This window comes from Crocuta crocuta, unplaced genomic scaffold (genome assembly GCF_008692635.1).
Source record: "Crocuta crocuta isolate KB4526 unplaced genomic scaffold, BGI_CrCroc_1.0 scaffold427, whole genome shotgun sequence".
Classification (NCBI taxonomy): Eukaryota; Metazoa; Chordata; class Mammalia; order Carnivora; family Hyaenidae; genus Crocuta; species Crocuta crocuta.
In genome coordinates this window covers 546786-690964 of record NW_027533273.1, presented here as the reverse complement: position 1 = coordinate 690964, position 144179 = coordinate 546786, and the positions used below count along the sequence as shown (strand labels likewise).

Here is a 144179-nt window from a genome sequence, read left to right as displayed (position 1 = left end):
CCCTCTCCCCCGCTATTTTCCCCCTTCTTCTCCCCCATGGTCCTCCATTAGCTTCCTCCTAATCCACCTATATGTGAAAACATGGTAGCTGTCCTTCTCTGCCTGACTTATTTCGCTCAGCTTAACACCCTCAAGCTCCATCCATGTTGCTACACATGGCCAGATTTCATTCTTTCTCATTGCCATGTAGTATTCCATTGTATAGATAAACCACATGTTCTTGATCCATTCGTCCGTTGATGGACACTTAGGCTCCTTCCATGATTGGCTATTGTTGAGAGTGCTGCTATGAACATTGGGGTCCATGTGCCCCTATGCATCAGCACTCCTGTATCCCTTGGGTAAATTCCTACCAGTGCTATTGCTGGGTCCATAGGGGAGTTCTATTGTTAATTTTTTGAGGAACCTCCACACTGTTTTCCAGAGGGGCTGCACCCGTTTACATTCCCACCAACAGTGTAGGAGGGTGTCCGTTTCTCCACATCCTCACCAGCAGCTAGAGTCTCCTGATTTGCTCATTTTTGCCACTCTGACTGGCATGAGGTGGTATCTCAGTGTGGTTTGGATTTGTATTTCCCTGATGATGAGGGACGCTGAGCATCATTTCATGTGTCTGTTGGCCATCTGGATGTCCTCTTTGGAGAGCCTTCAGATTATTTTAAAGCAAATACTAGACTTATGTGATTTCATCCTTAACTGCTTCAGTGTGCATTAAGAAATTAAAAAACAAAAACAAAAACAAAAACATAAGCACAATAGCCTTATAACTCCAAAAAATTTAACAGTGATTCTTTAGTATCATCTAATGTTCTATCTTTTTACTCAGTTAAGCTTTTGAGACAGTTTTGAGGTGGTGGGGCTGGTGAATGGGGCACACAGGTGGCTCAGCTCTGATTACCTGCCTATTTTCCTTAGCCCTCTGCCCACATTTGTGGGTGAGAGGACACCCACAGAGGCAGAAATACTCATATATTCTTTCAGTGACTGTCGATTGGGAACTTCCTTTACACGTACCCACTGTGTTAGGTGCTAGGGGACTCGGTCTGTCCTTGTTACGATTATCTTCTCTTTAGCACAGAACGTGGCACAAAGTAGGGACTCAAGATGTATTTAGTTTGGTTATGAAAGGGGGTGTTTTTATTACCAGTGCTGATATATTGGCTCTGGGTATGCAGTGCCCCATTATGATTGTACCTTTTTACTTGAGGATCTGAGAACATCTTTTGGAAATAATTTTCACTACAGCATCATGTGGGCTCCCCAAATGAGATGAAACAGCATAGCGAGTTAAATCTTAGCAGCGGAGAGCAAGGGCAGCCCCAATAGTTGAAATGCAAACACACCATGTAAGCCTCATTTCAGCTGGGACCTTTCAGCATTTTCTTGCTGTTGAATCCTTTCAAAGGAGTGCTAACATGCCGCAGAAATTGACTGGTTTGAAGCTGACCTTCTTTTATTTCCTTTGCTCAGCCTCTAAGTGAAACACTTAGAAACAGAACAATAAAATGTCCAGAACGCAACTAACATAACCAGGGAAGAAAGTGAGATCTCATTGACACATACATTTTTTAATGGAATATTTTTATAGTTTCACACTAGTACATTTGTTACAGAGAATTTGAAGAATATAGGATAAAAGTATGAAAAGTGAAAATCACCCATATCTTACCATCCAGAAATAACTACCATTATCTACTGCAGATAATTGACCATTTTGGTGTATTTCCTTCTAGTCTTGTTTTTTTTTTTTCTATGCCTATATTTTCTATAGACTGCATTTTCTGATTTAACTGAAGTTATTGTTAACTTATTTAAATGCATTTGGACTTGATGCCTTTAAAAGCAATTTTTAATTTGTTCTCTCCTTTGTTTCTCATTATAATTCTATAGAGGTTATAGGGAAGATATTATTTTCTTTACAAGTGAGAAATTAAGGTCCAGAAGGTTAAGTGATTTTTCTCAAGGTCACACAAATTGCCCAGGACTCTCATTTGTAATTCAGGGGTCTTTGTGGCTGATCCCAGTCCTCTCTGTGCATAGAGGCATGACCCATCAGTGGGCTAGCCCTAGGATTATTGATGGCCTTGGGACTGACTGCTTCTTCTTCCCCATCTCTGGAAGACGGAAGTCATAGGGTTAAGACCCACACACCTGGTACAGTCTAATTGTGCATGCAGGGCAGAGGTTATAGGGAATTAAGTGCTGTCACTTATGGGGCAATCCAACCGTACCATCTGGATAATGTACATTGTTGGAAACTTGTTGACTGTATCATATGTCATGGCCTTTGACTTCCAAATCCTTACTCCCTACCCCCCGCCCCCTATGTCGCCTTCTAAGGGAAGCTTCCTGGACATCACCTCTATTACCTTAACCACCAGGCTTAATGCCAGGCATGGCCTGTGCCCCAGCCCCATCGAATTGCTAGCTGGGGGGTGGGTCCTGACACAGGCATGGCCAGGATACAGTAGATTATGATTATGATCTGCTGTAAACAGACGAGTGAGAGCAATCAGTTGTTTGTTCTCAGGAATCTGAGCTATTAACTGTAAGGAAGATTGATGAGGCATGTACTGAGGCAGAGTCAGGACAGAGCCATGGTCAAAGCCATGTGTAAAATGAGATTGTGAGGAAGCAGATTATATGAATATGTTGGCAGAGAGAACGGTGTGGTTCACAGAGTGACTCATAAGTTCCAGAGAGGAGGGGGAGGAGAGAGAGAGAGAGAGAGAGAGAGAGAGAGATAAAGAGACCGGCCCCCAAGCTGCTTATGGTTGGGGTTTCCAGGTTCACATCAGCCTTGGTGTGTCTGACAATAACTTTCCTCACCCACCCCTTCCTGGAGGTAACTGGCTTGCGTCTCTTTGTCCCTGCAACCACATAAGGGCAGCCTGTCTTAATAGTCATGGATCCATAGCCTGATAGATTGGAAGAGACTTGCTGGGAAGCCTCACTTGCCCTCCCAGTTTTGCAGATGGGGCAGATGAAGCTGTAGAGGGAAAGGACTTGACGCTGGTTGGTCTGTCTCCTGACTCCAGTCCTAGTTTCCTGCTGTCTCCAGGCCACATGCTTTCCTGGTTTCTTGCACCTTAGCTGTGTTATTCTTGAGGGCTTGGCTTATGCTTTCTATATCCATTTCTTTCCCTTCCTTTTGCTTTGTGTATTGCTAAACACTGAGTAGGTCCTCAATAAAAACTTGTTAAATTGAATTGGAGGATACTTGAGGTTTGAGTCAGTGATGGAGATGGCCGTTGGTGGCCATTGAGTCAGTGATGGAGATGGCCATCCCTTGACTGATGGATAGGTGGGCATTTTGGAGAAGTTTGAGACAGGACCCTTTGGCTCCTATGGGGTCACTAGTCTTTCAGGTTGGAGGGGACTCTTCACACTGGATTTGCCACAGCAAAACTGAACAAAGAGGAAGGTTTCTTCCGAGTTTGATGGGTCAGAATCTGTTGCTAGTGGTTGTGTATCCAAGAGAATGCAGGTTCAGAGAATGGTGCCCATCTGATTGGATTAGATATCTGGTGGGCAAAAAAAATGGATGTGGTGCATTGCCTTGCTGGTGGTCTGGATTTGCTGAATCTTTTTTTCCAACAATATAAACAGGATTTGACTTGAGTGGAGTTGGAGGGGAGAGAAAGTAGCTCAACATAGTTTTTTAAAAAATATAATTTATTGTCAAATTGGCTAACAGTGTGTAAAGTGTGCTCTTGGTTTTTGGGGTGAATTCCCATGGTTCATCGCTTACATACAACACCCAGTGCTCATTCCAACAAGTACCCTCCTCAATGCCCAATCACCCATTTCCCCTCTCCCCCACCCCTCCCATCAACCCTCAGATTGTTCTGTGTATTTAAGAATCTCTTAGGGTTTGCCTACCTCTCTGTAACTACTTTTTCCCCTCACTTCCCCCATAGTCTCCTGTTAAGTTTTTCAAGATCCACATGTGAGTAAAAACCTATGATCTTGGTCTTTCTGTGACTGACTTATTTCACTCAGCATAATACCTTCCAGTTCCATCCACATTGATGCAAATGGCAGGATCTCATCCTTATTGCCAAGTAGTATTCCACTGTATATATAAACCACATCTTCTTTATGCATTCATCAGTTGATGGACGTTTAGGCTCTTTCCATAATTTGGCTATTTTAACAGGGTATTTTGACCTGAAGTCACATAAGTCGTCATTCTTCAGCAAATAGTTATTGAGTGCCAGTTCTGTACTGGGCATTATTTTAGATGCCGAGAACACAGCAGGGGTCCAGACCTACAAAAATCCCTGCTTTTCTGGAGTTCACGTTCTGTTGGAGATACAAAGCTGGATAAAAGGAAATGTGGCATATATTAGTTGGCCAGGGCTGCAAAAACAAAACACCCTTTGTTGGGTGGCTTACACGACCGAAATTTATTGTCTCACAGTCCTGGAGATTAGAAATCTGAGAGCAGGGTTAGTTTTTTCTGAGTGCTCTCTCCTGCCTTATAGATGGCCATGGTTTCCCCTGTGTCTTCACGTTGTCATTTCTCTGTGTCTGTGTTCAAGTTTCCTTTTCTTTAAAAATATTTTTGTTGTTTTATTGATTTATTAATTTTTTAAAATGTTTATTATCGAGAGACAGAGCATGAGCAGGGGAGGGGCAGAGAGAGAAGGAAACATAGAATCTGAAACAGGCTCCAGGCTCTGAGCTGTCAGCACAGAGCCCGACGCGGGGCTTGAACTCACAAACTGTGAGATCATGACCTGAGCCGAAGTTGGACGCTTAACCGATTGAACCACCCAGGCACCCCTGTTTCATTTATTTTTGAGAGAGAGAGAGAAAGAGGTCTTGAGCAGGGGAGGGACAGAGAGAGGAGGAGATACAGAATCTGAAGCAGGCTCCAGGCTTGCAGCAGAGAGCCTGATGTGGGGTTTGAACTCACAAATGGTGGGACCATGAGTTGAGCCAAAGTCGGCTGCTTAACCAGTTGAGCCACCCAAGTGCCCTGTCAAATTTCCTCATCTTAAAGGGACACCAGTCGTACTGGGGTAATGCCCACCTTGTTGACTACACTTTTAACTTAATTAGCTCTCTAAAGATGCTGTGTGCAAAGGAAGTGACATTCTGAGGTACTGGGGGTTAAATTTTAGGAGGGACACAATTCAGCCTATAACATGGCATAAATAAAAAAGGTCATGACAACTCATTGTATTTAAAGCATGAAGATTCAGTGTTGCTTTCCCAAACTGGGGAAGGGTTGCTTGTCCACCCGTGATGCCTATAGCCAGTGATGGCTTGTAGGGAAGACTGACTTCAGGCAGACCAGTGATCTGGGTTGTGCACTGAGTTTTCCTCAGTGAAACTACCCAGGCTACATGAGAGTTGAACCACTGACCTGGACTAAATTAATATGATACTCTAAACAATTGAGAAAGAAGCCCAGTCCTTTTGTATATGTGTATTTTTAGCGTAGCTTGCTGGAAATGAGTGAATTTATTTTCATAAACAATGACTCAGGAAAAGACTGCAATCATTCCACGCGAAAGCTTTAAAGCTGTTTGTTTTTGCCCCTTAATCACCTCCTATTTTCCTAATGGGATTGGAGAGTGCGTGGTTCCTGCTGTTTTATATACTTTGTTACCATGTGGCCTTTGGTTTCTCTTTTCATTTATGCTTTTGTGGTTTTACTGAATAAACGACCTTCTGTGTCATAATGAGTTCCTGGATCTCAACATGCTGAGCATAAATCTGCCAAATCTGGAACTGCTATGGAAGATTCAAAAGATGGCTTTTGAAATTAAAAAAAAAAAAAAAAAAGGTGCTGAAATAGTTGGTCAGGCACATGGGAGAAGGGCACGGTCTTCTGGGGGCTTTGATGCAACAGATGTCTAGCCCAGGCAGTGGCGTGCAGGCTTGGTCCGTCTGTCAAAATGGAGAAACCACCCATCTGCCAGTCTGACAACAAGGACTTCTCTCGTGGGCACTCGGGGACTAATTTGTTGGTAAAGAGCTTTGCAGGCCACTGAATCCCAGGGAGAGTTGGTGGAGAAATAAGAAGGGTGCAGAGTCTATGTCCGTTTTTGTTTTTTTTTTTTGCCAAAGCAGCCTGGTGAAAATTGAAGGATTCAGATAAATAGCACTTGGACTAATTAGAGGCAAGAGTAGGAAGAGAAGTGCTTTTTTTTTTTTTTTTTAATTAGGCTCCATGCCCAACCTGAGGCTTGAACTCATGACCCTGAGATTAAGTTTCATGCTCTACCGACTGAGCCAGCCAGGAGCACTGGAGGAGAGGTTGTTCTTTGTAATTCCTTTGTTCTTTTTTATTGCCTTAAAAAGAAGTTTGTAGGAATGTCTGTGTTTATTGATTGATTCCTTTGCTCTGTATTTATTAATTTACTGAACATTTGTTGTGTAACAGGGATTGGAGTAATATATGGTCCTTTCTTTCAAAAAGGCTGTGTTAGGGAGGTGATGTCATCAAGATGGTGGAGTAAGAGACCCCATCCTCCATCCCTCCACAAAGACTGACCGTGAGGCAGCTATCCATGAACAAAAACAGCCCTGGCAGAGCCCTGGAGAACACTTTAGAAACTAGCTTCGCAACACCTGAGAACAAAACACCTGAATAACCACACACAAAAAAAGGCAAGGAGGAACAGCTTCATTTTGTCTGCATCCTCTCAGGATGAATCTGTTCAGTGGCAAGACAGAATCCCCACCTAGAAAGAATTTCCCTCTGTGGAGAAGGGTGTGTGTGACCAGATTCCCCCGGCTTCTGGGGCACTGCACGCAGGATACACTTGGGTTTCACTCCACCCAGAAACTAGCAAAGCTGAGCTGTTACATCAGCCACACAGCAGGAGAGGCCACCGTTCCCAGTAACCTGTTCTGTAGAGGATCCCAACAGCCGAAGAAACTAACAACCCCCCTCCACATGTACTGGTTTTCGCCCAACAGGTATTTGTGTTTGTGCCTGAGTCCCTCCCTGCTCTCCACCTCTCACCCATGCCCCCACCCCCTGGAGACTGGGATCTGCACCAGTGGCCAGACCCAGCACCTGTGTTGCACAAGTGCAAGGTGACAGCCTAGACCCCCATGGCTGACCTCAGTGCTCTGTGTGTACTTGTTGGGCACCTGCATGTCACAGGCTGGACTCCTGTCAACTGCTTTCAGTGTTGTGTGTGAACGGATGATGAGGCCATGCAGCCGTGGAAGTGCATGCTGACAGCTGAGGCCCCTACGGCTTGCTGAGGGCCCAGCCCCAGCCCAGTATGCTGTCACTTGCCTGCATTATATGGCTCACCTGTAGCTAGCCCCTTCAACTGTGCACCTGCGTGGCTCCTGTCCAACTCCCGTTACTGGTCTCCACTGCTGTGTGTCTCCGGTGGGACCCGACAGCCACAGGAGTGCATGCCGACAGCCAGGGCCCCCACAGCTGCTTGTCAGCCTGAAACCGGCCCTGGCTCCTGTCACTGGCCTACACTACTGGGTTCACCTGCGGCTACGCTCCTTCAGCCGTGCACCTGTACTCTGTTGGACTGACTCTCATCACCAGCCTTGATTGCTGTGTGCATGCTCGTGGTGAGACCCTAATAGCCACAGGAGTACATGCTGACAGCTAGGGCCCCTGCAGCTGCTGGTGTACCCACAGTTGACCCCAGTTCTTGTGGCCAGACATGGCCCTTACCATTATGTGTGTCTCTGACCCCCACCATTGTGCAGGCACCTGCAGCTGGCTCCTGTAGCTGAGCATGTATACACCGCCACACACACACAGCCACTACAACTGCCAGCCCTGGTCCCTGGTCGCTGGACCTAGAGGCATTGATGAGGACCCCAGTAGTCTTTGTAGCCACTGTGGACCCCCACAGCATGTGCCAGACACCACACAGTTATTGTTGTGGACTCCAGTGGCCTGAACTGACAAAACCTCACACCCCTCTAGACCCAGAGATGCCACATGTCCCCTCCCATCAGTAGTTTTAGGATGTCAAACCAACATACAATCAGTATAGGATTTTAGGATATAAAATCAGTAGGATATAAAATCAATATATAAAAATCAGTAGCGTTTCTATACACTGACAATGAACTGTCTGTCAAAGAAAAAAATCCCAGTTACAATAGATCAAAAACAATACAATACGTAGGAATAAACTGACCAAAGAGTTGAAAGATCCCTGAGAACTATGACCTTGATGAAAGAAATTGAAGAAAAAAACAAAGGGAAAGTTATTCCCTGTTTGTCATTTGAAAGAGTTAATGTTCAAATGTCCATACTACCTGAAACCATCTATAGAGTCAGTGAAATCTGTATGAAATTTCCAGTGGCGTTTTCCAAAAAATAGAAAAACAGTCCTAAAATTTGTATGGAACCACCAAAGACTCCAAATAGCCAAAGCAATCTTGAGAAAGAACAAAGCAGGAGGTATCACACTTCATGATTTCAATCTATATTACAAAGCTGTAGGAATCAAAAAAGGAAGGCACTGACATAAAAAGACAATTCTTTTCTGAAGAAAAGAATCAAGAATCTAGAAANCACTTCATGATTTCAATCTATATTACAAAGCTGTAGGAATCAAAAAAGGAAGGCACTGACATAAAAAGACACAAAGTCTGAAGAAAAGAATCAAGAATCTAGAAGTTAACCCACACATATATGGTCATCTAACCTATGACAAGAAGGAGCCAAGAATACTCCGTGGAGAAATGGTAATCTTTTCAATGAATGATGTTGGTAAAACTGAATATTTATAGGCAAAAGGATGAAATTGGACCCCTATCTCATGTCACTCATAAAAATTAACTCCAAATGGATTAAGACTTAATTGTAAGATTTGAAACTGGAAGTGCTAGAAGAAAATATAGGGAAAAATCTCCTTAACATTGATCGTGACAATGATTGTGTGTGTGTGTGCGCGCTCACGTGCGCGCAGGACCCCAAAGCACAAATGACTAAAGCAAAAATCAGTGAAGAGACTATATCAAACTAAAAAGCTTTTACAGAGCATAAGAAACAGTCCACAAAATTAAAGAGGCCACCAATTTGTGGGAGAAGATATTTTCAAACCATGTACCTGATAAGGGGTTAATATTGTAAATATATAAAGGCCTCATGCAACTCAAAAGCAAAAAAACGAAAGATGATCAACATTGCTAATCATCAGGGAAATGGAAACCACAACCACAATGAGATACCACCTTATACCTGTTAGAATGGCTACTCTAACAGATAAATTCTGTTGAGAATGTTGACAAAAGGGAACCCTTGCACACTGTTGGTGGGAATGCAAAGCGGTGCAGCCACTATGGAAAACAGTATAGAGGTTCCTCAAAAAATTAAAAATAGAAATACCACCTGATTTGGTAATCCCAATTCTGGGTGTATATCCAAAGGACATGAAACCACCCTCTTGAAGAGAGATCTTCTTTCCCATGTTAATGTTCATTGCATCATTATTCACAATAGCCAAATGTGGGAACGACTTAATTGTCCATTGACAGGTGAATGGATAAAGAAAACACGATCTGTCTAACTACATATATATATCCACTGTGATACATACACATAGACACACAATGGAATATTATTGAGTCATAAAAGAGAAGGAAATGCCTATCATTTGTGATAACAATAATGGACCATGAGGATATTATGCAAAATAACATAAGTCAGACAGGAAAAAACAAATACTTTATTATTCCACATAGATGTGAAATCTAAAAATGTTGAACTCATAGAAGCGGAAAAGATTGATGATTATCAGGGACTAGAGGGTGGAGGTAACTGGGAGATGTTGGTCAAAAGGTGCAAACTAAGATGAATGCGTTTTAGGATCTAGTGGAGAGTAGGTGACTATAGTTAACACATACTGTATTGTGTGCCTGAAAGTTGCTATGAGAGTAAAACGTAGATTTTGTCAAAAATAGTAATTATGTGATGAGAAGGATGTATTGACTCACCTTACTGTGGTAAACATTCTTCAATATAGGATATCAATCATGCTGTACATCTTAAACAACACAATGTTACACATCAGTTATATCTCGATACAGCTAGAAAAAAAAATTTTAAATTATACAACAAAACCAAAAGCCTGTGTTAGTCTATGATAAAGAAATAGACCCCAAAGCAGGATTAGATTTGCAAGGATTTTATTAGAGGAAATACCTCACTTTCTAAGGAAACACTCTGAACCCTTTTTTTTTTTTTTACTTCTCTCTGTTTTTCATTAAAAAATCCCCCCCCCCATTAGTCATGAAGTCCTATCATTCTGTGTCTGCCCAATCTCTCATAGCCATTCCCTTGCATTCCCCAAGTTCAAGTCTCTTCTCTCTTGCCTGGTGGTTACTGTAGCTTCATCACTGGTTTCCCTACCTCTGATACCTTGCTTCTGTAGCTTGGCCTTCACAGCCAGGCTTATCCTCAGATACAGGTAGGATCATGCGTCTGCCCTCTTAGAATCTTGCCAGGGCCATTGCCTGTAGTTTGGATTCCTCTGCTTGTGGATTCCATCACTGCCCCAGCTGGCTCTGTCCCTTCTCCCATCATACCTGCCCAGGCTCTGTCTTGTCAGCTGGAGTGTGTGTCATATTCCCATCTCTTTCCTTCTCTCTTCCTTGGCCCATGTGGTTTCTCTCTTGTTTGTAAATTTCTCCCATGTGTTCTGTCATATATATATATATGTGTATACACACACATGTATATTTATACATATATATATGTATATACTTAAAATTTTTTTTCAAGTTTATTTTTAAGAAACAGAGAAAGACAGAGCATGAGTAGTGAGGGGTAGAGAGAGAGGGAGACAGAGAACTGGAAGGAGGCTCCAGGCTCTGAGCTGTCAGCACAGACCCTGATGTGGGACTCAAACTCACAAGCTGTGAGATCATGACCTGAGCCAAAGTTGGAGGCTTAATTGACTGAGTCACCCAGGTGCCCTGTGTATATTTATTCTTTAAGCCTCAGTTCAAGGCCCACCATCTTTGTGAAATCTTTGATAACTTAGTGAGAATTAATTCTTCTTTACTGTAACTCATAGCTCTTCTTTACATTCCTGTGCCGTTGGTGCTGACATTTTCCCTCTCTCTCTAGACTATAAGCTGCTGTGTCCAGCAGGTGCCATATCTTGTTTGTCTCTGTATGCAGACTGGTGACTAGTGGGTATTTGCATGTGATTCTGCTTAGGTGTTTTAGGTGTTCAATAAGGATTTACTGTGTGAACAAGTATCATCAGCCTATTGGATTTCTTCCCCAGGAGGTTCCACCATCAACTTTAAGCTGAACCTGTCTGAAAATGGAGATCATGGTTCTGCCCACCCCGAAGCTGGCTCTGCTCCCCAACTCCTAGTCCTATCAGTTGCTATGGAGTATCTGAGGCCCAAAGGCTTAGCCATTCTTGATTTGTTTCTCTTTTCTCCTATCATACCTGTTGGTCTCTAAGCCTTGCAGATTTTAGCCCAAATATGATAAATATCTGCCCTTTTATGTCTGATAATTTGGTTCCTTATCAGTTCCTGTTCAGTTTATCTTGGTAGAATTTTATCTAGTCTCTGGGGTTCTAGCTTCAGAGAAGTGGCTTAGAGTGGGGGTGTGCTGAGCCAGCCGTAGAACGGAGAGCATAGACACAGCCTGTGAAGGCCGTGAAACATGTCTACATTTCAGTGAGCATGGTTAGGCCTTCACTGTCAAAAAGTAGCTTTTGTTTATTTTTTTGTCTTTTCCCAAAGTAACACATGTTCAGTATAGAAAAAATTTTAAAATATCAGCAGGAGAAAAGGAAAAAAATAAAAATGATATGCAACCCCACCACTCATGCATTTTGATGTATCTCTCATATGTATGTTTTTTTTTTTTCAGTTTGCACATATGTGTTGTACGTGGGTGCCTCTTTGTGTCCAGGTTCTGAAGTTTAGGGTTGCATTTAGCTTTAAGTGACAGAAAACCCAACCACAATGTCTTAAATGAATGGATGCTTATTTGTCTCCCCTAGCATGAGATCTGCAGAGGGGGTAACTGGCAGGTTTGCTGGCTCATGATGTCAGTGCTGGAATCTCTACAGGTCCCTTCCCTTGGCCGCTTGCTTAAGACCTAATGGTGGTTAAACAGCTGCAGTTCTAAGCCACTTACCATGGGGAAAGGGTGGAAGGGGAAAGGTAGCACCTGTGGATATTTGGCTGAGTTTCAGTGGCCAGGACTGTGTCACAAGGCCACCCCTAGCTGCAAGAGAGACTGTGAAGATGAGCATTTGGTTTTCATGCCCTTACTGAACAGGAGGCAAATGTAAGAGGCCTGAGAGTGGTGTTGAGTGGATTGAACTTCAGTATCTATCGTAGAGATGATAATGCATTCGGTATAGTTGCCTATAGTGAGGATAGCTTTCTTAGGATAATCTCTATAGAACTTATGGCTCAAAAGCTGTACAATCTTAAAAAAAAGCTTTAAAGAATTACTTCTCAACTATGTTGATAGCAACAGTGATTCCTGGCTTTTATTATGTATCAACCATAATAAAATGACTGGGATATAATCAATTGTAGCTTCGTTTTGTCTCATGTTACCCCTTTAAATTTCGTTGGGTCCGGTTGGAGAAAGAACTTCCCTGCATATGATGAAAATTTGGGCAGGTCCATAGCTTTTCTGCTCTCTTGGGCGGCAGACAATCCAGTGGTTATATGTTAGTTGCAAACACATTTCAGAAGTTAGGATATCTAGACCCCCAAATTAATCAAGTCTCTGAACTTAATTATTATGAGATTGTGTGCTTCCTACAGCTGGACCCTCACTGCGGCTGACCTCTCGCCAGAGCAGAGGCATGGCTTTCATCTTTGTCTGCTCTTCTGTCTGTACCCTGTGACTGCTGTTACCTCTGGAGCTCTAGGACAGATGGGAGGCGGAGAAGGAGGGACAGGAGAGCTGTTCCTTGAACTGCCATGTGCTTCACTCCCAGGCCTGGCGGGTATTCTTAGCTGACTCCTTCTCATCGCTGCTCTGGTGGGCTCTTTGGCAATGCGTCTGTCTAGTAGCCCCCCCTGCAGCTCTTTGATACAGACTGTGTACACTTCCTGCCGTCCTATGCTGCTCCCATTCTGGTTCTCTGTTGTTTCTCTGCACAGTCTTGCCCTAGGGAGCCTCACACCCTCCCAGGCATCCTTTGGGGCGGGCTTTAAGATGGACCCAGGCTGGCTTTCCCGTGTGGTCCACATCCCATTGCTGTAAACCTTAGGGGTTCAGGCCAGTGCCAGCTATATGCTGTCTCCTGCCTCCCAGTGCTGCCGGTGTTGTCTGCAGTGCAATGTCCCCTCAGTGCTGGGATAGACTTCACAGTCCTTCAATGGCCCAGGGAAGGCCCCCTTCTCAGAATTGAGTTGACAGACAGCACATTCTGCCCCCTACACATGGCAGTGTAGATGGGACTCACAGTGTCTTCACCGTTCTGTTAAAAAAAACTTGCTTCACAAATTCCCCCTTCCTCTCCTCTCTCAATATTGTATATTCCCAAAGCATATAAAGGCTTCTGGGTGGGGAGCTCAAGAGTCATGAAACTGTTCCTAGCCACTTCCTATAAATTCTGCATTGGAGCCTTGTCTTGGTCTGTTCAGGCTGCTCTCACAGAATACCAAAGATTGGATGGTGTATGAACAACACAAATTTATATCTCACAGTTATAAAAGATGGGAAGTCCTATGATCGAGGAGCCAGCAGATTTAGTGTCTGGTGAGGGCCTGCTCTCTGATTTATCTTCTTCTGGCTGTCTTCTTTCTGTGTCCTCAGTGGTGGAAGGGACATGAGAGTTTTCTGGGGTCTCTCTTCCTAAAATGTTTTTTAAAATGTTTAGTTTTGAGAGAGAGGGGAAGAAGGGGAGGGGCAGAGAGAGAGGGAGGGAGGGATGGAGGGGCAGAGAGAGAAGGAGGCACAGAATCTGGAGCAGGCTCCAGGCTGAGCTGTCAGCACAGAGCCTGACACGGGGTTTGAACTTGTGAATCATGAGATCATGACCTGAGTCAAAATCAGACACTTAACGAGGTGAGCCACCCAGGTGCCCCTGCAGTGTCTCTTTTATAAGGGAACCAATCTCTTGTGTTGGGGCTCTGGTTTCATGACCTAATCATCTTCCAAAGTCTCCCTGCCCCTTCCAAACACCATAGCATTGTAGGATGTTTGCATTGTATTTCAGAAACATTCAGTCTATAGCAGGGCGCTTCTACACTCAGTTTGTTGTCTGAATACTTACTTTGTTATCTGATATCTGTGGTATCAGAATCTCAGAACAGACGGGAAGAATTCCAGGCAAACACCTTCTTTCAGATGAACTCAGGGCTGTACAGCGGGTGAAGCTCTCATCAAGGCTTCTCTAAAGTTGGGACAAAGAAGATTCTTGCTCTCTCTAGAATTGAAAAAATAAGAGCCAGCAGTTTTCTTGGTTGTAGTGAGTATGTATAATGATTTACATTATCCAAATGGCTGGGATAGTTGAAAACTGACTTGTATTGGAGGTTAGGCAAGTCCTTGCTAGGGAGTATAATGCTGTGACCTGTCACTGTCTGTTTAAACTTCGTAGGGAGTGCCTTATGAAAGAGGCAGCTGGAATTGTTATGTTCTTCCAGAGAACAGAGTGTGTAGCTTCTCATACTTAAGGCTGTCCACAATGTAAATGCAGTGGCTGCCTGTGGTGGCTGAGTGCTGAAGGGTATGCTGAAAGTCCAGTAGCAGGTCTGTGCATCATACAGAGTGATCTGGGGACACCTGGGTGGCTCAGTCCATTAAGTATTTGACTTTGGCTCAGGTCATGATCTCACAGTTCATGAGTTTGAGCCTGGAGTCAGGCTCAGGCTCTGTGCTGACAGCCTAGAGCCTGGAGCTTGCTTTGGATTCTGTATCTCCCCCTCTTCCCCTCCTCTGCTTGCACTCTGTCTCTCTCTCTCAAAAACAAATAAATGTTTAAAAAAAACTTTATTAAAAAAATAAAGATGTGATCTGGGTACAAGATCAGTGGCCACTGCTGAATTGAGGGATTTGCTTCATACCGGACAGAAATGCAGGACTCTGTGGCTGACTTTGACTGGAGACCTGGTGAAAAGGCTGGATGTTAGCTCATATCCCGCTCCCTTTCCAGAAATCTTGTCCTGTTCTCCCTCCATCCATGTACCCAAGCCATCTCCTGAGCCTTGGCTCAAATCCCCTTCTCCATCAAGCCCTCCTGATCACACACCTGAAAGCCATCTCTCCTTGAGGTCATGCGGCAGGTGCTGCTATGTCCTTCCTCACGTTGTTGCCATGGACCCTTTGTGAGGGGAACTTCTTTGGTTGTTACCTTATGTGTCTTTTGGGATTGAGAGCTGACAATGCCCGAATGAAAGATAGGAGCTGAGGGCGCTCTCATGAGATATAAATCCCAAGAAGCCACCATGGGGCCAGGACCCTCTGCTATGGAATTTATCTTTGTTGAATAATTGAGCGCTGTCCATTTCAGCTTGAAGGCTACTGATCTTTCATTTCTTTACCTTCAACAGATGTTAACTGAGCACCATCTATGTGCCAGTTAACACATATGTGGGGTCCATGGCTAGACCCCAGGACACTTTAGGAAGAGTCCAGTTTTGGGGGAAGCCAGGCATGCGTGAGGGAGGAAATTCCATTTACTCAGGGCTGGGGCGGGCATTCTGGCGAGATGGGCACTCAGAATGCTGCTCTTTCCCAGGGCATGGGTGTGGCAAGGAGGGTCTCTCTTGGAGCAGAGAAGGCAGACATCCCTGGGAATGGACAGACAGTGTATCAATCAGGGTGGGTGTGAGAGGAGAGATTTTTGGCACTGGGAAGCTTTGCGGAGAAAGGATGGGTATCTAAAGAGGATCTCTATGAGCCTTTTCTATGGATAGTGCAGTGTAATCCTGACCTCCCCCCAACAGTGTCCTTTAAGGAAAACGTGCGGATTTGGAGGATGGTAAGTACTTGGTGTGGTTCCGAGTCCTTCCCTGTGGCAGTGGGAGGTTGAGGATGAGCAGGCAACCTGGGTAGCTGGTGTTTGCTGGTACCCTTTGGTTAGAATGCCCTTTCAGCAAAATTTATGCATCCTAAGTAATTTTACTTCACTATTTAATCCTTTTAATGTGTTCCATTAGTTAATATTATTTACTTTTGCCTTTTTTATCTGTAGTTTTTATTGTATTACTCTTCCTTTACGATATCATCTTACTGTTTATCTTGGCTGTCTTTTATAGTTCTAACATTTTCAGTGCATACTGTTAAACTCATCAAATTTATTTTCAAGCATTTTTCAATTTTGCTGGTATTCACTTCAGCATGTTTTAAGCTAATGTTTACTTACGGCTTTTACTTTTTACTTTTTCAGAACTGTTTTTGTCCTTTTAGCTTTTCTCATCTCATTTCTGTCATGGAAAGCTGTGCTGATATCTGGCCACATGTCAGACCTGCCTTTTCATTTTCATTTTCCTACAGTCCCTGGCAGGGCTGTAGGCAGATTGGGTGGCCCTAAATCTTTACAGAGAGAGAGACTGAATGCATGATTCATTTATGTCCAGTCAATCACTGGGTCCTGGCCATCTTACCTCCTGAAGGTCTCAGTCCAGCCCTTCATCCTCTCTGCCACTGTGTCAGTACAGGCCACTACCATCTTTCACCTGGGTCCCCACGCCGCCTCCTAATGGCCTCCCGCCTCCTCTTTTCTTCTCTCTAATCTATTCGCCACCCTCCAGCACAGTGATATTTTTAAAATGTAGAAAAAATATTCACACTCCGATTTATTTTTGGCTAATGAGTGGGGATATAGAACATCTTTAAAAATCACAAGAATGTACATGCTTCTGGTTTTTAAAAAATTTGTGTTAGTTTAAAAATATTTCTACTCTAGAAGATTTCAAATCTAGATGAAATGAAAGAGAATAGTATACTGAACCCCCCTTTCCCCATCACCATTGATTCACCATTTCCCCATCAACCCCCCTTTCTGTTTTTGTTTTTATATTTTGCTTAAAGAGCAACATTCTTATATATATATTATTTAAAAAGTTTTAAAATTAATCTTTATTTGTTTTTTGTTTTATTTTTTTTAATTTATTCTAGGAGAGAGAGACAGCGTGAACAGGGGAGTGTCAGAGAGAGGGAGTCACAGACTCTGAAACAGGCTCCAGGCTCTGAGCCGGCAGTCAGCACAGAGCCCGACGCGGGGCTCGAACCCACGAACCGCGAGATCATGACCTAAGCGAAAGTCGGACGCTCAACCGACTAAGCCACCCAGGTGCCCCAATCTTTATTTGTTTTTGAGAGAGAAAGAGCGACAGAGCGTGAGCAGGGGAGGGGCAGAGAGAGAGGGAGACACAGAATCTGAAGCAGGCTCCAGGCTCTGAGCTGTCACCACAGAGCCTGACTCAGGGCTCAAACTCACAAATGGCGAGATCATGACCTGAGCCAGAGTAAGGCACTTAGCCGACTGAGTCACCCAGGTGCTCTTCTTAATTAATTAATTAATTAATTAATTTGCAGTGCCACTTGAAATCTGCAGGGTCAGGTACAAGCACTGCAGTCTGCACCCAGTATCAGTAGGCTTGTCTGTCTCTCCTCATCTCTTTATTGCTTCTATACCCTCCTGTGGAAGCCCTTGCTTTCTCAAACTAGCATCCTTTCTCTGTGCTGGTGGGCCTGGACCTCTTTGCCTGGGGTATCTAGTTTCTCGCACCCCACCCCATACCCTGGGTAGCTCTTATTTTCTTCTTGCATTGAAGACCCAGGCTTCAAGGTCCTGAGCTCAGGGAAGCCATCCTGACTCTCCTTCTCTCTTTTCCCTGCTGCCTTTTCCACCTGTAACACACTGTTCTCTCTTGCTGTAGAATTAACTACACTCTTTTATAATTGCCTGTTTACATATTTATTTCCCTCCTACTCTCTGAGCTTCTTGAGGGTAGGATGTTTGTCCCCACCCCCTCACTTTTATTATGAGAAATAATGAATGAAGAGGCATTTTATCTTGTCTTCGGGGATGTTCTGGCTGCCAGGGATTAGGACGCTCTTAGCACCTCTTTGTTGCCCATTCATTGCACATGGCACCATTTGTGGTCACTTACATGGCATTATGTATCGTGCTCAGCTCAACCCGGGACGCCTTTGGTGAATAGTGAGGCAGGCCAAAGCACCCGTGGACCCACCCTCTCTGGTTTCCTGCCAGACTGGGAACTTTTTAGGGCAGGCGAGTCTGTGCAGTGGCCAAAATGTGGGACTACTCTGTGCCAGTGCCTCATTCTTGCCCTAGGGCCCGGGGGCTGCGGGCACAGCTGGGTTTGCATGTGCTGGGGGTGATGGGCAGAGACATAGGATGGCTCTTCATATAAGTGTCCAAGGCTGCCTTCTGGAAGTCAGTCAGCAAGTCTGACAAACAGCTCACAGGTCTCCGTGGATTGCTTTTTGTTAGAGGCATAAATGTTGGACTGCTTGCCTCTTTGGCCTTTGTGTAAAAATGGAGCGTGTTTCTTCGGTAGGCTGTATCTCATCCATTCGCCTTGCACTCATTTATATCTGGATGGATTAGGTGAGCTCAGTGAATGGTCTCTCTGCTTCTCCAAGATAGGGCAGAGTTTTACACCCGCACGTAATCTCTTTCTGAGAATATTGTCCAGAAACTAGGTCATCTATTGTAAAGGAAATAAGGTAGTAATTAAATTTAACTGGAAGTTACAGTATTGGTGGTTTCATTTTAGAGAGAGTATGCCTCCCTAATTACTTTATTGCTGCAGTTACACTGGCTGTGGGTTTTTTTTGGGGGGGTAATGGGTGGAAGTAGAAAGGGTTGTATTTAATAAGTTAGATGATGATTTCTGGGCTTGAATATTTAACTGGCAGAACCTCACCTTCAAGGGCGAGTTCTGTTTCCTTGTGCCTTTTTCAGGTCTGCCTGATGGAAGCCAGTTCCCCTGTACCGTTGTTTGGCTCAGCTGCCTAGGGGTATCTTGGCACAAGAGCTGCATAGACAGACAAGGCCTCGCTAAGAAAAAAGCAGCAATTTGGGGTCGATGGGTCCTTTTCATGTATGCAGTCGACTGTCACAGCTGCATGGGATGTAAGTGATCCACTGTCTCCCCGACTTTTTATTTTCCAATTGGAAAGGGCGCAGAGAGGCAAGGCCTGCGGAAGGCCAGCCTGCTAATTCTGATAGTTGAATGGCGGAACTGAAAGTAGACCCCAGGTTTCACGACTTACGCTATGTGACCTGCCGCTTGTTGCCTTTCCACAAGAGAGTGGAGGGCAGGGCAGCTGGGGAGCCTTGGACCCCAGCTGGGTATGGGTGCTTAGGAAATGCTGTGTGAGTGTATGCTGAGTGACAGGACCACCTTGAAACAGTTTGGCTGCACCCACCAAATGTGGATAATATGGCCTTCTCACATTTCTTTTAGATTTGAGGTACATTTAGATCACTTATAGTGACCAACCACGATTTAGATCACCTGGGCAGCGGTCGTAAAGTGGATCACCACTTGCTTTCCACCTGCCCTTCACTCAGATGTCTTTGACTGGCACCCCCTCTCTCCCCCTTCCCCTCCTCCCTCACTTCTCCATCTCCCTCCTTTATTTGTCCCTCAACCTGCCCTCACCCCTCTCTCCCTCTTCCCTGTCTTAGCCCTCCCTCTTCCTCTCTTATCCTTCCTTCACCCCTCCCTTATCTTACCCCTTTCTCATCCCTCCCTCATCCCTTCCTCCCTCTACCTCTGCTTAACCATTCCAGACAAGTCAATCAAGTAAAGGCCATTAAACTTCTCAGAGATGCCCATTTTTCGTTTCCCGTGGCTTCACTCAGAGCTACTATCATCAGTGTTTGTGAGGAAAACCTATTAAACCCATAGCTTACTGTGCTTCTTAAAAAGTAAGTACACTAATTTGTTCTGAAGGCCCACAAATATGGTCCAATGACTTTTCCTTTTCTTAAAAAGTACTTATTTTAAGAGAGACACAGAGAGAGAGAGAGTGAGAGCGTGAGCACATACGTGAGCAGGGGAGGGGTAGAGAGAGAGAGGAAGAGAGAGAAAGAGAGAGAATCCCAAGCAGGCTCCACGCTGTCAGCACAGAGCTCTAACTCAGGAACTATGAGATCATGACCTGAGCAAAACCAAGAGTCAGACACTTAACCCACTGAGCCACCCAGGTGTTCTGACTCTTTCTTGATTAGTACTTTTCATACTGACTAAGTCTTCCTTGATGAGACGATACAGGGGGCTGGGAAGTCAGCCCAGTGAGGTTGTCGTTTGTCTTTGTGTGGAAGTCATCGGCTTCGGATGGGAACCTTGCCAAGGAGGACGACCCTGGGTTGTGCTTTTAAGCCCCAGCTTGGCTTGGTACATGTAAGGCTCTGGTAAAGCTGAACAATTTTTATGAGCAAGGAAAAAATCATAAACAGCAAAATAATAGCTCAGCTCTAGAGATTCCTTAAAGAGCAACGAAAGATCCCACAGAGCACATTTTAGCTGGTTAATAAGGAAGCCGAGTACAATGGGTCCGTATATAACCTGCTACCACATTCTATCAATATATAATTACCACATATTTTCCAATATGCCCCTGGGAGATGTGGCAGGTAAAATAGATTGAGAAGAAAATAATGGCGCTTGCCACACAATATATTAGATTGATACCTGTTAATACTTGAGCAGGCTCCTTGCAGGATGATTGGAAAGCCCTGCATGCTCTCAGTACAGATGAAGTGACTTTACGCTCTGTTCTTTTATATACCTCTGTGCACATGGGCCTATGTAGAATGCAGAACATGTATATTTATTAAGACTTCCTGTCTTAGGGGTTGGAGGTCTTACTAAACTCAACCAGGGGAAACCTGTGGATGTGTGGAAAAATGATTTGTGTCCACCTCCCTCCCCTACACCCCCCATCCCCTCATCTCCTCTGTTCTCCCCATCAGAGGCAACTGGTGTAGGCCTTTTTCTCCTCTGTTGGGGCCCTGGGGAGGGGCCGTGTGGTGCTGGAGTCGGGGTCCTGCATTTACTGCGAGACCAAAACAGACTCCAAGCTCTGGTTTTCTCTCTCTTCTTCTTTCTTATAGGGGAAAAAAAAGAATATTCAGAACATGGGAATACAAATACAGTCACCTAGAATCTCACTGTTTTTTCTTTTGCATATTGCCTTTTGGGTTTTGGTCTCATAAAAATAATAATAGACATACATGTTTTATAATTACTGTACACATATGTTTTAGAGTTTTGATCTTCCCCTCACACATATTATATCCCATTTCCTCCTTATTTTACCCAGATTTCACACCAGTTATCTTAAACTAAAGCTACCTAACATTTCATCATGAGGATAAGTCAGAATTTCGGTTAGCACAGATATGTCTTATGAAGTGCCCAGCACAATGACTCTCATTTATTTATTAATTCATTTGTTTGTTTATTCATTCATCAAACTAACACTTATCAGACATCTGTTCTGTGCCAGCCTTGAAGAGAATATGGCAAATAAGGCACAGTCCTTACCTTTAAGGAATTCCTAGGCTAGAGGCATGTAAACTGAGGATGATCATTAAAACAGTTTTGCTACTCACAACACTTCTGACACCAAATGTGTGGAAGGTTTTCCTATGCCAATCAGTTTTTAACTCTCTGTATACCAACTGGGTTTTCTACAAATTGGTTCTGACACTACCTGGAGTTAGCACGGAGGAGTTAGCACGGACCGTCGCAGGTGAAGGGCTCTGTTCCACAAGACGGCCCCCACTTCAGATGCCAATCACCAGAACAGGCGTCCTGCACTTCTGACCGCCAACTGTAAATTGGGGTTCCCCTCACCCCCCTTTTCAGATTTGAGAATTTACTATAATTGCTCACCAGAACTCAGGGAAAGACTTTTCTTACAGTTACCAGTTTATTATGAAGGATACAACTCAGAAATAGAATGAAGAGGTTCGTAGGGCAAGGTGTGTGGGAAGGAGCTTGGAGCTTCCAGGCCCTCTATGGGTGCGCCACCTTCGCCTTCCCAGCCAGGGAAGCTCTCTGAACTCCATGGTTTAGAGTTTTTATTGAGGTAGGCACAGTTGATTAAATCATCATCTATTGGCTTAATCTCTAGCTCTTCTCCCCTCCTCCTTCCCTTATAGGGGGCATGGGATGTGTGGGGTATGTGGGGTATGTGTGTGTATGTGGGGGCTGAAAGTCCCAACCCTCTGATCACCTGGTTGGTTGGGTCATCTGCCAAACAGCTCCCATCTGCTAAGAGTCACCTCATTAGCATAAACTCAGATGTGGATGAAAGGGGCTTATTATGAATAACAAAAGACACTCCTTTTACAGTTGTCACTCAGGAAACTTCAAAGGCCTAGAAGTCTGTGCCAGGAACCAGGGACAGAGACCAAATATACTATTTCTTATTATATCACAATAACAGCCATCCAGGTGGAGGTACTCTCTGTTGGCTTGGGTCTGTGGCTTAAAGGGCAGAGTCACCCAGAGTCATCAGGGAAGGTCTTGGGGGTGCTTGAGCTGGGCCTTGGCAGATAATTGGGGGTTCAGTGCATGCAGGTCCGGGCAGCATGTGAAGAGTGAGCATGGCTCACTTCATCTAGGATGACTGTGTAGTTTGTTGTCCAAACTGGGATACTCTTTTTTTGAGTGTTTATTTATTTTGGGGGGGAGAGGGGCAGAGAGAGAGAGAGGGAGACAGAGAATCTGAAGCAGGCTCCAGGCTCCGAGCTATCAGCGCAGAGCCTGACATGGTGCTTGAACTCAGGAACCATGAGATCGTGACCTGAGCTGAAGTCTGGCGCTCAACCGACGGAGCCACCCAGGTGCCTCCAAACTGGGACACTCTTGAGAGTGAAGGAGGGACACCGGGTGTAATCAGGCCTGTTCCTGGAGAATCATGTGCGTGGCCATCCTCGGTGGAGTCCTCATCAGAACCACGGCGTGCGAGAGCCGGAGGTAGGGTAGGGCGTCCTTGTTAGAGTGCAGCCTCAGGCCCCTGCCTCCTCCAGCAGGTCAGAGCAGCCTGGGAATCTGCATTTGAACAAGTACCAGGTGATTCCAAGGAAGTTCAGAGGTTACATCTTATACAAATTAGGAGTCTACTTAAATTTATTTTTTAAAACTTTTTTTTACTGTGGAAATCTTTGAAAGTATGACAAAAGAGAATAAATAACTCCATATGTGTTCATTCGACTCCACTAATTAGCAATACATTTTCCTAATGTTGTTTCATCTACTTATCCCTGTACGATGTTTTTCCCTGTATAATTTTTTTAAGTTAGAGTATTTTAAAGCAATTTTCAGACATTATTTCACTCATATCCAATATGGACTTTTTAATGCAACCACAATACCGTTATCATAGCTAACAAAATTAATGATAATCTTTAACATCCTCTAACACTCATTGTTGAAATCTCCCTAATTGTCTCAAGAATGTCTCTTTAGAGTTTATTAATATCCACGAAAGACCCATACACTCTTTTGGGTTGTTACATTTCTTAAGTCTGTGTTTTTCTTCTTCTTCATCTTCTTTTTACGAGTTTTATTTAAATTCCAGCTAGTTAACATAGAGTGCAGTTTTGTTCTGGGTGTAGAGTTTAGTGATTCATCACTTACATACAACACCCAGTGCTCAGAGACCTTTGTTTTTTTTTAAATCTGTGCTGCATACTTACTGAAGAAATGGGTCATGGGCCCTGTATGCTTTCACAGATCACATCTTGAGGAACACCACTCTAGACTTCCTTATTTAAATTATCAACTGTGTCTCTTTCTGGAGAATTCTCCCACGGACTTGGTTAGCCCTTGCACAGACTCACAGCCATCACACACATCAAGACTTCGCCATATGGTGAATAGCATTTCTAGGGAGGCTGTGTTTACTCACACTCATTCCATTGATTATGCCTTTTATTCACCAGATACTTTTCCTTTGTGGCATTCACTGTACAGAATCAGTGATGTACAAGAAATTCCCTGTCTTCAAGGAGTGTGCGAGTGAAATCTACCTCAGCAGTAAGGTCTTACTGCGTGCTGGCTCTTATCCACACAGGCGACAGTGAGAAGGTACGCAGAATTAGACCTCCTTTCCTAGTCTTTATATGTTTATTCCCTTTGGACTTTAACATGACGTTATAACCATGAAGATGTTTATGGTAAGTAAAATATTACAGAGTTGAGTCAATACAGAGTTGACAACTTTCCTCCTATCCCTTCATAGACTATTTTTTTAAAAATGTTTTTATTTATTTCTAGGAGAGAGAGAGAGAGAGAGAGAGACAGCGTGAGCAGGGGAGGGTCAGAGACAGAGGGAGTCACAGACTGAAACAGGCTCCAGGCTCTGAGCTGGCAGTCAGCACAGAGCCCGATGCGGGGCTCGAACCCACGAACCGCGAGATCATGACCTAAGCGAAAGTCGGACGCTTAACCGACTAAGCCACCCAGGCGCCCCTCCTCCTATCCCTTTAATCTCAACTTCAGAAGTCATCAGTGTCAACAGTTTGGTGTGTGTCCTTGGTCTGAACCTTATAAACTGAGAGAGCCTTTCTGGAGGTGGCCATGGGGCGTGAGTTCCTTTGGGAGAGGTCCTTGCTACAGAGAATTCCCTTGATCCTGGGGGCGGGATCAGCCCCTAAAGGACTCTGAGCTGGAGGGGGGCCTGCTCAGATGTGTGCTGGGACTTCTGTGGCCACAGCGTAGCCCAGGGGAGATAAGGAACACCTGAACTAGGCAACCAGCTGTGGGAATGGAGACAGATGTGACCAAGAGGATGAGGACTGTCCTTCCCTTACTGTGCAGTTTTATGCCGGCCATCTCCTGCATTTGAGACACTGTACTAACCAAGCGTGTCTACTTGGTTTGTGCCCACAGCCTGGGGACAGGTTGGCCATGACTGCTTGCAAGCACTGCCCTCAGCAGTGTTCTCAGTGGGGTGCAGGCCCAGCTGGACTCATGATTATTAATTAGTGATGAATGGACATGGAAAGCCAAGTGGCAGCTTTCTGTCACTTTTGACCCAGCTGCCAAGAAGGGTGGTGGCGGTGAGGGCTCAGGTAGCTTGTGATACAAAAGCTGAGGCAGCAGCGTCAGGGATAAAAACATAAGCTTTGGAATTGGGAGTATCTGGGTTCAGACCCTGACTTTACTGCCTGTGTGATCTTGGACCAGTGAAAAAACTCTTCTGACCTCCAGCTTCTGCATCTGTGAAGTGAGATGGATGATACTTGCCTCCTCTAACCCCTGGGATAGTGAAAGAAGAGAATATACACAGAGCACTTAGCACAGTGCCTGGCATGGAGCGAGGTGGTTCTTGTTGTATTATGACATTATCTCGAAGCACAGTGGTTTTGAGATCATCCCGTGGCCCTCAGGAGGAGCCTGCCAAGTTGTTGAAGGCCAGGCAGACAGTGGGTAGCTGGGAATGGTTCCCAGATAATACTAACTTCCTTCCTTCCTTTCTTCCTTTCTTACCCCCTAGGTTGGCTGTTGCTGCTTTTTACTTTTTGCTCTCCCACCATTTGATCTTTGATGTGCTTTTTAATGAGATTTCACTCAGGGTAGGGCCTGGCCCTGAGGCTTGCATTTCATATTTGTCTGCCTGTTAGTCCATCGGGCCCGACTGAGACGGGCACCCGCCATGTGTCCCATTTAGCCCTTGGCCTGTTATGATCTATGCCTTGGTGCCCAAAGAGACACTGTATTTATAGCATCCTGTCTGTTTTTCTCTTGACTTAACCTTGAGATGATGGCTTTCACTTATTTTGTTGACCCTGCCTGGGGAGCACTTTGATGATTTTTTACATCCCTTTGCACCCTGTTCCATTTCTCTACAAATGATACCTCTTTGTCTCCAGGGAAGAACTCTATCATCTCCATCCACTCACACCCTGATTGGAAACACTGCCTGTGGGAGTGGTAGGCTATCTGGGGTAGAATGTGCCAGCAGTTCCCGGTTTGTTTTTCCTCAAGCAATTATCTGTGCATGGAATTGGGGACAGGAGGAACCACTAACCTGCCATCTTTTTCCTTGGGAAGGAGGGGTGTTGGCTTGTTAATATTAAATCACTTGCTGTAGCTCCTTGCATGACTTTTTCTGGTGTTCAGCTCTTTCTGGTTCCTGAATTTTAGGCTATTAGATCAGGGCCCTTGTTAGACCTGCCCACTTGTGTGTTAGGATTTTCTGGGATGATGTTTGGTGGCCCAGATGTAGCAAACAGGGAGGTTGGAGGGAGTGGACAGCACCTTCTCTAGTAGCCTTTTTCTTATATATTTTTAAAGGTAATGTGTTGGCATGATGGTTAAAACGACTATGTCAAAAACATCTGTGGGAAGCTGTGTGAAATAAGCAATGGAAACATCAGTGGGCAGACGGTTGGATGAGGAAAAAGGGTAATCCAGGGGAGACACCATTTTTATGTGCTGGTTCACCCCACCAACCAAGGGTGCAGGTGTGTCCTGCTGCTGGCTCACACTCTCTGCCCACACCTTTGCACATGTCTGTGTTTTATGCTGGTCTTTTACTCATGTGTTCTTCTAAGCATTGAGACACAGTCCGCCATTTTCCCCCTTTCCTTTCACAGCAACTTGACTTGCACCTGATGGTTTCTGTAATCCCCATGTGTTGGAGAGTGTGTATCCGTAGACAAGGAGAGGAAAGGCCCGGGAGCTGGGAGAGGTGGGAGATCCACCTGTGAGTATTGACTGTGTGGCTTGGTGGTCTGTGTGCATGGGCCACTGAGTTTTGGAATAATTTGTTACGCAGAAGTGGATACTATTCCAATGCCTGTTGAGTGAAAAGAGGGTTTTTAGTCTCAGCCACACACTACACTTAGAAACAACACCCCATAACCCCCACCCAGGCCTAGGTCAGCAATCCAAATTCCCTCCTCCTTCAAGCTAGACTCTCTGTGGTAGTTGTGCCCGATGAGTTAGGATAGGGTATCAATATTTATTCGTGCTCATGCTGCATGCCCTTATAGGTCACAGCGGTGGCTCTGCTTTTATTCTAAGTACTCAGGGCCCCAAGCTGACCGATCAGCTGTTGTCTAGAAATTTTTTGGTCATTATGTCAGAGGGAAAGTGTTCTTGAGGCCCTTGTACTGGTAATTAAATAGTTCAGCTTAGAAGTGAAGGGGATCAGAATATCCTATTTGAAAATAAACTACTTTGGCATGAGGATTATTTTGAGCTCAAGGCACTTGAAAAACAGCAAACAGAGCTCTCTTCCTCTCTGCCTGAAAGCAGAGCATGTGGTTTTTGGGAAGGTATCTGCTCTCTTCTCTTCATCTCCTGAAGAGAATAACTTTTAATCACTGGAGATGACTCTTATCAACAGAGATGGTACTGCCCTGAGTCTGCATAACAGCCCCACTAAAAAGCCTTTGCCTTCCATTAGTTTCCTGTATATCTTTACCTTCTTGCAACTTACCTTCTCTAGAGCCCCAAACATCCTTTCCTTTGTCTTGTCACTTTTCCACAATCTGTCACCCTTTGTTAAAATGCTCTCAAGCCTAATTGCTTCTTGGGATTTTCACTTCTTTTTTTGTGTAGCTCTTATCTTTTGTCAGTTTAACTTGCAGCAGGCATCAGGTACTGAACATAAGAGGGTAGGGAAAAACAGTTTTCCTCCCCTGAAGAAGTGACACACATCATGTCACTGACTATAGCTAGTCATATGGCCACACCTTGGACCCAGAAGCTTTACTGTTTAGTATATGTCAAGCACTGTAACAACTGCTTGGTATAAATGGTCTTCTTTGCCTTCCCAACAATGTTCTGAAGTAGATATTATCATCTCTCCCATTTTACAAAGAGGGAAACTGAGGTACACATAGGTTAAGTAACTTGCCAAAGGTGAGACAGTAGCTGATAGAACCTAGACTCAAACCCCAGACTCCACATGGGGGCCCAAGCTTCTGCCACCACAGTCGTGAGAATCACCAAAGATGGTCTGAAAACATTGAACCTCAATAGAAATATGGGTCAACATCTTGGTATCTTTTCTCCAAGGAAACTCTGGTTTCTATGCAAATTTGCTGAATTTAGTCCAGAGGCCTTCCAGCTTCACATATAAAGTGGTAAAGGGAGAGTGGTAGGTGTGGCCATTATCAAATCCAATTATGTGGCTAAAATTGAAACAACAACAGCATATGACATTTATCAAGGATTTACAATGTGCCAGATTCAGTCTAAGTCCATTACATTTATTTAGTCCTCCTAACACTCCTATAAGGCATAGGGTGCTCTTATTATCCTTATTTTTCTGATGGGGAAATGGAGCTAGAGAGAAGATAGGAAAGTTGCTTTGGGTCACATGACTGGTACATGGAGGATGCAGCAAACCTTTTGGAAAGGTATGGAATTGCAAAGTATTCAGTGGATTAAATCCAATGGATGGATTTTATTTTCTTGCCTAACCTTGTAAGATGGTATCAGATGATTTTTAGGAAAGGGATCAGATGTGTTTAGATCTTTCATTAGATGTGTTTCCTAATTTAAATACAGAGCTTGAGGTAGTGGTAAAATGGACAAAGAGAAGTTTGGAGTTATGGAGGGAAAAACCCATTGAAGACTCAAAGGGGTTTTTAATAAAGGACAACTACTCTAGTGTTTAGAGATGGAAGGTTTTGCATATTCATTGTCAACAAATGTTTTTAAGAACTTGAAAACATTTGGTTCTCTTAAGTGCCTTGAGTAGCCCCCTTCCTGTCTTATTTGCTTTACTTTGCACTATTGATTAGGAAGGGGTGTACTGGGCACTGCTCCACCACAGCTTCCTCCCTGCCCAGTTATCCTAAATTCTGATTTGATAGCTCTGGAATTGGTGAGGTTGTTTGTTTACTGAAACATTTCAAAAGTAAAGAAAACTTGCAAGTACATTACAAAGAACCGTTCTTTTCCTGAACCATTGAGAGTAAGTCTCATTTCCCCTGATGAGTTTGTTTTTTTCCTAAAACGAGGATACTCTCTTACATCAGTGACTCTCGCAGTAGCATCACCATCTCCTAATAACTTTTAAGCCTCATCCCAGACCCCAGAATCAGAAACTCTGGACTGAAGTCCAGCTACCGGTGGACTAGATTCTGATCAACACTCAAGATTACACATCGTGTATTTTGTAGAGTCCCCTATATTACCTCATCACAACCATACAAGGGAGGGAATTAATATTGATACATGACTACGATCCACTCCTCCTAGTCCCTTTACATTCTGCCAGTATCCCCAGTTTTCATGTCTTTTAGAGCAAAGGGATGACACCCAGACTCTTTCATTGAGTTTCTTTGTCATGTTCATGTAAAATACCCATCAGATTGGAAAAATAGTTCCTTAATCTGTTTTAAGATTTTCATAACCTTGACACCTTTGAAGATGATGGGCCAGTTAATTTGTAGAGTGTTTCTCAAATTGCATTTGTCTGATGTTTCCTCATGATTAAACTCAGGTTATGGACTCTTGCCAGAAATATCACAGATGTGATGCTGCCTTTTTATCATTGCATCCCATTAGGTGGTACACAATTGCAATTTGTTCTGTATCTGATAATATTTACTTTAGTTACTTGATTAAAGTGGTGTCCATCAGACTTTTCTACTATAAAATTATTTTTTTCTCTCTGTAATTAATAGGTATTTTGTGGACAAAAAATTTCAGATTATGTAAATTCACTGTTCTTTATCAACTTGTCATTTATTTGTTTGTTTGCCTATCCATTCATTAATCCATTAATATAGGTATGTGACTCAGATTCCTATTTTATGAATGGATTATAATCTGTTACTGTTATTATTATGATGTTCAAATTGTCTTAGAGTGGGCCTGTGGGAGCCCTTTCAGGGTCGCTTCTTTGTCCCTTTTATTTGTTGAGGCCTTTCATGCTTTCCGGTATAAGATACTCTAGACTCATCTTATATTTTCTTTGTCCTGGCCCCTGAAATCAACCATTCCTCTAAGGAACCCTAGTTTCATTTTGTTTCTTTCTCCCTTCCTTCCATCCTTCCTTCCTTCCTTGTGGAAAACACTATTTAGAAATCAAGATCTGTTTTACTAGGTGTGCTCATTATTCCTGGTGTGTCACTACTTCCAGGCCTACTTACTAGACAGAACTAGGAATTGTGTGTGTATATTTATACCTATATTTGTTTGACTATCTAGCTATTCATACTTAAACCCATGAGTTCACATTGATATCTTCTATTCCAGTCCAACACCAGATTGTATTCTAGTTTTCTCCCTTTCTATATTTGTAGCTCCTCGTCTGAAGGTGAGAAATCTGGTTCCCACTATCTTTACTTTTTCCTGTATTTGATCAACTTTGCTGTCTATATAACCAATTTCTCCTCACCTCTGCTACCCTACTCCCTACATGGATACTCTCCCCATTCTTTTTGGGCTCTGACACCTGTGCCCATACCTGCTGCTGCTCTGGGCTGCACAGATGCCCCTTACCCAACTTGGGCGTGGATGCCCCATGTGGGCCACTTTCCTATCTAGATGACTTCCCTACCTTGCTCAGACTCTGATGCTTTGTGCTGGGCTGTCCCTCACATGCACCCATGGATGATCTCCCCACTCAGCTACAGCTCTGATACCCTGCTCTGCTGCCTTTCTTCCCCTACTCAGTCTCTGAAGTTGCATACTGCGATGGACCACCAACCTTTCTCCATCTCTTGTAAATGTCTTATTTGCTGCACCTGCCTTCAACAAACCATCTAGGACTATTTCCCTCTATCCTCTCCATCCCCTCTCCCCTCCCCTCTATATAAGAATGCTTTCCTTTCCCTGGTAAGGTTCCACCACCTCACTCTGGGCTATAGCAAATTCTTCCCTCACCCAGGACTTTTGGATTGAATTGTTTGGAAAGGAATGGGAAGGGGAAGAAGAGGAAGAGGAAAATACAGTCAGGTTTAAATGTACTTTTAAAATCAAATTATTTATCCATAATACCAGTAGATTTACTTTATCATTTGTTTATAGGGTACAGAAGCATTTCCATTTTATCATGAGGCTTATGAACCATGTACTTCCTTAAAATAATAAAGTCTTTATTATATACGTGTGTATATATATATATGCATATATATGTACATATACATATACATATATATACATATATATGCATATGTATATATACATATACATATACATATATGTATACATATATATATATATACACACACATACATAAATCAGGTTCTTAGAGACATTCCAGATGTTTTTCTTGCTCAGGGAAAATTTGGATAATATGGTAGAATAGAAGCATTGTTTGTTTTTGGTTCTCTGAGATTCCTTGATTTTAAAATCTGCACAGTGTTTTTACTCTTGTTATTTTTATTGTTCATGTTATAGTTGTATTATATCTGTGTGTTTCCTACATGTTTCTCACCTTCACTAGACTCACTAATGTCTCTCACTTGTGTCAGGAGGGCTTTTCCCTTCTCCAGTGCTCAGATCTGTGGGCTTGGGTCACCACTTCAGAGGCAGCAACTAAGAGCTCAAAATGCAAAGGAGGCTGCTTGTAAAAATGTCAGATGAAAGAGTTAGATGCAAGATTTGAAAGCAGGCTTGCTGGATGTCATTTTTTCTATTTTTATAGATTATGACTGAAATGGGAAAGAAGGATGAGGAATTTGAAGGACTGAGGGAAGAGGGAAGAGTGAGAGACCCTTTTTGGTCTGGTTTGGAGGCAGAGGGATGGCATGGCATGCTGTGGAGAGTGCCAGGCAATCCTGGGTTGGCAGACTCAGCTACCCTCTTGTTTTTGTCAACAGTCAGGGGCTGGCCTCTTGTGGCCATGAGTTTCTGCATCAAAGTGACACTTATGTGAGCCTTGGAGTTTCAGTTCAGTCTCTTTCCCTGTCCCAACTATAACTAGCTGCTGGTCATGGGCCATTGTGCCTTTGGTGATAGAGACTAGGGAAATTGCAATTCTTGTGAGGTAGAGATGGTGGTGTGAAGAGAAAGCCTTGATTTTTGACCAAGATGGGGGCTAAGTGACATGCGGTGCCTGGGTGGCTCAGTTGTCTGTGTGTGCAAATCTTGATTTTGGCTCAGGTCATGATCTCATGGTTTGTGGGATCAAGCCCTGTGTTGGGTTCTGTGTTGACAGTGTGGCGCCTTCTTGGGATTCTGCCTTTCCCTCTCTCTATGCCCATCCCCTGCACATGCTGTCTCTCAAGATAAATAAACATTAAAACAGAAAAGATGGTGGCTAAGTGCGGTTTGGACAGAACCAGTGAGAAATCTTCCCTTGGGCCAGGATGGGGGTGAACTCATACTCCCTGTTATATTATTGCTATTATAGTAGATGTGTATGGAAATTAAGATATTAGTACGGCATGGTAGAGCATAAATAATAAAATCCCCCCAACCCAATTCTGTTAATATTATGAAAGCATAATTCTAAATAATAGGTCTGTACAGATGGTCCCAAACTTATGTGGCTTGACTTAGATTCTTTTACTTTGTGATGGTATGAAAGTGATATGCATTCAGTAGAAACTCTACTTTGAATTTTTAATTTTTACCTTTTCCTGGGCTAGTGATAGATGCGGTAAGATACTCTCTCATGATGCTGGACAGCAGCAGTGAGCCAGTTTCCAGTCTGTCATGTCATCATGAGGGTAAACACTTGATAGATTTACAACCATTCTGTACCATAGAGCTATTTTGTTTTTTCCCTTTCAGTATAGTATTTAATAAAATATATTAGATATTCAATACTTTATTATAAAATAGGATTTGTGTTAGGTGATTTTGTCTGACTGTAGGCTAATGTAAGTATTCTAAGCAAATTTAAGGTGGGCTGAACTCTGATGTTTGGTAGGTTAGGTGTATTACCTAACCTGCGTTTTTGACTTCTGACATTTTCAATTTATGGTGGGTTTATTGGGATGTAACCCCATTGTAACTCAAGAGAGATCTGTACCTCAATTCATTGATTTATAGACTTTATATTATATTTATTGGCAGTTTAGTAAAAACAAATGAAGATGAAATTCACTTCTATTACCCTTTGATCTTTCTTCCTCCCAATTTTAAAAATTAATTTTCTAATTTCTAATCTGTATGAAAAATTTAGTGCCTCAGCACTTGCTATTGTATTTCCTTCACCTAGCTCCCAGCTGATCAACCATACTGATACATTTTTATTGATAAGATTTAGTGATTATATTGCATTAAAAAAATATAATTTATTGTCAGTTTGGTTTCCATATAACACCCAGTGCTCATCCCAGCAAGTTCCCTCCTCAATGCCCATTTTAATTAAATATCAAGATTCAATAGCATTTGTAATATTTTTTGTGGGACTACTTAATATTATTACACCTTTAGAAAAAGACATATAATGTATCACCGAACTTTGACCAAAGGAAGATACTCCAAGTTGCAGGGATTCTTTGAATGCCTTGATTTGCTTCACATTTGGAATACAACTTTCTAGGAACACATAATTGCTTCAGTTAAAATTTATAATTGCCTTCATTTTTTCCTTGTTGACTGGAGGAACATGTGCTTTTGCCACCATATATCTAATCTCATTCAGCTTTTTAAAGCAAACCACTTGTTGAATTTCTCTAATGTTTTTCTAGGCCTGCCTGATGCACACATGTCAGCCTGAGATTACTTTGCTTTGTATTTCAAGTTGATTGTACTGTTTTGTAGGATCCTATGTCTTACTTTTAATTTTTTTCCCATGCTTTGTCTTGGTGGAGTATACACTCAATAAATTTTTCAGAAAGTGTTTATGGAAGTTAAACTTTCTAAGTTAAAGCATGTCTGAAAAATGTCTTTGCCCTTGAACTTGATTGATGGTTTGGCTCAGTATAGAATGCTACATTCAAAATCATTTTTCCTTCTGAACTTTGAAAGCACTGTTTCATTGTTTTCTAGTTCCAAAATAGCTATAAGATATTTTAAATTAAAAAAAAAAAATCTGTCTAGGGCCACTTGGGTGGTTCAGTCAGTGAAGCATCCAACTTCCACTCAGGTCATGATCCCATGGTTTGTGAGTTTGAGCCCCACGTTGGGCTTACTGCTGTCAGTGCAGAGCCCACTTGGGTTTGGGAACTTCATCCTCCTCTCTCTCTGCCCTTTCCTTGCTCATGCATGCACACCACCCAATCTCTCCCTCTCTCTTGCTCTCAAAAAAAGTCTCTATTGCAGATAAACTGTTTTGCCTCATTCTAGATTTGCATTTAGATTTAATATTCTTAAATATGAGGAGGGTTCTGAGGGCTTAAGTATTTCATCAGTTTGGGGAAATTTTCCTTGATGATTTCTGTGATTCATTTATTCCTTGAATATTTTTGGTTTCTTTTCTGTAGCTTCTTTTGGATGTATGTGGCCCTCTTGACCAGTCCTTTCTTACCTTCTCTCTCCTTTTCCCCTCCAGCTTTATTGAGATAGAATTGGCAAATAAAAATTGTATACACTTAAGGTGAACAACAACCTTATAGTGTGATATATTATATACACTGTGAAATGGTAGCCACAGTCAAGCTAATTAACATGTATGTCACCTCCCATAGTTACCTTTTGTGTGTATGTGTGTGTGACTGTGTGTTGAGAATACTATTTTAGCAAATTTCAAGTGTACAATACAGTCACCATGTTGTACATTAAGTCTCTAGAACTTCATCTTTGCACCCTTTGATCCACCTTTCCCAAATCTTTCTCCCTCACCTTTCCACTTCTTAGCCCCTGGTAACTACAGTTCTGCTCTCTGGTTCTATGAGTTTGACTTTTTTAGATTCCATATATAAGTGGGATCATATAATATTCCTGTGTGTACGTGTTTCACATTTCTTTATCCACTCATCCATTGTCGATGGACACTTAGGCAGTTTCAAATCTGCCTGTTGTGAATAATGTGCTGCAGTGCACATAGGTATGCAGATACCTTTGGAAATACCGATTTCATTTCCTTTGGATATATACTCAGTAGTTGGATGGCAGATTATATGGTAGTTGTGTGTTTAATTTTTTGAGGAACTTCCATACTGTTTTCCATAATGGCTGTACCAATTTACATTTACACCAATAATGTAAAAGGATTCCCCTTTCTTCACACCCTTGCCAATACTTGCTGTGGTTTGAGCCACAGATTTCTGAGCATCTCTTGTCTTTATGATAATAGCCATTTTAATAAGTGTGAAGTGATTTCTCATTGTGGTTTTGATTTCTACCTCTCTGATGATTAGTCATCTTGAGAACCTTTTCATGTACCTCTTGGCCATATGTATTTCTTATTTGGAAAAATGTCTATTCAGGTCTTTGGCCCATTTTTAAAAACTGAGTTATTTGGTCTTTGTGTGAGTTTTTTTTTTTTTGGTAGTGAGTTGTGTAAGTTTTGAAATAGATTTTGGGTATTAAACTTTTATCAGTTATTTGGTTTGCAGATATTTTCTTCCATTTCTAAGTTGCATTTTTATTTTGCTGATTGTTTCCTTTGCTGTGTAGAAACTTTTAGTTTGCTGAGGTATCACTTTTGTTTTCTTTTGTTGCTTGTGCTTTTGGTGTCCTAGTAAAAAAAATCACCAATGTCAAGGAAATTTTCCCCTGTTTTCCTCTAGGAGTTTTATGGTTTCAGGCCTATATTTAAGTCTTTAATCCAATTCGAGTTGATTTTTGTATATGGTGTAATATAAGAGTCCAATTTAATTGTTTTGTGTTTGGATGTCTAGTTTTCCCAGCACCATATTGAATAGACTTTCCTTTCCCCATTGTGTATTCTTGGCATTTTTGTCATAGATTAAGTTTACCATGTATATGTAGCTTTATTTCTGGGTTCTCAGTTCTCTTCCATTGGTCCATGTGTTAGTTTTTATGCGTGTACCATACTGTTTTGAATAATGAAATCAGTAAATGCGATGCCTCCAGGTTTGTTCTATTTTCTCATGATTTGGCCATTCAGGGTCTTTTCTGGTTCCATACGAGTTTTATAGTTAAAAAAAAAAATTCTGTGGGGCGCCTGGGTGGCTCAGTCGTTTAAGCGTCCGGCTTTGGCTCAGGTCATGATCTCACGGTTGGTGGGTTTGCCCTGCGTCGGGCTCTGTGCTGACAGCTCAGAACCTGGAGCCTGCTTTGGATTCTGTGGCTCCTTCTCTCTCTGCCCCTCCTCCACTCATTCTCTTTCTTTCTCAAGAATATTAAAAATTAAAAAAAAAATTCTGTCATGGGGCACCTGGGTGGCTCTGTCAGTTAAGCATCCAACTTCGGCTTAGGTCATGATCTCATGTTGTGGGTTTGAGCCCGAGTTGGGCTCTGTGCTGACAGCTAGCTCAGATCCTGGAGCCTGCTTCAGATTCTGTATCTCCCTCTCTCTCTGACCTTTCCCTGCTCACACTGTCTCTCTCTCTCTCTCTCAAAAATAAAGAAAACATTAAAACGTTATTAAAAATTTTTTAAAAATAAAACAATTCTGTGAAAATGCCATTGGAATTTTGATAGAAATTGCATTGAATCTGTAGATTGCTTTGAGTAATATGGACATTTTTACTATATTAAGTCTTCCATTCTAAGAATATAGGATATCTTTTCAATTGTCTTTTCAATGTCTTCTTCAATTATTTTAATTAGTGTCTTATAGTTTTCTATATGCAGATCATTTACCTCTTGATTAAATTTATTCCTATGCATTGTATTCTTTTTGTTGCTATTGTAAATGAGATTGTTTTCTTTACTGTTAGTGTATGCAAATACAACTACTTTTTATGTGTTTATTTTGTATCCTGCAGCTTTACTAAATTCATTTATTCTGTTTGTTTGTGGAGTCTTTAGGGTTTCTTATCTATAAGAGCATGTCTTCTGCAAATAGAGACAATTTTGCTTCTTCCTTTTCTATTTATATGCCTTGTCTCGTTAGAGCTTTTGTTTCAATGTCTATTTTGTCCAATATAAATATTGTTACCCCACCTTTCTTTTACTTCCATTTGCATGATAAGTGTTTTTCCATCCTTTCACTTTCAATCTGTATGTGTCTTTAGGTCTGAAATGAGTCTCTTGGAGGTAGTATATAGATGGGTCTTGCTTTTTCTTATCCATTCCATCACTCTACATCTTTTGATTTGAGCATTTTGCTCAATTACATCCAAATTAATTATCGATAGGCATGTATTCATTGACATTTTGTTACTTGTTTTATGGTTGTTTTTATAATTATTCTGTGTTCCTTTCTTCTCTTGCTCTTTCCTTTGGTGGTTTGATGGCTTTCTTTAGTGATATGCTTGGATTACTTTCTCTTTATTTTTTGTATATCTATTACTGGTTTTTAATTACAGTTACCATTAGGTTTATATAAAACATCTTATGCATATAGCAGTCTGTATGAGGTTGATGGTCAGTTAAGTTTGGACTCATTCTAAAAGCACTAAATTTTGTTCCTCCCCCACGTTTTAGGTATATGGTGCCATACTTTTATTTTATGAATTCCTTGACTAATTTTTATAAAAAATATTGGATGTTACTGCTTTTATCCTTTAACCACATTTATCAGTGATTAATCTACTACTTTTGTTATGTTTATATGTATCTCTGAAACTTTTTCCTTTCTTACTTTTCTTACTCCTGCTTATGGTCTTTCCATGTAAAGAATCCCCTTTAACATTTCTTGTAAGGCTGGTTTAGTGGTTATAAATTCCTTTAACTTTTATTTGTCTGGGCAACTCTATTTCTCCTTCTATTCTGAATGATAACCTTGGTGGATAGAGTATTCTTGGTTGCAGTTTTTTTTTCCTTTCAGCATTTTGAGTATATCATGCCACTCTCTTGTAGCCTGAAAAATTTCTGCTGAAAAATCAGCTCATAGCCTTATGGCGTTTCTCTTGCATGTAACTGTTTTCATCTTATGCTTAAAAATTTTTCTCTTTACCACGACCTTTTGCCATTTTAGTTATTATGTGTCTTTGTGTGGACTTCCACACAAAGTTGGTTAGTTTTATTGGGAGATCTCTGTGCCTCATGAATCTGGATTTCCGTTTCCTTCACAGATTTGGGAAGTTTTCAGCTATTATTTCTCCAAATAAATTTTCTGCCTCCTTTTTCCTGTCTTCTCTTTCTGGGAACCCTATAATGAGAGTGTTATTATACTTGATGGTGTTACTGAGTTCTCTTAATCTGTTGTCATTTCTTATTATTCTTTTCTTTTCTTTTTTTTTTTTTTAATTTATTTCTAGGAGAGAGAGAGAGAGAGAGAGACAGCGTGAGCAGGGGAGGGTCAGAGAGAGAGGGAGTCACAGACTGAAACAGGCTCCAGGCTCTGAGCTGGCAGTCAGCACAGAGCCCGACGCGGGGCTCGAACCCACGAACCGTGAGATCATGACCTAAGCGAAAGTCGGACGCTTAACCGACTAAGCCACCCAGGCGCCCGTCTTTTCTTTTCCTTAGAGAGAGAATGAGAAAATGTGAACTGGGGAGAGGGGTTGATCCACAGGAGAGCACAGGAGTGCACTGTTAACAAGCTAGTTTCCTGCAGATGTCCATGTGTCTAGACTTTGTAATAGGGAGAGAAATGTTGCCCTTCAGCTGTTTTGTTCTTGGAGAAGTCTTCTAAAGATCCCTGTCCCTTCTATGCGTGTTCAGAGATTAGTAAATAAATCTGCTTTCTATATATCCCGGGTGTTTTTCAAATTGCTGCTTTATGCTCTATATCAGTGGGGTTGTTTGTTATGCTATCTCTTTAAGTGTTGAGACTCAGTTTCCTATTTCCCTGAGTCTCCCACAGCCAAACCTGCTGATTTTTTGAATGTTTTTATTTTATTTTTGAGAGAGAGAGAGGGGAAGGGGCAGAGAGAGAGGGAGACACATAATCCAAAGCAGGCTCCAGGCTCTGAGCTGTTGTCACAGAGCCTAATGAGGGGTTTGAACTCATGGACCACGAGATCATGACCTGAGCCAAAGTCAGATGCTTAACCAACGGAGCCACCCAATGGCCCCAAACCAGCTGATTTTTAAAGTTCCAAGTATCAAGTGCCACTGATTATAAAACATGAAGGTAAGCCCCTCTGATTTTCACAGCTAAGTATTATGTAGATTTGTCTTCCCAGTGCAGATCTTCTGTGCCTGGGGTGACTGGTATGGGGTCTGCTACTCTCTGTTCCCTGTGGTATTCCTCCCTTCCTCAGTCAGTTTTATTTTCACTGTTCCTAATATTTGTGATGTGGCCACTTCCTTATGATTAGTTGTGGAGAGTCTGTTCTGCGATTCTTCATAATACTTTCATTTGCTTTTGCTGTCTTCCTTTGTTATTTATTTTTTGTAATAATGTTCTTAAATTGCTGTCTCTTTGTATTTTTAAAAAATGTTAATTTATTTATTTTGAAAGAGAGAGAGAGAAAGAGAGTGCACCCTTGTGCAAGACAAAGGAAGGTCAGAGAGTGAGGGAGAGAGAGAATCACAAGCAGGCTCCCTGCTGTCAGTACAGAGCCCACTGAAGGGGTAAATCTCATGAACAGTGAGATGGTGACCTAAATCGAAATCAAGAGTTGGACGCTTAACTGACTGTGCCACCCAGGTGCCCGTCTCTATATATCTTATGAATAACTACTAGAAGCAGTTTTTTAAAAAAATTATTTCTGAGAGAGAGAGAGACAGCTTGAGCAGGGGAGCGTCATAGAGAGAGGGAGACACAGAATCTGAAGCAGGAAGCTTCTTTTTCTTTTTGATTAGCATGAGGCTTACATCAAATATCTTACAAAAAGAATAGCCTATTTTAAGCTGAAAACAACTTACCTTCAGTTATAAATGCTAGCCCTACTCTTTTGCTTCTCCTTTCCTATCTTTTATGCTATTGATGTCACATTTTATCTTTTTATACTGTATATTCATTAACGAATTATTGTAGCTATGGTTATTTTTAATACCATTGTTATTTTGACTTTTTTTACTAGAGATAAATGTGATTACATAATACTATTATAATATTAGAGTATTTTGAATTTGACTATACCTTTATCAGGGAGTTTCATACTTTTGTATGTTTTTATGTTGTGCTTAACATCCTTTAATTTCAACTCGAAAACTCCCTTTAGTGTTTCTTATAAGGCTTGTCTAGTGCTGACAAACTCCCCTAGCTTTTGTCTAAGAATGTCTTTACCTAGCCTTCATTTCTGAACGCCATTGTGCTGGGTATAGTATTCTTGAATGGCTGTTTTTATTTTTCTTTCAGTATTTTGAATGCATCATCCCACTCCCTCCTGGCCTGTAAGTTTTCTGTTGAGAAATCGACTGATAGCCCTTTAGGAATTCTGCTGTGAATGATGAATTATCTTTCTCTTGCTGATTTCCAAATCCTTCTTCATCTTGGATTTTAACATTTTGATTATAATGTGTCCTTGAGTAATCTTTTTTGGATTTATCTTGCTTGAAGTCCTTTAAACTTTTTGTACATGGATGTCGATATCTCTCTTCTCCCTAGATTTGGGAACTTTTCAGCTATTATTTATTTAAGTAAGTCTTCTTCCCCCTTTTCTCTCTTCTTCTGGGGCTCTCATGATTCAAATGTTAATTCTCCTGATGATGTCACATAATTTACATAGGCCTTCTTTCTTTTTTCATTCTTTTTCATTTCTCTAAATAGCTAATTTTAAATGACTTGTCTTTGATGTTCCTGATTGTTTCTTTATTTTATTTTATTTTATTTTTTTGTCTCATGTTTTATGTTTTTTTTATTTCATAGTTTATTGTCAAGTTAGGTTCCATAAAACACCCAGTGCTCATCCCAACAAGTGCCCTCCTCCATGCCCATCTCCCCCCTTCCCCCCACACCCATGAGTCCTCAGTTTGTTCTTAGCATTCAAGTGTCTCTCATGGTTTGCCTCTCTCCCTTTCCCCCACCATTTCCCCCCTTCTTTTCCCCCATGGTCCTCCAATAAGTTTCTCCTAATCCTCCTATAAGTGGAAGCATATGGTATCTGTCTTTCTCTGTTTGACTTATTTTGCTCAGCATAAGGCCCTCAAGTTCCATCCATGTTGCTGCACATGACCAGATTTCATTCTTTTTCATTTCCATGTAGTATTCCATTGTATAGATAAACCACATCTTCTTGATCCATTCATCAGTTGATGGACACTTAGGCTCTTTCCATGATTTGGCTATTGTTGAGAGTGCTGCTATGAACATTGGGGTCCATGTGCCCCTATGCATCAGCACTCCTGTATCCCTTGGGTAAATTCCTACCAGTCTATTGCTGGGTCATAGGGGAGTTCTATTGTTAATTTTTTGAGGAACTTCCACACTGTTTTCCAGAGGGGCTGCACTCGTTTACATTCCCACCAACAGTGTAGGAAGGAATACATTTCTCCATATCCTCGCCAGCATCTAGAGTCCTCTGATTTGCTCATTTTAGCCACTCTGACTGACGTGAGGTGGCATCTCCGTGTGGTTTTGATTTGTAGTTCCCTATGAGGAGGGATGCTGAGAATCGTTTCATGTGTCTGTTGGCCATCTGGATGTCCTCCTTGGAGAAGTGTCTGTTCATATCTTCTGCCCATTTCTTCACTGGGTTGTTTGTTTTTTGGGTGTGGAGTTTCATGAGTTCCCTATAGATTTTGGATATTAATGCTTTATCTGATATGTCTTTTGCAGCTATCTTTCCCTATTACGTTGGTTGCCTAATATTTTTATGGATTGTTTCCTTTGCCGTGCAGAAGCTTTTAATCTTGATGAGGTCCCAATAGTNTAACTATATTTATTCTTCCAATCCATGAGCATGGAATGTTTTTCCATTTCTTTGTGTCTTCTTCAGTTTCTTTCATAAGTTTTCAATAGTTTTCATAATACAGATCTCCTGTATCCTTGGTTAGGTTTATTCCTAGGTATTTTATGGTTTTTTGTGCAGTTGTGAATGGGATCAGTTTCTTGATTTCCCTTTCTGTTGCTTCATTATTGGTGTATAAAAATGCAACCGATTTCTGTACGTTGATTTTTACCCTGCATCTTTGGTGTATTCTTCGATAAGTTCTAGTAGGCTTCTGGTGGAGTCTGTCGGGTTTTCTATGTAGAGTATCATGTCGTCTGCAAAAAGTGAAAGTTTGACTTCTTCTTTGCCAATTCTGATGCCTTTGATTTCCTTTTGTTGTCTGATGGCTGATGTTAGGACTTCTAGCACTATGTTAAACAACGGTGCTGAGAGTGGACATCCCTGTCGTGTGCCAGATCTCAGGGGGAAAGCTCTCAGTTTTTCCCCAATGAGGATGATGTAAGCTGAGGGCTTCTCATAGATGGCTTTGATGATGTTTAAGTAAGTTCCTTCTATCCCGACTTTCTCGAGGGTCTTTATTAAGAAGGGATACTATATTTTGTCAAATGCTCTTTCTGCATCTATTGAAAGGATCATATGGCTTTTATCTTTTCTTTTGTTGATGTGATGTATCACACTGATTGATTTGCGAATACTGAACCAGCCCTGTAACCCAGGAATGAATCCCACTTGATCTTGGTGCATGATTCTTTTTATGCGCTGTTGGATTCGATTTGCAAGTATCTTGTTGAGGATTTTTGCATCTGTATTCATCAAGGATATTGGCCTGTAGTNCATTGTGATCTGACAGTGTGCATGGTATGATCTCTATTCTTTTATATTTATTGAGGGCTGCTTTATGTCCCAGTATGTGATCTATCTTGGAGAATGTGCCATGCACACTTGAGAAGAAAGTGAATTCCATGGCTTCAGGATGTAAAGTTCTAAATATATCTGTCAGACCCATCTGGTCCAATGTGTCATTCAAGTCCATTGTGTCTTTAATGATTTTCTGTCTCGTTGATCTATCCACTGCTGTTAAGCGGAATATTAAAGTCCCCTGCTATGAGCACATTCTTATCTATAAGCTTGTTTCTGTTTGTGATTAATTGTTTTAGATATTTAGGTGCTCCCATTTTGCTGCTTAGACATTTATGATTGTTAGTTCTTCCTGATGTATAGACCCTGTAATTATTATATAATGCCCTTCTTCATCTCTTGTTATTGTCTTTAATTTAAAGTCCAGTTTGTCTGATATAAGTATACCTACTCCAGCTTTTTTTTTGACTTCCCGTAGCATGATATATATTTCTCCATCCCCTTACTTTTAATCTGAAGTTATCTTCCAGTCTAAATGCATTTCTTATAGACAGCAAATAGATGGATCTTGTTTTTTTATCCGTTCTGCTACCCTATGTCTTTTGATTGAAGCATTCAGCCCATTTACATTCAGTGTTATTATTGAAATATGTGGGTTTAGAGTCATTGTGTCCTTTGTGGGATTCATGCTTGAGGTGGTGTCTCTGTTATCTTTATTCCTTGCAACACTTCCCTCAGAGCGTCCCACTGAGGATTTCTTGTAGGGCTGGGTTAGTGGTGACAAATTCTTTCAATTTTTGTTTATTTGGGAAGAATTTTATCTCTCTTTCTATTTGAATGACAGGCTTGCTGGATAGAGGATTCTTGGCTGCATATTTTTTCTGTTCATCACATTGAAGATCTCCTTGCCATTCTTTTCTGGCCTGCGATGCTTCAGTAGATAGGTCTTTCACCATTTTGCNATATGTGGGTTTAGAGTCATTGTGTCCTTTGTGGGATTCATGCTTGAGGTGGTGTCTCTGTTATCTTTATTCCTTGCAACACTTCCCTCAGAGCGTCCCACTGAGGATTTCTTGTAGGGCTGGGTTAGTGGTGACAAATTCTTTCAATTTTTGTTTATTTGGGAAGAATTTTATCTCTCTTTCTATTTGAATGACAGGCTTGCTGGATAGAGGATTCTTGGCTGCATATTTTTTCTGTTCATCACATTGAAGATCTCCTTGCCATTCTTTTCTGGCCTGCGATGCTTCAGTAGATAGGTCTTTCACCATTTTGCGTTTCCCTTTGTATGTTAGGGCCCTTTTCTCCCTTGCTGCTTTCAAAATTCTCTCTTTGTCCTTATATTTTTCCATTTTTACTATGATATGTTGTCTAGAAGATCGATTCAAATTACGTCTGAGGGGAGTTCTCTGTGCCTCTTGTATTTCAACGTTTACTTCCTTCCCCAGGTTGGGAATTTCTCTGCTATAATTTGTTCCAGGACTCCTTCAGCACCTTTCCCTCTCTCTTCCTCTTCTGGGATTCCTATCATACAGATATTGTTCCGTTTGACTGTGTCGCTGAGCTCTCGAACTCTTCTTTCATGTTCCTGGATCAGTTTGTCTCTTTTTTTTCTCTGTTTCTTCTTTTTCTATAATGGTGTCTTCTAAATCACTTATTCTCCTTTCTGCCTCTTCAATCCGGGCATCGGATGCCTCCAGTTTATTATCTATCTCATTTATCGCATTTTTAAATTCATCATGCCTATTTTTATGCTCCAAGTTGTTTGTAGCCATAGTTTCTTTGATGCCCTCAATGCTTTTTTCAAGCCCAGCAATTAATTTTATATTATTGTTCTAAAATCTGTTCACTTATGCTACTTATATCTGTTTTGAGCAGTTTTTTAGCTGTCAGTTCTTCTTGGAATTTTTTTGGAGGAGAACTCTTTCATTTTGTCATTTTGGTTAGCTTTCTATCTCTTGTTAGTTTAAAAAAAAACTCTTATGCTCTCTGCACCTGTGAGTGCTGCTGTACCCAAGAAGACTCTTTGACTGTCCAGAGCCTATCCTTTCAGAAAGTGTAGTTTGAATGGTATCTCTTGGTCTCTCTTCTTGAGACCTTGGTTATTTTATTTTCCTGCTCGTAGTGGTATTTGGGACTCTCCACCGTGTGTACTTTGGCTTGTTTCTTGAGATAGCCCTGGAGAAGAAAACAGACAGACAAACACACAGGGAACAGAGGCACACAAACACACAGACAAATCCAACAAACATGGAAACAGAGAGGGAAAATGAAAAAGTAAAGAGAAAAGAGGGAGGAGGGAAGGCGAATAATAGAAAATAAAAATACATTAAAAAGTCTAAAAGAAGAAAAGGAAAGGAAAAAGAAGAAAGCCAATAGACAAAGAACAGTTTAAAGCATATAACCAGATTTCCCAGCTTCAATTAAATAGCCGGGTGTATGCAGTGTTGTGTGAAGAGCCTAGAGAAAGAGAGAGATGATAGGGCGGGGATGAGGCAAAATTGGAAATGGAATGAACAGGCAGAAGGGATAAGAAGCTTTTTTCAAAGAGCAAAAGGGTGGAATATGGTTGAAGAAGTGAGAGTAAGACGCTGGTGTTATCCAGAGAAACTGTATAGTATAATTACTCCTGAGAGAAAGAGATGAAAAGGTAGGTAGGTGTAGAATTTACATCTACAGAATGGATTAAATGTGACTGTGTAAGCAAGCCAGTGACCAGAATTAATCAGGTCAGTGCTCCAATTAAAAAAAAGGGTGGGGGGAGGGCAGCTCTCTAGCAGTGATGGGCATGGTTTGATCCAATGCATTAGGAGGGAGTTCTGCCTTTGAGGTTGTGGGGAGGAGAGTGGTGGTGCTCCAGTTCCTTCTTGAACCAAGTGCTGTAACTCGCTTTTTTGGGTGTGTAAACTCCCTGTGCTGGGGACGCAGCCAAGGTGGGCCGCGCTCTATATCCCAGGTTAGGCCTCGTTTCCAAATCCCAGTTCAAGAGCCCCACTGAAATTGCCAAGACACAAACTTGCAGGCGATCCCCTCAGGGCAATTCCAAGCCTCTTTCCTGCCCCCTGAGGATTGAGCCAGAAGCCGCTGCTCCATCTCCTTCAGTCTCCTTATGGTTGGGTTGGCGAGCAAGGATGGGGGTCGCCTGGGACGGTGCTTCCTGCCTCGGGTCAGCTGGAGAGCCGGAAACCAGGTCCCTCTGTGTCTCCTCACCCGAAACATGAACTCACGGGCAAATCTTCCAGTTTTAAGCCCTTCTCCTCCCCTCTAGGGATCCAGCCGAGCCAGAAGCACAAAGGCGCTGTGGGCGCACGGCCCCTTCAGGTAGAGTTGGCTCGCACAGGGAGTTGGCATGCGAGAGTTGGCACGCAGGGAGATGTTTTCCCGGGGATTGTTTGGGACAAGTGCAACCCGCTTAGGGTCAGCTGGAGAGCTGGTGACCGAGTCCCTCTGTGTCCTGAGCGGAGGTTTTTCTGTTCCCCAGTGACAGTGACCGTGTCTTGAGCAGTTTTGGCCTCTCTCTTTCCCGTCTCACTCCCCGCAGAGGGGGATAGCCCCTGTCCCTCTGTGTCTCTGGTCCCAGCCCGATTTTATCTTCCCCAGTTTGCACTCACGTTAGAAGGTTTTCTCAGTGGACTCTGTCTCCTTTTCCTCACAAACTCCTGGATTCTCTAAGGGTTCCATGGCTTCAGGTCTTCTCTGTGCCAGATATGGGGGTGAGTGCAAGGTAGGGAGCTCCCAACTTCTCTGCCATCTTGCCCCTCCTCCCCTGGGGTGTTATAATTGACTGATTCTTCCTGATCCATGTAGCTTGCTTTGATGTCTACATTTGACCGAGGAAACACTTCTTCCAGTGTTTACCGACTGGTCTTCCCTTGTTTTGTAGTGATTTTTCATAAATCTTGTTCTCTACTTTTCTTTTTCCTCACCCTCAAACAAAGAGAAATCTAAATAAAGTCAGTATTTGTCTATAGAGAGGTTAGAACTTGGCCTCACATTCTGTCCATTTTGATTGTTTAATGGGTACAGAATTTTTGTCTGGGGTGATGAAGAAAATTCTGGAGATAGACGGTGGTGATGGTTTAACAACAGTGTCAGTGTTCTTAATGCCACTAAGCTATACATTTAAAAACGGTTAAAATTGGGGTGCCTGGGTGTCTCAGTCAGTTGCAAGTCTGACTTCGGCCCAGGTCAGGATCTCACAGTTCGTGAGTTCAAGCCCCACATTGGGCTCTGTGCTGACAGCTCAGAGCCTGTAGCCTGCTTCGGATTCTGTGTCTCCTCTTTCTCTGCCCCTCCCCTACTCACGTTGTGTCTCTCAAAAATGAATAAATGTTAAATAAAATAAATAAAAATGGTTAAAATTATAAATTTTGTATTTTGTATATTTTACCACAAATTTTAAAAAGGACCACTAATTTAGATAAGAAGGAAGTGGCATGGCTGCCTCAGAAGATGATACCCATGCTTCAAAGATCGGGTTGGCACAGAGCTTGTGTGGGAAACTAGGAGCAGTTAGGGTAGGAGGGGGGAAAATGATCTTCCAACTTTCTCAACTCCTCTATTTAGTAGCAGTGGGCCAATTTTTTAATACGGGCACCTCATTTTTGTTGTGATATCTTGACCTTTGGTTTTGGCTTTAATGTTGAGAACCTTTGTTTTTTTGGAGTGTCTTTGGAGTTATTTTCATGAAAATATGGGTAACGTCATTCTCACTAGAAGCTCCATTTTTTTTTTTTTTTGGTTATAATTTTGGTGATTTATGGTGGCCATACTATAATATTTGATGTTGGAGCAATTTCTGGAAAAATCTATGATACAGGATATGAACTATATTAGGGCTTTGTTTTGCCTAAGTAAAGCACTTATAAAGATGTATTGAGCTCTGCTTGCCAGGTATGTTGAGGAAACCCAACATAGGTATTATTTACTCAGACTATTGTTTTTGTGATGCATTGTAGAGAGATATAGGTGAAACAGAAGACATATCTCTTGCATTAGAGAACATTTTATGTCCTTCAGAAAACAGGATTACGTGTTTATTTACTTATTTATTATTTTTCTAAAATTTTATTTATTGAAAGAGAGAGAGAGAGACAGAGAAAGAGTGTTGGGGGTAGAAAGAGAATTCAAGGCCGGATTCACACTGTCAGCACAGAGCCTGATGTGGGGCTTGAACTCATGAACCATGAGATGATGACCTCAGCTGAAATCAAGAGTTGGATGCCTAACCAACTGAACCACCTTGGGGTATACATGGTTAGAAGAAATCAAAACTGTGGGACACTTGGCATATGCCTAACTTCTCCAAATCTGCATTCTTCATCTGTAAAATGTATAGAGTGTGGTGGGTATAGGAGCTGGGTGATGACAATACCTTCCTTGCAAAATTACTGTAAGTATTAATCAAATGTAATATAGGTAAAGGACCTATGTTTTTCACTTGGTAGTTGCTCAACTAGTGTTATTTTTCTTTCTCTTAAAAAGTGGGATTTCAAATTGAGAAACTGGAACTCCAATAAAGCAGTCATTTTCAGTGTGACTAGGGCATACTATCCTTTCTCCTAAAAGGCAAATGTTCTGAAATGAAGAAGGCATAGCTGAAATCATCTGGGAGTGGATTTTACTGTGGATTCTTGTTTGTGTGGGCAGATTGCTTATTATCTCTAAATCTGTGAGGAATCTAATATATTACACATGTGTGGGTTGTAATTCTCACTCAATTAATTCTTTGTCAACTTATGTTTTAAAAGTACAGTAAAGTACCTGTTCTCTAAAGGTGCATTTACCAAGTATGCCTGTGCATACACACACACACATACACACACACACACACACTCACACACACACACACACACAGTTTTATGCTTCGATGATTCAAAGCCTTCTGTAAATTTGTGCTATAATGTTTATTCTCCAGCCTTCCAGATATCATTTTTATGTTTTGACTATGCATAAACTACTGTGGCCTCTTTGGGTAAGAATTATAAACTACCCAGAAGCAAATTTGAATAATGCTTTTGATTCTTCCTGCTCCTGTTAAGACCCTTACCTGGGGCTTAACACCCTTCCACATGTTTCCATATCATTCTGTGTATACATCTAGTATTTCACCTCCAAATCATATTTAATTATTTATGTGTCTGTTTTTCCACATAAATTGTATACTCCTTGAGACCAGGGACTGTCTTATGCATTTCCATATTTCTACCAACGTGTATAAAACCTGATAAAGGCAGGCACTGTGAGTTAAATTGAGCCCTCATCATTACATTAAATTAGTCGTCTCAGCCTTCTCTCCTTTTGCCTGATGTTAAAGAGAATTATCACTACTCTGTACAAACAAAGCTAAAACCTTGAGTATGCATCAAGTGCCTCAAGCAATCTTGGGGATGTTGGAAATGCTATTTAGAATGTCTCCCAAATCATTCAAGTCAATAACATCATTTTTTTCCTCTCAGACTCTCCTGAAGAGCTACTGATTGTATGGATTCATCTTGTCTCCAGAAGATCACATTTCAGAGCTTTAGGATTGTGATGTTGGCATAGTCTGCATTATGACTTCTCAATAATGAAACCCCATAGGATAAAATGCAGGCCAGGACTACCTCATCCTCAGTTCTGCCCTCTTGTTACAAGTTTTGTGGTGAGATTCTTGAGTTTTGACACTTAGGAAGATTCACGATGGTTTGATTCTCTTTGTAGTAGAAAAGGGGATTTTGACAAGGATAAATATGAGTTCATGTTTGGAGACAGAATTTTGTAAGGAGTGATTTCTAAGTGATTGGATTGGGGTGGTCTGAGATTAGAATCTTATTTTTAGCAAAAGGGATAAGATTGTAAAAAGCCATCAGTGATAAGACACTTTTTCCATTGCTCTCTTTAAACATGAAACAAATGATACAACCTACAAGTTGAGCAAAAATAATCGGAAAAAAAAACCCAAAACAAAACAAAACTAGAAAACCTCCAGCCATCCATGTTTGGAATGCACAAAAGTAAGACATAATGGAGGTTAGTGCCAGCTAAGAAAGAACTTGTTTTATCAACATCTGAAGTAGAAGGGCCGGTAAAATGGAATTCAACTTTGCAGTGTCTAGTAAATGTGTTAGAGGAATTTACTACTGAATTGTAGGTAGGAACATCCATAAATCCCAGCCTTCCGCCCTTTTCAACCCCATATTGACTAAATAGACTCAACTCAGAAAAATGAGGCAGTTCCATCTGGGAATGCAATTTAGGGAGAGAGCCAGTACAATCTAGAGACAAGGATGATTTACTGCGTGCCATTGTACACACAATGAAATCACAATTGATCAAAGGGGAAAAATTCTTTTTTAAAAAAAGTTTATTTATTTAGAGAGAGAGAGAGAATGAGAGAACAAACATGAGTTGGGGAGGGGCAGAAGGAGAGGGAGAGAGAGAATCCCAAGCAGGCTCTGTATTGTTAGCACAGAACCCAATATGGGGCTCAATGTCATGACTGTGAGATCATGACCTAAGCCAAAGTCAAAAGTCAAAGCACTTACCCAACTAGGGGAGCCACCTAGGTACCCCCAAGGGTGGACAATTCTATCAACAACTTGAATTAAGATGCAAAAAAGGGTAAAGGTCAGGGAGCAAGAGGAAATAATCCTTTTTTGCTGGAGAACATTGGGATTTAATAAATGACAAAATGAACATTTCAGACCATTGTAGTGTGCATGGTGAAGAGTGAGGTATCCCCAGAGCCCTGTGATAAACTAGAAAAATCAGCCTACAATGGTGAGATCTGATATCTGCAAGGGCTTCTTTCAAAACAGACCCCCAACCAGAAAAACAAGGCATAGCCGTGGCTGCAGAGATGGATTGACATGGCCAAAGAAAGACTTCCCTTAAGAGAAGGGACTACTGGGGCGCCTGGGTGGCTCAGTCAGTGAAGCATCTGACTTCAGCTAAGGTCACCATCTTATGGTCCATAGGTTCAAGCCCCACATCAGACTCTGGGCTGACAGCTCAGAGCCTGGAACATGCTTCAGATTCTGTGTCTCCCTCTCTCTCTGCCCCTCCCTCTCACACTTCCTCTCTCAAAAATAAATAAACATTAAGAAAAATTAAAAAAAAAGAAGGGAGACTGTTGTCATGGGTTTAAAGGAAAGGGGACCCAAAGATTTAAAATTTGGTTGGTTTACCCATCCATGAGTGCAAGAAATTATGACAGAAGACCTGGGACCCTTTAGCTATTCAGCCTCCTTGGAAAGGTCTGCTCTGTCGATCATGGCAAAGTCTTTGTGGGGCCACACCATAGCCTGGTGAGTGTTTCAAGGAAATGGTTTGATCCTTTGGTGGCTGGCCACCTGCAATGTGCATGTCTGTGAGGCTTCATCTCACCCTGTCAGTCATCCATGCAGGATGTACAAAGCGTTTCTCATGCACCATTACCTAGGATTATAACATCCTTCCCTGCATCCTGACCGCTGTTCTGAGTAAGCTTTAAGACATTAGATACATTAAATTAAAAAAAAACTTTTTCTAGGTTTTTCTAAAAGCACTCTAAGAAGTTCCCTTTTGCCAAGAAAATAATTAAAAATGATTTGTTTGCTTACTATTTGATCAAACGTATATTGAGCTGCCGTTGTGTAGCCAGCGTGTGTTGGAGAGTAGGCATGCAGAAATAAAAGCCTGAGGAGGTCATGATCCAGTGAGGGAGAGAGACAGTTAGAGCTGAGGTTGATAAATACTCTGATGGAAGTGAGTAGATGATACAGAGAAGGCAGGAGTCCAGCTGAAATTGCTGGGAAGGGGGATCACTAGAAAGAAGTGATCCCAGAGCTGTTTTTGAGAGACAGGTAGGATTTAGGCAGAGAAGGGAAGGAAGGAGATGCAGAGGGAGCCACTCATATTAATTTAACCAGCAATCGTAGAGCGTCTGGTAGGGACCCACCACCATGCCAAGCGCTGGAGATACAGTACCTGCCTTCATGAAGTTTATGTTAAAGTTGAGGGGTAAGATCCAGGGAGGCAGCCAATAAGTATTTAAATTAATAACTGCTACAATTTTAGATAGAGGTGGTATGGGACAAATGAAATATGGCATGGGACAGAGAATGATGAGGTAGGGTGGCACTTTAGCCAGAAAGGATGGGAAAGTGTTTTTGAGATGACCTCAGAGGTTAAAAGGAGGCCTGTAGGAAGAGCAGTCTAGGCAGGTAAGCAGCGGTGGGGTGCTTGGAGGATGTGGGAGAAAGCCGGTTGGTAGGAATGCAGTGGACTACAGAGGCTGGTGGATACGAAAGAGGAAAGAAATGAGGTGAAAAACAGGGGTCTGCTTAGGATATGCTTTGTGGACCATGGTCACACTTAGGATTTTATTCCTTGGTCAGTAGATAGCTTTGGAAGGTTTAATCAGGAGTGATAAGATCTGAAATATTCTTTTTAAAAAATGTTTATTAATTTTGAGAGAGAGAGAGAAGGCATGAATAGGAAAAGGGAAAAGAGAGAGGGAGGGAGAAAAATCCCAGGGAGGCTTTGTACTATTAGTGCAGAGTCCAGAGCAGGACTCAATCTCATGACTGAGATCATGACCTGAGCTGAAATCCAAGAGTCGGATGCTTCAGTGACTGAGCTACCCAGGTGGCCCTGAAATATTCTCTCTGAAGATTACTCAGGCTGCCACATGTAGAAAGAGGGTGTCCGGGGCAAGAATGCAAGTAGAGAGATCAGCTGGAAGGCCACGCTGGGGCCCAGACCAGACATGATGGTGGCTTGGATCAGAATTTGAACAGTGGAGGAGGAGAGAATGGGTCAGGTTCAGGATGCATTTTGAAGGCAGTGCCAGCAAGACTTGATGACTTATTGAATGTGCAGTAAATAAAGGCAGGAATCAGAGATGACCCCTGGGTTTTTGGCAAAAAGTACAATGACAGGCATAAGCAGGGGTTATTAGGGACTGCTGAACAGTCAATTCAGGGTACTGAGTAAGATATTAACTTTGGAATCAGAAAGCCTATTTTAATTGTGACTCTTCCACTTCCTAGCCGTGTGACCTTGGACAAGGGACTCACCCTCTCTGGGTGCTGGTGTCCTCAGGGTGACAGTATGTATGTCCTCTCAGGATTGTTGTAGGAGTTCAATAAGCTAATAGATGTCAGTTTTAATGGTATCTGACATGTAGTAAGTACCTAATAAATGGTAGCTCTTATTATTATAGGTCTAAAGCTGCCCTCTGTTTTGTCCTCACAAAAGGCTTGTGCATTAAAGTACAAATATAAACATATATCCAGGGTTCTCAGAGTCTTTGCCTGTGTAAGTGCTTTGATTAGAGCTCAGTGAAGGAGAAATGAACTCTTTAGGGCTGCTGGTCATTTATCAACATTCTTTCTGTTTGTATAATTGAATATTCCCCCTTCATTCTTCCTTTCTCCTCTTGCCCACGTTCATTTCTTTGATTGGTAATGATTGAGCTTATCTGGAATGAAAATACTTGTGCATTGAACACTCATAGGGTGTGCTCCTTTTATCAGCCGGGGAAAGGAGACGAGCACTGTGCACAGCTCAGCACTCCTCCTGCTAAGTTTAATTCGCAAAGGAGAAATAGCCAGTTTTTCTTTTTTCAAATTCATGGTTAAGAAGCAGCTTAGAGGGGCAGGACAGTGAGGAGGGATGAGAGGATTAAGTGATTAAAGCGCACTGGGAGAGGTGCTATTGGGTGTTGGCAGGCTCTGAAAATATTGCTGGCCTGACAGTTGAACTCTGAATAGATTGAGGGCCCCGTGTGCACACACTGCGTGAAGGGGTGGGTGCATAGTTGAAAAGTCAGACTCTAGGCCTCCAAGGAGTCTGCCAGAGCAGGAATGGGGCTTTGGGTGGGGCAGAGACCGATATGTAACAGATGAAGTACAAGGGAAATGGACACGAGAATTCAGACAGTAGGGCAAGGAAAGCTGTGGAGATGCAGCCAAGGGGGCCGTTCATTCCAACCTGGTGCTCTTAGAAGTTTCTCAAAGAAGCGGCACTTTTAGCTGTGGGTTTAGACAGTTGTGAGAGGTTTCTGGTTCTTCTCCAGCTCTAAGTACAGTGTCTGACACACATTGGTCTTTCAAGAAACTCGTAACTTGGGGCGCCTGGGTGGCTCAGTCGGTTAAGTGTCCGACTTTGGCTCAGGTCGTGATCTCACAGTCTGTGGGTTCGAGCCCCGCGTTGGGCTCTGTGCTGACAGCTCAAAGCCTGGAGCCTGCTTCAGATTCTGTGTTTCCTTCTCTCTCTGCCCCTCCCTGCTCTCTCTCTGTCTCTCAAAAGGAAATAAATATGTTAAAAAAAGAAAGAAATAAACCTGTAACTTACTAAATTATGAAAGGTTTGGGGCGCCTGGGTGGCTCAGTAGGTTTAGTGTCTGACTCTTGATTTCGGCTCAGATCATGATCTCATGGTATGTGGAATCGAGCCTCATGTCAGGCTTTGAGCCGACAGTGTAGAGCCTGCTTGGGATTCTGTCTCTCCCTCTCTCTCTGCCCCTTCCCAACTTGTGCTCTTGTGCATGTGCACCTGCCATCTGTCTCTCAAAATAATAAATAAACATTAAAAATATTTTTAAAAATTTACAAAAGCCTTGTGTATGAGCCATATGTGCTATGCTGGGGAGGGAGATACTTTGCTGTTTATAACTTTGTATTTTGATTTTACTTTCTTTTTAAAAAACTGTGTTAAAAATATATAACATAAAATTTGTAGTTATAACCATTTTTAAATGTTAATTACAGTGCGTACAACCATCACCACTGTTCTCCAAACTCTTCATCATCCCAAATTGAAACCTCTAACCATTAAGCACTAACTTCCATTTTCCCTTGCCCTCTGCCCCTTGTAATCTTTAATCTTCTTTCTATCACTATAAATTCTCCAATTCTGGATATTTTATATGAATGGAATGATGCAGCATTCATCTTTTTATCTCCTCTTTTTTTCCTTCTTTTTAAAACATTTTTAAAAAATATTTTATTTATTTCTGAGAGAGAGAGAGAGAGAGAAAAGGGGAGGGTCAGAGAGAAAGGGAGACACAGAATCTGAAGCAGGCTCCAGGCTCTTAGCTGTCAGCACAGAGCCTGACGTGGGGCTCAAACCCACAAACCATGAGATCATGACCTGAGCCGAAGTCCGACGTTTAACCGACTGAGCCACCTAGGCACCCCTTTATCTCCTCTTTTATTTGGAAGCTGGAAATAAAGGAAGGTGCTCAGACATCCACATTAGCATAGCTTCAGGCTTTATCTAAGTCACACGGGGTTGTACTATTTGTTTACTGTTTGATTTAACAAAATAAAATTTCTTATGAAAAGTTCCGCCCCACTTCTAGTATAGTTATGGATGTGCACATCCTCTCTCTTGTAAAATATAAGCTCTGGGCAGTGGATGCTTCACTTTGTCCTTGTGTTTGGACAGCAAGTCCATGCACTCCGTTGTGTTTGCTGAATAGATACTAAGTCAACAGAGGAAACCAAAGTGGGAAATGTAGCTCTAGATGTTGCTGGAGGTTTAATGGTGGGGAACCAGAGGGACTGGTGCTCAGACTGAAAGTATTTAATAGTCTTGGGTGATAAAGAAACAAAAGCATGCGGGGAAATATGTAGGGCTCAGAACAACACTAAGCTCATTAAGTAATGGAACAAGAAGGTGATCAGAAAAGTCCTAGTGAGATCTTACAAGGCAGGATGTTCTTGACGAGGGGTCAGTGAGGACAGGTGTTAATGATGTGACTGATCATGAGGTCTGCTGTTGGCTGGAAACTTCCCCACAGTATCTCCTTTTGTTGCAGCAACTTTGTGATGTGAGTGCTATTTATCCACCTTTTAAGTGATCAAGTTGCATCATGGAATGAGTTTTCCACTGTGACTCATCAACCCAGTAAGTGGTGAGGCTGGGATTAGGATCCAAAGCTGTGGCTGGCTCCAAAGTCCATTTTTTTTTTGCCTCTATGGGAAAAGCTGTTTATCTCATCTGGAGTATGAAGTAGGGGCAGAAATAGATAAAATGACAGCCCAACAATGGCATTAATAAAGTAGCATAGGCACATTTCCTGAAAAAATTGGTCCAAGCTGCCTGAGAGGGGCCAAGGAAATGTTGCCTACGGTAGTGAAGGGCATTAGGAAAAATAAAGCAAAAAATAAAATATCATTCTGCCCATAGTGAAGCTTGAAGAAGAATGATTATAAGTGCAATGCTAGCATCAACACTCGAGGGGTAAGTACTTGTAATAGCACACACCCCTGCATGTTCCTTGTCATCTTTCAGTGCAGAGGCAAACGTATTATTAAAAATAGTTCTGAAGCCCCCGGTAGATCAGCCACTTCTTTTCCTTTTAGGTCACACAGTCTAACACAATAGCAAAAGAAAACTTGTCAGTTTTTTTTACAAAATGCACAGCAGGCATTTACCCTGGGATGCTTAAAAAAAAAAACAAAAAACAAAACAGCCCAGATATTTGTACTTAGAGGCTGTTAGTTGCTACAGAGTCATGTCTCCTGGAGCTGGTTTTTCCATCAGAGGAATCAAATTTCTTATTGTGCTATCAGCCTCTTGCCATATCATTTTTAAAGGCAAGCCATAAAATGTTTCTCTCTACTGTGGCAGCAAGGAGGAAAACTTTATTAGAGGAAAAGTAATGCAGTTTGAAAGAGTCCTGTAAACCAAAATCTGTTTAGGGCACTTAATTCTGGGCTTTACAAGGCAACCACATCTTTCTTTGCAAATAAACATGCAGCTTTACAATTCACATGTGGGGTGGTAAGAGCATTAATGTGGTGTTTAGGCTGTATTGGCTTCATGGCACAGTGGAAAACTTGGGGAGGGAAAGGCCCACCTCCCTCCTACTGTGGCCCATAGTGGTACAGAACTGAGGACTGGGAACATGAGTGGGATCAGTTTGATAGGGACATACACTTGCTGCTGTGCACGCACTGGAGTAGACGTGGAGGCTAAGATGTGGAAGCTTGAGTATGAATATGCCTTAATGTGTCTTTCTTGCTTATCCTCAATAATCGTTCCAAAGTATGAACAGTTAGCCTGGTGATTTACTACTGAGTAGTGATTTTGACTTGTTCTTTCCCTCACCACCAAAACAACCACCAAAGCATCCCCTATGTATTATAAAAATAATACACATTCATCATAGAAAACTTGGAAAATACAAAAAAGTTGAGGGAAGGAGAAAACAATTAGTCGTAGTCTTATCAGAAAAAGTAACAGTGTTGGTTTTCTTTCTCTATAACAATGTGTATATTAAAAAACATAATTATGACCATATTATGTATAAAAATTGTACTTATTTAAATATCTACTTTTGTGCATATGAAAGTGGTATGTATATAAGCTTTGCATAAAACCTGAAAAATATAAAAGTGTGAAGAAAAAATAATTACACAGAATTTTACCATCCGGAGATCAATGCTATTGCTCTATTTTATTGTATGCATTTAAAATTATATTTGTTTGAAAGCTTAAAATATAGTAAATTCAGGAACATTTGCAACTGCTAGGTGAAAAATGATAAAAAGAGGGATTGAAGAAGATAGTATCTACTATAGACTAGTTTTTTTTTTTTTTAATTTAGTTTTTAACAACAAAACAAACCTCTGAGACTTAGGTCATTCAATATGAGTTTTAAAGTTGCAGAAAATTATTTCTTGAGTTCTTTGGCCATGAAAATGGTTATTATGTTGCACTATGCAGCTATACTTTTATGGAAGAAGAAAAAACAGTTTAGGTTAGTGATTCTCTCAGCACAATATTCTAACCATGTAAATAGTTGATCTGTTATTGGGGCAAGTGCTGAAACAGAATATTATAGGTTATTTTAAGTGGTAATGAAACATGGAAAATGCTTTTATCCAAATTCTGGGCTAAAGAATAGGACTCAAGGAACATACTTTATGGTGCTAGTAAGATAGAGAAAGCAGCCAAGGGTGGCATTTCATGGCCAACATATGACTTGAGAGGTGAAATCCATCTGGAAACATAAAGCCCAAAAGACATTCTTATTTGAGGTCCAAAGTAAGTAAATTAATTTATATCACAGTGGATACATTTTTGATCTCTAAAATGTGACTCTTCTCTTGGTTCTTGGAACATATTGCTTAGTGACTCCTTTTTCCACAGTAGAATATGTGTTAGCATATTTTATCTTTATATTTGAGTGACAACTTAGCTGGGTATAAAATTCTTAGATGAAAATCTCCCTACTTAAAAAAGTAACTGTAAAATAGTTTAAAATTTAGAATTCTAATGTTAATATTCATAGTAATCCTACTGACTAAGTTTAGTATTTCATTGCTCTTCTTTACCTTTAGAATATATACCCTATAGAGGTACAGTCATAGTTTTGTGCTCAAAGACATTTTAGATACTGATTTTCTTTGTGTGGTTAACATTTTTATATGCAGGTGGATTTCTTAGTTTCTGATTGTGTATAAGACTTATTTTTGATTTAGTATAATTTTAAATATGTAGAATATTTACATACTTCAGAAGTAAAAATTATATACAAAAGTATATTTTGAAAAGTTCCTATGTTCTCTAACTTATTAACACCACCCTCTATAGACAACCGTTATCTAATTTTATGTAATTTGAAAGATAAATTATCTGTATATCTACTCATCCCTCTGTCTTTATTATATAAAAATATCAAACTATATATTTTTCACTTAGATTTTATAACTTACTAATATTTTCTAGAAGTCCCTCCATATTTAGTTCATGGAGATCTTAACTTTGTTCTGTGGCTGCATGATTCTCCGTTGTATGTTATGGGCTGTTGAGCCAGTTTCCTACTGGAAGACATTTGGGTTTCCAGTCTTTTGCTTTTGCAAATGCCACAGCCATAATAGCCTTGTGCACAGGTTGTTTCATATGTGGAGAGTTTTGTCTTCATGGTCTTTGTCATTCTATTTTCGTTCAGGTGGTCTCTGTCTTGGAGAGAAGTTCATGGTTAGGTTTCTTAGTTCAGCTTTACTTGCTTTACGGTGCATGTAAGTTCCTTTCAGATACTGATATTTGGTTGAAATCAGATAAGTCTTTGGTATTTTTGTCTCTCTTTTTGGTTATAAGTACAAGCAGTTCTATCCTTTTATGCATAATATATTCTTGAAAATTTGTACAAAACTTGAATGTGGGAAAGCCAGACAATAGACTTATTTTATATAAAGGAGTTAGGAGTTCCATTCCTAGAGAGCTAAAACAGGCATAAGATCCCTAATTATACCTCGGCCTTTTAAACACAGTCGTTTTGATTTATTGCCAATATTTGGTGTGTTCTTTAATTGTGTTCTTTTCCTTCACAATTAATTGAACACACAATTGACCTGCCTGCGTCCAATGAAAATCTGATTAAGGTGAAAGATTGTCTTTAGGCTGCTGAATCATTTTCATCTTTTTCTCAATTATATTGCATTTGCATGGCTTATACTTCTTATCCCTTGTATCAGTACTTTCACATTTCTGTTTTCTCTCATTTTATGAAATAACAGAACAATGTAAACATGTAGACAATTGCACAAACATTTCTGGGCTCAAACAGAATCATTCATTCTCAGTAACACTACTATGTGATAGCTTGAGCTGATTGGTCCACTGCTATTGAATGCAGTCAGAATTTGGCATACAAAAGGGGTTTAGAGTGATAATATACAGTGTGTGGAGGTATGAACTGTTTACAAGTCAAACATGAAAGTTGAGGCACTTATATATTTTGTGAGAAGCTGGGAGAGGATGCATGCGTAGCTGCTGGGTCAATGCCATGTAAAAATGAATGATAAAAATGCAGAGAAGAATGTCCAGGTCATCTTCAAAGTATGACTGAAGGTATACACTCATTGCATTTCAAAGTTGATTATTTGACATGAATTTCTAGTTTTCCTCCTCAACTCTCTTACCTCCTCCATCCTCCATCTCTACTTATCCCCAGGTTTTGCTTGAATACTGAGAGGGCTCTGCCATTGATGGCAGAAACAATCTAAAAAATGTGTGAATTAGAGGCACTCTGGTTCTTGGTACTACTTCTGTGCCTTATTCACAGAGTTCTTATAAGGCAAGGGATTTTACCTCTGCATCTTGGGTATTAATCACAGCCTGTGAATGGCACTGAAATACAGAATCAGCTCAGGATGGCACTTGAAAGAACAATTCTCCTGGCTTCAGAAAGCCTAGAAGGGATGGCAGGAAACACCTGCTGACTTTGCAGGGAAGTAATGTATGGTCTGGAGCCGGTAACCCATGATGAACAGGAGAGCTTTAGAGGGTGCACAAAATAAAAGTGCACTCCAGGGTCAGGATCAGGGGTCTGAGTTTGAAAAACATCCAATGAAACCAAAAGGAAGATTCTGGAACAGGCCAAAGACAAACCTTCGGGGTGGAAGTCGAATCAAAACTAGAGGCTGAGGAAGAGAGGAAGACACCAACTACAAGTTTAAAAAAAGGGACAGGAAAGACAGATGTATGTTTTTACTCATGTGTGGATCTTGAGAAACTTAACAGAATAGCATGGGAGAAGAGAAGGGGAAAAATAGTTACAGAGAGGGAGTGAGACAAACCATAAGAGACTCTTAAATACAGAGAACAAACTGAGGGTTGATGAGGTTGGGGGAGAGGGGAAATGGGTGATGTGCATTGAGGAGGGCACTTGTTGGGATGAGCACTGGGTGTTGTATGTAAGCGATGAACCATAGGAATCTACCCTAAAAACCAAGAGCACACTTTACACATTGTATGTTAGCCAATTTGACAATGAATTATATTTAAAAAACAAAACAAAACAATAAAACTAGGGATAGGAGAGTCAGAATGAACTGTTGTTAACGGGAGAATGCTCCAGAGGGTGTGGCTCAGAAACTGAGCCAGTTGCTCAACTCACGTGCCTGTTTTTGTCACCCTGTCCAACAAACACTCATCCAAGGAAAGGTTGATTAAGTAAAAAAACAAGGGGAGGAGAAGCAGACATATGGGATGGGATGCATCTCCAGGGAGTTGGAGCAGTGGGATACTGACTGGATGAACGTTTTCAAGAGTGCTTTTAAAATTCTGTTCCTCGGAGCTGCTTTGGTGCTTCCAGGCCAAGGAGAGTGTGCTTTCAGTGTCTCGGGGTCAGTGGGAGGGTAGCAGAGGAGAGATGACCTGTGATGGGAAGCCCCCGCCTCCCCCATTGACAGCAAACGTTCTCCTTGATCTGTTTGACACAGTGGGGGGCCATGTAAGGTTTCATTTGAAAGAATGTGCCTGCTGTATCAGTTTCATGTGACTGCTGTAAAGTTGTACCAAACTTGGTGGCTTCAAAGAACAGAAATTAATTTTCTTATAGTCTGGAGACCAGAAGTCTGAAATCAGGATGTCCATGTCACCACACTTTCTCCAGAGGTCCTGGCAGAGAATCCAGTTAGAGGGGAGGCAGAATTCTTCCTCTACCCTTTAAGTTCTTCCAGCTGGACTAGGGATTACATTTACATGAAACAAGTTAACAAGAGAAAAAAGCCAAATATGTGCACATGGAGGCCCAATAATGAAATCAAGACCTAAAGATACGCTCACAGCAGGCAGCTTTCATATATTTTAGACAAAGAGTCAGTATATTTGTGAGAGATTTAGTGGATAAAGAAAACATGTTTGGGAGGTTTAATTAGTAAGGAATTTTTAAAAAATGTTTTGTTTTGTTTTTTTAATTTTGAGAGAGATGAAGGGAGGAGGGAGAGAGAATCTCAAGCAGGACTCATGCTGTTTGCGTGGAGCCTGATGCGGGGCTCGGTCCCATGAGCTATGAGATCATCACCTGAGCTGAAATCAAGACTCAGACTTGTAACTGACTGAGCCACCCAGGTGCCCCTATAATTAGTAAGGAATTCTGTGTAGAACTTGGATTGAGGTAGAAGATTAGTAAAAAGAGACAAGGTTTGTTTTATAGCTTTCATGGCTTTCAAGTTCTCCCTGGTGATGAGGATGTCTTTTACTTTGGTATAGGGAGGGTATTTTTCATGTGGGAGATTTGTTTCCTGCTTTCATGAGGACAAAGGAAGGGCTGGGTGTCCTTGCACTGGCTGTTTTCTTAAGGAGCTTTTTAAAAAAATCAGTATGCCCAAGTGGTCCATTTTGGGGCAGCCTTCCCTTAGCCCCTACATATTCCTGGTCTTCCCTCGTTTCTGGTTGCCTTTGGCATTCCGTGGCTTGTGGCAGCATCTTTCTCTGCTTCATCTTCTCACCACCTTCTCTGTGAATGTGTTTCCAGTCTCCCCCTGCATCTCATTTAGAAGGACACTTGAATGGCATTTAGGGCTTATAGGGATAATCCAGAATAGCCTCTTGATTTCAAAATCTTTCCATTAATAAAAGATCAGTTTAACATAGTTTAATTAATTAATTTAATAATAGCTAAAAAGACTCTTTAGTAAAGTCTCTTTCCAAATAAGGTCAAATTCATGTGTTCTGTGGATTAGGATGTGGACTGGACATATCTCTTTGGAGGCCACTCTGCAGTCCCTATGTGTTGCTAAAGAAGTTTAAAAACTTCTGATCTTAAATGATGAATGTGAAAAATGGGTTAAAAAAAAAGGGAAAGGTCCTCAACCTTTGGAGGTAGAGAAAGACACTTATGCCACAATTTGATGTTTAAATATTAGGTAGATACAACAGGACTGGAAAGTGATTTGAGCATACGTGCTCCTTGCCTGCCTGAGGGACTCTGGTGTTGGAGTTGGTGTGTAGAGGCAGGTGGAGTCAACAATTTGGGCCGCAAAATAGGAGGAACATGGAATAGGAGCCATCTGTGATTCCTTACCTTTCCTTATTGCCTCACATTCAGTACCCCGGCAGTATTTACATCGCTAATCTGATGGCCTCTCACCACCTCCTTTGCTCCCCACTAGGCCTGGTGGCCATCATCTCTCACGTGGACCATTGTAATTGCCTTGTAACCACTCTGCTGCCTCTACTCTTGGCCTCTGTTCTCCACACAGCAGGCTGAGTGTAGAGCTTGGGCATGTTACCGTCCTGTTCAGACCCTTAGAAAGCCTTTCTTTTCCACTGAGTAGGCGAGCCAGAGACCTGCTTGTGACCAGCCAGCCCCATGCAGCTGGGCATCTGGCTGGCAGCTACCTCTCTGATTTGCTTTCCTAGCTGTCTGTCCTTCCTTTATTCTGCTTGATAATTCTGGAACATGCCAGTCTTTTGTCTCCACTGTCCTTGTGTTGCTATTTCTTGTGCTTGGAAAGCTTTTCCACCAGTTATATGGCTCCCTCTATCCCTCTTTCTCTCGTCTTACGACTTGGCTCCAGTGTTACCTCCTTCCTAACCTCCCCATCTGCTCATTACTCTGTCCCTTTGCTTTTTTTTGGGCTTCAAAGTCCTATGGAAATAAATTAAGACCACCCAAATGAGAGCAAGCAAAGGCTACTTATTTAGAACTTTCTATAGCAAGAAAGTCAGCCAGCATCCTTTGCATTTGGCAGAGACTCAGAGGCAGGTATAGGAGTAGGAAAGCTTCACAGTGGAAAAAGGGAAGGCCTCAGGTATGGCCTACCTGGAGGCTGTTGTCCTGGGGAAGCTATAGATGGGCTAAATAGAAGATAGAAGTAGGGCCTTCTATGTGATTGGTCAGGGGTATATATTTGGTTTTCCCTAGTTGGTCCTAATTTGGAAGCAAGGGCAAAAGTTAGGGAAGCTGCCAGCCATTAATAAAGTCCTGGCCAATTGTTACAAGGGTATTGTTGAGATTCCTGGACTATAGCTAGGATTGTGTCTGCCTTCTGACAAGTCTGACTTACAGAAGGCTGGCTTCCTGGGTTGGTTTCCTGGGCAGGTGGTTGCAGGTTGCAGGTCAGAATTCTATTTTTATATATACTCTGGCCATCAGCCGTTTGTATATTTAGTCCCTCAGCACTTACTGTTTGCCAGATGTGATGCATATTTATTTTTCTAGTTACTGCCTGTCCCACAAGAGAAGGGAAGCTTGGTAAGGACAGGAATGTAGTCCTGTCACCATTGCATCTCTAGCTCCTCAAATGGTATGAGGCACAGGGTAGGTGCCCAGCATACATGTATTGAGTGAGGGAATGATGAAACCTGATCATTCCTCTATTTCAGTTTTTAGAAATAAAACCATGTGAGTGAAGCTTTTGCTTTATATCCTTTTCTCTCTTAATGGGCTGATTGCCTCTCTGGCATTTTGATCCAAGCCAAACACCATCTAGAGGTACTTGGGGAAAAGGCCCATGTGGGTTTTGGATTTAGGGCAAAGAATTCAAGTCTCTGTAGGAGCTAGTCAGATCAAAGGAAGAACCAGCCTGGTGGGATAGGAATGACAGACAGCAAGAAGCCTTTGTCTTGTGGAAAGATGGCTGCTTCAACTCAGCACTTACCAATTTGAACAGTTCGGAATACAGGCCTCCCATTTATGGAGTTTTATGTGAATACTTCCATTATTTACAAGTTAGCCACTACTACAAGACTATGTATTGAAATGGGGAGGAAGGCGGAAAAAACAAAATGTTTTTGGGGACTGCATTCAGTCCTTGGGTGGCCAGGCTTGGCTCTGGTCTAGGTTGCCTACTCAGGTCCTTTCTGGAGGTCTCTTTAGGTCTCCCTCTCCCTACTTTGCCTGATCTTCCCCAAGATCGAGACTGGATGGTAAAGAGAAGACGGGATATGACCCCCACGCTCCAGCCATTGGACCCTGAGAACTGGGTTTCAGTGTACGGTATTGCCTTCCAAGTGCTTTCTTTCATCAAGAGCCCTCAGTGGATTTGAGAAGGGTGATTGCATGAGGCCATTTTGGCACCAAGCTGATTGTAAGTGTAGCCACAGGAGCCATCTCCCTGATGAGAACTGAGATCCTGAAGCTAGATGAATTAATAATGAGGTGATAGGGAAAAGGAGAGACTCTTATACTGCCCTTGTTTATGTTGAGAGAAGTTTTAGGTGCTTTAAGGAAAAAAAATATTTCTGTAAACATTAAAGAAAACTTAGTAGAACCTGGATTAATTAAGCTCCTTCTCCCAGAGTATGACTGACCCTTCAGGAAAATCCTTTTCCTAAGCACCATTTATTACAGTTTGCACAGGATTAAAATATAAGGATTCTGGGTAATGCAGATTATCAAACAGAAGAGGAAAAGGACCGGAAGACTTACTGGATGTTATCTTCATAGCTATCACTTAAGAGCCCAATAAAAATTATGTTTAAATTGCATTTTTTTCTTGGTTCCAATTCCAAGAAAACACCAAACTGCACACCACCTAGGTTGATATTATTTAAGAGCTATTATCCTTGATTAAGTCTAAGCACAACAAAACAGCTATGTGGTTTCTTCAGAAATGGGAGATAAAGTGTATTTGGGTAAGGTTAGCATTTTGCCAAATTTTGTGGTGGTAGAAAATCCCATATTTATTTGAAATTGCTTAAAATCGTATCCTCCCCCAGCCCTGATTGAGCTAATTAGAACCCACAGGGAATTATGTGGATAATGGTGGTGTGGGAGAAGAATAAATATGCAATGTAATTAGCTCCTGCTCTTTTTCTGCAAGATGCAATCTGGGAGCTCATGGGCTTCTGAAAACCTTAGAACAATAGGAACCATTGATACTCAGGCTGCTAGGGGAGTCCATAATTATGATATAATATCTTGCCAGCTTCTTGCATGCATGAAGGTAGAATGGAATATGAATAAATAAAAGCTGGCAATTTTCTCCATCCTTAATTCTTTATATTAATGGCATATTTTCTCTATTCCCTCTCTCTTTTTTCCAAAGATGATAGAAACTTTACTTACGTGAACATTTATGTACTATGACGGACTTCATCTCCATGGGAATAAGTGGAATTTGGAATCAGTTAAATGGAGGGTTTTCCTCAATATTGTTAGAAGTTGAAGAAAGCTATTCCACAATGCCTTTTGCCTATCACAGGCAGATTTGCTGGACTTTGCTTGCTGCTGTCATATAAGCTCATGCCAGGAGATAACTTGAATTTTGTCATTTATCCTTTAATTTGTTTGAACTGTACTCAAGCTGGGCTGACTTCATGGGCATATGACCTATGAAGTCTCTTATGGTTGCACTTAAAGCTAGCATTATACAATAATAGGTGAATAAGATTCCGGGGCACCTGGGTGGCTCAGTTTGTTAAGCATCTGACTTCGGCTCAGGTCATGATTTCACGGTCATGGGTTCAAGCCCCGCATAGGGCTCTGTGCTGACAGCTCAGGGCTGGAGTCTGCTTTGGATTCTATGTCTTGTTCTTTCTCTGCTCCTCCCCTACTCACACTCTTTCTCTCTCTCTCTCTCCAAAATAAACAAACATTAAAAAAATTAAGGTTATAAAAAAAGATGAACAAGAATCTTGCTAATAACTAAATGTTTAAATTTTCTTTATTTAGAATAACATGAAATAGTAAATAAAGGACACCATGACAAGTGTAGGGAGAGACCACAACAGAGAAAGCTTTATATTTGAGTACCTTTAACATCACTTCTTTCCCTTTACTTTTTAAACAAAGGGCCCTGGATTTGCATTTCACTCTGGGCAAAATTATGTAGCTGGCTGTCTATCCAGGCACAGATAAATAGAATTCCAAGATTTATCTCACTCATTCAACAATCATTTACTGAACGTTTAACTCAGTAGGCCATAATTCCAGGTGTAGGGGATGCTAAAATAATGAAGGGGGCTGTGGCTGCTTCCTGGGCTTCACCACCTCGTTTCAGAAGACATACATTCAGTCAAGTCTTGTAGATGCATAAGGAATTACGAGACCCAAATCCGGGAGCAGATGCTATTTCCCAGTTGTGCCTGGTGATGGGAGGGGTTACAAAAGAATATGTAGAGGTGCTATTTCAGATTGTATCTGAGTGTTCAAACATGTAAGACACTTAAGAAACACTCTCTTTCTGAAGACAAAACCAAATAATTAGAATGATCACTACAGAAACTGGAGTCTTTCTCATCTTTTACTCCAACCTCATGGATTATGAGGAAGGCCCTTCAGTTATCTTTATTGAACTCTGAGATAGTTACTGTATTCTGCTTGTAAATGTCAAAAGTAGGACTGAAACTTAGGTCATCAGACTTAAAGTATATTTTAATTGAGTTAAAGTTAGCATATAATGTTGCGTTAGTTTCAGGTGTACAGCATAGTGATTCCACAAGTCTATACATTATGATGTGTTCACTGCAATTGCAGCTCCCATCTGTCACCACATGGTGATATTATAATTACCATTGACTATATTTCCTAACAAGTACTTTTAATCCTCACTGATTTCAAATTCTTCTCCATTGCATTTCACTGAACTACTCTACCTCAGTCCTTAACTTGACAACTGTTCTTTCCTGTTACTGATATTAAGAAATTAGGAAGTGATGTAATATTTTGCAGATTTTATTTTATTTTTTTCTTTTTTGCTTTATACCAAAACTTAACTAAGGGGTCTTTTAAAGAGAAAATTTTTTGTATTGCACTTAAATTAGAATTTGTTGTATAAAAATCAACTTCTCCCTACCCACCGTCACCCTGAGAAAGGAATACCTGTGTTTTGGACCCAGCCTCTGGAATGGAAGAAATCAGTCATGTAGTCCAGTCTGTGTGGTATCTGAGTCTCTCTTTGAAGAGCCATATGCTTTTGGAACTGTGATTAGCTTCCTTGATCATTAGTTTCCTCATCTGTACAATGGGAACAGTACCAATTGCTTCAGAGTGATATTGGAGGGCTTAATAGAATGGGTTTATAGAGGACCCAAGAGATAGTGGGTGCTCAGTGAATGTTATTTCCTTCTCTCAAAGGCAATTTTTCCATCTTCTCCCCACTTCTTTTAAGGCATTTACCACGTAAAATTCCTCATTGTATACATGGCTATTTTAGCACTGTTAATTAGTTGTGAAATTTCTGTTGCTTTTAACCTCCTATAACATAAGTGTAAAAAGAGAAAAATATGACTCTTCAATTTCAATATTTTCTTTTGGTGTTCACTTTGTATCCCAGCGATGAGATCCTAGAATACTGAGAATCTTGGCAGAGGTATCAGAGTCAATTTGAATAATTTTTAAATGATAAGGCACTTCGGAGATAATCATAATAGCTGACATTTCAAGAATCCTTTGTTCTGGACAAGGTACCACTCTGAGCACTTTACGTGTATTGATTTGGTTATATCTTATAAAAAGTCTCTGAGTAAAGTCTGATATTCTTTACATTTCACAGATAAGGAACAGAAGCAAGGAGTGAAGTAACTTATCCAAGGTCACCTTGGCTGGTCCAGGATCCATATTCTAAGCATTATGCTAAATTGCCTTAATAATGATATATAGTAGTACAATCGTACAGATGTTTCAGATCTGCAAAGAATAATTGACTTGCCCAAGGTCATCTAGCTGCTTAAATGCAGGGGTAGGGCTGGAACCCCAGTATCCCAAACCCTGAGATCTTGACTCCCCAGTGCAAGTTTCCATCTACTCCCCCCAGAATTACTGGCAGGATGGGCTCAGGAGAGGCTCAAACTGGAAATCAGCCGAGCTAGATAATAATATTTCTATTCCTGTGCCTTTCATTAAAGATGCATGATTTTTATAATTCTTTCCTTTAACAGTAATTGCTATGTTTTGTCTTTTAGGAACCTGGGCAGCAAGAGATAAGCCAATATATCTGCTTGTTGAGCCTACAGTTAAAAATAATTACAGAGAACATGGTGATGCTTCAGAACTGTTAGGTGATGTGATATTTTCAAATCATACTTTTTTATGTTATGCACTTGTAGTTTGGAGGAAATACTTACCTATCTGTGGAATGGAGAAAAGAGGGGGAAAGAAAGTAAAGTCAAACATTGTTCACTTGTTCCCTTCATGGAAAATATTTGACCATTGTCATATAAAGGTAGACACAGATGAAATTTGGATTTGTAGGTTAACCCAAATTATTTATTGACTATGCTTATTCTTTTCCAAAAACAATTTGGTGTGTGCAGTGTGCTTAGTAAGCCCGTTTAACAATTATAATGTGGCCCTAAGAATGAAGAGGAAGCAAAGATACCAGATGTATGGGTCTATGCCGTTGCTGTGTCTCAGCAGACCCTGTGTCTGAGCTTCCTGGCCCTCGGCTGACTCATCAGAAAGGAACACAGCAGTGATGCCTAGAGGAGGCAAAGCTTATTTGAATGAAATTCAAAAAGCAGTTTTTACCAAAGACCATGATATAGGCGACATTGACTCGTAACAGGACAGCTCCTATATTAGTAAAAGTTCTCCAGAGAAACAAAACCAACAGGAGACCCCCCCTCCCTCCCCTTTCCTCCCTTAGTCCTCCCTCCCCTCCTGTCTCATGTCGCCTTCTGTCAGATTTATTAAAAGGCATTGGCTCATGTGATTATGGAGGCTGACAAGTCCCAGACCTGCAGTCAGCATGCTGGAGACCCACAAGAGCTGATGGTGTAGTTGGGGGTTGAGCCTGAGGCCTGAGAGCCAGGAGAGCTGATGCTGTGAATTCCAGCCTAGGCGTGAAGGCAGGAGATTTATGTCCCAGTTCAGTGCCGGTCAGACAGGGAGAGAGGATTCTCCTTCACTCCCAGTGGGAGTAGAGGCCCCCAGTGGGATTGGATGAGGCTCGTCCACGCTGGGGAGGCTGCTCTGTTGTACTCAGTCTAATGATCTGAATGCTAATCACATCTAGGAACACCCTCACAGACACACCCAGAATGATGTTCAACCAAACACCTGGGCACCTTGTAGCCTAGTCAGGTGACATAAAATTAACCACCACAATCTCCCTCTTTTTCAAACATAATCTTCTGTTTTTCTTTAATTCATGACACGGATGTTAATCAGGAATTTGTACTAGGGCAAATCTATATTACATCAGGAGTTCAAGTCCATAACTTACTTACGAACAGTCAATGAGGGAAAATGAGACTGTTTGGTTAACACAAAACATGCAATAAGGGGTTATTGATGGCAGTTCCAATCTTATGCCTCGGCTCCCCAATTCCCAATCAATCCCACTGTGATTTGGTTTCACAATACTGGGATGAGTTCGCAGGTAATTAGCTATAAAATGTAACTATTTTTGGTAGCTTGCCTTTGTGTAAATGAATACATTCTCATTAAACTCATTTGGAAGCTAGAAAGACGAAGAGTAGGAAGTGTTTGTTTCAACATTAAATCAGTGATGATACAAGCTCACGTTTGACTTATAACAGCCAAGGGAAAGCAGGACTTAGAAGAAGTTGTAGAGAGACTCCATTATTACTGGTTATGGAGTGGCTCCTGTGGTTTGGTCTAGATATGAGGAGATGAGCCTGGCTGGCCTGGCGTTGCGGTGGAGTACGTGTGGACTGCAGCTGCCTGAGATTTCCTCTTGTGCCATTTTGTACTCCACAGGTCTGCATTTATAAAAAGTGCAGTAGGGGCACCTAGGCGGCTCAGTGGGTTGAACTTCTGACTTCGGCTCAGGTCATGATCTTACAGTTTGTGAGTTCGAGCCCCCTGTGAGGCTCTGTGCTGACAGCTCAGAGGAGTTTTCAGATTCTACATCTCCTTCTGTCTCTGCCCCTCCCCTGCTCGTGCTCTTTCTCTCTCTCTCAGAGATAAATAAAAATTTAAAAAAATAATTACAAAGTGCAGTGTAAAACTATGTAGTTTTTGATTAATAACATATATACTACTATTAATAGTTACTTATATAAGTACTATTACTTACATATTCTGGGTACCTTCTGTATTGGTGATGCCTTTCTCTCCACACACAGACACAGACACACAGACACACAGACACACAGACACACACACACACACACACACTAGTTTTCTAGGACTTCTATCACAAAGGACCACAAATTAGGGTGATTTAATAGCAGAAACTTATTTTCTCACAGTTTGGAGGCCAGAAGTCTGAAACCAAGGTGTCAACATGGTCGATTCCTTCTCAGGGCTATGGGAGAATCTGTCCCAGGTTTCCCTCCTTGGCATGTAGATGGCTGTCTTCTCCCTGTGTCTTTACATATCTGTGTCCAAATTTCTTCTTCTTATAACATACAGGACAAGAGCCCATCCTAAAGATTCCATTTTAATTTGATCACCTCTGTAAAAACCCATTCTCCCAATAAGGTCACATTCTGAGGTCCTGGGAGTTAAGACTTCATGTATGAATTTTGAGGGAACAAAATTCAACCCCATAACTACATGTATAGCTATGCATATAGTTATATAGGTATAGTTACATCTATCTGTGTGTGTATGTATATATATATATAGTAGACATAATATATATGTGTATTTATCCATGTGTGTATATACACACATACACACAAATTCATTTAATCCTCAAAACAAGCCTATGAGGTAGATACTGTATTATTACCCTTTTAAATCTGAGGAGTTTGAGGCACAAAGCCCACAGCTACCAAGTCCAGGGGATGAGATTTGAACCCAGGTCCCTGAGTCCTTAGACTGTGCCCAGATTGCTACACAACAGGGAGTTTTCTTAGAAGTACAAGGTAACATATTGATAGACTGTAAATGATTAAAATTAGGGATTTATCTCTTAAGTTTTTATTTCTATTTTTAAAAATTTATTTATTTTGAGAGAGCAAGAGAGAGACCCAAGCAGGCTCTGCACTGTCAGCACAGAGCCCAACATGGGGCTTAATCCCACAAACCAAGAGATCATGACCTGAACCAAAATCAAGAGTTGGATGATAGAGCAATAGAGATACCCAGGTGCCCCTTATTCTCTTGAGCTTTTTTAAAAACTACTTTACGGGGTGCCTGGGTGGCTCGGTTGATTAAGTGTCCAGCTTTTGCTCAGGTCACAATCTCATGGTTTATGGGTTTGAGCCGCACATCAGGCTCTGTGCTGACAGCTCAGAGACTGGAATCAACTTCAGATTCTGTAGCTCTCTCTCTCTCTCTCTCTCTCTCTGCCCCTCTCCCACTCACAGTCTGTCTCTCTCTCAAAAATAATAAATAAATGTTAAAAAATTTTAAAACTACTGAGAGATGAAAAATTGTAAAATCATTCATGATTTTACACGGCACTCTAGAAGCAGAATTTGGTTTGGAAAACCTCGAGTATGTGAGATGTTTGTTTGAAGTCGGTGAAGGTTTGAACCCAGCCGTGGCCTGCGAGGCATCTAGGCTGGGCCTGTGTCTCACTCACCTGGCCTCCAGTTCAGCTGGCTCTCTTGTACATATGCAACGCCAGGTACCTGAAAGTAAAAGCCAGTACGTAGGAATGGCTGACCCAAAGTATGAAGACCCCTATTGGGACATGATGGATGGGGCCATGGGGTAAGAGAAATGTGGCCTTCACCTGGCCTGGTGTGGGATTGTGGACAGAGGTCTGATCAAAGGTCTTCTCTTCCTGTCCTTCCATCAGTGTGCAACTCCTCCCTCAAAAGACCATCCAGATGGTGTGGCCAGAAGAGCAAGCCACTGGGGCTGTGACACTTTGGGCCATAATCAACTTCCCAGTTGTCCTTTTGACCCAGGACAAACTATGTAACCTCACTGTTTTTCAGTTTCCTCATGTTCAAAGTGACACTTGTTGACCCAATCATCTTTGCGTTGACAGGTTTTTGTTGAGGACCTTTGTGTGGGAGGGGTTGTGGGTACAGAAGTCTAGAATACAGGGGGTCTGGTGGTGAAGAGCCTGGTCTCTGAGCCAGCTCTCATGAGTTCAGATTCAAGTCTCAGCACAGGAGCTGATGAGCAGTCACCTCTGAAAGTTACTGAATTGCCCTGTGCCTCTGTTTTCTCATCTTTGAAATAGGAATCATATGAACTACATCATAGGGTTGTTTTGACGACTTAACAAGTCAAGGCTTATAAAGATGTAGAGCTGAGATTGATACATACATGCCATTTGTTTATTAATAATCAACCATGTCTGGCTTTAAAGAATTTACCCTGTTGTTAGGTTGGAAGAATGTATACTGATGCAATGAGATATGATTACTAAGCCAGACCATAATGTTCTGGGAAAGGGTGTGAGTTGGCAGTCTGGAAGAGTCAGGGGGACTAAGAGATTCAAAGGACAGAGAGGAGAAAATTGTTGGGTGCTCACTGTGTGCCAGGCACTGAACTAAGGACTTTTCATGCATTTCCTGTTAAATTTCAAAAAAATTCTGGACAGTAAATCTTATCTTCCCCCTTGCACAGCTGAGAAAACTGAGGCTTTAGAGAGTTCACATCTGGTACTAGAACTTGCAAGTAACAAAGCCAGGATTTATTCAGGGCTGTGAGTCCAGGAGAAGGCCTGGTGGACCGAATGGAGGCTCCCCTGTGGTCAAGGTAGTGGCTGGGCCACACTCTGGTGTTTTAAAGGGTCCTGAACCAGATGCTCACACAGCCCCTTTCTGAGCCCACCTGAGACTGAAGGGCCTTGACAGGTGCCTTGCTGCTTATTTGGATTTTGTTCATCACTTCAGCATTAATCCAGTGTCAGTATTTTACAGAATGATTTGATTGTACTTTGCTTCCCAGGCTTTAAAGAGCATATTTAAAAAAAATAATAAATAAATGTTTAACTCCATGTGTTAACCACACTTGATGCTGATAGTGTTCTCCTTGAGGAGCAAGAATGATGCTCTTTGTTCATGGATTTCTGACATCAATTATGTTTTTGTTAATTGAATTTTGTTCCCCCTCTTGCGGTCTTCCCTTAACACAGAAAATAAAATCTGGGGTTAAGCCTTTCCGTCTGATGGATGGCACCCAGGGCAATACAAGCATCCTTCATGAGTCTACTTTGTTTTTCCAGAAGTCTCTGAGTGGCCATTACATAGGTCTAGGGGACCCAGGGTCAGTTTCTATTTATGTGACAGATTTCTCATGTTTGTTTATTTCGCCTGAAAATATAACCCTGTGGAAAATGTTTCAGGATGTTGACCTATAAACACTATGAATAAACTCCTGCTTCTTTTCCGTGCTTAACAACAAAAACCACTACCACAATTACAACAATAGCTGCTATTCACTTAATGTTTAATATATTACAGTCACCCTGTTAAGGGCCTTTCATGCATAATATCATTTAATTTTCCCACTAACCCTGTGAGCTAGGTGGTGTTTCTAATCTCTATTTATAGATGAGGACACTGAGGCTTAAGGAGGGTAAAGATGGTGCACAGAGTCACATGGCTAGATACTGGTGGGGAGGGTGTTCCACCCAGTCCTTCCTTCTCTGGGGTCAAATTCCTCCATGTGCTTTGAATGCAGATCTAGCAGTAAGTGGTCCTACCTTCTCAGATAATTCACAAAGCGCAATGGTGTGTGTTTGAGATTCTCTAAGCAAAGGAGGCAGACCCAGTCTCAGCTCAGAACCTTTGGAACATGGACGAAGATGGCCAGACTAGTGTCCCCATGGCACAGTGACACTCCACACAACCTGATCCTCTAAGTGGCCGGTCGAGGCTTGGGGTCTTTAATGTTTTACAGCAGGAGGATTCACCCCAAACCACTAATTCTTACAGAGCCATCCTGCTCAATAACTCATTCCAGGTGCCTCTTACCTCCAAGGCTTTGCCTGATTTTTCCCATTTTTTTCCATTTTGGTTCCAAATGTTTCTTGTGCTGGGAAACTCCTCATCAATCTTGGACAAATCAGGGCTGGTGCTTACCCTAAGAGTTCAAAATACTCAGCCTGTTTTTTTTTTTTTTTTTTTAACCTCTCATTGCAATCCAGTCTTCTATGTAGAGAACTCTGTTAATTCCAGGCCAGCTGGCTGGAAGCCACCTCCTGACAGTGACTATTCTTGACCAAATGGCAGCCAGGCTCCTCTGAGCCCTCTTCTCCACTAGGCCACATCCTTAGTCTATAAAGACTTGAACAAACACTAGCATAGTTTCTAACAGCTTATGATTGCATCCCTAGGATGACCCTAGCCCCCTTAAAGTGCTTGCCTGAGAAAACTCAAGGATGATAAAAGAATTTACTCCAACAGCCAGTACCTCAAGATAGGGCCCCTGATTCTCAGTCTCAGTGGGAGGCTAGAAGCCTGACTTTATTTAATGAGCACCAGACAGCACACCCAGGTGGGTTTCACATGGACCTACTGCTTCCTGATTTTTGTCATTTTTTTCATTTCCAGACTCTACTGAGTCCCCATTTGTCCCCTCCCTCTTCCCTCACCCTTCCTTTCAAAAGCCCATTCATCTTTGTATAAATTAGAGTTCAGTTCATGCTAGACTCTTTTGCTTATTCCAATAGTATATTACTGATTAGAATCTGTCTTTACCACTTTAATTAGTATCTGGCTTTGTTTGTCTTTGGCACCTTCTCTGTTCTGTGTTGCCTCCAATCTTGTCCCCTCTCCTCCCCCATCATCGCCTCCCCTTCCCCATCCCTGCCCACCCCCATGCACACAGGATCTTCCTCCTGGAGTTCTGCTTAATCGCCATGGGCCTTCAGTGTTTCCCTCACTTCTGCTTATCTTTAGCTCTTGATGATCTTCTTCCTTTGACCTCCTATGGCACTTAGACTTGGTAGTTCTCCCTGGAGAAATAATATATGCTTTCTCATATTACTTTCTGTGCAGAGATCCTATTTCTGCATTTGGTTTTGAGTGTCTTGAGGGCAAGAATGGGGTCTCCTGCCTTTTGTGTATCCCAGGCCTCAAGAAGGCTTGCACAGTGGGCAAACAAAAGTGTATGTTGTCACTGAAGGCTTAGAATAGAAGACTATTCAGTTCTTGCATTACCTGCCTTCCCTTGGAAAATAATGGCTCTGTTTTTTGAACAACATGGTCTGTTGGTAGAGACATACAGATACACATATATAAATTACTTCTTGGATGGGCAGTGTAATGAAGTAGCTAAGAGCCTAGCTTTTGGACTCACATTGGCCTAGAATTCCTTGCTCTTAATTCACCTTAAGAAACCATGGACAAGTTTCTATCACTTCTCTGAGCCTCATTTCATCAACTATAAAACAAGCATATCATGTTTCTCACTGAGTGATTGTGGTCATGAGGATTAAGTGTCATAACAGTACCTGATACATAGCAAGTACCAGTAAATGGAGACAGTGAAAAACACACACCAAACACACAAAATATATCAGAGAGAGATAATTTAGCAAGTGTGGAGATGGAGGGGAAGAAAAAAAGTGGTGAAATAGAAGCTAGAGCAATTGGGGTACCTGGAGCTTTGGGCTAGGGGATCTGGAAAGACTTTTTAGGAAAAGGGGTGGGAAAAGAGAAGAAGAATGTATTTTTTAAGTGTAATTATTTATTTTGAGAGAGAGAGAGAGAGGGAGACTCTCAAACAGGCTCTACACCAGCAGTGTGGAACCTGACATGGGGCTCAAACTCATGAACCATGAGATCATGACTAGAGCTGAAACCAAGAGTCAGACACTTAACTGACTGAGCCATCCAGGTACTCCAAGAATGTCTTTTATTTATTAGGCATCTTTCTTGTGCACTAGATATTTTGTACATTCCAGTTACTCGAATTCTCAGAACAATGTGTAAAATGTGTATTTTTCCATAATTTACTGATATTGACACTTTCCTATGGTCATAGAATTTATAAATGGCAGAGCTGAGAGGGACCAAAGACTCTCATACCAGAGCCATGTTTTTTCCAGTTTGCTAACCTCCTTTCCTTATGCAATTATAAGTGTCTGGGTATGCACTGTGTGGAGTACATTAAAACTTCGAACTTTCTTACACAATGATAAAAGGATCAATTGAACAATTGGATATAAGAAATATTAAATACATACCCAGCATTGGAGCACCTAAAAACATAAAGAAAATATTAATGAACATAAAGAGAGGGATTGGTGGTAATATAGTAATAGTAGGGGAGTTTTAACAGCCCATTTACATCAGTGGTTAGATCATTAAGGCAGAAAATCAACAAGAAAACAGTATCTTTGAATGACACATTTGACCGGATGGACATAACAGTGATAGACAGCACATTCCATCCAAAAACAATAGAAGACACATTATTTCCAAGAGCACATAGAACATTCTCCACAATACGTCACATATTAGGCCATAAAAGAAGCCTCAGTAAATTTAAGAAGATTAAAACCATACCATACATCTTTCTTGATCACAGCAGTATGAAAAAGCAATAAATCACAAAAAAACTTGGAAAAATACAAACGTGTAGAGGTTCAACAATATGACACTAAATATGATGAAGCATTCAAAGAAGAAATAAAGAAAATACCCAGAGACAAATGAAATTAAAGCAATGTCCTAAATCTTTGGGACACAGTGAAAGCAGTTTTAAGAGGGAAATGTATAGGATACAGGCCAACCTCAAGAAATAAGAAAAAGCTCAAATAAGCAATCTAACCTTACACCTAAATGAGCTAGAAAAGTAGAACAAACAAAGTTAAGGGCGAGAAGGAAGAAAATAAAAAAGATCAGAGCAGAAATAAGTGATATAGAGACTAGAAAAACTATAGAGAAAAGCCCAAGTGAAACCAAAAGCCAGTTCTCTGAAAAGATAAACAAAAGTAATAAACCCTTAGCTAGAAAAATGAAATCAAGAAAAATGAAAGAATCTAAGTAAAATCACAAGTGAGAAAGGAGAAATACAACTGACACCATAGAAATATAAAGGTTATAGAAGATGACTACAAAAAAATATTATGCTAACAAATGGCTCAACCAAGAAAAAAGGACAAATTCCTCTAAACACATAAGCTAAAATGGAATTAGGGAAAAATCGAAAATCTGAAGAGACCAATTACAAGTAACAAAATTGATTGGTAATAAAAACAACTACCAAAAAATAAAACTCCAGGACTAGATGGATTCACAGGGGAATTCTACCAGAATTTTAAAAAAGGTTAATATTTATTCTCCTCAAACTCTTCCAAAAAATAGAAGAGGAAGGAAAGCTTGCAAATATATTCCGTGAGGCTAGCGTTACCTTGATATCAAGACCAGACAAAGACACCAGAAAAAAGAAAAGGCGAATAGTCCTTATGAATTTATATATAAAAATCTTCAACAACATACTAGGAAATGGCATTCGACGGTACATTAAAAGGATCATATACCATGTTCAAGTAGGATTTATTCCAAGAATGCAAGGGTGGTTCAGTATTCACAAATCAATCAACTTGATACACTACATTAACACAAGGAAGGATAAAAATCACATGATCATCTCAATAGATGCAGAAAAAGCATTGAACAAAATTCAACATCATTCATGATAAAAATTCTCAACACAGTGGGGTAAGAGGGAATATGCCTTAACATAATAAAGGCCATATATGGCAAATTCATAGCTAACTTCATACTCAGTGGTGAAAAAGTGAGAGATTTTCCTCTATGATCAGGAACAAGACAAGGATGTCCACCCTCCCCACTTTTATTCAACATAGTACTGGAAGCCCTAGCCACGGCAATAGGACAAGCAAAAGAAATAAGAGGCATTCATATTGCTAAAGAAGAAGTAAAATTTTCACTATTTGTAGATGACATGGTACTATGTGTGGAAAACCCCAAGGACACCACCAAAAACTCTAAGTTTTATTACTCTAAGTAATAAATGAATTCAGTAAAATTGTAGGATATGAAATTTATACTCATAAATTGGTAGCATTCTTATATACTAATAATGAAGTAACAGAAAGGGAAATTAAGAAAACAACACCATTTACAATTATACCAAAAATAATAAAATACCTAGGAATAAACTTTACTGAAGAGTTGAAAAACCTGTACTCTGAAAACTATAAAACACTAATGAAGTAAATTGAAGAAAACACAAACAAATGGAAAGATATGAAATGCTCATGGCTGAAATAACTTACATGGTTAAAATATCCATATTACCCAAAGCAATCTACTAATTCAATGCAATTCCTATCAAAATATTGATAGCATTTTTTACAAAACTAGAACAACTAATACTAAAATTCTTATGGAACTACAAAAGACCCCAAAAATCCAAAGCAATCTTGAGGGAGAAAAACAAAGCTGGAGGTATCACAATTCCAGATTTCTTTTTTTTTTTTTTTTTAAATAGTTTATTGTCAAATTAGTTTCCACATAACACTCAGTGCTCATCCCCACAAGTGTCCTCCTCCATGCCCATCCCCCCCTCCCCCCCACATCCATCAGTCCTCAGTTTTTGTCAGCATTCAAGAGTCTCTCATGGTTTGCCTCTCTCCCTTTCCCCCACCATTTCCGCCCTTCTTCTCCCCCTTGTTCCTCCGTCAAGTTCCTCCTAATCCTCCTATATGTGCAAACATATGATATTTGTCCTTCTCTGCCTGACTTATTTCGCTCAGCATAACACCCTCAAGGTCCATCCATGTTGCTACACATGGCCAGATTTCATTGTTTCTCATTGCCACGTAGTATTCCATGGTATAGCTAAACCACATCTTCTTGATCCATTCATCTGTTGATGGACACTTAGGCTCTTTCCATGTTTTAGCTATTGTGGAGAGTGCTGCGGTTCCTCAGGAAACTAACAATAGAACTCTCCTATGACCCAGCAATAGCGCTGCTAGGAATTTACCCAAGGGATACAGAAATGCTGAGGCATAGGAGCACATGTACCCCAATGTTCACAATTCCAGATTTCAAGATATACTACAAATCTGTAAAAAGGAAAATAGTATGGCACTGGCACAAAAATAGACACACAGATCAATGGGACATAACAGAGAGCACAGAAATAAACCTAAGATTATATAGTCAATCTATGACAAAGGAAGCAAGAATATACAATGGGGAAAAGATGATCTCTTCAATAAATGATGGTTGGAAAACTAGACAGAAGCATGTAAAAAAATGAAACTGGACCAATTTTTAACACCATACACAAAAATAATCTCAAAATGTATTAAAAACCTAAATATGAGACCTGAAACCATAAAAGTTCTTTAATTTTATGAGAACACAGGCAGTAATTTTTCTGGCATTGGCCATAGCAACCTTTTTCTAGATATGTCTGCTGAGGCAAGGAAACAAAAGCAAAAAGCAAAAATAAACTGTTGGGACTATATAAAAATAAAAAGCTTTTGCACAGTGAAGGAAAATATCAACAAAATGAAAAGATAACCTACTGACCAGGAGGATATATTTGCAAATGATAATAAGGGATTGATATCTCAAATAAACAATTTATACAACTCTGTGCCTAAAAATCCAATTAAAAATGGGCAGAGGACCTGAATTGATATTTTTCCATAGAAGACATACATATGGCCAGCAGACACATGAAAGAAAAGATCCATTGCTAATCATCAGGGAAATGCAATTCAAAAACACAATGAGATATGACCTTACACTGTCAGAGTGGCTAAAATAAAAAAGACAAGAAATAAGGGTTGAAGAGAATGTGGGAAGAAAAACCCTTGTGCATTGTTGGTGGGAACGCAAACTGGTTTCAACCACTGTGGCAAACAGTATGGAGGTTTCTCAAGAAATTAAAAATAGAAATACTGTATGATCCAATAATTACACTACTGGGTATTTATCCAAAAAAAAATGAAGATACTAATTTGAAAAGGTATACGCACCTCTGTTTATGGCATCATTATTTATAATAACCAAGATATGGAAGCAACCTAAGTGTCCTTGACAGACCAATGTATATATACATACACACTCCACATCTTCCTTATATTGTATCTTCCATATACATATTCACATATATATGTGTGACTATTACACAGCCATAACAAAGATGAGATAGTGTCATTTGCGACAACATGGATGGAACTAGAGGGTATTATGCTAAGTGAAATAAGTTAGATTGAGGGTGATAAATACCATATGGTTTCACTCATATGTGGAGTCTAAAAAGGAAAAGAAAATAATAGACAAAAAGCAGAATCAGACTTATAAATATGGAGAACAGAGTGATGACTGCCAGAGGAGAGGGGTTTGGAGATGGGCAAAGTAGATTAAAGGGAATGGGAGATACAGGCTTCCAGTATGGAATGAATAAATTATGGGGATAAAAGGCACAGCATAAAGAATATAGTCAGTGATACTGTAATAGTGATACATTGGGACAGATGGCAGCTAAATTTATGGTGAACATAGCATAATGTATAAATTTGTTGAATCACCATGTTGTACACCTGAAACTAATGTAACATTGTGTTTCAACTGTACTCAAAACCAAAAAAGTAATCTGAACTTTGCAACTGCAAGTAGTTGCTCTTTCTGCTCTGATGAAAAAGTCTGTGTAGGGATGGATTAAAACACTGGTGGGGTGGGGCACCTGGGTGGCTGGTTAAGTGTCTGACTTTGGCTCAGTTCATGATCTCATGGTTCATGGGTTTGAGCCCTGCGTCGGGCTCTGTGCTGACAGCTAGCTCAGAGCCTGGAACCTTCTTCACATTCTGTGACTCCCTCTCTCTGGCCCTCCCCTGCTCACACTGCCTCTCTTTCTCTCAGAAATAAATAAAACATTAACAACAACAACAACAAAAAGACCCACAACACTGGCAGGGCTCCTGAGTGGCTCAGTTGGTTAAATGTCTGACTTTGGCTCAGGTCATGATCTCGCGGTCCATGAGTTTGAGCTCTGGTGTTAAGTTCTGTCCTGACAGCTTAGACCCTGGAGCCTGCTTAGGATTATGTGTCTCCCTTTTTCTCTGCCCCTCCTCCACTATCCTCTCTTTTAAAACTTTTACTTATTTATTTATTATTATTTTTTAAATATTTATTTATTTTTGAGAGAGAGAGATAGATCATGAGTGGGGGAAGGGGCAGAGAGAGGGAGACACAGAATCTGAAGCCGACTCCAGGCTCTGAGCTGTCAGCACAGAGCCTGATGTGGGTCTCAAACTCACAAACCATGAGATCATGACCTAAGCTGAAGCTAGACACTTAACTGAGCCACCCAGGTGCCCTTTTGTCTTTCTCTCAAAAATAAATAAACATAGAAAAATAATTAAGAAAAAACCAACAACACTGGCTTCATGTGCAAAGTCCTCTAACTTGCTTTGAATATATTGGTCTGTGTAAATACAGAATATTTTTAACTGTAAAGAACACAGTTCCCATCTAAAGTAGTTTAAACAGTCAGGAAATTTACTATTTCTTATAATGGAGGACAGGAGGTTGGGCATGCTCTAGGCAAAGTACCCCAATCCTTGGGCCTATGACTCTATCTCTNATTATCAGTGTATTGGACATCCCACAGGGGTTCAGAAGGTCTGCTGTTAACAGCCAGGACTAGTGATTTTGTTCTGTGTGAGAGAAAAATTTTTCCCTGAGTCAGGGACTCAATATCCCATTTCCTTAGTCTGCCTGGATTAGATTGTGGGTCCAACCCTGAAAGAATAGCAATCAACAGGGGGAATACTCTCTACTAATTGGCTGAAGGCAGGGTACTTAAACCAAACACTGACAAGAAGGGTAGCGTTACTGTGATGGGCTGATACGAATCAGGGCTCTTTTCTGCAGTCAGAACTGGTAGGTACACTACATGGGTAGAGGCCTGAGAGTCTAAATAAGTTACTTCTAGTACAGATTGGTCATGACCAGTCAGAGTGGATACCAGCTCTAAAGAACAGTAAGTCTGTCTGTCTGTTGTGTACTAGCTGATTATTAATCCTAGATACCTAACTAGGGGTTAGGAAAACCCTGGTTTTCCTAGGAGGAAGGGAGAATAGATTCTGGGTAGGCAGCAAGTGAATAAGTCTGTTTTGTCTTTAGCTGAGGTTAGGCTTAAAAGGACAGCTGTGGTAATCTCCAATTCATCTTCTAGTCTGACAGATCAGTATCTGTGGCCCCAGTGATTAGGTGGTCTTTATTTTTTTTTTTTTTTTTTAAGATTGATTTATTTACTTTGAGAGAGAGCATAAGCAGGGGAGGGACAGAGAGAGAGGGAGAGCGAATCCCAAGCAGGCTTCACACTGACCGGCTTTGCACTAATGTGAGGCTCTATCTCACAACATGCAAGATCATGATCTGAACCAAAGTCAGGAGTCAACTACTTAACTGACTGAGCCACCCCAGTTAGGTGGTCTTTTAACATGCTGTCTTTATTTTTTTAATGTCTATTTATTTTTGAGAGACAGAGAGAGAGAGAGAGATTGCATGAGCATGAGCGGTGGAGAGCAGAGAGAGGGGGACAGAGGATCCCAAGTGGGCTTTGTGCTGACAGCAGTGATTCCAATGCAGAGCTTGAACTCAGGAACAGTGAGATTATGACCTGAGCCAAAATTGGATGCTTAACTAACTGAGCCACCCAGGTGCCCCTCAACATGCTGTCCTTAAATTAGTCTCATCCAGAAGGTGAGCCTAAATGTGAGCTGATTTTGTCAAGTCCAACTCTCTCCTATGTGTGGACCTGATGGTGAGTCAGTCCAAATTGGGCTCTGGTTAGTGCCAGGACAAAAATAGAACTTTTTTACACATAGGCAAGGTGAGTTAACCTAGGCCCTGCCTAGAGTGATCTCCCATTCCATCTAACAACTGTAAAAATGTCCTTCATCAGTCTTTTCTTTGGTTTGCTCAGTCCTTACAAATCCTGACTAATGGGAGTTATGGGCAGATTAAATTAGCTGCAGGACTGATCACAGAAGATTTTAAGAGGTGTGTGGTTATATCAGTTTCAAATGTGGACAGTAACTGAGATTATTGGATTGTAGAGAGATGTCTTACAAAGTCATATATATATGTGACTATATATATATATATAGTTTATAATGAGCTTATCAATTATATGTATTTAATTCTGCTTTGAAAGTGTTCATGGTGGCTTGACACCAGGGTGTTCTGCCAATTACTTTGACCTTTCCCCCAGAAATCTTGTTTGCACTATTGATTTGGACTATCAGTGCAGAGTGAAATAAGGTTTTGATCTATTCCTGATTTTGCAAGGAAGATTGAAATCTTATGTGTTCATAAGATCAATTTTTATTGGACACACAAAAGGGTGTTTGGTGTTTGGGTGCTAGTTACTTGCAGAGTCAGCTGGAAAGAAGAGTTTCTTGTTTGTTTGCTATTATTGTTTTCTTAAGGAGAAGTGTGGAGCCATATCACTAGGGTATATTAAATGAAAATGTAGAGGGATAGTTTTGCACAACCTGAATGTGAATAGTCAAATCAGTCCATGGAAATAAGCTGTCTAAATGCTGGCAGTGTGGCCAAGTTAACGGATCATTGGATCACAAGAGAACCTACGTTTTGCTCCTTGCTTTGTACTAGCTGGCTGGTGAACTTGGACAAGTTACTTAACCTCTCAGAGCCTTAGTTAGCTTATCTAGGGTTTCACTAGGGCTACAGAGGCAAACACTCACGGCCACAGGGAAGACAGAAAATAGATGTGAATAAAGAGACCTGAAACAAAACATAACAAAACAATAAAACAAAAAACCGACCAAANGGAGGGGGGAGGGGTGGGAGGGGTTGCTGCGGCTCAGCATAGCCCCCAGCTAAAAGGAACAGCCACTGTTTAGCTTTAAGCCAAATGTAGGCTTCATGTGACCAGGTCTTCTAATTTTAATTTCTTAAAGAGAAGCTGAAAAATCCAGATTTTATGCAAAATCTTTTCTTTATTTTGATGAATATTCTTAAATATTGGATGAAACAATAAACGTGTGTGGAACAATACTCTGTGAACAAAATGAATTTCTCCCCTGGGCTAAATTTAGCCTGGGCTTGCTAATTTGCAGTATCTAGACAAGATGAACTCAGAAATCTGTTTCAGGTATAGAATGCTTTGGCTCTGTGAGTTCGATGTAGCATATCTCCTCAGAGTCACATCAACTTTGAGTTGGACGCAGTCCTAGCTGGTATCTGGTCTGCTTCTCACAAACCATCCCTTGGCAATTGTTACCTAACTTCTTTAGCTATTCCACAAGACAGACTGTTCTGAATGGGCCTCTGCATGAAGCTCTTTCTTGTATTGAGAAGAAGCTCCTTGTTTAACAGCTTCTCTGACTGGTTCAAGTTCTGTCATCTAGAGCAACACAGAACCTATCTTTGGTGTCTTAGAGCTTTAGTCCTGGCTGAGCCTGCTTCTATTCACTGACACACACCAGGCAGCTGTTTCTTGGGCAGAGACAGGTTCTGAAAGATCTTCTTAGAGTACAGAACCCTGGATGAGCTAGACACGCTTTCCTAAAAGGGAATGCAAATGGAACCCTTTCTGTCAATACTGTGTGCTGTGGGTGGAACATAAGTTTGGATGTTTCATGGCTGAGCCAAAGTTCCTTCATTTGGGGAAATGAGGCAGAACTGGGAGATATGGACTGAGAAGCCACAGGCAGCCTCTTGGGCGGCATGAAGGGTGTTGGGTATGACATGTGTCCTTCAGAGGCTCATCATTGGGAGATTTTTGTTCTCTCAGTTGGGTCAAACTGGGGGTGTCATTTTATCCCATAAGGATAGTACTGTAACCCATTTCCACTTCTCACTTCATTGTAACCTTAGGATACTTTGTTCCCACACATGACTGACCTAGAATCACTTTTTCTCATGTAGTCCCTTGCCAGGCTCTTATTTAATTTAATTTGTTTTATTTTATTTTATTTTATTCATCCTATTAGTTTGAGAGAGAGAGAATATGCAGGGGAGAGGCAGAGAGGGAGAATCCCAAGCAGGCTCCACACTGTTAGCATGGAGCCTGACACAGGGCTCAAACCTACAAACTGCAAGATCATGACCTGCGCTGAAACTAAGAGTTGGATGCTTAACTGACTGAGCCACCCAGGTGCCCCACCAGACTCTTTAATATAGCAGCACAGGTGGGGCTTTTGCCCAACTGGAGGGAGATGAGAAGTTGCTATTGTTTGCCCCTGTGTGCATGGGTTCAGGAGGTGCTCAGAGCAAGGGGAGAGTGCCTGGATGTGGTACAGAATCTTGAAGAGAAGTAGAGGGGTCAGTTATGTTTCATAGCTATTGTAGTGTGTGTGTGTGTGTGTGTGTGTGTGTGTGTGTGTATGTGTGTAAAGCTTCTTCCTAAATGTGACTGTGCATTATAGTAGAGTCTTCATGACATATTGTGGGAATAATCTTTCACATGCTCTGTGATTTGACCCACAGGGCCAGAACAGGGAAATTAACTAGGTATAATAAATAATATAGAATCTGGTGAATATTTAGGGTCTGGTAATGATGATAAATCAGGTTTGAAATGTTCCTTGAGGAGATTGTGAGATTCTGAGAAATGAAGCTGGAAGATTGATTAGAACCTACTGCTGTTCAGAAAATCTACTGCAAAAAACACAGGGAGGTATTGCTAGGCTAATAGAAAAGGCGAATACAATCCACCTTGGCCTCTGAAAACCAAATGAGTGTAATCAACAAATGTCATTGCTCTTATGGGCAAATGCATAGAAGATCAAGAGACACCCCAAAGCACCTGGGGAAGGTGTTGATTTGATTGGCGAAAGCAAAGAAAGAACATATTATGCTTTTTCTATGGTTGTTATTTCTTTCGAAGTTTTATTGATTCATTTTATTTGACTATTTATTTGTGCAATTTAACAAGAGGACTCTATTGAAGAAATGAAAGTTATGATTTTAAGAATTTGTGCCACCAAAATTATTCTTCTTAGAGGTCACATACTTGTTTTTCAGCTCTTGGTATGAAGATCCATATCCTACAGTATGTTCAGCTGTACTGAGTGGGGGTGTATGTTGATTGGTTTAGTGATGTATCATCCCATTCTTCCAAAATATGGTCTAACTTGTTAGGTGAATGTAGTAGTAACCTAAGATACAAACTCTTTTGTAACTTATCTGCAAAGAGAGTAGCCCTAATCCTTCAGTGTTTTTAAAAAAGAGCCAGACAGAGCCTTGACTGTTTGTGAATGGAGGTGAAAGCATAACGAAGAAGCCATGTGGGGAAGAGTGGTAGTTAGAAGCACTAAAATAGTTTGTGATACAGCAGGAAGAAGATGGGCTTGGGTTCAAAATGGGCTGTGACCTGGGGCAAGTTACTTAATTCCTCTGAGCCTCAGTTTTCACCTAGATAAAGTGGGGGACAACAAATTTGTATTTCTTAGGAATTAAAGGAGAAAACATGTCAGTGCTTAGCCCTGAGTGAGGCACATAATAGCTCCCTTCTCCTGACCTGGTGGCCATTTGTCTTCACATATTCCTTGTTCAGTCCTTTGCACATAACGAACATTTAATATTTGTTGGTTCGTGTACAGAAGCAAGGAGTCAGCATTCTCCAAAACCCCAGTGGCAAACAGCCTGCCTCAGTGCTGCTCTCTGATCTCTTACATGGATCCTAGAGTAGATTATGGGAGCTTAGCTGAGCATCATGCTGCAGGGAAAATGTAAGGTGCGAGACAGAATCCTTACTCTTATCCCACACATGTGCACACACAGGCACAGTGTGCCAGGCAGACCTTGGTTATTGCATATTCTAGTACCCTCCCTTCTGCCTCCACCCTACTCCCCAGGGTGAAGAGAGGAAATGGTGGTGAGCAGTTTCCAAATTAAAGACTAGAGATTTAAGAAGTTTCTCTTTCTTCCTTGTAATGCGAAGTATGAATAGAAATGTCGATTCTGTGTAAATAAATTATTTGATTAAACAGGCCATCGGTATGTTCAATGGTTAGACATGCCAAGAAACTTCAGGGAAGCTAGTAATGGTCTTCCTAATTTAGTTGAAGATAAATAATGCAGGAAGCTCATCAGACTTATCTGCAGATAGATTTAAAAGAAGTTGATCCCGAAAGCTAGAGAAGTGGTGAAGGAGGAAAATCCTGCCATGAAGCTGGCTTACTGCTAGAGAAATGTGGACCTGCAAAAAGCCATGTTAAAATCACATCACAGATCTGTATTTATCCAGAAAAGAAAATTAAAAGTTAAAGAGAAACTTCTCTCTCAGACTTGGTTCTATTAATCTGCTTCCTTACTGGGTGGTCTGTTTAAAGATCGGCCCATTAAGGCTATTGTGCATTAATGAGGCTCTCCCCCAATGGGCCATCCTGGATGTGACTTCCATGACAGGAAGTGAATTATCATGAGGAGAAATCTCATGGGTGAACAGAGGTGTGTCACTGTTAGGGTTTCTAAAAATATGCATGCTGTCTTCAATTGGCTGTAAATTGTGGCTAATTGAGGGCACCAGGGGCAGTTTATGACAGATGAATGTGCAGTTAAGATGCCCTGCTGTCCCTGAAAGGGGATGAAATGGATAGCTGTCTTTGGAATGTGAAACACTGTGTCAAGAGTCCAGGAATATTTCTACTGCCTACTACTTTGAGGCATAAAAGGATGAAACTATGTTCACCCATTAACATTGGCTTTAGTTTTATTGGTTAGCACTGTCCTGATGGGAGGCCATTACAGTATCCTACCCTCCTCCCTCTCAACCATCCTTCCTTCCTTCCTACAAATACATGTCACACAAAATTTGAGGCTCTGGAGAAACATCTGTGAGCATCACAGAAAATGTCCCTGCCCTTATGTACAGTGCTTACGTTCCTCTCTGTCTCTGTCTCTATCTCTGTCTCTGTCTCTGTGTGTGTGTGTGTGTGTGTGTGTGTGTGTGTGTGTGTAGGTAGAGGAATACAGACACTTAAACATAAATGTACCTCTCAACCTTTTTTGTCATTTAAAAACTAATCTTGTGATCAATTAGATATTAGAAGACCAAGTAGAGATATAGGACCCCTAAGATTTTCCCAGATGCTCCCTAATACCTCAAAGGGTGGTGAAAGGGACAAACTACAAGTGTCTGCTCTTAGATTTGCACATATGTGGTGCTGGGCCACCTGTGGATTGGACAGTCAGATGGCAGCCTGGGGGCTGGAGGCAGTGGTAGTGAAACTCCAAGGTACTCCTGAAGAATTGAAGAACCTCCCTCTTCCCCCTTCCCCATCCAGGAGTCAAACAGGTGTTGATTGTCAAGAATACCTCTAGGGTTTGGTTTAAGACTGATTGGTACTGGAGTCCCCTTGAGGCTTAGCCTCAACTTAACTTGTATTAGTGGTTCTCAAGGTGTGGACCAGGGTAGGGTCCATTACTCACACCAGGGTCACTTGGTACATTAGTTATCTTTGCTGCATAAATAGGAGTCGCCTAATGCCTTAGCTCTGGCTGCTGTGTAAGATACCACAGACTTTGTGGCTTAAACAACAAACATTTATTGCTCATAATTCTGGCGGCTGGGGGTCCAAGATCAGGGTGCCAGCATAGTTGAGTTCTGGTGAAGACTCTCAGGTTGCAGACAGCTGACTTCTTGCTGTATCCTACTATGAAGAAAAAAGGAAGCTGTGTCTCTGGCCTTTCCTTCTAGGGCCCTAAGCCCATTCATGAGGCCTCCACCCTGATGACCTAATCACCTCCCAAAGGCCCCATCTCCAATCATCATCATATTGGGGATTATATTTTAACATATGAATGGGGAAGGGTAACACATACATTCATTCTCTAACACTTTTTTTTTTTCTATTGATGTATAACAAATCACTACAAATCTAGCAGCTTAGAACAACCTAACATTATCTCACGGTTTCATGTGTCAGGAACCTGGGCAGGACTCAGTTGAATTGTGTCCTCTTATGAGGTGACAGTTGAAATGTTACCTGCCAGGCTGTGGAAGAATCCACCTGTGGAAGGATCCTCCCATTCAGTTGTTTGCAGGATTCACATCCTTGTGTTTGTCAGGCTGAAGTTTGTGACTTCTTGCTGGCAGATGCTGGAGGCTGCCTCAGCACCTAGAGACTCCCTTGTAGTCCTTTACCATATGGGCTTTTCCAACATGGCCACTTACTTCATCAAGCCAGCAAGAAGTCTCTAGAGTGAGTCTTCTAGCAAGATGGAGTCTTCTATTACATAACCTAATCACAGGAATGTGATTCTATCACTTTTATCATATTTCATTGGTTGAGGAGCAAGTCACAGGTCCTGCACACACTCAGAAGGAGGAGATGACACAGAAGTGTGAGCCAGGAAGAGGGAGTGCCTGGGAGAGCCAAACCTGGTTTACTTGTTATGAATGCAGGTAGCTGGGCTTATCCTGAACTGACAGAATCAGAATTTCTGGGGCAGAGCCAAGGAATCTGCATGGTAATAACTTCCCAGGTACTTCCTGTTCATATTCTGGTTAGAGAAGCCTACGAAGAAGAGGGATGTAGGACAGCTAGAAGGTCCACTGAGCAGCAGGGGACACCTGGCATACTTTCCTCCAAGCCAGTCATAGCACTGCCTGGAGGGGACCTTGTGATGGTTCCTCAAATCCAAGGGCTTGGCAACATGCCTAGCATCTAAGAGATGGAAATGTGTAACCTCCACAGATTATTTGCGCACAGTGAACCCTNGGAGACAAAAGTTTGCAATGGGGAAAAGATCGTCTCTTAAATCAATGATGTTGGGAAAACTGAACAGCCACATGCAAAAGAATGAAACTGGACCAGTATCTTACACCATATACAAAAATTAATTCAAAATGGGTAAAGCCTGAAGCTCTAAATATCTAGAAGAAAACATAAGTGGTAAGGTCCTTGACATGTCTTAGTGAAGTTTTTTTTTTTGGATTTTACTCTAAGACAAGGGCAACAAAAGCAACAATAAATAACTGGGACTACATCAAACTTAAAAGCTTTTTTTTTTTTTTAAGCATAGTGAGGGAAACCATCAACAAAATGAAAAGACAACTTACTGAACAGGAGAAGATATTTGCAAATTATATATTCAAAAAGGTGTCAATATACAAAATATCCAAAGAACCCATACAACTCAATAATAAACCAATCTGATTAAAAAGTGGACAGAGGCATTTCACCCAAGAAGACGTACAGATGGTCAACAGGCACCAAGACACTGCTCAGTGTCACTAGTCATCAGAGAAATAAAAATCAAAACCACAATGAAATATCACCTCACACTATTTTGAATGGCTAGTATCTAAAAGACAAGTGTTTATGAGGATGTGGAGAAAAGGGAACCTTCATGCACTGTTGGTGGGGATGTAAATTAGTGTAACTGTTATAGAAAACAGTATAGAATTCCCTCAAAAGATTAAAAGCAGAACTATAATATCTAGCAATTCTGCTTTTGGGTATCTTAACCAACTGAGCTACCCAGGTGCCCCTTGCTTTTGGGTATCTATTTGAGGAAATCAAAACAAAAAACTAATTCAGAAAGATATATGCACCCCTATGTTCACTGAAGTGTTATTTAAAATAGTCAAGGTATGAAAACAACCTTATTGTCCATTGATACATGAATGGATAAAGAAGTTATGATATATACCCCAACCTATAAGGAAGAGTTGCCCTACTCAGGATGTGGCACTGGAGGATACACACACGTGTGCTCATGCGTGCGCGTGTGCATGCGCGCGCGCACACACACACACACACATACACAGGAATACTACTGAACCATATAAAAGAGTGGAATCTTTCCATTTGTGACAATACGGTTGGACCTTGAGGTTATTACACGAGGTGAAATAAGTCAGACTGAAAAAAAAACCCACATGATTTCATTTATAAGTGGAATCTAAAAAGCAAAGCAAATACATAAAACCTAGATTCACAGATACAGAGAAAAGATTATTAGTTGCCACAGGGGAGGGGGGAAGAAAATAGGTGAAGGGGATCAAGAGTTAACAAAATTTCCATTATAAAATAAATGTCATGACGATGTAGTGTATTGCATGGCAAATATACTCAATAATAATCATATTAGTTTTGTATGTTGACAAATGGTAACTAGACATATCGTGATCAGTCCACTAGGTGTACAAGTGTCAAACCACTGTGTTGTGTACAGGAAACCAATATAATATTTTATGTTAATTATATTTTAATTTAAAAAAAAAAGAAAAATGAGGCCCAGGCCAGAATGTAGTCTCTAAAGTCTGTATCCATCGACATTTAAAAACATATACATAAGTGTTTACATTATCTTTATTCACAATAGCGCCAAACTGGAAACAGCCTAAATGTTCTTCGATGAATAATGAGCCAAACTATAGTACATCCATACCAAAGAATCTACTCACCAATAAAAAAGAACAAACTGTCGATTCATGGCAACATCTTGAAGGAATAGCCAAGGCATTATAATTGTTGAGCAGAAAAGCCAATCTCAAGAAAATTTCATATTATATAATTCTATTCATATAACAGTTTGAAATGACAAAAGTTAGAAATGGAAGACGTATTTAGTGGTTGCCAGGTGTTAGAAGTGGCAGGAGGAGGTGGGTGTTTTCATAAAAGGGCAACATGAAGGAGCCTTTGGTGTTGAAACTGTATGTTCTTTACTATGGTATTGAATACATGAAGCTACACAGGCAGATTGTATAGAACTTTTTTAAAAATATTTTTATTTATTTCTAGGAGAGAGAGAGAGAGCGCGCGCGAGCAGGGGAGGGTCAGAGAGAGAGAGGGAGATACAGACTCTGAAATAGGCTCCAGGCTCTGAGCTGGCAGTCAGCACAGAGCCCGACGCCGGGCTTGAACCCACGAACCGCGAGATCATGACCTAAGCGAAAGTCGGATGCTCAACCGACTAAGCCACCCAGGCGCCCCAGATTGTATAGAACTTAATAGAACAAGGAGTGCAAGTAAAACTGAGAAATCTGAATAAGACTGGTGGATTGTATGAATGTCAATATCCTAGTTGCTATAGTATAGAATAGTTTTGTAAAATGTTACTATTTAGGGGAAACTGGGAAAAAGTATAAAAGGATCTCTCTCTATGATTTATTACAACTATATGTGAATCTACAACTATCTCAAATAAAATTTTAATTAATTAATAAAATAGAGCCTGGATCTAACCTTTAACATCTCATCTTTGCTATCTTCACTCATCAGGAGTAGATTTTTTGTTAAAAGTCACCTTTCTTCTTCCTTCCTCCACAATTTCTCTGGGGAGGAGGTCTTGACTGCCATTCTTGGGTGAGAGTTTTGGACGTGGAAAACCCAGAAAGCTGAGACATGGAATGTCCTGGGGGGGTAAGTGAGACATACCTTCTACTTACTCCAGAGTCACAGCCTGCAGCTGCAGTAAATCAAGAGCAAAAGCAAGACTCCAAAGGCACACCCTTGCTCCCCACTAAAAAATTAATATGCTACACCCATAGCATGGTAGATAGATTCTCTTCTCTTGTGGCATCATCGCATCGTGTAGTTCTGAGGTTAGTGGCATAGTTAGATCAAGAAATCAAACCGGTAGTACTCTACTTTTCCTCTCTGTATCCCCTAGCATAGGGGTGTCCAATAAGCATTTGTTGAATGAATGAATGAATGAGTGAATGAATTAATTAATTCTGTGCTTGACTTTATTACTGTTCAGTTCCACTTGGGTGAGGGGAGGATCAGAAGCAGTGGTTCTCTAAGAGAAATGTTACGTGGCCTTTCTTGTGGAGATTCATTTCTCAGGACTGGAATCAGGGGCATCACAATATTGTTTTATTTTCTTCCCACTGATTTGCATTGTAGGAATTTGTTCTAGTTGAGCAGTTTTATTTTATATATTTATCTTTTTGGTTTTTTTTTATGAATATAAATTGTTGTCAAACTGGCTTACATACAACACCCAGTGATCATCCCAACATGTGCCTTCCTCAATACCCATCACCTGTTTTTCCTCTCCCCTACACCCCCATCCACCCTTAGTTTGTTCTCTGTATTTAATAGTCTCTTGTGGTTTGCCTCCCTCCTTCTCTGTTTGTATCTATGTGTTTTCTTTCCCCTGTGGTCTTCAGTTTCTTAAGATCCACATATGAGTGAAAATATATGATATCTGTCCTTCTCTGACTGACTTATTTCACTGAGCATAATATCTTGCAGTTCCATCCATGTTGCATGATTTCTTTCCTTCTCATTGCCAAGTAGTATTCCATTGTATATATAAGCCACATCTTCTTGATCCATTCATCAGTTGATGGACATTTAGGTTCTTTCCATAAATAATTTGGTCTTTTTTGAAAGCACTGCTGTAAACATTGGAATCCATGTGCCCCTATGCATCAGCACTCTTATATTCCTTTGGTAAATTCCAAGTATTGCTATATCTGGGTCATAGGGTAGTTTGGATTTTAATTTTTTGAGGAACGTCCACACTATTTTCCAGAGTGGCTGCACCAGTTTGTATTCCCACCAACAGTGCCAGAGGGTTCCCGTTTCTGGTTGAGCAAGTTTAAACAAAAACTAGGGGTACTGGGCTAGAGGCTTGATGAAGAAAGCGAGTTTAGCCTTTTCGATCATGGAAAATTGTCCCCTCTACATTTTTGATATTAGGAAATGCATCTGTTAACAAAACTGGATTTAAGGATTGGGGCAGGAACCCATGCTTAGCTGGCAGCCTAACCATTCCCTTCAGGTTCATTTTGCCCCCTGCCACTTCTGAGCTCTCTTCCCAGGGAGCTGATTCATCCAAAATGTTTTGCAAATTCTCTCTAATCGGTGGATTGAAGCTACACCTTTTCTCCTAGGCATTTCTGTAAAGCCAGCTCTGCTTAGGACAAATCACTTCATTCCTTCACAGTTTCAAGAGTTTCACTTCATGAGTTTTTGAATAAACTAGCTTCACTGAATGAAGAATATCAGCAGAAGTATCAAGTGGCCTACTGAACAGGTGAAGGCAGGTTGAGTTTGGGGCTGCAGAGGATGCATGCTCCAAACAGGAGTTTAAGTACTGGCCCAATTAGCCTAGTTTCTAATCACTGATCAACCAGCCTAAGCAAGTAATTGTACTCAGTGAGTTTTTGGCCTCAGCAGGAGAATAGCCGGTGGGAATTCTTATTTTGATGATCAATAAACTGATGGTTCCATGAGATGTGATTGGTCTTGGGGGACTAAGCTCTAGCTTAAAAGGTGCCCTGTGGGAGGAATATACTTGTTTGCTTTTGCATTTATATAGACATGGTATATCATTCATGCTACTGTGGGATGGTGACAGTGGCAGAGCGTATAGGCAAAGTGTTAGGAAACAAAGTACTAGATACCCACAGTGAGTAGTTGTTTGACTGTGGAGCCCTCTGGGGTTGGGGAAAGGACAGGGGGCTGCCTTGAATTGTGAATCTCTAAGGAAATATTATCTACTGAATCAGCAGTATCTACTGTGCCTCACATATTCATGTATAAGTCATGTAAACCTGGTGTCTAGGATAATCAGCATAGGAATTTGAGGCTATTGAAGTCTCTTTTGGAAATGTCGAAGGGTAGAGTAGAGAGGGAAGCAAATCCACCAGAAAATAAAATTTTGCTTTTTGTTCTCTGTAAACTCCCACAGACTTTCCCTGACATTTAGCCTAAAAAGGTTCTTCCTCTATCAGTCTCTCTTTCTTGATTAACTCTTTATTGTGTACCCTCTCTGGCTTCTTTGGGCTGAGTTATGTGTGAACATGTACCCTCCACATATGTGCTCTTGCTAATTACTAGGGATCTGTACTGCAGAGGAGACCATAGTGCTGGACCAGCAACTTTCCTCTCTGGAGTGGGGCATGGTTTAGGATGTAAGACAGAAGGGGGAAGGATTACAACTTATATACTTTATAAAGTGTTTTATTTTATTCCTATGACACATGACTTTGCTAAGTCTCAAGTATGTTTAGAGTACTCTTATGACCGAAATAATAGAAATATGTCTAGAAGGTCACTGAATTCATAGAAGATTTTCATCATTTAAATTTTCATAATCAGTAGGTATAAAAAGTACAACTATTATCAAGTAATGGAGCTGTGAAATATTTAGATATTCTTGTTCTTGAAAGAAGTAGAAGAATCTATAGGCTGAAAAATGTCACTTTTTTTTGGATAACTGTCTCATGTGTTCTAATGCTTTAAAAAATGTTTTGAAGTTTAGTTTTTGTGATTTAGCTTAACCAATACAAGGATAGATGATTTCCCTATGCAGTGTACTTGAGATAGAAATAAAATCTTTAATGGAATAGTGGCTCTAAGAAATGATTGTCAGTAGTTATCACAAACACTAGGTGAAAGGTCATGGGGAGACTTTTTAGTGGGTGGATCAGATTGACATCTCCTAACCTCATTGATTAAAAAAACCCCAGATATTCTATGTCTCCTGACGTGATGCAGTAGGAAGTCACAGCATTATCTATGACATGCTACTGCTAAAAATATTGAACCTAGGTGTCTCTAGATTCCGCTACGAGTTTATAGAAAATGCAGCAGAAAGGGAAATGTGTTGGATGAATCTACAATGATGCACTTAGTCACTGGACAAATAGCTAATTTTCTTAAACAAATAAATGGTATGAAGAAGAAAGGGAGAAAAAACCATTTTGGATTAAAAGAGACTTCAGATATTAATAGGTGCTGTTTGTGGACTTTGCCTCCTGATTTAAACAAATTGACTATAAAAATACATTTTTGAACTCAGGGAAAAATAAGACAGCTTATTAGGTAATAATAAGAAATTCTTGTTAATTTTGTTGGATGAGATAATGGCATTGTTGGTGATATTAAAAAGAAAAACCTGTCAATCACTTTGAGATATGTGCTGAAGTATTTATGGGTGAAATGGTAGGACACCTGGGATTGGCTTTGAAATACAGTAAGAAAAAAGGCAGGGAGCAGAGATAAAAGCAAAATGGCAGAATTGTTGCTAATTATTGAAGCTTGGCATTGGTACATGGGGTTCATGTTTTATTCTTTCTACCCTGTATATTTGGAAATTTCCATAATCAGTGGTTAAACTATAACCGAAACACATTTTAGTTTTTGTTTTTGTTTGAAGGTCTTAAGGAAATGCAGCTGAAGACGTAAATAATGGAATAGGCCATGCCTCTTGTTGATACCTCCAATTTCCTTTCTTTCCTACAGATATATTTTGTGCATGTCTGTGGAATTAGAAAGTGGGAATACTGTTGGCATAGGCTTGGGCTCTCTTAGTTGAGGAGAACAAGGATTCAGAAGAGGTGGTAAGTGCTAGTCAGATGGGGGGAATATGGGAGGGACTGTGCTAATTTAACTGTCTGGGGGATTGTTGAGTGCTATGTTCTGGGTATTTGTGTCCCCCCAAAATTCACAAGTTGAATCCTAATGCCCAATGTGATGATGTTAGAATGTGGGGCCTTTGGGAGGTGATTAGTTGATGAGGGTGGAACCCTTACAAATGTGATTGGTACTCTTGTGGCACCTGGGTGGCTTTGTGAGTTAAGCCTCTGACTTTGGCTCAGGTCGTGATCTCATGGTTCATGAGTTTGAGCCTGACATTGGCTCTGTACTGACAGCTTGGAGCCTGTAACCTGCTTTGGATGTTCTGTGTCTCCCCCTCTCTCTGCCCCTTCTCACTCACTCATTCACATACTCACTCTCTCTCAAAAATAAATGAACATAAAAAACCCAAACATGATTAATACTCTTTTTTTTTTTTAATATTTTTATTTATTTCTAGGAGAGAGAGAGAGAGACAGCATGAGCAGGGGAGGGTCAGAGAGAGAGGGAGATACAGACTCTGAAACAGGCTCCAGGCTCTGAGCTGGCAGTCAGCACAGAGCCTGACACGGGGCTCGAACCCACGAACCGCGAGATCATGACCTAAGCGAAAGTCGGACGCTTAACCGACTAAGCCACCCAGGCGCCCCACATGATTAATACTCTTAATAAGAGAGATCCCAAGTCTTCCCTGAGCCCCTTTAAACCATATGAATATACAATGAGATGTCTGTGACCTAGAAGAGAACCCTCACCTGACCATGCTGGGTAGTCTGGTGTGAGATTTTCAGCCTCTAGAACTGTGAAAAATAATTATTTGTTCTTATAAGCTACTCAGTATGTAGTATTTTGTTATAGCAGCTAGTACAGACCAATATATTGGGCCATGTTTCTTTTTTTTCCTGGTAAGTGTTATTTATTTATTTATTTTGAAAGAGAGAGAGAGAGAGAGAGAGAATGAATGAATGAATGAATATCCCAAGCAGGCTCCATACCATCCATCAGCACAAACCTGATGTGGGTCTTAAACCAACAAACTGCAAGATCATGACCTGAGCCAAAATCAAGAGTTAGATGCTTAACAGACTGAGCCACCTACATGCAGAGGCCGTGTTTTTTCTAATGTGTTTCCTGTTTCTGCTAAACTTGAGGCCTGAGACTATTGAGCTATCATCAGTGCCTGCCCGAATGTCTGGGCAAAAGTTGGACACTTCATAAATGTTGACTTGATGAATAATTAAATTTCAATTAGTTGGTATCAACTTTTTGTATGAGTGACCTAGTCAGGGCTTTAACAAATAACCAATGCAGCAAGTATGTTAATCTAACAAATCCTTAGTCTTGAAGAGAAAATAGTCACTATTAGGTGCCAGGAACATTATACCAAATAAATACAAATCACCTTCATTATAGTTAGGCACTGGGCTAATTTGGAGATGGAGTCACTGTACCTGCTTTTCAGCCTCATGAATTCTCATTATCATTTCCCTGGTTATAGCAAACAAGTATAATGCTGAAAATACTAGTTTCTTGGGGACAGTATTACAGGTGTGGAGACACAAGATTATGTGCAAATGAGGAGACAAAAGGGGCTTCAATAAAATTACTTCCTATCAAGTGTAATAAACATGTACAATATGTTATTATTAAGGAACTTTGAGGCAGGCCACAATAATGAGGTATTGAGACAGCTAAATGAGATTTTAAGTTAACAAAAACGACGAGAAAGTGAGGATGAAGATGAATGTAAAGAAAAGAGGAAAATGGAAAATGAAGAAAACAAAGAGGAGCAGATATGATGAAAATTGCCCTGCCATTCTGTGGCAAGAGTGAAAGCAAATCTAATGACTTTCTCTGCTTTCAGTTTTAAAAATAAGATACATTTCTCAGATATGAAATGTGGTCCATTATCTGCCAAGGGTGTTCTGAGTTGTCTTCAGGCAGCGACTCTATGCCATAAAATAAACGTTAAACTCTCCACCCGTCCTTTTTAGCAGTGGCACAAATCTAGCTGTTTGGGAAAACTGGTTCTTGATGACAATTTTTCTGCCCTTGCTAGGGAAATTCATTGATGAGTGGTGTGTGTGTGTGTGTGTGTGTGTGTGTGTGTGTGTGTGTGTGTGTTAGTATGCTCTGGTTCATAGATTTTATGATCAACAACTTTTTTACATTTTAACATCTCTAAAACCGAGGTGTATATGTCAGGGTTTAACTGGCAACATTTCCCCCCGTTTCTTGATGGCTCACAAAATAATGTTGCCGGTTATAACCAGTCACATCTTAGTTTGTAAATTTGATATATTTAGAAGGGGAATTAAGGGTGAAGAAGGAGGAAGAGGAAAGATGTGGAAGGAAGTTTGATGCCTTGTATAATGGCACAATTCAGAAAAAATTTCTTGAATTCTTATTATTTGTATGACTATCTGGTAATAAAAATAGCATTTACTTATATCCTTTGGATGAATCCATGAAAATTGTTAAACTCTTCCTTCCGAATTCTCCTTCACTTTTTTCTCCTTCTCCTTCTTGGCTTCTCATATACTTGAGACTTTGGCTTGGTGCAAGCTCCACACTTGTAACTTTCCAAAAGATGCACATGACTTAGATCAACTGTTGGTTTGAGGAGAATCAGCTGGGACAAGATCTGAGAACAGCACCTGGGCTGGACCATAAGGTGGGACACAGAGGCTCCTTCATATCTTAGAGAATTCCACTTCTGCTAAGTCCAAACACATTGTGTCCCCAAGCTGTTCTTCTGCTCCTCTCATTCTGGGGTTTCTGGGAGTAAGCTCGTGCTTGATGCCAAACAACTGTGAGCTTCAGCTCAGCAGTTATGAAATAAAGGAGCTTTGGGTCTGTGCCACTGGGAGAAGTGCTTTTCACCCTTCAGAGCAATTCCTTTTCCTTTCTTATTTTTTTAAAGTTTANGGGGGGAGGGGGAGGGAGGGAGAGGGAGAGAGGAGGAAGAGGGAAAATCCCAAGCAGGCTCTGAGCTCTATGCTGAGCTCAATGTAGGGCTTGATCACATGTTCCTGGGATCATAACCTGAGCTGAAATCAAGAACTGGACGCTCAACCGACTGAGCCACCCAAGTGCCCTGCTTTTGTTCCTCTCTGCAGCTGCAGGTCTTTGGGATTCTCGCCTAGAGGTGAAAATAGTAACTATGATGGGTTTAGTCGGCATGTCATCTATCACACAGAGAAGAGACAGTGAAGCTGGAAGCCTAGTACCTAGTACTCGCAGGTCAGGAGTCTTGAATGTTGTGTTTTCATGCAGGATCAGGAATCTCACACTCATTTCGATTTTGTGATACAACTGAACTCAGATGAATATATGAGATACTTCAGCACTGGTGGGATCAGGAAGATGATACTTCTGAACATTATGAGAGAGAGAGCAAAGGAGTCTCTGGATATTGGCTGCTAACAATTAGGTGATGAGTTTGGATAGTAGATAATAGAGAGAAGGTTGCAACATACAGTCACTGGCCATATCTATCACCCAAACACTGGGCAAAAATTCAGTGAAAAATATTCAAGGCCATTCAGCCAAATTAGTGTAGGCAAGGTTTAATAATTCTGGGCATACACTGATTGCAGTCAGTAGAAATCTGGTGATTTTCACTCATGTCCTATGGAAATGTTCTCTTATCCATCCAGTTTCATCAGACCTAATCATTCCTTGCCAGAAACCAAACAAAATGTCGCCTCCCTTTTAGAAAGATTTTATCATTGACAGAAACATAATTTCACTTATCCAGCAAGAGAAATGTTGACACTGACAAGAAGATAGTATCTTTTGTCTTCAAAGCTGTTTTATAGGAAACAATTTAAGCTAAAATAGCTTTTCCTTTTTTCTCAGTTTTATCAGGAATGATTACTCCCTTTGCTGCTCTGCCATATCAACCCACATCTAATAGTACCTGAGACTGATCTGGTCAGTTTCTAATTTAAAATAAAGGTTAAATATCCCCAGGTCAGGTTTTGGAGTTGGGGCCTCTATGGGGACGTTGGGCAAGGTTTAGTGTCTTGGTAAGTTAGCCTTGAAGCTGTGACGGAGTGGAGGGGACATGAAAGCCCAATGCTGTGAAAGCCCAGTGCTAGGGGCGCCTCCTAGGATCATCACTATGTTGAACAAGGTCACTGCTGGGAGAAGAGAAGTCCCAGGTCCTAAGCAGAATGTATATGGGAACAAGGGAGAGGAGTAAGGCAGGAGACAACCAAGGAGAGTAATAAGGGAATTGGCTACCTGTCTATGTCCCCAGCTAGAGGTGGATACCTTTGTGGTTAGAAGTGTGCCTTGGGAGTCACACTGCCTACCTTTAAATCCTGACTCCCCACCCTTACTAGCTCTGTGACCTTTGCTGAGCTACTCTTTCTGAGCTTTCATTCTCTCATCTGTAAAATGAGGATAATAATGATTCCTGCTTCATTATGATTCCTACTTTATTAGATGATAATGCATGTAAATCATTTAGCTTAGTTCCTGTCATGTAATAAGTGCTCAATAAATGTTACACTAGCTTTTTATTCCTTCATCAATCATATTACTCCTTCTCAGCAGACTGTGAACTCTTCTGGGATGAGAATTCTATTTTATTCATCATTTTACTCTAAGATCTTCTTTCCCCATAGCAGCCTTAGAATGGCCCTAAAGGTGGTTTTGCCTTGTTTCCATGACGTCGTCCTTCCTGGTTCTCCTCAGACCTCTCACTAGCTGCTCCTTCCCACTTTTCTTAATCCAGATCATTAAACATTAGCTTCCTGCTTGGGCTACTCCTCTCTCTTTATTCTTTCTCCCAACTCCAGAATTGGTATCTCCTGAGTTGACCTCCCCTCTTGAGTTCCAGACTCACATAACTGGATTTTTTATTAGACATCTCCACTTAGATGTCTCACAGGTGAGTCAAATTTCAGAAACCAAGAGTCCAAAAATAAAAACTATTGTTCCCCTTCTTTCCTTATCAAGTAATCTCAATATATGGCTTCACCATCCATCTCATTTCTCCAGCAGAAACCTAGTATCTCATTTCCCATAGTTGGTCTCTTAACAAGCCCTTGTGGCCCAGACTGCAAAAGACCTCAGAGCCAGCTCCTGCCCTCCACCTCTGTGCTGCCAGTCTAATACAGGCCATCTTCGTTTCTTTTCTGGAATACTATGACAGCCTACAAGCTATTCTCCCTGTCTCTACCATTGGCCTCTGACAGTCCCTTTTCCATGTACATCAGATAAATCTTTATTTAAAAAAAACATTTCTTTTTGTAGAGGATCATTTTATTTTATTTTTTAAAAAGAGTTTATTGTCAAGTTGGTTTCTATATAACACCCAGTGTTAATCTCCACAAGTGCCCTCCTCCATGCCCATCACCCCTCTTCCCCTCCACCCCCATCAGCCCTCAGTTTGCTCTCAGCATTCAAGAGTCTCTCAAGGTTTGCCTCCCTCCCTCTCCTCCACTGTTTTTCCCCTGCTTCTCCCCGATGGTCCTCCGTTAAGTTCTAGAGGAACATTTTAAATGAGATGATGAAAGACTCCTCTTTTTCCACTACTTATCTACCCTCTTCATTTCTTTCTAGATTCCAGTGCCCATCCGTTACCATTGTTTGCCTGAAGAACTCCTCTGGATAATGTCTCTCGATATACTGTCACCTGTCATTGGGGAGGGGGTCTTTGGCTGTGGAATTACTTTTCTTCTACCCATGGGTTCCATTTTCCTCCTTCTCTGGATTTTGAGCATTTTCTTTCTTTGGAGGCTGGACATGACACTTTGAATGTTTTGTGAGTCTGGATGTGGTTATCCCCTCTGAGGAGTGCTGAGTGTGGTTTTGGCAAGCACTTAATGACACCACCTTGGCTTCATCTTCTCCAGGTTTATGTGATTTTATTGTCGGAAGAGGTACAATACACAAAATTAGCATTTTCAGGCTTCTTTTCAACCTCTGATGGATGAGTTGAGAGGAGCATTTGCTCTAGTGTCATCTTGTTCCAGAGACCACTGACATGGGACCTTTGATGGAGTCTCATGGCCCATGAAATGATTTGTATCGGTGTGCCTAGTGAATGGTGACTCTAAGGGCCACAATTGTCTTTGTTCCTGTTGAGACTTTCAGCCTCACCATGACTGTCCTATAAATACATCCCAAATAGTAATTTCTCAACTTGAAGAAAGTTACCATGTTTTCCTTGAAAACTTGTTGTCCAGGCAGTGATGTCAGGAGGACCACTGAGAAAGCCACCTGTGATTGGCCAGCGGAAGCTGCCTGGTGATTGGCCACCTGAACAAGGCCAATCGCATGAGCACTGATGATTGGCCAGAAGTTTTGCTGACATCACCAGAAAGCATTGTGGTGAATCAGGGTGGGTAGAAAAGCCAGGCAACAGCTCAGGCCACACTGAAAAGAGACATGGCACTACCCCCACAGCTCTTTCTGCAGCTCATCTCATTGTCTGCCCTGTAAAATGTGTTTATTTTATTTTGAGAGACAGAGACAAAAAGCAAGTAGGGGAGGGGCAGAGAGAGAGGGAGACACAGAACCTGAAGCAGGCTCCAGGCTCTGAGCTGTCAGCACAGAGCCTGATGCGGGGCTTGAACCTACAGACTGTGAGATCATGACCTGAGCCAAAATCGGGCACTTAACCAACTGAGCCACCCAGGCACCCTGATAAATCTTTAAAAAATAGTTGAATCATGTCCCTTCTGTGTTTGAAATCTCTTATGGCTTCCTATGCACACAGCATAAAACCCTGAGTCCCAAAAGAGCTTATGGAGCCTTGCAGGATGGGGCCCTGCCTGATTCTCAAGCTTCCTGAATACCCATTTCCTGTACTCAGTCAGATGAGTCAGATGAGCCTTCTTTAAATTCTTTCATGCTCTGGGGTCTTTTCCTGGATTGTTTCTGCTGCTTGAAATATCTTTCTCCCAGGCTGCCCCTCCTATTCTTTGGAGCTTGTTTGGCATTGTCACCTTTCAATGTGGGCCACCCTTCTTCTAGTATTGTACGCCCCAGCCTCCTTCATATATTTTTCATAGAACATTCCAAAATTTGCAGTTTATAATTCTTTTACTTATTTATTTTTTTGTGTTTCTTTATCTCACCAAGGCATAGGGACCACATGTCGATCATTTGCTCATTGCCTAGCATAGTTCCTGGCACATAGTTAGACTCTATAAATACCTACTGAACGAATGAATCCAACAAAGTGCTCAGTCGATGTGCATTGAATGAATGAACAAAATGATAAATAAAAGTGTGATTTTTTTTAAAGGCTCGATGGCATTGTTACCAAGAGATAAAGTATTAATTATGCTCAGTGGATACAGCATGATGTAGGAGATAGATTGGGGGCTTTGGTGTAGCTTGAGTTGTGGCTCTGCCTTTTATTATCTGTGTGACCTTGGAAGTGTTTCTTAACCAGTCTCAGCTTTAATTTTCTCACCTATAAAATGGAGAATTAAACCTCTTTATATCAGAGGATGTCATGAGAAGTAAATGAGATAATGTATGTAAAATGTATGTAAATCCCCTGGCATAGAGTGGCACTCATTATCCAGTTATTCATTTCTTTTTTTCTACCAGATATCAAACTGTGGGGTTTCAGAGATCAGTGAGTTAGTGAGAAAGGTATTTTGGAAGGAAAGAGGTCTTCTAGGTGCTGGCTTTCTCCTCTCCTCTCACTTTCTAATTATACTGAGTTAGGAATCTCAGATCAATGCAGGAAGCACACTTTTTCCAGCAGTAGGGGTTGCCAGTCACTGTGGAATTTATAGGCCAGGTAATTTCCTTTGCTTATTCTTCTTCAAGTTGCAGATATCAAATTTCAAATTCTCAGATCTTTCTTTCCAGAATATGACTACATTTGGGGGTGCAGGGCAGTGCCATTTACCCCATAATTTTCTCAACTATATTTTGTAATAGCCTCCTGACTTCCACTGAATAATCTGAAAAGTCCATTCAAACAGTTACCTAGAGTCCACTAGAGCTCCTAACCCCATTTCAATAAGTGGCACTGTCTTATTTGTCCAAAAACCTGCTCTCTGCTCTTCATTATGTCCCCCTGAATAGATGATTGAGCTCTTCCTGGGATCCTCACCACTTCCTCTCACTTGGCTTCTTGACTCTTTCCTTTCTCTATTCTGTCTCTTCCTTGTCCCTATTCCTACCATCTTTCCTTCTCTTTCTTCCTCAATCCCTCTCTGGTCCCTTATTCTCACTGTCTCTCCATTAAATGCTTATTTCATCATCTTTCTACTCTCTGGCCTGCTTGACTAGTACAATTGGTGGAATAAACGCTTTGGATCCAGTTTCACATCCCTGGGTCTATCAGTGATTTCCGTCACAGCTGTGGAGAACTATTTGAAGCCCTCCTTGCTTCTCTATCTCAGGGCCTTTTCCAATGCCAATAGCCTGGAAGTGCAGGGGAGTCATCACCCCAGATATTGCTCTTATCCAGTGGGGGATTGGATCAGTGACAGTCTTGGCAACTGATTGGATTTGGCATTGGAGGGACACAGAGGAGTGCAGGATGGCTGGAAGTTTGTTGAGGTCAGGAGTATTGGGAAAGCCCCAGGATGGTGTTGTCAAGATAGTAGTCATAGGTGAAATATCATGTGAGGGTGAGTGACCTTGGGGCAGAGATCACCCTTTATGTTTCTTTGTATTCCGAAGATTTAGTATAGTACCCAAACCTAAGTGTTCACAAAATGTTCACTGAAAGAGCAAACCCATTTCTTCATGTGCCAGTGCATCAAAGTTGTTACATTGATATGGCTTTCTTCAGAAAGCCAGGTGCAGCTACCCAGTTATCATGATATTATCCTGGAGATATTGATAGATTTTTCTCTTTTAATATTTGTTCCATTGTCACATAAAACATCAGTACTAGATTCATAAAACTGCTATTTCCTTGTCATTTGTCAAGGCACTTTGGAAGTCATTTGCTTTTGGGGGGGTTAATCTTCTAGAATATCAGTATTACATGGTATTTCAGTAAGCATCCTAAGTGCTTCAGCAAGCGTAAATTGTTTAGCATTTATATATCACTTATATTCTCCAGGAGCTCAACATTAGTTAATTCTCATGATACTTAGAGATAAGTGTCATTTCAAGTCATGATTTGTATGTGTTTCAAGTTTATAAGTGTTCTCTGCCTGCTTTTTTTGTCAGTAGCTATTTCATTTTCCATCACTAAGACTTCCATTTAATTTTGTTTATTGCACTCTTTGTGGAACTGGGAACATATGGTAACTTTTGTTTGATGTGCAACCATTATTTGAATAGCTTTTGGCTCAGAGATGGCCTCAAAGTTCCTAGGTCCTGCCTGGACATGTTCCTCAGAGTTGGAGGATTACAACAGGGAGACACAGTAGCTGGAGATAAAGTACGAAGTTGCTTCATGAACGGCAGAGTTGCCCTGAGTTCTAGCTGTTCCCACCGTTGGGAGAATATCCACTAGGCTTCACAAAGACATGTGCCCCCAAGCCCCCACCCACCTCCATCCCAGCTCTCAGAGTGGAGAAAGCGTGAGCATAAGCCCAGCAGTGATTACCAGTGTGTTGTTTTAGGGAATGCTCGACTGAGTAACAGAAGACACATCAGAGAGCACACTGCAATGGAGCATGTGCCCCTGGGGTAGCTATAGGGCACCTTGGCTACCTCTTTGAAGGTTTATACACCAGGAAGCTAGGATGCTGCCAGAGAAATTCACATACCATCTTCGATGAGGCTTAATAGCAGAGACCACCAAAGTTGGATCAATCCAGATGTAGGAAAAGGAGGCCGGCCTTCTTCTTGCTAACTCTGGGCTGTGTCTATGGCTGGTGTGATACTTTAGCATGTGAACCCCAGCAAGGGGGCTGACTTTTCAGATGCTGCTCCATCCCCATACCATGAAGAAGCCTCTTGGCTACAGATGCCTTCTCAAGATGGAGAAGTTTAAAGGGTGAAACTTAATTCAATATTTGCCAATATTTATCCCCAAAGAAATTCTTGAATTAGAAAAGACCAGGTTATCTTGTATTGAAGAATTAACAGTTTTCAATGCTCCGCAGAAACGGAAATCCAAAAGCTAAGCTTAGATTGGTTATAAATAAATTAAACAATTTTTTAAATCTTTGTTTTTAAGAGTGATACAGAGAGAGACAGAGTGTGAACAGAGGATAGGCAGACAAGGAATCTAAAACAGGCTCCAGGTTCCAAGCTGTCAGCAGAGCCTGATGCGGGCTCAAACCCACGAACTGTGAGATCATGACCTGAGCCGAAGTCAGACGCTTAACCAACTAAGCCACCCAGGTGCCCCACTAAATAAATTTAAAAAAAAAATCAATTTTGCAAATTTTATAGACTTTCATGACTATCAAAATTGTATCAATTAGTTTGTTATTCAGCAAATTATGGAATTGAAGCTTAGAGATATTAAATGACTCACTTGAAGGCACCCGACTTATAAAGGGGTTCTGTTTTCCTGGCCAGGTCTGTATGGCCCTGGTCTATGGGATGCCAGGTCTGTCTGATCTTTGTCCTTAATCTTTACCTTAACTTATTACTAGTGCTTTCAGAACTTTACCACCAAAGTGTTCTTAAGAGGCAGAGGAGCTCATATAACCCTCCCATAGTAGGTGTGGATGTGGGAGGGTGGGGACTGGTTAGGAGTTGATTCAGAAACTGTAGATAAATTGGAATTTCATTGAGTAATTTTTTAAAAAAATGTTATTTGATTTGAAGAACGCATACATATTGTATTCTACATATTATAGAATGTTTCCCTACTTTTGAAATGTTTTAAATTATGTAACATTAAGAAAAATGAGTTTTCTCAGATAAGTCATAATTATCCCTCTGGCTCCAAGTAGCTGAGCCAACTTTGGTGAATCCTCCAAGGATATATTCCAGTTTGAGAGCCAGTGAGTGGTCTCAGGCAGGTATAAGTTAGGGAGACAAAATGTGGATTCATGTAAGAAAAGGAAGGTAAGGCAAAATAGAAAACATTTGTACCACTGCATGAGAAAACAAGGAAATAAACTGTGTGTGTGCGTGCGTGAGTGTGTGCGTGTATGTGAAAGAGAGAGAGTGACAGAGACAGAGACAGAGAGAGACAGACAGACAGAGAGATAGAGAGGATATTGATTGATTGATTGGCTCAGAAGTTTAGGTCAGGGTGTTAATGGAGGCTATTGGCTTCATGCTCATGGGCCTGTGTGGCTGATTAATTTTGTAGATTAGAGGATAGCTGAAACTGAAGTTGTTAGTTTGCCATCATGTGGGTCATCCATAGCCACAGATCCCTCTCCTGGCTAGGTGTGTGAAGAGGGTGGTATCTGGATGGGCTTGGTGAGACTAACCATTCTCAGGAAGCATGGAGCTGGAGAAAGAATTCTCTAGTGGGTGGGACTCTGATTCTGTCTGCAGATATATTCTGGTATCTGGAAATACTCTCTTGCTGCTTCTCTCTGTCTCTGGGGATAGGTTTCTATTTATAAGGTAACCTGATTCCTAGTTTGTGTTTCAGAATGGAGTATCCTAGATATTGTACATGAATATTTGCATTGTTGGAAAGGTATATATACATATATATGTGTGTGTGTGTGTGTATTTTACTGTAAGTTGGTATATTGGTATAATAGCATCCTGGTTTATCAAGCCATCACTTGTGAGTTTTCTTAGCAGACATCTGTTCCCAGAGCCAGAACACACATTGGTGAATAGAGTCAGATTTTGCATCGGCAAAGCTGAGGCTCAGTCTCTGGAACTGCTGATTGAGACTGCAGACATGAAGACAAAGTCTGTGAGGCCAGGTCTGAACATCTGGTGAGTGGGTTCCACCTACGCCTTTTCATGCCATCTTTCTGTAAGAGGCTCAGTCTTATACTTAGGAGTTATGAATATGCGTGTGAAAATTATCAACCTCTTTAATGAACAGAGGAATGCAGATAGAAAAGTGACATGGCATTCTTTACTTAGCAAAGTGACAAATAATAATAATACTCAGTGTTGGGGGGGTTGTGGAGCAGATTGTCATTTCACGCTACTGGTAAGAAGGCAAATTACTATAGCCCTTCACTTTTTTTCCTTAGGTAGTAAAAGATTTTAAAATGCTATTGCCTTTTGCTTCACCAGTTCTACATCTAGGAATTAATCTGAAGGAAACAAATGATGATTACTGTATTGCTTATAACAAAGGAAAATTGTACACCCCTGCCATACCTGTCCTCAGTAGTGAGTGGCTAAATGGGCTGTGGTTCATATACATGAGGGAATACAATGAGGCCATTAAAATAGTCATACAGCAGTACATTCACAGATATGGAAAGATGTTCCTGATATAGTGGAATGAAAAAAATTGGACAATGCATATACAGTCTAATTTCATTTTTGAGTATCTGGGAATATATGTATATATTTATATATATATACACACAGATGTATATTTGTATATATGTGCATATACCCATTAACAATGGCTATCCAATGAAATCCAACTGGTCCCTTTGCCTTGTTGAGACATTGGGAGACTCCTTGGCCTTGGTCCATTTAGGCTTTCTAACTTCACTTGTCATCTTTGTGTTAGTGATCTCTTCGTCCTAATTTTTTAGAAAACTAGGCCTGCCTGACTTCTGGCTGGCACTTTCAGCTGCTGCCTGATCTATATTCCTGCTTATTTCACTGCATCCCTGACCCCAATCCTGAGCCCCTCACATCACTGGGGTTTGGTTTTTTATTAGTCCATGAGCACTGTAGTTGTTCTTTGCCACGCCTGGTGCCTTTTGGACTTGACTTCTTTGCCCTTCTCCTGGCTCTCTCTGTTGTATGTATGCCCATTTAGTCAGCTTGCTGCTGTGGTTTTATAGCCGCCTGCAGCGAGGCCATGCCATCTGTTTGGCTTTTGCTCATCTCCAATGTGTTCCTTCCATCTCCCATATGATCTTCACCACCCCCATGCCTTTGGCTGCCCACCTGGTGGGACCTGTCACTCATTCCTGGAGAATATCCAGGGCGGTGGGGTTGAGTGGCAGTGAGTTCACCTTCCATGTGGGAGGACTGGCTGAGATCCAGGCTTTGCTGATGACCCTGTCCTGCCATTCTCAATTAAGCATGACTTGTGCCTGGGATGGATGACATTGTCTTTCCATGGAGAATTGGGCTTAGCATGTGCATGGAAAATGGCGTCACTGGTGGGTAGAACAATGGGAATTGGAGGAAAAAAGTTCCAGAAACCAGAAATGATGTGTGCTCTACTTTGAAAGTATTGCCCAAACTCTTTGTCTCTTTTCTCCATTAGAATCTCTATTCTTTGTTCAGCTAGCCTTGAGAGATCATTGGAAAGAAGATGCCAGAACCATACATGTTCTTAGGCAGATGAACCTGAATTCAAGTACTGCTTCTATTATTAATTATATGATAATCTTGGGAACGTTGATTACCTTTTTTGACTTTAACTTTTCTCACCTGCTAAAAAGAAACTTAGTAATAATAATGATGATGATGCTAATAGTTACTTATTGTATATTTACTGAAAGTCAGCTACTATGCTAAACCCTTTAATCCACCTAAGAACAATACGGTAGGTATCATTAGTTTTCCCTTTTATAGGTTGGGAAAAGAAAATTATAAAGATATTGGATATTCAAGTTCAGACAACTTGTAAGGCAAGGAGCCGATATTTGAACTCAGTCCGCCAACTATGAGCCTATATTCCAAAAATGCCTCTCCTATGAACCAGTGTGGAAGTACCTCATTTAGTGCCAGCACATACTAAGTGCTAAAAAATGCCCCCCTCTTGGGACCTCCTGAGTTGACGTGAGGTCAGGCTTTAGAGTCAGGGGTTCTCCTTTTTTTGAATACCTGAGGACTTTACAACTAAAACCCAAAAGGGGGCCAACTGCAGCTGTCTGTCTCATATCAGAGGCTGTAGGCTGAATCCTTCATTCCCTGTGTGACAGTGAGCAATGAAATTTCAGTTTATGATCTCCCATTCTCTTTATGGAGCCTCTGTTCCTATGCCTCATCAATCATTGTCACTTTGAATTTTTGCAGTGTCTTACAAAATCAACCTATGTTGATCTTTCCATTGGTTTAAAGCTCCTGCAGTGAAGATCTAGGGCTGTCTTGTCCACTGAAATAGGCATTGTACCACACAGAATCTCCAGTAACAAACCTGAACAATGAAAATGAGGACAACTGCAATTATATCAGGTACCACCGTGATTAATGTTACCCCAGACCCCACCACAGACACCCACAGTTTGGTGCACTAAGTGCTGAGATCAGGGGTCTCAAACTCAAATTCTGGCCATGCCAGACAGGAGCTTAACTAAAGAAGTAGGTCACGTGGATGGCAGTGAACCTAGAGCCCTTGGCATCACCAGAGAGATGACTGCTACCTAGCTCTGATCGAATGTTGCCATGCTGGACTACAGGCTTAGTTCTGTCAGATCTTTGCATTTTTCAAGGGAAGTTGTAAATATGGATTTTTATGTATAGTTTCCCAATGTAAAAATGTTGGCAAATAATTTGCATTAAAAAAATCCTCATCTGGGGCGCCTGGGTGGCTTTGTCGGTTAAGCGTCCGACNTAAAAAAAAATCCTCATCTGAAGGCTGTATTCCGTTTGTTTTGATATGATCTGACCTAGCCCTTGTAGGTCATGAACACTATATGATAATAACAGTATAAGCCATGATCAAGAGAAAGTGGATATACGTAATCAAAAGTTCATGTATCAGAGGCTTCTAGAGAAACATTGTAAGGCCGTTGCCTCTTTAAGAGGTCTCCTGGGACTCCAAAGTGTTCAGCAGTGTGACTGACTGGACCAATTGTTGTGGTTTCCATGTCAATTCCGGACTCCCATCCTGGTTTCCTCATTTTTGTTCCTTTTTAGCTTTAATATTCCTTGAGCTCTCTTTTGGCCTGGGATCTCCCACCAATTAAGCACATTTGTGTTGCTGCTCAGTGACGCTCTGCCAGAGGTGAGGCTCTCCCCAGGCAGGCTCCAAGAGCCCCCAGAACCTCAGCTTTTGATGCCTGTGCTGCTCCCGCCTAGGAGGCCAGCTCTGCCATCTACTACACTGAGAATCTTTGAAGTGGAAGTCTATGTGCGGATTCTAGCCATGTAACATGGTTTCTGTGTGTCTACACTGGCCAAAGGACACAGAAGACCCTTAACAAAGTTCTCATCTACTGTTTCTGGTCCCCAACCAGTCCTTCAGAGTCATCACTAGGTGCAGGCTGGCGCCATGGTTACTGCGATCCACATCATGCCTGCAAGCAAGGAATTCCCAACAGCTGGTTCAGGATGGTGCTGAGAGCATGATTCCTGATGTATCTTGTTTCCTCGTCAGGGATTGCGATGGACACAGTCGCAACACAGAGCCTGTGGTGATGGGTTAGGCCAAGAGGAGAGGCAAGGTTATATCCTGGTAGGAGAGAAGTCCTCGAAGAACTTTGTACGATCAGGGGTGGTTTGTGTTCTCGTTTACTGATGGGTTGGAATAGGTGGTTAGCATCAAAGCTGTGAATAATCAGAGGGTATTTGAGGCCTATTTTTATGTCAGCATAAAGGGCCTGGGTGAGGCCAACTTTAAAATTCTCTGGTCTGGTAGAGAGTTGATTACATGATCTTGGTTCATTTTCTGGAAGATGAAACTTATGTATTGAAGTGTTCTGTTTGAAGAGCACTTATAGCTTCTCAACATTTTCGTTATTTTGCATTGAGTCTGGATCTCTTACAAGTATTGACCACCACTGAAGTTAGCAAAGCAAAAACTTCTTAGTTCTTATTCATGGAACTCACACTTTCCGGGAAAACATAAAACCACAGGTGGATATTGTTTTTAAATCTGAGGGCTTCCAACAAATGATGCCCCTTCTTCCTGGTAGAGCTTTTGGAGTCACTCAAAGCTGCTAACCATAGCCATATGACACAAGGAGCCTTTGCTGGGTTTGGCAGATGCAGCATCCTATAACAGCATGTGGCCCAGCCTCCTGGATGGATTCCCTATTGATCATGCCTTGACTCTGAGATCCCAAAATGCTGGGAGGGAGAGTATCATGGCCTTGTAGAGCCTTCAGGCTCCAGGTTTGCGTTTACTCTAGCTGATGGGTTTCATTTTGACAAGTAAAATAGTCTTCTGGTGTGTTGGTGATTCACCATGAGGCATTAGCACAAGTTTGTGTGGAACGGACAGTTTACAACATTGATTTGTTGAAATGAGGTAAGAGAAATACTGGGTCCTCAGATGAGTGGGTGTCTTTAGGGATGGCCAAATTGCTGATCCTGAGCTCAGGAGGGGAAGGGTACTGAATTATGGTCAGGGAGACCTGGGCTTTCAGTTTCTCCCAAAGCAATCAATGGTAGCTGAATTTGGGCCCTCACACTCCTGCAATGGGACTGCAGTCATTCATTTCTCAAACATTTATTGTGTGCCTACTCTGTGCCAGAGACTTTTCTAGATGCTGGGTATACAACAGGAAATAAGAAACATCATCACTCTTCTCATGGATCTTTCATTCTGGTTTTGGAAAAGAATAAACACATAAGCAAATGATGACACATAATGATACATGTTATAAAAAACAATAGGCTAATGGGATACAGGAAGATGGTGGGAGATTGATTTCTGAGAGCTGGTTAGTGTAGGGAACTCCAAGGGGGTGACTTTTAAGCTGAGACTCAAACCATGAGGACGAGGCAGCCATGTGGAGATCAAGGGAAAGAGCACCTGGAGCAGAGGGAGAAGCAAGGACACAGGCTCTGAAAAGACAACATGCTTTCTGTGTTTGAGGGACAAAAAAGGACCCATGCACCTGGAGCCTCATGGCCAAAAGAGAGAGTGAGAGGAAACGAGATCAGGACACATTCAGTTCAGGTGGAGCTTTATAGCAAGGTAGAGAATTTAGATTTCATTCTAGTTGCCTCTTTTACCCAGTGGGAAGGTTCTGGGTTTACAAAAGCAAAGAAATCATAGGCTTATGGAAGGAACCAGATAAGATAGATGGATACATTGTTAGTTACAGTCAAGAGTCCAGACCTAGGCACATCCACCCCAAAGTGTGTGTTTTTCTGACCCCATTCTGCCTCCTTTTCTATCTCATACTGAAGAGGGAGGCTGTGTGTTATAGAGGATGTGGTTCTGGAGTTCACCTACCTCCTCTAACTGTAATCACATAAGGCTCTCAGCCTCAGGGTCCTCATTGTGCAGCGGCCTCAGGTGAGCTCAAAGGCCTCAGCTGGGCATTACCTGTGAGCAAAGATTTTACAGCCCAGGGGTAATAGGGCTGAGAGAGGATTTCATTACAGTGTCAAAATAATCGAAGTGCACTTTATGAAGAATAGTAGGTATTTTAATTTTAATTGAGTTGTTTTAATTTTAATTTTAACTGAGAACAGAAGAAGACAAAAAATTTCTTTTAAGTGGAAGTTCTTAACTGATGTCCTTAGACCACCAAGGGATCCATGAAGGCAGTAGTGCGGTCCACAAGCTACTTTCCACATTTCAGAAAATCTCTAATGCCTCATGGAACCACTTTAACAGATTCTTTTTGGCACAGTATATCTTCTAAAGCTGAATACACACATACCTCGCAATTCCTCCTCTAGGTATGGGTGGAAGATAGAGAGGTGCTACATATATTCCACAAAAGGCAGGTGCCAGAATGTTCAAAGCAGTACTATTGGCAGTTGTCAATACCTGGAAATTACCCATCTATAGCAGAACCGATAAATTGCTATATGCTAAAATTTATTGTACTTACTATATTGTCTTGTGTATAGTAGGATGTGCATTATGCTTGAAAATGAATGATCTTTACCTGTGTGTAGTATGGATTGTAGCTAATGTTCACAGGAAGTAGCTAGAGATAACACATATTTTAAGAACCATTTACATAAAGTCTGAAAATAGGGAAACAATATATGATACTTCAAGTCAGGATGGTAGTTACCCTTAAGGGGGTGATAGTGCATGGTGACTGGAGGGGAGGTTGAGGGTGCTGATAATCAAGGGTACTGAGGGTGTTCTGTTTCTTAATCTGGGTGTTGGTTATGTGGGTGTGTTCAGTTTGTGAAGATAAATTGAGCAATATATTTTTGACACGTATGCCTTTCTTTAGCATACTATATATTCAAATTTTTAAAAATGTTTAATGGAAATTATATGATAGACATTTCAGCCCAGTTAAGTATGATAAGCATGTCATCCCAGTTAAATATGACTTGGCAGAATATCAGAGAGGAAGTTAATTGTTGCTGAAAAAAAATGTTGGAAGGCAGTGATTTTTTAAATATGGGTCCAACCCTAGGGAAAAATATGACGAACAATTTTTGGGGGACCACTTATGGCAGCCACCTATTGTTTTTTTAATTCTTATTTTTAGTGTTTATTTTTGAGAGAGAGAGAGAGAGAGAGTGAGCCTGACGGAGGCTTGAACTCATGAACTATGAGATCATGACCTGAGCTGAAATCGGACACTTAACCAACTGAGCCACCCAGGTGCCCCTGGGGGACCACTCATGAAGGGCTTCATGGCCCGTGGCCTTATATTCATATTTATTTACTTTTAAATAGAATAAAACAATATAAGAAAATAATCCTCTGGGCTCTGTTCTTTTCTTTTTTAATTGAAGTATAGTTGATGCACGTTACATTAGTTTCAGGAGTATAACATAGTGATTTGACAAGTCTTTCCGTCATAAGTGGGCTTAACTTTTAAAACAAAGTGTCTCATTGGTGGCATGTATGTTACCAAGTGAGTCCATGGAAAGTCTGTAGTATGTTCATGTTGTAAGAGAATGTTGTCATTCCTAAATGGCTTAGATTCATTCTTGCAAGACACAGGTAGGTGGGTTAATGGTCTTTTCCTGCTGTCATTTTTAGATTGGCTTGTTATGAGAGAGTTCATTGAGAGAGAGGTGAGTGTTCTCAGTTCATCTGGATTCCTGTCCTCACCCCATCAGAGAACTGCAGGTGGCCAGCCATGTTGTCTAATGCTCTGATGCCACCTCCTGGTCAGTCATAAACAAGGAGGACCTCAGGAAAGGGGAGCATTGGGTGCTGATTTTGAGATTGTCCTGTGGATCAAGGAGACAAAAGGCTTATGTTCTGCTAGGACTAGGGTTTACTGTTCCTCTTGGCAACTGGGCAGCCTTCCACCATCTGCCAGCTACCCCTTGCTACCATCTGCCAGCCAGTCAGCCAATCCAGCTTCCTGCCTGTTGTGTGACTCACTGGGGGGAATCAGGCAGTCCTTAGAACTGATCCAATCCATCCTAGTTTTGCAAAGACAGTGCCAGAGCGGGGGTTGCTGCAGGTGGTAGCAAGGAAGTGAGAAATTGCCACCACTATTGCCTTGTTTCATTGAAGTAAGCCTAGGAGGCTGGTGGTGAATCGAATCTGATGTCTGCAGGAGCTGAGAGGCAGCCGACTCAGCCAGTGATGCAAGACTTTGAGACACTGTTCCCCAGCAGCCATTCTTGTCTTTAATCTGAGTGTCTACTCCTCTGCCTCCTGACTCAGGGGCATGACTCAGATTTACCCCTGGATTAATGTAAACCAAATTTAGGAGTCACACTCTTCTTGCCAATGATTGGTATAGGGAGGGGAATTTATCCTAGATTTAGCCAAAGAGAAGAGAGGAGAAAGATATCAGGGGATATCTAGTAAATATTTTCTCACAGTAAAGAGTGGCTTCGTTGTCGTGTCTTGATGTACTAATAATTCTTGAAATGGCCGCAACAGCTACTTTGTGACCATGAGGATCAAGACCTAGAGATAAGCTGGCATGGGTTTAGGTTGCTTGAGGGGAAGATGGAAATCTGGATCCCTCAGGACAGAGCTCTTAAAATACATAATCCTGAGCTGTCCCACCTCTGGACCTCCCACTGTAGGAACTAATCTGTTTTCTTTATTATTTCCACCAGTTGAGTTTGAGTTTTTGGTTACTTGCAGCACAAACCTTCCCAATTAATCTGAAGCTTCAGTCTAACTTTTTCCCACCTGCTGTGCATAGTGCCAGTGTCCAGCTCAAAATTTTTACTTACATATATCCTATGAACCATTATTCTTCAGGTTCAAAATATCTAATCTGACTACTCATCTTTTCCTCAAATCTGCATTAGTGGTTTCTGACTTCTCCTTTAGGAAGTCAAGGTATCACACACAAATACACATAATCAGATAATTTTATTTTCATTGTACACAATAAAATTTTGTTTCATTTATGAAATGCTTATTGTGGGCAGTGCTTGTGCTAGGAACTTTGTATAGACTTACATAAATTATTACATATCCTTAGAACAACATTGCAGGATAGACAGTTTTATCCCCAAGGTGTAGGAAAGTAAAGCAACAGAGCTGTTAGGTAACATTCCCTAAGACACACAGCTTATCTTGGCTGAATGGGGATTTGAAAACAATAGAGGCTTTTCCCTATAGATGCTCCTCTTTTCTCATCACCCCTTCCTTCTTACCTAACCCATCTTACATCTCCATTTTCATTTCCTCTCCCACTGACAATCTTCAGGTTTGGGTCCAAGTGTCTTGTGCCTGGTCTATCACAATGGAAATGTTCTAGACTCCCATGCCTCAGTTCTAAGCCCAACATCCCTGTTGTACCAATTTTCCTACAATTGTGGTCATTCCACTTTCCCACTTTACTTTTTTTTAAAATTTTTACATTTTTATTTATTTATTTATTTATTATTATTATTTTTTACAAATAGTTTATTGTCAAGTTGCTTTCCATATAACATCCAGTGCTCATCCCCACAATTGCCCCTCTCGGTGCCCATCCCCCCCCACATCCATCAGTCCTCAGTTTTTGTCAGCATTCAAGAGTCTCTCATGGTTTGCCTCTCTCCCTTTCCCCCACCATTTCCCCCCTTCTTCTCCCCCATGGTCCTCAGTTAAGTTCCTCCTAATCCTCCTATACGTGCAAACNTGATGAGGAGGGATGCTGAGCATCATTTCATGTGTCTGTTGGCCATCTGGATGTCCTCTTTGGAGAAGTGTCTGTTCATATCTTCTGCCCATTTCTTCACTGGGTTGTTTTCACTTTCCCACTTTAAAATCATCAGTTGCATAGGGCCCCATGTACCCCAATGTTCATAGAAGCAATCTCAACAATAGCCAAAACATGGAAAAAGCCTAAGTGTCCATCAACTGATGAATGGATCAAGAAGATGTGGTTTATCTATACAATAAAATACTACAAGGCAATGAGAAAGAATGAAATCTGGTCATTTGTAGCAACATGGATGGAACTCGAGGGTGTTATGCTGAGTGAAATAAGTCAGGCAGAGAAGGACAGATACCGTATGTTTGCACGTAGGTGGATTAAGAGGAACTTAACAGAGGGCCATGGGGGCGAAAAAGGGAAAAAATAGTTGGGGAGAGGGAGGGAGGCAAACCATGAGAGACTCTTGAATACTGAGAACAAACTGAGGGCTGATGGGGGTCGGGGAGAGGGGAGTGGGGGTGATGAGCATGAAGGAGGGCACTTGCTGGGATGAGCACTGGTTGTTGTATGGAAACCAACTTGACAATAAACTACTTAAGAAAAAATAAAATCATCAGTGATTTATCATCATATGTGGTAGCAGTCACAGAGGCTGGCAGGTTAACATAAATATGTAAAGTGCTATTGAGTGTAAGACACTGGACTCTAAATTTCCAGTTTTGGGACCAAATACTTTTGGTATTTTAAGATACCAGGCAATTCAAGTAAAAAGGCATCAGTGACTACCAGTTTGTAAGCAATGGGTTGAAGACAAAATCCACATTTTAATATTTTTCTTTTTTAATTTTTATTTAAATTCTAGTTAGTTAGCATACGGTGCAATATTGATTTCAGGAGTAGAATTCAGTGATTCATCACTTATATACAACACCCAATGCTCATCACAAGTGCCCTCCTTAATACTCATCAGCCATCTAGCCCATCACCCACTCACCTCCCTCTGTCAACTCACAGTTTACCCTCCATCATTAAAAGTCTCTTGTGGTTTGTTTCCCTCCTTCTCTCTTTTTTCCTCCCTTGCATATGTTCGTCTGTTTTTTTGCTTCTTAAATGAATGAAATCATATGGTATTTGTCTTTCTCTGACTTATTTCGCTTAGCATAATACACTCTAGCTCCATCCTCCCTGTTGTTACAAATGGCAAGATTTCATTTTTTTTTCTTTGATGGCTGAGAAATATTCCATTGTATATACAGACCATATCTTTTTTATCCATTCATCAGTCAGTGGACATTTGGACTCTCGATAATTTGGTCATTGTTGATAGTGCTGCTACAAACATTGGGGTACATGTACCCCTTCAAATCAGTATTTTTATATCCTTTGGGTAAATACTTAGTAGTAGTGCATTTCTGGATCAAGGGTAGTTCTAATTTTAACTCTTAAGGAAACTTTATACTGTTCTCCAGAGTGGCTGCACCAGTTTGCAGTCCCACCAAGAGTGCAAGAGTGTTCCCCTTTCTCTATTTCCTCACCAACACCTGTTGTTTCCTGTGTTGTTAATGTTAGCCATTCTGACAGGTGTGAGGTGGTATCTCGTTGTGTTTTGATTTGTATTTCCCTGATGATGAGTGATATTGAGCATCTTTTTTCTCTTTTTTAAAAAAAATATTTGTTCATTTTTGAGAGAGAGAGAGCAAGCGAGCACATAAGTGAGGCGGGGGGTGGTGGTGGTGGTGGGGACAGAGAGAGAGGGAGAGAGAGAATCCCAAGCAGGCTCCTCACTGTTAGTGCAGAGCTTGACACACAGCTTGAACCCACAAACCACGAGATCATGACTTGAGCCAAAATCAAGAGTTGGACGCTTAGCTGACTGAGCCACCCAGGCACTCCTGAATATCTTTTCATGTGTCCACATTTTTAATCTTTGCCCTTAGGGTCATCTAAGATTGAATCCCAAGACAACTTTTTCCTGTCATCTCCTGGTCACCAGACTTTTGAAACCTCTCAGTAAGAGATTTATGGCCTAATCCCTCCATTGTCCCCAAATGATCTTGATTTCTGTGCTTTTTCTCAGGCCTTTGTCCCAGGAATTTTGTCCATTCATTCTAACCTTTTACTCAGTGGCCTTGACCTAGTTCTGGTCTCTCTTGCCTGACAAAGCATTCCTGGAATTGCATAGCAGAGTCTCCCTGGGTTGAGAGAAGCCACAGGCTCCTAGATCAGCTGTGCCTGGCATTTGCCACTCCTTAGCTTGAGCTCTGCTGGTGACAAAGAGCTCACCAGTGCCTAAGATGGCTCATGCCACCACTGGGCAGCACTGACTATTGAAAGTGTTGTCATAGATTAAGCCAAATCTTATCATCCTAACTTAGCCTTTTGACGTCAGACAGGACAAGCCTACTTTTTCCTTTTAAATATTTGAAGAATAGTAGTTGTGTCCTCATCTTCTCTGAATGACCTCTCTCAGTCCCTCTCAAATCTTGCCTGTTTTCTGCAAGAGATCAGATTCAGTTTTTTTATTGTCCAACCAAGTTTCAAAGCCCTATAAGGAAGCATTTGACTTTTAGCAATGAGCGGGTGGTCAGACCAAAAGGGAAAAAAGTGCAGAGAAATACAAATGTGACACAGTTCACAGTACAGAATCCATTCTATTGAAAAGCCTTTTACAAAGAGTCATAATGCGTGTGTGTGGGAGAGGAGGGTGAATTTTGGGAGCTATGTGTGTGCATGTAAATGTGTATTTATGGGAAGGCTGGTGTTGGGGAGGGGTTGGGGACTTGGGAGTAAGGTGGAGGGTTTTCTGAAACCCCTTCCTGAGGGAACCTGAAAAATCTATTTTGTTGATAGCATATTTAATCTAAACTTGGATTTTGGTATATGTATCCACCCCTCTGCACTGAGAGTCTGTGGTACTTCCTTAGCAATTGACCTCATGCTTTCTTGTGACACTGTGAACTGTTGTGTCATTGTTGGCCTGGTGATTGAACTTTCTATTTTCCACAGGGAGAGGGTGAGACCCTCAGAGGGAGAGTTTGTGGTCCTGAGTCTGATGACTCTCATAACTTCTGGCAAAGTGGAGGATAGAGTGCAGGTGCTCACAAGCATTTGTTGTCAGACCCTCATAGAATGGAAAGAACCATAAATACAACGGAACAATTGCCCAGTGGGCCCTTTAGGCTAAATCAGGCTATTACTGGTATCATTGCATCTCAGGGTCTTTAAAAGTTATCTCTTTGAAAAGTCTTCCATTTAACTGAGAGATGTTTCTCTGTGGCTTCTACCGATTAGTCTACACAGAGCAAGGATTTCTGTTCCTTAGAGGAGCCCTTAGAATAGACAGCCATTATATCTCTTCTCATACAGGTAGTGTGTATGTGTGTGTGTGTGTGTGTGTGTGTGTGTGTGTGTGTGTGTGGTATGATGGAAACATTATGTTTCCTTCATGTTTCCTTCATGTTTACCTGTAGTAAACCTTTGTAATAATGGGCTATGCCAATCAAGGGGTATATAAGTATTGAAAAAGTTTATATTATAAAAGCAAATGTAATATATAATTCATATATTTGAAAGAAGAGTATGAAAAAGAAGTAAGTATGATTTTGTATTTAGTTGGGGTGGGGTTTAGTCATGGTTTTTAATTGTATTTTCTCTTTCCCATGTCTACTGGTATAAATTTAAAGTATGGGCCTTTAAATAAAAATTTTAAAAATCTCAAGAAGAACGTCTCTGTTTTCCTGAGTTGATGACAAGTAAATGCATTCTTTGTGGAGACTCTCATCCCAGGAAGGAGCATGGTGAGCATTAATACCCATTTTCTGTATCTTGTTCTCATCTTTAGGAGGTTCCCAGCACAGTCCAGCGCTCTGTGTGTACCCTGAGCTCCTTAAGGACTGTTTATTGCCAGGCCTCTATTGTGCTAGGAAGGTTAAATTATGTTCGGCTTTCCAAAAAAAGGGCAGAGTCTGTGTATTTAAGCTTTGGTTTCAGCATCAGGTGTGAATTAGGGCTAGAAAGGATATAAATTAAAAAGGACCCGGGGGTGCCTGGGTGGCTTAGTCGGTTAAGCGTCCGACTTTCGCTTAGGTCATGATCTCGCGGTTCATGGGTTCGAGCCCCCCGTCGGGCTTTGTGCTGACTGCCAGTTCAGAGCCTGGAGCCTGTTTCAGTCTGTGACTTCCTCTCTCTCTGACCCTCCCCTGCTTACGCTGTCTCTCTCTCTCTCCTAGAAATAAATAAAAATATTAAAAAAAAAAGGACCCATAATTGCTCACCAGCGCATTCCATGTGGTTTGGATGTTAATTGAAAAGGGTAATTTTATTTTTCTTCTGAATACTTTACTATGCTTTCTAAATTTCTTCATGAGCATATATTAATTCATTAATTTATTCATTAATTTACTGCTTTCCCAAGCATGTACTGAAGTATGCTGGGTATTGAGTAAAATAAATAAAAAGAAGTCCTTGCCCTCAAGGAGCTTATTGTCTGGTGGAGCTGTTCATTTTAGTAAGCAATTACTGTGAGGCAAGCATCATATCAAACATTTTACTTACATGATCTCACTTAATCCTCATAATAATTCCATGGCTAGGAATAATTATCTGGATTTAATAGATGAAGACTCCAAAGCTTAGAGAATATAAGCAACTTTGCTAGGACTGGAATTTGTAGACTGTTTTTTGGTCACCCATATTTGACCTCAGGCAAGGCCGTGTGGCTGACTTTGACCAATGAGAAGAGTGGGAGAGAGGTCCCTCCTGAGCCAGACACTTTAAGATCAGCATGCAGCTTGTCTGAGACTGCTCAGTTAGCCTGGGTTCCAGAGTGAAAATGGCATAGAGTGTGGACACAGTCCATCCATAAAGGGCATGTAGAATGAATAAGAAATGAACAATTGCTGTTGGAAGCCACTAAAATCCTGGGGTCATTTGTTCTGCAGCATGGCCATCTGACTGGCACAAAATCCTTAAACCAACACTCTAGAGTACCTTCTTTTATAATTAGAAATAAATACTGTAGAAATTGGAGAAAGCATTATCTGGTCAGGACTTTTCAATATAAAGTGTTTATATGAAGTCAAGTATTTTTTCCTTATGCCTTATCTACTACCACTCCTTCACTGTTACAGTGTTCCTTGCAGAGAAGTTGACCAGTTGTCCATAGGGCTTATCCTATATCTTGCTGTCTTGGTGCCCTTGCTGATACCTCTTCCTAAATGTTTTGTAGTTGAATTCAGTTCCACAAGCATTTTTGGAATGTCTTCTATTCTACTCCTTCAAAGTCCTGAGCTCCTATCTCCTTCATAAAGCCATCCCTGATGCTCTTAGACCCATGTGATCTCTCTTGCTCTCCCCCAGACTCTAATGCCATCATTTGTCACACATTACATGCTCCTCAGAACTGTCTACTGCCATTTTTAATTGAAATAAGATTCACATAACATAAAATCTACCATTGTAACCACTAGAAGAAGGCAGTTCAGTGATTTTTAGTACATTCACAATGTTGTGCCACCATCTCCACCATCTAATTCTAGAACATTTTCACTACTCACCAATAAACCTCATACCAACTAAATAATCACTCTCCATTTCCCACCTTCCCCCAGTTCTGGAGGCTGCGAATCTACTTTTTATTCCTTATGGACTTGTCTATTCTGGGCATTTCACTTTAAAGAAATTAGATATTATTTGGCCTTTCATGTCTAGCTTCTTTCACTTGGCATAATGTTTTCAAGGTTCTTGCATGTTGTAGCATGTATCAGTACTTCACTCCTTCTTATGGCTGAATAATGTTCCATTGTAGATATACTAAATTTTGTTTATTCATTTATCTGTTGGTGGACATGTGGCTTGTTTCCACTTTTTGACTGTTGTGACTGGTGTTGCTATGAACATTGGTATACAAGTTTTTGTGTGGAACTGTGTTTTTATTTCTTTTGAGTATGTACCTAGGAGTAGATTTGCTGGGTTTTATGGAACCCTGTCTCTTTAAGTCTCTGTTTTTCATTTTCTCTAAGAGATTTTGAGCCCCTGGGAGCATGAGTTTTCTAACTTTTTCTAGCTGTGATGCTGCAGTACATTCACTCCTTTGGCAAACATATGCTGTGTTGAGTGTTTACTTTGTGCCTGGTGCTTCCCTAAGCATTGCAGTCAGGTTGATTATCATAGAGTTCTTGTGATCCAAGAGGTCTGATCTTTCCATCCAGTAGAATTCTGTATCTGAGTAATCTCGTCTTTGTATAAATATTCATCCTCAAAACATATGGCTCATCTCCCTAAAAACTCTCTGTTGCATTTTGTGATTACAGAAATAGTTTATACTTACTGCAGAAAACTTGGAAGTATAATGACATATAAAAAAAGAAACCAAACATTATTTATAATTCTATAACCCAGCAATAGACACTTCTAGCATATCACTAAATTTCCTTCCAGACCATTTTTAGTCTGATGCATGTATTTCCCGTAACTGGGATCATCCTATGTTTATCAGACACCTCTTGTTTGCTGCTTCTCTCACCAGCCATGGCTATGCAGCCTTCACCCAGTTTCCCACAGGTGTAACTTGACATTGCCTCACCTCAGGAAAATACGATGTGCCTCTTGCTTCTCTGACACAGTGGTATCAGTGTGACACATCTCAGAGAACTGCTCAACATGGTCAGCCCAAACCTTTGACCAAAGGGACATTCCCTTTTGTTCCCTGGACTTTTCAGAGACAGAGAGATGAGCAATTGGCTTCTCCTTGTAGTGGCCAATGCAATACTTCATCTTTATATTCTCTCTCCCTCCTCCTCTGTTCAATCCTCGTAAGTCTTTACTCTTGCTCCCTGGGATCATATTCCTCAGTAAACCACCCACACAGCAAACTTAGCTGTAGATGTTTCTTTTGTGAGAACACAGGCTAAGGTACTATATAAGCAGTTTTCAACACAGATTTCATTTATGCCATGAATTTAGTATATATATACACACATACCTACATATATACATATTAACTTTTATTTATATGGATTATAATTTAAACTTATACATGCATATGTAGTAATATGTATATGTGAATATAAATGATATATATTGGCCTTCATCTCTACTCTCTTCTATGATTTCCCTGTAGCAGAGGGGCTGGAAGCCTAGGACAATATGTCCCAGAATCCTTTGCCAACTGGGTTCTAATTTAGCCTCTGTCAGTGAGAGGACTCACACAGCCTTAGAAAGCAGAGAGAAACAGGAGGTAGTATTGTTCCTCTAGCACTGAGAGTGAGTGTATGCAGGTGAATGTGAAGTTTTGCAGCATATGGTGAATGTGAAATTTTGAAGAAGCTTCTATAGATTTACATGCAGTTGTAAGAAATAATATAGAGAAATCTTGTGTACATTATAGCATTTCCTCCACTGGTACCATTTTGCAAGATGGTATATAATAGCACAATAAAGATGTTGACATTGATGCAATCTACCTATTATTCAGAGTTTCCCAGTTTTACTTCTTTTTTTAAATGTTTATTTTTGAGAAAGAGAGGGAAGTAGGGAGGGAGGGAGGGAGAGAGAGAGAGAGAGAGAGAGAGAGAGAGAGAGACGTGATGTAGAGAGAGAAGGAGACAGAAAATTCCAAGCAGGCTCTGTACTGTCAGTACAAGGCCTGATGTGAGGCTCAAATTCACAAACTGTGAAATTATGCCCTGAGCTGAAATCAAGAGTTGCTTAACTGAGTGAGCCACCCAGGCATCCCTGCTCAGTTTTACTTCTACTAATGTGTGTGTATATTTAGTTCTATACAGTTTATTAACATTTAAAGCATACAATTTAGTGATTTTTAGTATATTCACAGAGTCGTGAAATATTCACTACTATTTAATTCTAGAACATTTCCACCAACCCCAAAAGAAACTCTATATCTGTTGGTGTCCACTGCCTATTCCTCCCTACAGTTCTAAGTAGCTGTGGGTTTGGCTTTCAGCTTTGTCCAACAAAGCCAAGGGTAGCAGAAAAGATTACTATAGAATCCATGCAAATCAAGAGAGGTAAGAAGGAAGCTAAGGAGTCTCCCTGAGCTGCTTTCAGACTCCTGTATTTGTTGAGCATTCAGGGAAACAATGGAGAAAATGTGCAGAGAAACAAGTTAAGGCAGGGCAAAATATTCCATATGGTAACATGGCCTAAGGAGTTTAGGATGATAAGCAGGATGTAACTCCTACATGAACATTAACTAGATAAGCGAGGCATGGCTGCTGTTTTCAGCAAGGCCAGAAAGCAGTTTTCTGCTTTGCAATGCATTCCCTATATTCTCCTAGCCCATGACATAGCTACTTGATCTCCCACAGTAACCACTAGTCTACTTTGTCCATGGATTTGCCTATTCTGCACATTTTGTATTAGTGGGATCATAATATGTGTTTTTTTGTGACAGGCTTATTTCACATAGCATAAATAACATGTTTAAGAGTCATTCATGTCGTAGCTGGTATCAGTACTTCATTCCTTTTTCTTGCATAATAATATTTAGTTGTATTGATGTACCACATTATTTTACCCATTCATCAGATGATAGAATTTGGGTTGTTTACACATTTGGACTATTATGATTAATGCTGCTATGAACACTGATGTGCAAGCTTTTGGTGGACATATGTTTTCACTTCTCTTTGGTATATACATATGAGTGCAATTGACATAGTAACTCTATGTTTAACATTTCAATGAACTTCCAAAGTATTTTACAATTTTATCACATCTGTAGGTGCTTGTATCTACCACTGTTATCAAGATACTGAACAGTACCATTACCACAGTGCTCTCTCATGAAACCCTTTTATAGCCATATTTACTTCCCTTCTCTGCTGCACCCCTCCCACCAAGCCCTGGCAATCGCTACTTTATTCTCCATTTTCGTCATTTCAAACATATTATACAAAATGGAATTATACACTAAGTAACCTTTTGGGACTGATGTTTTTCGCTCAGCATAATTCCCTGACAATTTATTCAAGTTGTTGTATGTGTTAGTTCATTTCTTCTTATTGCTGAGTAGTGTTGTATGGTCTGCATGCAGTGCAATTTATTTAAGTGTTCACCCACTGAAGGACATCTGGGTTGTTTCCATTTTTGACTATTCTTAATACTGCTGCTATAAACTTACATGGACAGGTGTTTATGTGAATGTAGGTCTTCATTTCTCTGGTGTAAATGTCCAAGTGTTGTTTTGGGTTGTATGGTCAATGAATGTTTAGTTTTATAAGAAATTACCAAGTTGTTTTCCAGAGTGGCTTTACCATTTTGTGTTCTCACCAATCATGTATGAGGAATCCCATTTCTCTGCATCTTCACTAGCATTTTGCATTACAACTCCATTGTTTATTGTGTCTTTATCTAATCTCTGTTTACGATATCTTTCTATATGCAAAATTTCAAAAATTAGCCTTGTTAAAAAGTCCTCTTTTCATTGATGGCAGTGATCTTTATGTTACAGTTAGGGATGTGTTTTTTATTCTGATATTATGAAAGCCATTTCTTTTATTTTCTTCTGGCATTTTTATAGAGAGGCAACACAGCATAGAGTACCTAAGAATGGTTGGAATGTTCCCTGTGGTGAGATTTGCTCTGTTTCAGTCTTGGCTCCACCACTTGCTACAATGCCCACTTTGGTTGACATGCTTCTCTAAATTTGTCTTAAATGATATCTCTGGTCCTTCAACTCTTACTTAGGTGATGCTTTTTTCATACTGTTCTTGTCCTGGTTGACCTCTGTTGGAGGTTTTCTAATTAGACAATGTCTATCTCAAGCTGACATACCCAGACCTGAGCACTCCACTTGAGTTAAGTTTTGACTGTGCAGAGAAAGTGACTGCTAATCTGGACTTTTCTGCCTGTTATCAGTGTTAGCCAAGATTGCAGTGACTTTTAGAGGCAACTTTGTTAACCCTGTGGACATTATTAAACTTCTAAAAACAAAACCCCATCATTTTTATATGAACTACTATTAAATTGAGCTCTTCTATCTTGTATTTCTGCATGCAATTTAATGATTGTTATCTGTTCTTGGAGTAATTCCCTTGATTAATATATAGGTACCCCATTTATTCATATGAATGCTTTTCACCTTAAAATGTATTTTGTCTTATAAAGATATTACTGTATTAGAATTTTCCTGCCGAGATATTCCCTGCATCTTCTGTCTTTACACTATTTTCAAGTTTCTAATATTATTTTGTTTTAGAATTATCTCATATGTAGTGTATATCTGGGTTTTTAAAAGAATCCTATTTAATACTCTGAATTTTAACAGGTGAACTTATTCACTTATATTTGTTGAAAAAACTGATATAATCGGACTCATTTATGCCATGTATTTTGCACTTTTATTTTATCATTCTATCCTTCCTCCCTTCCTGTTTTCTGCTTAATTTTTAAAGGTTCCATTCTTTGTCTCCTGATTGCAAATTATAGATGATCATTATATTTCTGGTTTCTAAGTGCTTATCATTAATGGTTTTAACATTTTCCCCAGATTTTTAAATGCCTAAAATTATTTAATATCTTTAACCTGTATTTCTTCTGTTCTTTTTTTAACCCTAGGGCAGAGCTTCATATTTTTTTAAATTAAAATTAATCTTGTTAGTTTCAGTCATCTGGCCCAGCCACTGAATGATCTTGAGATCCTCATTCCAGTCCTCCAAGTTCTTTTCTTGTTTTGTGTCATCTTCAATTTAATATGCATGAGTTTATCCATTAAACTTAAAAGCAAAACTAAATTGGGGCACCTGGGTGGCTTAGTCGGTTAAGCGTCCGACTTTCGCTTAGGTCACGATCTCGCGGTTCGTGGGTTCGAGCCCCGCGTCGGGCTCTGTGCTGACTGCCAGCTCAGAGCCTGGAGCCTGTTTCAGTCTGTGACTCCCTCTCTCTCTGACCCTCCCCTGCTCATGCTCTCTCTCTCTCTCTCTCCTAGAAATAAATAAAATTAAAAAAAAAAAAGCAAAGCTAAATTAAATTAAAAAGAAAAGCAAAAACTAAACAGTCAAGACTGGGTTCAAGGCCCTATATTTTTCCTTTTAGGAATTCCATGCCTTGGGGAGTCAAACATAAAACCCACTCTCCTAAGCCATGAGTTGTGTCTGACAGTAACCAGCTTTCCCTTCTCTGATTATTACAAAACAGTGTTACCACTTTTCTCCCAAAGTTCCTGTCACTTCCACTCTGTCACTCAAGGCTGCCTGTTGATTAAAATTAATTGAGGAAAAGCTGTTCCTCCGATCCCTCACTCACCTTCTGGGTGATGAAATTGTCAATGATGGGAGACAGGAATACATCAGATTCTCAGCCGTTACTTGAATGAGACCGCTGGCCAATGTTTAGGTAAGTCACGTAGCTGTGATAAGGTGAAGGTGGGGAGAAGAAGTGAATACAAAAAAGACACCATGCCTTCCAGCATAGTGTGGTGGAATCATAACACCTGGGAAGCAAAACCCTGGGTTCTAGCCTCCGCTCTGCTGCTGACAGTATCAAACGTCAGGAATGGAAGATTCTGCACTTTTACACACATAACAGATGTTAGACATGAGTTAGCTACCTTGGAGATTTCCCCCCACCTTCTCCTACTCACTCCTTAGCCTCTTGCAACGTTTTTGGACTTCACTCTTCTGATGAAATTGTTTTCTCCTCCTTGACTAAAACCCCAGAACCTCGTTTTTCCTGTTTTGTTTGTTTTTTGTTTTTATTCTAGGAATTCTCTCTTGTATTAGCACTGTGGGCCCTCTGCTTCCTTTCTGAGTTTCCTCTCTGTTTTTGTTTCTTTGTGACTGAATTGTCCTGATGTCTTCCTGCCTCTTTCCCTTGCTACTGTCTCTTGTTCCTTCCCCTTTTACGTAAATGCAGGCTTCCACCCAAGGCTCTGCCTGCTGGGTGTCTTCCTTCTGCTCTTTAAATGTAAACATGCCCCACATGGAACTTTCCATGTTATACGTGAAAGGACTCTATCCTTGATTTCTCCATTTTTCTTATTAGTACCATCATTTCCTCAGTAACGCTGACTCAGGATCCTGAGTCCTAGAGTTAGGTGCTGAGCTGTCTCCTGTATGACTGAATTAAATAAATGTGTACTGAGTGCCCATTGGTAGTGCTGGGTTGTAGGCTTTTTGCACTGAAGAGCTTAGGTCTGGTGAATTGCAGTGAGCACACTATATAACCGGAGCCGCTGTCAGCATGTTCGTGTGCACTGGTAGCTCAGAGACAGGAGGGATGGGAAGATGTCACATATTCATGGAGGACTTACCAGGTGCCATTTCCCACGCTATGCTGTTCATATAGACTATCTCAGTTGAAGCTTATGACCTTCTGAGGTAGATATTACAGCCAAGAAAAGGTGAATTCAGCGGGGTCAGGTTATGTGGCTACTTAATAAGTGCTGGGATCAGGATTGAAAATTGCATCTATTACCTTTTTGGGATAGCGCATTGCTCCCTGGGCTGTCACAGAGCAAGTGACAAGTGTGTTAATTGTTTATAGATTAACTATCCTCAGTAGTCCATACGTAGAAAAGAATTCCTAGCATAGGAAATAGGATGTAAAAAGGTACAGAGGTATGAAAGAGTGTGCATTAGATTTTGAAGTAGAAATTAGGGACATTAGTGGAAGAGGATGCTTAGGCAGAAAAATGATACATTAGATTTCAGGCATGTTCAGTTTGGGGCATTTATAGGCTGTCCACATTGGCAGATCAGTGAATAGTTGGAAAGATGAATTTGGAGTTTAAGAAAGAGATAGGGAATGAGAAATTTAAATTTATGTTATTAGTGCAAGGTAGGAGGAGTTGGAGCTGTGGACACAGAAAAGTGATCTAGGTAGGAAGTGCAGGACCAAAATATAAAAGATATGAGCGAGGAGCTATGGTGAAGGTCAAGGCCAACAGGGTTTGCAAAGGGATAATTTGGAATCAGGACAAAAAACGCCAGTTGAATCTGGCAACCAGGAAGTCATGGGAGAAATTGGTGTGAGTAGTTTAAATTCAGAGATAGAAAGTGGAATGTAAGTTTCAAGGGACTGGGACATGAGCTGGGAATGAAAAGCAAATTAAAAAATAAAAGAGTAAAAATACACTCTTTTAAGATCAGAATGTTTGAATTTTTTTACGTGGTATCTTATCCCATCTTCAAGGCCCAGCTCAAATGCAGGCTCATCTATTAAGTTTCATCCTATACCCCTCTCCCTGTCTGTGTTTCCAGGTCATTTTTCCTCCATTGTAATCTGACCACAATCCAGTCTGTTATTTGAGTACAGCCTCTGGAACTAGATTGTAAGTTCCTTGAGATGTGAGACCTTTTCCTGGTGTCCCCCATAACATTCAGCTGAACACAGTGGCTGCTCCCTCCATGGCTTGCACACAGTAGGCACTCATGAAATATTTGCTGGACTGAGTGACTTAGAAACTAGCGCCTCAGAAAGCAGTGTATATTCTTGTAATAATTCCGGTGAAATATGCCTTACCCCCTCTTCTCCCTTCCTTCCTTTCCTTTTCCTTTTCCTTTTTCTTTTTTTCCTCTGAGGGGATAGAGTATATGCTGAGTGAATGAAATGTTGGTAGATATTCTGACTGGAATTTCTTCCAGGCTAATGGGGTCTGTGTTCTCAAGTGAGATAGCTCAGTCAGTGATTCTTTCAGTACTTTAAATATTTTATTTTGTCTACATGAAACCACACAATTAGCATAAAGTTTTGTTCAACTTGACATTTGGATCAATTTGTTAGAGCTTTGAAACTGATTTATCTAGGACTTTTGACTTTGTTTAGAAATGAACTTACAGGGGTTCTGATCATTCTCAGTGTTCTGGATAAAATAAGGGCCATGAAATGGAGAAGGAAGGATGCTAACCAAAAAGAGGGAAAGCATTGCTATACACTGTTCTAGAAAGAACACTGGACTTAGTGAGTCAGGGTATCTGATATTTGGTTCCAGCCCTCTGCTCCCAATTAGCAGTGCTATCCTACTCAACTGCTCCCTGTGTTTTGGTCTCTGAATCTATACAATAAGGTGGTTGGACAAGATGTCTCTAAGATCACCTTTTCTATTTTACCATTTCATGAAAAACGTTTCTACAGTGATATCCTATAAAACATTTCTGTTCTCATGCTCTTTACTTTCCAATATCCATTTAGCAATGAGCACAGAATTATTGAAGGAGGAAAGCTCAAAACTGGCTCCTTTCCTTCCTCCCCTCCATCTTTAGTCCTGCCTGCTGTTATTATAAAGAACTAATTGCAGCTCGATGGCCCTGGTTTGATTATTGAACTGTAAGCTCTGCAGAGAAAGAGACCGTGTCTAATCTCCTCCGTGGATCACCCAGAACTGTGGTTCCATATCCTATGTGCATTGCTCTACCTGTTTGCGTAACTGACCATTTGAATGCTTTACTGTGTTGAGTCTGTGTGGTGACCTGTTGAAGGTGAATTGCTCAGCTTAGCAGGTAATTCATGATTCCTATTTGTTGCTGTTGATTTTAATTATGTACTGTATTTTTATAAATATTCTACATAGACCTAGAATCTTACAAAAGCACAGGTAGGAGATGTTCGTGTGTGTGTGCGCGCGCGCGCATGTGTGTGATTGGATACATATATATCTATATATAGATATGATTGAAAATAAAAACCAGCAAAAAGGAAGAAAGTCCCCAGCAGTGACTTCTTTGTTTCATTTTTGCTTGCAGTCTAGGTGGCAACTCCTGAAGCTTCTGGCTCCCTGAGTTCTGAGTAGTTCCTCAATTGGGTTCTAGGACTAAGGCAAGGGTGGGTGGATAGTAAGAACTTTCTTACCAGACATGACAAGAGTGATAGTTATTTTAATGTAAAGACTGGTTAAAAATGGCAATCTGAAAAAAAAAAGCATATACAACTCAAACCTCGTATGTCATTCTAAAACCTGTGAATGCATATCCTTTCCTCAATATTTTTTTTAACGTTTATTTACTTTTGAGAGACAGAAAGAGACAGAGTATGAGTGGGGCAGGGGCAGAGGAAGAGGGAGACACAGAATCTGAAGCAGGCTCCAGGCTCTGAGCTTTCAGCACAGAGCTCAGCATGGGGCTTGAACTCAGGAGCCATGAGATCATGACCTGAGCTGAAGTCGAATGCTTAACTGACTCAGCCACCCAGAGGCCCCTCTCAATCTTTTGATGTAGGGCTGAGGCTTTAACTCTTGCATACACATTATCAACCACCCTTTTTCTCTGTCTCTTAAGGTGAGGAAACTTAGACTCTTATAAAGAAGTCTGAGCACAAAATACTTGTAGATATTTACTGTAATTTTCCAAGGCTTATAGAATATCTTCACTGTCACCTACTTAAACAACTTTGGAATCTTTCTACAGTATTCAACCTACTTTTCATAGAATTAGCTCTCTTTTTCATTCATATTTCATCAGTTTATGTAATATTTACTTGTATTATATAATTTAAGTAGCCTGTAAAACTGTTAATAGGGACAGGAACAATTTCAGCATGCTTTTGGCAGGCATGGATTATAAACTGGTGGGCACAAAAGCATGAGGGCTTCTATAAGTGGTCTACTAGCCATGTGCCTGGATTGAACCACAGGCATCAGCCACTGTATTTTGTAGAGCAAATGGAGGGTGACAGTTCATCTGTTGACTTGGTTAGTGGAGAGCCCTCACAAGAGCATGGACTGTGCCTTTAAAGTATCTCTTCAGCCCGAAGCCAGTAGTGTTCTTCATCTTGCTGGAGGTCCTGCTCAAAATGGCCAAAGCTTATTTTTGTCTGATACTTAACTCTATGGATTGAGCGCACCATGGGCTGATTTTCTTTCTTTCATCTGTGTAGCCTGCTCATGGGCAGGCACAACTGTCTCAGTACTGATTATGCACCACTACGGAGGTAGTCCTGGACAAATCTTTATTATTGTCACCACTAGTAGTAAATATTTTAGTGTACTTACAAATGGGAGGTATGTAAGATGCTGAGAATGCAGAATATAAATTATGGCCCCTGCTCTTAAGAAGCATGGAATCTAGTTGGAAAGGAAGGATGTTTGTACATCTGGACATACATATATATGGAAAGATAATAGTATGGAACAATATATGCAAATCACTGAGTGAGTTGGAGAGATGGCAAGGGTTATAGGAATTTGCATAGACTGAATGTTATAGTCTTATTGATGTTTTACCCAAGGTTTTAAATCATTCTTTTTTAAAATTGAATCATAATTGACACACATGTTATATTGGTCTCAGGTGTACAACATATTGATTTGGTAATTCTATACATTACTCAGTGCTCAACACAGTATAGTCACCATCATTCACCATACAACATTATTATAATAACGTAGATATCTCACAAGAGCATGGCACAAACTCATGCACACGTATGCCCTCTCTCTCAAAATAAATAAATTTTAAAAACTTAGAAAAAAGTTATTGGGGGAGGTGGTTGAGATTCATCAGAGGAGACAGGGCTCAAGCCATACTCAGGGTTTCGTGGAGGATCTAGCCAAAATGGAATTTAGCCCATGTGACCTGACCAAATTGAGCACTCTTGACATTAGATACCTCACCAAGGAAGGGGAGCTTAATTGTTTCAGAACTAGAAAGTGGCACCCTTCCCAATATCCCTTTCTCCTGCCTCTGTTCTAGGAAAGAAAAGTTTTACAATGTGAGCTTTTCCCCTGAAGATGTATGTGATGAATGAAAGATATGGCTGCTTCTGGACCAAAATATGTCTGCTCTGGGCCCCTGAGAAGTCCGATTTTTAGGGAAGAACTTAGAGAGCTGTGTGCGGTTTCAGAGTGTCATCTGGAAAGGATGGTAGAGTATGTCATCCTCAGCAGGCTTAGTCCATGATGAGTTGATCTATGAGTTCAGTCCTTCAAAACATGACTCCTGCTCAGAAGCAAAAAATAAATTCTTAAGCTTATTTCCTCCTAGGACAGAAGAATGGTTATCTAATTATTATTGTCTTAGCTAGCTCATTTTATTCAACAAAGCATTTGGCCAATTAAAACCTGGTTCTAGCTGGGTCTTATTGATTCATTTACATTTTCTCTTACTCCTTGTATGTTTCAAACCAAATCAGAAGCTCAATATCTAACTCTAAACAGAGTGGTATCATTTCCAAAGTGAGATAATTATAGTCCTAATTGGTGGAGAATGCTTTCACATGAGGTGTCACTGGGTTTCCTCTTCCTGCGGCTCTGCTAGAGGTGAGCACAAAAAGAACATTAAGATATTCTTCTGTGCTGGAGCAGTCTGGCCTGAGATTAGGTTTTGTTAAGGAATAGTGGGCCTGGAAACTGAACTTTGATTTCTTTTGCCTTGCAGTGCACACAGGCACTTCCACCTGCTGAGGAGGTATAAGGAACTATGGATGAGTTGGTGACTTGCGAATGGACCTGCTCGAATCCTCCCTTCCCACAGGTGGATCACAGTCCTGCATGTTCCTGGAGGTACTTGAGGGTGACAGTTATATATGGAAGTCTCTGTATTGCTTCCTTTTTTGTGCCATCTCTATGAATTTCCCCTTTTGCTACTAAAGGAACCCTTCATCTGTTGTCTGTCTTCCCTGTGAGCATACAAAACCATGATTTTTAGAAGTTTTTATTTAAATCCAGTTAGTTAACGCAGTGTAATATTAGTTTCAGGTGGATAACATGGTGATGCAACACTTCCATACAACCCCTGGTGCTCATCACAAGTGCACTCCTTAATCCCCATCGCCTGTTTCACCCATCCCCCCACCCATCAGTTTGTTCTCTATTGTTAAGTGTCTGTTTCTTTGCTCCTTCCTTTCTTAGCCACCCCTATGAATTTCCCTTTTTGTCACTCAAGGAGCTCTACCTCTGTTTGTTGTCTGTCTTTCCAGTGAGAGTACAAAACCATGACTTTTCATGGATGTATCCACAGTATCTAGAACAGAGTTTGCACATCAAAGGCACTCATAAAATATCTGTAGAATGAGTCAGTTCTCTAATTGTGTATATTGGTAAATTCCCACCAACCCACTGTCTCCTACGTCAACCACACACTGGACAATAGTCAAGATGCCAGCTGCTGATGGGGAAAAGGTAATGGTGATGGTATAGCAAGTGGGGAAATGGTAAAGCTGGTGGGGAAAGGTAATGGTAAAACATTGCCATAGGATCTGGGACACTGGACAGGTTATCAAAGGTGGGTCTGCAAGAATTCTGTTATCAAAACCAAGACTAAAGCTTTGTTTCCACATTTCCCTAGACTAAGGCTTCAAGTCCTGGGGTGGATCCCAGTCTCCATAACAGTCTTTGACCTTGAACTAAGAAGAGATGAGCATCACAGGGACAGAAATTGAGACAAAGTGTGATTGAGCTTTATCTCCGACTCTTTTGGCCGATGGAATGCCTATGAATCGATTGGAATCAGGCATTTTTGGTCCGTGTGGGGCAGAGTGATGCTTTCGTTGTTAAATAGCTGAACTGCGGGCAAATAATTATTTCAATCTCTTTATTGAGAAAAATTTAAAAAATCACCTCAATATCCTTCCTACTTACCTCTGAAAACTGACTGCTTGGTAGCAGAAAAAGAAATATCTTTCTTTCCACATGATGCCCCATGATGTCCCAGAATACTGGCAAAAGAGAGTAGGCAAGCTCCAAAGAACTAATTTCAGGCACATAATCGGTCGTATTGGCTCATGGCACGGGGAAATCTCCTCATATTTATTCCATTAGAGTTTGTTGGGTGTCTGCTGCCCTGTCAACCTTCACTGCTCTGTTGGAAGACAGTGCCAGTCGCTCCTGTTCTCTCGCCACAGGTCTGTCTGGTCTCTGGGCCAGTGCAGTAGATCTCCTGGCCGCTGACATCCCAACCCCTATCAATTTGGCCTGGATTTATTGAACTGCATTACTAGGGAATTATGTATCACACGGACATCAAGGCCATATATAGTGAGTCCTGTCCTATATTTCTAATTTCCCCTCTGTGTTTGCACCTCTCTCTGCCCAGAATTTTTTTGTGTTCCTCTGAATTTCCACATCACCGACTATAAAGTGCCCATTTCTCTTTCCTGGCTGCTCCCTTGTGTTATTTATGATGGGCTCAGGAGAAAGTGTCCATTCAAATCAGAAAGAGATTATATCAGAGAAGAGAGAGATTTGGCAATGTTATTTGGAGTTGCAACCTTTGACACTAAAAAATTAAAAAGTGCCAAGCAAAGGCTGCAGGGGAAGATGACTGTCGAGCGTGAGGCAGCCGACAGGAAAGTCCTCTTGGCTGATGATTGGCTGGGGGCACTACTGAATGTGTGATCTAAGAGTTTTAGGAATTGATTGCTTTTTTTGGTGAAAGAATTCTTTAAGAATAAGCAGATTAAAAATGGTTATTGTCACCCACTTTTTACCAGGGCTAACATAATCAAGTGAATTATCTTTTAATAAATACGACGGAGGAGCCAACCCTTGGGGACACTGAAAGCTTCCTGCTCTATCTTGTCCAATCACTACAAACTCCAGGGGTCCCTGTTCAGTGAAACAATTCAAAAGACCTCTGGTATTCTCACTAGCTTTCTGAAAATGTTAGCATAAATTCTGTAGTAACGGATGGATTTGTTTGCTCCCCAACACTGATGGTTAGTGTGAATTCTGCATTTAAAAGGACCTTGAAACATGTGCCCAGGACATTGCAGGATAAACCCCTTGTTTCCAGATGTGCTAATGATGCCAGGAATAATTCAGAAATTGCTCAGACTGACATTCTGCCTTCAAATTTGGGCTCATTGGCCCCCATAAACTTGCCATTTCAGCTTGAGGATCTGTGCAATCCCTTATGGGTCTGAAACTGTGTGGTTCCATGATAGATGGGGGAGTTTCTAAGTTTTGTTATCAATGCATGTTTTCAGATTAAGTGAGCTAAGAACATGTCCTGTTGCAAGGAAGTGTGATGTTCAGTGCTGTAACCTCTATTGACCCACCCCTCAGCCCTGAGGTTTGGTTCTTTCTCAGAAAGAAATAAAACATTAAAAATTTTTTAATTAGTCATCCTGTATCAATCTTTTTGTAGCCATTTGTGTTCAGATGGAAATGTAAATATGGTTGTCTTCCATACTGTAGCCTTTTTCCTTTTTTTTTTTTTTAGTATTTTTCAGGGTCTGTGTCTTTCTTTTCTATTTCTACATACTTTTCAAACACATACAATGATGTTTTTGAGGGATAGGAATGGATTAGAGGCATTCATCTTGTACTATTTTGGTGCTTAATCTCCTAAAAGCATTTCTTGGTAACATGGTGAAATTTATAACTGTCCCCAGTCATAGTCCCTCTTGGAAATATTGCTGAGTAAAAACAACCCAAGTTAAAAATGAAAAAGTTTGTTGGCCTGCCACACATTCCAGTTATAGAATTGCTCCTGGTGACTTGCCTGGGGCTGAATCTCAGGCTTTATATTTATGAAACTTTGCTGCCATAAAGTGAGTAGGCAGGAAATGGTGTTATGTTGTGCTCATGAGATTTGCTTCAGTGGGATGGATGCCATTTCATTACACAAGATACCGTGGATTTTGGCGTCTTCAGGTTGCACTAGCCCATCTTTCTGTCATGATACTGGACATTTTCAACTAATTGTTACTGCTTTGGTTTGATAGAAACATTGGCATCATTCTTGCCATGGGCGGCATCTTCTTGGGTTTTCCTGAAGGATCCAATGCAGCTTTAAGCTTTTTCAAAGACAGATGGAGGCTTCAAATGGTTATGTGAAATCATCCCTCCTCATGTTCCTGGAAGACTTCAGTGTTTTCATTTATTTTCAGCAAGGACAGTCAACATCATCAGCATGTATGATTATCTCAATAATGAATTTAATTTACCCTTTTGAGTTGAGAATTTTTCTTTAGCATATTTATGATTTTAGTATTTAAATTTCAGGAAATATTTTATGTCTACTTTTTTGCTTTACCTGGAAGTAACCTTTATATTAGTTTTTGGAATCAACATTTGACAAATTATCCTAATTTCAAAAACACTTCTAATGTTAATTGCATTGACTATCTGTATGTTTTTCTTGTATGTATACAGTAAACTTAAGGTCATTTAGATTGTTCTGTTTTGGGAGTATTTAGGTCCCTTGCCTTTCCTTTTATCTTTCTTTCATTCTTTCTTTTCCTTTTTTTCTTCTTTTTTGTGTCTCTCTGCCTGCCTTTTGAGCTGTTTTTCTCTCCACAGAAGGAGGAACAGAGCCATATGAGCTAATCAACACATGCTTATCATGTGTATATGCCTAATTCTGTCTCTACTCTGTGAGAGCTTGCCGTTCACCTAGGAGGGGGTACCCCTGAAAAAGTTGTGATCCATTTAAGATGGCTCATTATGAGGTAGTAGGTTGATGGTTCAGACTACATGAGAGGGATGAGAGGTTGCTGAGAGAGAAGACAGAAAGGCAATGCTGAGGAGATGCAGCCTCTGAGTTGCAAAGGCTTCAGAGGATTTGGGAGAAGTAGACACAGAACAGATAGCATCAGAGACCTTCAAGGGACCAGTTTTCAGCCAGGGACTTATGATGGGCAAACAGGGGACTTTGGGGGCAGAGTGGGCTGGCTTACAGAGAACTTTGATTGTTGGACAGGGCCTGACTTTAGAGGGTCATGTAAGAGGATATTTGGCTTTGTGTGGTAGGCAAAGGGAAGACATTGATGATTTTGACCCAATCCCTGAAATTCAAAAGAATTAGTATGATTCCTTGTAAGGAGCTTTGGCTAAAGCCTTGACAGAGCAAAAACTGAATGAAAGTTTAAAATTAAGTTTGGAGAGATTTGTCAGTTAACTTTAAAAGTTTTAATCCTTTTAGTTTTCAGAGATGAGTAAGAATTAGCTTAATGTCATTTTTGCCTTTTTTATCTTGTCCCTTTATATGCTCATTGATAGGAGATTTGCATTTGAAAAGTTTTATTATATATTCCAGTAGGAAAATTGCACATTGTTGATAAATGTATCTTTTATAATCCTTGCTGTTATTGGAACACTACTAATTTTATTAACACTTTCTCAAAGGAAAATGAAAGTGAAATAAATGCCCATGCAGCCCCTTCATTATCTTGTCTGCCCTTGCCTTACTTGCGTTGCCAAAATTCTAATGGAGAAAAAAAGGGGGCTGCCCAGTAATTTTCTTTTCATATGACATTCCAGCACTCCTCCAGTCCATCGCTGTAATGAAAATTGGCAGCTCTTGAGAAAAACAGTAACCACTCAGAGGAAAGTACCTGCTTCATGGACCATGAACAGCAGAGGAACCACTTTAGCCCAAGTATGATGCCATTTTTCAAAAGTGTTAGAGGCAAAACCCTGTTAGATGCTCAAAGCTAGTTATTCTCAGGGCAGGAGATAGGCAGACCATTCCATCCCAAATGTCTAGTTATCCATATTTATCTTGTTTAAATGATTAAATGTTTGTAGTTTAAAGCAATAATGCCCCAAGGGCATTATTCAGCAAGAAGTTAGGGCACAAGATATCTTAATAGCATTAACATCAAAGACTGTTAGGTCCTTATCAGTTGCTTTTTCCTTTTTTATGGAATGTTCCATTCACCAGCAGTTAAAGCAATATCAGATTGATGTACTCTAAAGAATGACTAAGATATGATTTTCTTGTCACAAGAATGGTGTTTTAACAAATAGACCAGTTCAATTTTGAATTTTGAAGGGGCTATCTTAGGTCTGTGTTTATTGCAGTGATGGGGCAGTGATCAGAATATGCTAGCAACTTTGCTTTGAGAATTTCTCTGAGACAGTCGATAAGACACAAAAAGTAATCACACTCCTTTCTTTTAAACCTCAGATAATACCACCGAGCAGTGTCACCCACAATTTTAATTCAGCTTTGCTCTGAGCGACTTTTGGCTGTCCTCTAAATAAGCTGCACTATGAAGGCATGAGTATATTTCATCAATGAAGATCATCAAAAGAGTGTGCTTAAGGCTATGAGGGAAGTTTCAAAAGTGGGTCCCCACGTGATTTTCATCAGTGGAAACATCATTGGAACAGCATCATTTCTCCAAATGATGATATTGAATAAGAAAATATGCAACTAAGTATATTCATTCTTTGGCATTTGTTACAGTTAAGTGGTGTAGTAATTAACAGCATGAGATTTGGACCCAGACAAACTGGGTCTGGGTTTGAATTGCAGTTCTGCTACCTTGGAGAAGTCACTAGCTATGAGTTTCAGATTCCTCAGGGTAATAGGGAGATTGGAATTGGAATTGGAACTTGTTAGGACTAAGTTAATTAGAATGAAGGTAAACTGAATTAAATATATATGTGTATATGTGTGTAGTTATATATTCATCCACATATCCATACCTATCAGTCTGTTCATCTATCCATCCATTTTATACAGCAAAAGCCCCCAAAATGGTAGTTATTGTTATAATGTGAAATTGTCATTGAAATGATCCCTCCTGTTTTTTATGGTCTAAACTTCTTGGTTGTTCCCTCGTTCTTTTTCCTCCCTCCTTTCCCTTTATCTCCTACTTCTCCATATAGAAGTTTTCTTTCTCCCCCATCATCATTTCCCTCCCTTTCTTTCATCTATCACTCTAGTAAATCAAAAGTGGCTTCAGGAGTGGGCCTGCTTCCTCAGCACTTAGAACGAGTGAGGGTGAGCAAGCTTTGTGAAATCTACTTGGATCTCTGCCTTTCATGCAGAGCTGATATTGACTCACTTTCCTTGGTAACAGGGCCTATCTCTGAGGCCTCTCCTGCCCGCTTTGCACCTTCTCTGAGTGACTTTTGACTCTGAGCTCTGGACTGCTTCTCTGAGCAAATGGCACACATAGTCCTGTTTCCATCATCAGCCCCCTCTTTTCTCTAGTACTTTCTTTTCCCATCAGTATGAGAAAATACATCCATCATGATATTAGACAGTTTTCATTTTTTTAAATGCTTATTTATTTTTGAGAGAGAGAGAGAGAGAGACAGAGAGAGAGAGAGAGAGAGAGAGAGAGGATCTGAAGCAGGCTCTGTGCCATCAACAGGGAGCCAGATGTGGGGCTCAAACCCAGAAACCCTGAGATCATGACCTGATGCTAGGCTGTAAGTTCAGCCTACTGAGCCATCCAGGTGCCCCCCAAATTAGACAGTTTTCTTTCCTGGTTTTGGAGTTAAACATTAGGACTGTGAATCTCTACCAGGGTGCCAGTAGAGGGAAAAGTGAGAATTTTTCTGAGAAAGGGGCAGGCATGTTGGGTATAGTTTGAGAAGCATAATTATTGTCATGATGCAATGTTAAGACAGCCAAAAAACACAAAACACTGTTATTTTCTTAAGTAAAAATGCAGCTTATAAGCTAGGTGCATGAACCTTGCTCTGTGAGGATACCCTGAAGGCAGACTTTATCTTTGGAATGATAGAAATTATCAATAAGAAGATTTAGTGTCTGATTTTTTTTTGAGGGGGAACTACGTGAGAGTATTATAATTGCCAAATAGGGCATAAGCTTTTTAAAAAGTACAAAAACTGTTGAGAAATACTGTTTATTTAAGAAGTTAGCAAGAATAGTCATCACAACCCAAGAAAGACAGCCTGACCCGGAAGCTCCCTGGAGACTCATTCCTGTGTTTAATGAGAAGCTGTAAGAGAAACCATCTGAGACTGACATGCTCATTGTATTTGTTTGGGGAATTTTAATTTGATGTTAACTTGCTCATCACAGAAATTCACAGGAGGTCTCAGCCATAACAGGCACTACTTTGTACTTTTATAAGTAGAAATAACAATTCCTGCATGGACTGGAAGAATGAAATTGACGATAACCTCCTTTGGGTTTTACCACTTTCCCCAGTGTCATTGGCTATTTCATCCTACTTTAGGAAAAACAAAACACTGCTAGTTATGCTCAAAACCATAAAAATCTCTAGTTTCACTAACATGGGTCTTCCAGATATTGATACTTTTGATGTTCAGCTATGGCTGTTACATCTTACTTACCCAATGACATATAATGAGTTGACTATTATTCCTTAAAGGGCAGACATGTGTTTGCTATAAGGAGAAACTGAAAACACCAGTTTTTGAACTGTAGCTATTCTGATTGACCTTGTGAACTCCCCTTTACATGGGATATCGTGGGTATGGGGAGTAAACACAGAGAAACCATCATAGATTGGAAACCACATTGGATCTAAACAGACATGGGTTTGAGTCTTGGGTCTGACATTTAATAGCTGAGAGGACTTGAACAATATAGATAACTTTTTTGAACCCCATTTTTCTCATCTATTAGTTAAGGATGATGTGACTCTGCAGTGCTTCTGTGAGGTTTGAAGACATGCTTAGAAAGTGCCTAGCAGAATACCAAGTACATGGCACAGCTTGGAAACTCATTATTATCATGATGCACATTGGCTAAATCCTCTAATGTTGGAGTTGAACTTGTCAAATGGTATGTTTAATATATTCATTGCTAAATACACATTCTTTTTTAAAAAATATAATTTATTGTCAAATTGGTTTGCATACAACACCCAGTGCTCATTCCTAACAAGTGCTCTTCTCAATGCCCATTACCCACTTTCCCCTCTCCCCCACCCCCATCAACCCTGAGTTCTCATTATTTGAGAGATTCTTAGGGTTTGCCTCTCTCCTTCTCTGTAACTTTTTTTCCTTCCTCTCCCTCATGGTCTTCTGTCAAGTTTCTTAAGATCTGCATATGAGGGAAAACATATGGTATCTGTCTTTCTCTGAGTGACTTATTTCACTTAGCCTAATACCCTCTAGTTCCTTCCATGTTGCTGCAAATGACCAGATTTCATTCTTTCTCATTGCCAAGTAATATTCCATTGTACACATAAACCAATATTCTTGATCCATTTGTCAGTTGATGGCATTTAAGATCTTTCTGTGATTAGGCTGTTGTTGAAAGTGCTGCTATAAACATTGGGGTACATGTGCCCCTATGCATCAGCATTCCCGTATCCCTTGGGTAAATTCCTAGCAGTGCTATTGCTGGGTAGTTCTATTTGTAAATTTTTGATCAACTTCCACACTCTTTTCCAGAGCAGCTGCACCAGTTTACATTCCCACCAACAGTGGAAGAGGGTGCCTGTTTCTCCACATCCTCGCCAGCATCTATGTTTTCCTGGTTTTAGTCACTCTGACCAGTGTGAGGTGGTATCTCAGTGTGGTTTTGATATGCATTTCCCTGATGATGAGTGACGCTGAGCATCGTTTCATGTGTCTGTTGGCCATCTGGATGTCCTCTTTGGAGAAGTGTCTGTTCATGTCTTCTGCCCATTTCTTCACTGGATTATTTGTTTTTTGGGTGTGGAGTCTGGTGAGTTCCTTATAGATTTTGGATACTAGCCCTTTATCTGATATGTCATTTGCAACTATCTTTTCCCATTCTGTGGGTTGTCTGTTAGTTTTATGGATTGTTTCTGTTGCTGTGCAGAAGCTTTTAATCTTGATGAGGTCCCAATAGTTCACTTTTGCTTTTTATTCCCTTGCCTTTGGAGATGTATTGAGTAAGAAATTGCTGCGGTTGAGGGCAAAGAGGTTGTTTCCTGTTTTTTCCTCTAGGGTTTTGATGGTTTCCTGTCTCACATTAAGGTCCTTCATCCATTTTGAATTTATTTTTGTGTAGGGTGTAAGAAAGTGGTCCAGTTTCATTCTTCTGCATGTTGCTGTCCAGTTCTTCCAGCACCATTTGTTAAAGAGGCTGTCTTTTTTTCCATTGGATACTCTTTCCTGCTTTGTCAAAGATTAGTTGGCCAGACATGTGTGGGTTCAATCCTGGGTTCTCTATTCTATTCCATTGGTCTATGTGTCTGTTTTTGTGCCAGTACCATACTGTCTTGATGATTATAACTTTGTAGTAGAGGCTAAAGTCTGGGGTTGTGATGCCTTCCGTTTTGTTTTTCTT

General features: G+C 40.9%; 2 long non-coding RNA genes across 2 annotated transcripts; both read left to right on the top strand.

Annotated features, from left to right (window-relative positions):
- Window positions 1-23984: 23984 nt before the first annotated feature.
- On the top strand, window positions 23985-134740 carry LOC144218056 (uncharacterized). Its single transcript, XR_013331037.1, has 3 exons — window positions 23985-24030; window positions 68136-68231; window positions 134622-134740. It is a non-coding gene; the product is annotated as an uncharacterized LOC144218056 (long non-coding RNA).
- A 3310-nt stretch (window positions 134741-138050) lies between these two features.
- On the top strand, window positions 138051-140299 carry LOC144218055 (uncharacterized). The gene is made up of 3 exons (XR_013331036.1): window positions 138051-138100; window positions 139448-139565; window positions 140097-140299. It is a non-coding gene; the product is annotated as an uncharacterized LOC144218055 (long non-coding RNA).
- The last annotated feature ends 3880 nt before the right edge of the window (window positions 140300-144179 follow it).